The 112,377-nt window shown below is 46.4% G+C and overlaps 2 protein-coding genes across 2 annotated transcripts; both read right to left on the bottom strand.

Moving 5' to 3' along the window:
- Positions 1-5,888: 5,888 nt before the first annotated feature.
- Positions 5,889-11,209, bottom strand: LOC142218747 (ankyrin repeat and SOCS box protein 11-like). Its single transcript, XM_075287645.1, has 5 exons — positions 10,966-11,209; positions 8,974-9,174; positions 8,649-8,842; positions 8,187-8,315; positions 5,889-6,495 (listed from the first exon to the last, which is right to left on the bottom strand). Exons 2-5 carry the CDS (start codon positions 9,140-9,142, stop codon positions 6,274-6,276), a joined length of 714 nt encoding a protein of 237 aa, XP_075143746.1. The 5' UTR covers positions 9,143-9,174; positions 10,966-11,209; the 3' UTR covers positions 5,889-6,273.
- A 6,068-nt stretch (positions 11,210-17,277) lies between these two features.
- Positions 17,278-101,601, bottom strand: PLXNB1 (plexin B1). The gene is made up of 38 exons (XM_075287474.1): positions 101,211-101,601; positions 65,913-65,969; positions 37,330-38,461; positions 36,887-37,069; positions 34,303-34,431; positions 34,124-34,224; positions 33,693-33,825; positions 33,310-33,466; positions 33,069-33,177; positions 32,755-32,863; positions 31,741-32,655; positions 29,723-29,851; positions 29,359-29,481; positions 28,222-28,315; positions 27,972-28,138; positions 27,724-27,875; positions 27,481-27,586; positions 26,814-26,950; positions 26,075-26,251; positions 25,599-25,770; positions 25,208-25,450; positions 24,700-24,876; positions 24,258-24,406; positions 23,508-23,608; positions 22,798-23,015; positions 22,526-22,704; positions 22,285-22,351; positions 22,052-22,198; positions 21,787-21,964; positions 21,594-21,697; positions 21,422-21,506; positions 20,684-20,850; positions 20,329-20,489; positions 20,046-20,193; positions 19,213-19,277; positions 19,046-19,121; positions 18,495-18,569; positions 17,278-18,186 (listed from the first exon to the last, which is right to left on the bottom strand). The coding sequence occupies exons 3-38, from the start codon at positions 38,458-38,460 to the stop codon at positions 18,082-18,084; spliced, it is 6,669 nt and encodes a 2,222-aa protein (XP_075143575.1). The 5' UTR covers position 38,461; positions 65,913-65,969; positions 101,211-101,601; the 3' UTR covers positions 17,278-18,081.
- Between the last annotated feature and the right edge of the window lie 10,776 nt (positions 101,602-112,377).

Below are 112,377 nucleotides of genomic sequence, written 5' to 3'. Positions count from 1 at the left end.
CATGGATGGGTAGTTTGACGGGGGTAGATACCTGGGGCACCATGGGGCATTAGCGGCAGCACCCCAATGTGGTGATCGGTGTTGCTAAGTCCTGCTTTGGCTTTGTGCTGCGGGATACTGGTGGGGCAGAGATGGAAGAGCCCACCTCAAATTCATCTTCATCTATATTAACCTATCCCTAGTTGCCCAAAGCAACCAATCACAAGGGGTCAAATTTATTAAATCTGTCTAAAAGCAAAGCTTTTTTGTCTGTTGGTTTCAGATTACAAACAATGGACTTCATTCTAGTCTATAGGGTCCTCGTATGTGATCGCTAGTTTAGTGGTTTGCTTGTCCATTGATTGGGTCCTCCGATGGATCAGAACAACAGACAGACGATGCTATTGTGAGCCTAGTGTAAATCTGCCCCATTTTAGATACATAATTGTGTAACTAGGAAGCGTTACCGATCAGGGATCTAGGAAAGCTGGGTGGCGGCCCTTGATGATGATGATACCACGAGAGCTGTCAGCACCAGGCATTGCCCACATTGTTGACATTAGGGTACAGTGGCATGTTCAGGAGAAAGGGGGCGCCATAGCAAAGATCAGAGTCATAATATGAAGCTCCTGGGCTCCAATGCAAAATCTGTACCAGGTCCCAACTATGACTTATAATATATTGGGAAGAGACCCCTTATGGGCCCCCTTAGTCTCCTGCCCCCCCTGCACACCCTCAGGTTACACTCCTGACAAGGATCACGTCGGTTTTTACCACTTAGGACTGAAGGTCCTTCCCCTTTCCATTAGTATAGGACGTATTCCTTCACCCTCCTGGTTGTTCATGCCATTATTCTATAGAGGGCGCTCTGCACAGGTTCTCACCATCTAATGGCAAACCGGATGGGGGTCACCCAGGGTCAACCCTCTAAGTGCCCATAACCCCTCTGGTCCTTGCACCTTCCTTGGGGCACTTTCTGTTCCTCTCCTCTTTAGCTGTGTCATGTCCTATTTTATGTATATGTTTATAAGGGGGTTAATTACGTGTCGGGGGAGGGGGGGGGTGATCCTCTAAAGCTTAGCACCGACCTGATCACATTGCACTCTATATACTGATGTATACTCTTGTCTTCCTTAGTAACAGAGCTGAGGACCCTCTCACTGTTACCGGCTGGGTAGGGGTCTCTCTAAAAATCCATTACCCCGGGGGTATCTGATATAAAAGCCGTGGCCGCCAGGACCTGTGTGATATGAGATCTCCGTGCTAAGATGGAGCTGCAGTGCTGAGGATTTGTATCCGAGCCAGCTGCCCCTGCACTAACCTTTCCTCTGCCACTGCTAATAATAGTCGCTGCTGTCTGTAGCCGCCGCACAGACCCAATCCCGTATCGCTCTCACTACATCTATATATATATATATATAGGCTTATAGTTACTGGTCTATATAGTAAAACCTCTTCACAAGACCCCCTCTTTGAGGAGACCACCCCCTTATCCAGACCAGATGCATACTGCCCTCTCTTTCAAGAAAACCACCCCTAGAAAACCACTAGGGGGCATTACTGTGTGTGGAGAACTATGGGTGCATTACACTTTGTATGGGCACCAATGGGGGGCATTATAGTGTCTCAACATATTGGAATGCCAGCAGTGGCGTAACTAGGAATGGCGGGGCCCCGTGGTGAACTTTTGACAGGGCCCCCCCTTCCCGACCGACACAGACGACCTCGACCGACCCCCTCCTCCACATTTCTGCACGCTCTATTATGCCCCTAGTGGCCCCTGCACACAGTATTATGCCCCATAGTGGCCCCTGCACACGGTATTATCCTCCATAGTGGCCCCTGCACATAGTATTATGTCCCTCAGTGGCCCCTGCACACAGTATTATCCTCCATAGTGGCCCCTGTACATAGTATTATGTCCATTAGTGGCCCCTGCACACGGTATTATGTCCCATAGTGGCCCCTGCACACGGTATTATGCCCCAGTACACAGTATTATGTCCCTTAGTGGCCCCTGCACACGGTATTATGTCCCTTAGTGGCCCCTGCACACAGTATTATGCCCCATAGTGGCCCCTGCACACAGTATTATGTCCCATAGTGGCCCCTGCACACGGTATTATGTCCCTTAGTGGCCCCTGCACACAGTATTATGCCCCATAGTGGCCCCTGCACACAGTATTATATCTCATAGTGGCCCCTGCACACAGTATTATCCCCCATAGTGGCCCATGCACACAGTATTATGCCCCATAGTGGCCCCTGCACACGGTATTATGTCCCATAGTGGCCCATGCACACAGTATTATCCCCCATAGTGGCCCCTGCACACGGTATTATGTCCCATAGTGGCCCCTGCACACAGTATTATGTCCCATAGTAGCCCCTGCACACAGTATTATACCCATAGTGGCCCCTGCACACAGTATTATACCCATAGTGGCCCCTGCACACAGTATTATGCCCCATAGTGGCCCCTGCACACAGTATTATGTCCCATAGTGGCCCCTGCACACAGTATTATCCCCCATAGTGGCCCCTGCACACAGTATTATGCCCCATAGTGGCCCCTGCACACGGTATTATGTCCCATAGTGGCCCCTGCACACGGTATTATGTCCCATAGTGGCCCATGCACACAGTATTATCCCCCATAGTGGCCCATGCACACAGTATTATGCCCCATAGTGGCCCCTGCACACAGTATTATGTCCCATAGTGGCCCATGCACACAGTATTATCCCCCATAGTGTCCCCTGCACACGGTATTATGTCCCATAGTGGCCCATGCACACAGTATTATCCCCCATAGTGGCCCCTGCACACAGTATTATGTCCCATAGTGGCCCCTGCACACAGTATTATGTCCCTTAGTGGCCCCTGCACACAGTATTATGTCCCATAGTGGCCCCTGCACACAGTATTATGTCCCATAGTGGCCCCTGCACACAGTATTATGTCCCATAGTGGCCCCTGCACACAGTATTATGTCCCATAGTGGTCCCTGCACACAGTATTATCCCCCATAGTGGCCCCTGCACACGGTATTATGTCCCATAGTGGCCCATGCACACAGTATTATCCCCCATAGTGGCCCCTGCACACAGTATTATGTCCCTTAGTGGCCCCTGCACACGGTATTATGTCCCTTAGTGGCCCCTGCACACAGTATTATGCCCCATAGTGGCCCCTGCACACAGTATTATGTCCCATAGTGGCCCATGCACACAGTATTATCCCCCATAGTGGCCCCTGCACACAGTATTATGTCCCTTAGTGGCCCCTGCACACGGTATTATGTCCCTTAGTGGCCCCTGCACACAGTATTATGTCCCATAGTGGCCCCTGCACACAGTATTATGTCCCATAGTGGCCCATGCACACAGTATTATCCCCCATAGTGGCCCCTGCACACAGTATTATCCCCCATAGTGGCCCTGCACACAGTATTATCCCCATTATCCCCCATAGTGGCCCCTGCACACAGTATTATGTCCCATAGTGGCCCCTGCACACAGTATTATCCCCCATAGTGGCCCATGCACACAGTATTATCCCCCATAGTGGCCCATGCACACAGTATTATCCCCCATAGTGGCCCTGCACACAGTATTATCCCCATTATCCCCCATAGTGGCCCCTGCACACAGTATTATGTCCCATAGTGGCCCCTGCACACAGTATTATCCCCCATAGTGGCCCATGCACACAGTATTATCCCCCATAGTGGCCCATGCACACAGTATTATGTCCCATAGTGGCCCCTGCCAGGGTGTGATCCTCAGCTTGGGACCTCCTGCACAACATGATTCCTCCTTCTATATGCCTCAGATTTTATTAGATTTTCTTCCCCATAGGACACCTATGACATGTATATCCGCATGTTCACAGCCTTAAGTTTTCAGGGTTTTTCTTACAATTACTGCCAGGTGCCCAGGTGCTTATACTGCGCTGGTCCTCAGGGTGCGGCTCCATCCCCGGAGATGCTGTTACCTGGGATATAGCTCATACATATAAATATCCTCCTCCAGAGAACCTAATAACACAGGCGGTCCCCAACTATTCATGTCAAAACATTGCTGCAATGTCACACAGCGAGATGAGGATACAGATGAGCAGCGCTCCGAGCTTCTCCATGCTCACCTTATACATCACCTGGACAGGTGGCTTCTTCTCTGTCCACCTCTAAAGCTAAATTCATGATTCTGCTTATTCCTACTACTAGCGATGCTTTATGAGATTAGATCACGTCTGACAACAAGATGGCGCTAACCTGCTGTCTGTTTTTTGAAATCTTCTATGTAGATGGATGGAAACATTGTTTAAAAGAAACAAAAAAATCTTCATGCCACTTTTTACTTAGGTTCCAACTGTGACTTGCTTACAGCCAATGTACACTTTAATATAGTGTGTATACTATACCTATATACTATACCTATACACTGTATAGGTTGTAGTGACATCATCACTACGGCGTGTGACATCACTGGTAGTAAGGTGCCAGACCCAGGTCTAAAACTGGAAGTTCCAGGGTCCTAATGCAAATGGTATCAGTGGCATCTATAGTACTAATGTATTACATGGTAAAGGGACAACAGTCCCCACAGGAACCTAAGGCTGCGGCGCCCCCTGTACTTACACCACTGATTCAGATGTCGGCTTTACTACTCTGGCTTTTGGCTATGCTGCACAGATTACATCATCAGGGTAAGAGCGAGGTCGACGATGAAACAAAATGAGGACAAATACCAAGATATCCTTAAAAAATGTTTATTTAAAAAAAGGAAAAAAAACCCAGAAAACTCATATTGATCATGCCTCAAGTCAACGAAATGTTCAATTCTGTATCTGAGATTATCCAAAATGTTGTTCTCCCAGCTTTAGAAATATGCAGATTATTTTCATTGGTCACATGACCTCCCGATTTTTGATGGAAAGTGCTTAAAGGGGGTGTCCTACTGAAGATATTTTTGGCATGGGGGTAGGTGGGATCCTACTACAGAAACCTCCACATCCCTGTTAGAATCAAGGGGCGATGGTTGTAGGAAAGCAAGGAGAAATCCTGCATGGTTGGCCCATTACAGTCAGTGCCAGTATCTTGTATCGATTGATCAGACCCCACTGATTGGATATTGATGGCTATATACCAAGTCTTCTCTATATACCGTCATGTCTTCCCTAAGACAACCCCTTTACATTTCCTTAATAATAAAATATGTACATTTTGAAGGCCTAACAAGGCTGATCCTTTCAGTCCACGTGTGGCTACTGACTCATGGCCATCCCATTGACCCCAATGGCTAAATAAGTAAAAACTGGATGGCAATGGTCACCTTCACTCGTCCTCAAAGACCAAAAATGTTCATTGTCTCCCTGTGAATCCCTGGGAACATATGACTAGAGGATCCTTATAATAGTAGGTCACATCTGGGTCCATATTGGGTAATTGAACTGATCTCGTATTAAGATGTAGCAGAGCTGAAGTTGTGATTTAACTGTAGATGTTACCTGCAGTCTTATATAAATGCGATATTGCAGCTAGATGTAGTATACAGGATATATTCTGCCTCTATCTGTTGTCTAAGGCTGGATATACCCTCAGTGACAATAAATCTACAACCATCTTGAAACCATTTGTATCTATGGTTGTTGAGTGTACCATACTGTCGCCTATTTGACCAATGTATCATTAGCCTTTCTGAGTGCTCGGGGCCCTATGGCAAGTATGAAAATGCCCCCCCCTATTATGGTACTGGGTTATGTTGACCAGCAAAAAGAGATGGATGTTTGTATCCAGTTTCCCACCATTGCAGCTCCTCAAGAACAAGACCAACCAAGTCGAGGCGCTCTCGCTCGCTCACTCTCTCTTTCTAATGGCCCCTTAGAAGTTGCCTAAAAGGGCCAAACCCTCTGGCTGAAGGACTATTCCAAATCCCAAGTTGTATGTGCCATTGTGTTTATGTAGTTTGCATTTCAGGTGCCATTTATGTGCAAATGTCCCGGTCCCTGACAACTCTTATGTCCCAGGACGCGTCATATCACCATTTTGGACAATCTGGCTACAACACAGCCCCCAATTCAATTATGAAGTAAAGAAAAATACTCTCTGACCCCGTCGGCCAGACTGAAGGTGTAAGAAATGGAAGCTCACAAAGGTCGAGTGTTTAGAGTGAGTCTTTGTTCCCCACTTGTTGTGTCGTCACTTCACCACGTATGGGTACGAGAAAGAACTTTCCACTGTACGGAGAAGAGCAAGGACACGGCATAATGCACAACAATACACGTTATATGTTACACAGGTTCCTGCAGCACCAGGTCCTCAAACATAAGGTAGCACTTCAGTGATTGTGGCAAGTTAAAGGTCCTCACTGCTCGGAGCCTCTGGGACCCAAGGCTAGATCGTATTCGGAGGCGGCTTAAGTGTTTTAATGAGCGAGGCTGATGAGAGAAGGACTCAATCCAGGCAATGAACCCAACCTGGGAGGCAAGGCGCTTGGGGGGCAGGCCAGTTTTCTAGAGCAAAACAGCAAACGTATAGTTAATGAATCACATTTTATTTCATGACAAAATAGGTTACAATGAACTCTGTCCACATGTTACATTACTTATCCTGTACTGATCCCAAGTTATATCCTATATTATACTCCAGAGCTGCGCTCACTATTCTGCTGGTACAGTCACTGTGTACATACATTACTTATCCTGTATTATACTCCAGAGCTGCGCTCACTATTCTGCTGGTACAGTCACTGTGTACATACATTACATTTCTTATCCTGTATTATACTCCAGAGCTGCGCTCACTATTCTGCTGCTGCAGTCACTGTGTACATACATTACATTACTTATCCTGTATTATACTCCAGAGCTGCGCTCACTATTCTGCTGGTGCAGTCACTGTGTACATACATTACATTACTTATCCTGTATTATACTCCAGAGCTGCGCTCACTATTCTGCTGGTGCAGTCACTGTGTACATACATTACATTACTTATCCTGTATTATACTCCAGAGCTGCGCTCACTATTCTGCTGGTGCAGTCACTGTGTACATACATTACATTACTTATCCTGTATTATACTCCAGAGCTGCGTTCACTATTCTGCTGGTACAGTCACTGTGTACATACATTACATTACTTATCCTGTATTATACTCCAGAGCTGCGCTCACTATTCTGCTGGTGCAGTCACTGTGTACATACATTACATTACTTATCCTGTATTATACTCCAGAGCTGCGCTCACTATTCTCCTGGTGCAGTCACTGTGTACATACATTACATTACTTATCCTGTATTATACTCCAGAGCTGCGCTCACTATTCTCCTGGTGCAGTCACTGTGTACATACATTACATTACTTATCCTGTATTATACTCCAGAGCTGCGCTCACTATTCTGCTGGTACAGTCACTGTGTACATACATTACATTACTTATCCTGTATTATACTCCAGAGCTGCGCTTATTATTCTGCTGGTACAGTCACTGTGTACATACATTACATTACTTATCCTGTATTATACTCCAGAGCTGCGCTCACTATTCTCCTGGTGCAGTCACTGTGTACATACATTACATTACTTATCCTGTATTATACTCCAGAGCTGCGCTCACTATTCTGCTGGTGCAGTCACTGTGTACATACATTACATTACTTATCCTGTATTATACTCCAGAGCTGCGCTCACTATTCTCCTGGTGCAGTCACTGTGTACATACATTACATTACTTATCCTGTATTATACTCCAGAGCTGCGCTCACTATTCTGCTGGTACAGTCACTGTGTACATACATTACATTACTTATCCTGTATTATACTCCAGAGCTGCGCTCACTATTCTGCTGGTGCAGTCACTGTGTACATACATTACATTACTTATCCTGTATTATACTCCAGAGCTGCGCTCACTATTCTGCTGGTGCAGTCACTGTGTACATACATTACATTACTTATCCTTATCCATACACAGCAGTACGAATATAGACACATAATAAATGACAACTACAAGGTATCGGGTCCTATTCTGGTCGATTTAATTGAAGCAGAATGAATCGGGAGCCTCCATAGAGATAACATTTGGATGTCACTCCGAGTACATTCCGCTGCAAAATCGGCCCCACCTCAGACGCTGACTTGGTCATGTGTATGCGGTCTAAGTGTTCCTGCCATATCCAGTATATCTGATACTCTGCACTTACCTTGTTCTTATACGTAATGTCAGCGCCCGCCTGTACAAGGAGCCGTATACACTCCAGCTGACCACTGCACGCCGCCAGGTACATCGGTGTCACTCCCCAATTGTCCTGCAGGTTGACATCGGCGCCGTGCTGCAAAAATCAGAAGTCGCTGATATCTCCATGACGTTACAGCACAAATTCATTACATGCAGCGTGACAAATGCTAAAATATTGCGGATTTAACCCTGTAAGTGCTGGATAAGTTTATGGCCATGCTACAGATTTGTAGTGTACAGGCCCATAATACAGAGGGGTGGGCATATAGCGTATCATGTCTAAGCCTGGCAGGGTGTCCGGTAGTGGCTAACTCCTCTCACTCAATGACAACACATACATGCTTGTCCAAACCAAGTGTGCATGTATTTAGGGGGGCTGCAAAGAATAGCTATGGGTATATATAGAGTATAGAAGATTATAAGTCACCTGTATTAGCAGGAGGGCACAGTCTGGAAACAACCCAATGGCGGCGTGTAAGGGGGTGCCCCCATGCTTACAACAGCTGTTCACATTGGCGCCATGCAGCAAGAGTAACTCCATCGAAACCCTTTGTCCCTTATAGGCGGCCCAGTATAAGGGGGTCTTCCCATAATAGTCTTTCCGATCCACCAACTCTTTGTCTAAAAAAATTGGATGAAGAGAAAGACATCAAATCTGGTACAAAGGAAACTGAAGCAGCCAATCCGATCCCAGCTCCCATTCTGCAGAGTAATTGAATGCAATGCCTTGATTGGCTGTTTCCTGCCCTCACCTGAGGTGGTCAGTAGCGCTCGCAGCTTCTCCACGTTGCCCCTGCTGGCCTCGTAGTGCATGTCAGTCCATTTGTAGTTGTAGCTCGGGGCCACTTGGTAATGTCGCACTTGGGTCTTGGTGCAGGGACTTCTGGACAAGGAGCTGATGTAGAAACCCATCTGTCTCATGGGTCAAGGACAAGGTCTTCATCCAGCAAAATCTAAGAATGAAACAGATCATGTATAAAAGGATAGGGGGCAGGGCGGACACTTAAAGGGAATGTGTCATCTAGCCTTAATATCTGATGACTAGAACCCAATACAAATATGTAAGAAAAATATCCGTATCTTCTGGTTTTATCTCAATGTTATTGTATTTTCTGTACATGATAATGGAGGAGTCATCTTCCCCAAGCTGTTCTGGACCAGTCTGTAGTCTGGGGGTGACTGACCTCCATGGGAATGTGTTGTGGGCATACTCTGTGACCTGAGGAAGGGGCTGTAGCCATCGCCTATTGTAAACGGTGGATCCTGTGTTATCTGTCATTCTAATCCTGCCTGTGATAGTGAGATGACTTCTGAGAAGTGATCTCTACAGAACAGGAAGCGCCAGATTATTGTGACGCTCCGGGATTTGGGTGCGAGATTTGTAAAGTAATTTAAGTCTTACCAGGAAAGCGACTCTATAGTTTTAATGGATATCCCGATTTTTCCACACCTCCCTTTCCGATTCTGTCTCGTTACATCCTGCCCCCTCCGGACCCTCAGCCAATCACTAGTTGGGGCAGGTAACTACCACTTGTACCCCTATCTGAAAGGAGTGAGGGTCACACAGGTGCACTGCTGCTCCATTCATTGGTTATCCCATAGAGATAGTATGACCACTGTTCCACTTGTGGGGGTCCATTGGGTTTCCTTGGATCCACCAGATAAAATGATACTAGGGGCCCGACCTCCAACAACCCCTGAGTAACAGACCATAGTACCCTTCACATTTGGGTGTCTTTTGCTGCACCATGACTATATGAGAGCCTGGGCCCACTGGAGGATCCTCTGGTAGTCTGATGGGCCAGTGCGACACAGACACCTCTAATGGGACATGCCGTGTCTTTGCAGTATACAATAGGGGAGCTTTTACCCCTTTAAATCCTTGCAATACCCAGGAAATAACACATTTGCAGCATATTGTTATAACTTTGCATGATGGCCTCCCTCTGTTATTCCTCCTGGAAATGCATAAATTGACAACTGCGTATTACCTTGCATTGTCCAGTCAGTGCTGCCAGTGCCAGTGTGTTTAGGCATGTACTCCTCTGGCATTGGTAACACCCAGTTGTCAATATATTCATTTCTATGGGGACTTGCAGAGCGATGCAGCGATGCTCTAGAACACAAGGACTTATCAGGCACAGAAATAAAGAAATGCAAATAATCCAGGATCACCAATCTAGTATATGAGCAGAAATACAAGGTGACAGACATTACCGGGAACTATCATGATGGGTGCCGGGCACGGTCTCCATGACTTTGGCCATGTTTACACTGTTGGTGGTCACTGGATTTGGTCAGTAGTCACTAGTGGCCCCTAGTATTCAGGTCACTGTGGCCTCTGGTCACCTGCTTACTGGACATTACTGTTTTGATATAGCCACAGAAATGTTTCTTAAGGATCGCAGAAATGCAAAATCTGTAACCCGGTCCCCCCCCCATCATGTGCCATTTATATCATTGGGGGTTCCTGTATGAGTCACGGTGTAGCTGCTAGATTTCTGTCCCCGGTTATAGGTCATTATTACTGTGACAGTCCTATCACTGGTCAATATGGTCCTGACTGCTCGGCCTCCCACTGTGCAGAGTGACAATGTCGCCAATCCTAAGCTCTATGATATTTGGCACAATGCTTCAGTTACCCCTCTAGGTCTACAGCCGGGGGTCTGCATGTCCCAATGCCCCCCTTACTATGTGATGCTATCTATACACACACAGCTCAGAAGCAATGATCAGCGCCTCACCATCCTTGTGTTAGCTCAGTAGGGGGCGTTGTCCTCTCCTCTCTGTCATCTGTGATAGATCAGTTATTGTTCTGCAAAGCACCAGCTCCAAGTTGCCTATTGTCTGTGCAGAGGAAGCCTGGCTGTGTGGGTGGCACAGCTCTGTGATCAGTATTGCCCCCCCTGAGCACACAATGGGGGGCATGATGGGGGTCCTCCTGCGATCATAGCTGTGGATGTGTCAGTATGCAAAGGCTGGTGCTAAGGCAGCGCTTGTGGAGGCTTCTGATATCACAGGGTACAGATGCCAGTGTCCCTGGTGCCCAGTCTGGTCTATGAGCGGATGCTGTGCCTGGTGTAGCTGGTTCAGGGCCCTCTTGGTATCACAGGGTACAGGTGCCAGTGTCCCTGGTGCCCAGCCTGGTCTATGGGAGGATGCTGTGCCCGGTGTAGCTGGTTCAGGGCCCACCTGATATCACAGGGTACAGGTGCCAGTCTCCTCGGTGCCCAGCCTGGTCTATGTGAAGATGCTGTGGCCGGTGTAGCTGGTTCAGGGCCCTCTTGGTATCACAGGGTACAGGTGCCAGTCTCCCCTGTGCCCAGCCTGGTCTATGGTAGGGTTCTGTGCCTGGTATAGGTGGTGCAGGGCCCTCCTGGTATCACAGGGTACAGGTGCCAGTCTCCTCAGTACCCAGCCTGGTCTATGGGAGGATGCTGCGCCTGGTGTAGCTGGTGCAGGGCCCTCCTGGTATCACAGGGTACAAGTGCCAGTCTCCTCGGTGCCCAGCCTGGTCTATGGGAGGATGCTGTGCCCGGTGTAGCTTGTGCAAAGCCCTCCTGGTATCACAGGATACAGGTGCCAGTCTCCCCTGTGCCCAGCCTGGTCTATGGTAGGGTTCTGTGCCTGGTATAGGTGGTGCAGGGCCCTCCTGGTATCACAGGGTACAGGTGCCAGTCTCCTCAGTACCCAGCCTGGTCTATGGGAGGATGCTGCGCCTGGTGTAGCTGGTGCAGGGCCCTCCTGGTATCACAGGGTACAGGTGCCAGTCTCCTCGGTGCCCAGCCTGGTCTATGGTAGGGTTCTGTGCCCGGTGTAGCTTGTGCAAAGCCCTCCTGGTATCACAGGATACAGGTGCCAGTCTCCCCTGTGCCCATCCTGGTCTATGTGAAGATGCTGTGCCCGGTGTAGCTGGTGCAGGTCCCTCCTGGTATCAGATCTGTTACTGTGCCAGTCTGTAGAGGTGCAGGCGATGCCCAGGGCACAGCTTGCTAGTATGGTGGCTCCTCCTGGCTTCTCTAGGTCACGGGCAGCCTGTCCCTGCTGCAGCTGCTTCCCCCGGAGCCCTGTCCTGTGTATAGGGCCTGTACAGCGGGTGTAGTGGAGGGTCACACCCGGGCCCGGCACACCCGACTCCAGTCCTTGTGCAGGGCGCAGTCCGCCGCTCTCCGAGGTGCTGAAAACACAGGCGATCCGCGCATGCGCAGCAGTCACTGCCAGGACAGCAGACACATAATGGTGCACAGTCACCGCCCAGAGCTGCACAGACCCTGGATACAGGGGGGTATAGTGTATATGGGTGTCATATCATACTGTGCCTGGGTGCAATATACATATAGTATGTGTGTCATATAATACAGTGCCTGGGTGCAATATAGTACATGTATATATCATGGATAGAATATATGTGTGTAGAACATGGTTACAGTATATGTATATAATATGTATAATGCAGTTATATTATACATGTCTATAGGTGTATACATATATATATAACCATATTACACACAATATAAATATAGGTTCGCGTCTGAATGAGTTTGCCTTGTCAGGGCAGGTACAGGACTGATCAAATGTATAGCAAAGAACTTCTGATTTGTATGTATAGATGATATTAGTTTATAGTAATAGTAGTAATGCTTTTCTGCTGTTTATCCCTTAGCGCTGTGTGCAGGGGCTCCTATGTTTTCTATCTTTATATTTTGCTATGCTAGTTACGCACTTGTTCACATTGGGATGCTCAGTCTGAATTTTCTTTTGCAAATTATACACACACCATATATATATGTATACTATAACCTTATTATATACAGTACCCGTGTTATACACACATACTATGTATATTCTATCATTATATAGTATACACATGATAGCCATATTATACGCATACTGTGTGTATACTACCGTATATAGTAATACATTGTGTGTGTATAACATGGGTACTGTACAGTATATGTATATAATATGGTTATAGCATACATGTATATAGTATATCCATGTTATACTTGAATAGATAACTATATATACTGTATATATACACACACACATTCATACTGTATAAGTTCCTCCTCCACCTCTATACATATCACTAGACCGATCACACAGGGTTGTTGAGGGTTAATAAGACGTGCACCTCTGTAAGGGGCTGTTCATATGGTGTATTTGGAAGAGGTATTAGAGGACGACATCCACCTCATTTTCCGTGTTCTGCTCCCGGTTCCCTGCGGTGTCTAGGTGGAGCAGGGGTTCAGGTTTCCCCTGTGACTTTCCTTGGCTGCTGAGCTCTGGGGTGTGCGCCCTGTAAAGATGGAGCTGGACACTTTTTTTTCAATGTCCTGGTTTAATCTCTGTCTCCCATTGCATGCAATACTATATGAACCAGCACCACAAGTGGGGAAGTTTGTGCACCAGAAACATATGCAGCTGTGAGCGTCCGCCATAGATTCCAGCTAGAATTTAGGCCAGTGTTGTGTACAGTAGGAGACATTGGTCAGACCCAAACTTCTGCTAGGCCTGGTCTACGGTCTGTAAAAGTGGAGAGGCCAATATAAAAGCGACAAAAGGGGCAAATGTTTGTGTATAAAGGGGCTTGTGCCGAGATCTGCACCTTTTTGAACCAGGAAACTGGCACGAGGCCTAGTAAATCCTCTCCATTGTGTGCAACTTTAGGCATGTGCGTGGAAGGAGGACATAGCAATCGTCTTCGTGCCCATTCACACAGGAATTGACACCCCACAATTGGAAGCAATGAATCAGCATTTAAGGCTCACATTGTGGAAATGAAGCCTAGTCCGTGCTCAGGAGAGAGCGGCTTCTGCTTCATGGCCTAGTAATGTCGCGTTATTCATCACAGCCTATTGTCAGCTTGATCCCATTAACGTGAATAATGTGTCTTGTATATACTTCTCTATACATGTGTATATTATGGGCACAGCAACTCCATATAGTATAATCTATACAGAGATCATTAGAATTGAAGGGTCACAGCACAGTTATATCTCAGACATTATAAAACCTACAAACGCACTTTTGGTTCCATTGGACACTAAGGTTGCAGAGCGATCTCTATTATTTCCAGAGAGATCACTGGTTGGAAACACAGTTGTGATTTTTATATACGGCCGGTTCCGTGTGGTTTCTTAGCTAACCACTTTTTAATGCGTATAGGTTTCTGTTGGGCGGGAGGGGAAACCGAACACAGATGTGAACTGATTAGAGATGAGCGAACACTGTTCGGATCAGCCGTTCCGAACAGCACGCTCCCATAGAAATGAATGGAAGCACCTGGCACGTACACTTTGCCGGCGGCCGGTCGCCATGCCAGGTGCTTCCATTCATTTCTATAAGAGCGTGCTGTTCGGAACGGCTGATCCGAACAGTGTTTGCTCATCTCTAGAACTGATATCAATATAGTCAAGCGTGGCTGCGCTACTTAGGAACTTGAGGTCGGATAATCCACACTGGAATAAAATATCAGATAGACCTCTCTTACGTAGAGATGAGCGAACACTGTTCGGATCAGCCGTTCCGAACAGCACGCTCCCATAGAAATGAATGGAAGCACCTGGTACGGCGACCGGCCGCCGGCAAAGTGTACGTGCCAGGTGCTTCCATTCATTTCTATGGGAGCGTGCTGTTCGGAACGGCTGATCCGAACAGTGTTCGCTCATCTCTACTCTTACGCCTTTTTGTCGTGTATTCGAGTGCTATTAACAGAGTTGGTTGAGCAGCGTCCACCGGATTACAACTCTTCGGTCGAACCAAATGCAAGAGAGGGTGATTTGGGGACACTTTCGCAAAAACTGGACCGGCTGCGCGCTCCCTCAGTGGAATCAGATTCAGGTACCCAGATGTATCAGCACAGGCAGGTTTATTATAAGATAACGTGTTTCGGGGTTTTGGTACTCGGGCACCACCCCCTTCATCAGATCTTTAAATTCAGTGTTTGAGTGTATACCATAAACCTGGCCTGGGAAAATTCAATAGGCTCCTGACCATCATGGACATGGATCACCACCCTTGGGTGAATAGTAATCCAAGGCATCATGGCGGTGCCCACCTACTTCCAGTTAATGCCCATGATCAGAGGGGACTCTGCTTTTTAGCAGGCGCCATATTTTGTGTATACAGCTCCTATGCAGACCTATGTATCTGGACACAAGACAGATTTTTATTCATGCCCATTGTAAAGTTTTCATAGTACCTGCAAAAGTATACACGCCCTGGATCTTCCAACTTGCAGATAAAGCATCTCCCCAGTCATCCGGGTCGTGACGGCACTCTGCGGTATACGGCGGTACAATCAGTATACAGACCAGGGCTTGGAACATATTGACTTTATTGAGTAGCTTGTGTAAGGACTACTTTGTATCGCATTAGATGTATTTTGTGTCGCGTCGTGTTTTACATTCACAAACAGTTTTATCACTTCACAGATTCAACAGCTTTCCGACCATTGTCTAACAAGTTATTCGGATCTCGGAAGATTCACTTTCAAGTTTTATTTCTTCATATTAGGTTAACCACAAATTCTAATTAATTTTTTACGAAAAACAAGGCAGCACAAGTGAAAAGCTGGGAGCCGGACGCGGGAATGCATCGTAAAAACTAGTACCAAAAAAAAAATCCAAAATAAAAACTAGATGTGAGTATCCCAGGGCCACGTGCCGCCTTAAAAATAAATTACAGTCCTCCTTTAGTCATTAAATATCTTCTGTCTACGGTATTTACACCTCCAGTTCAGAGCAGCAAAAGACATGGAATCTAGTCGAGCGCGGCGTCATGACCCAAACTAATAAATAAGCGTCTACCATGAGATTTAGTGCAGTAATGAACCCTCTATGGCCCGAGCGCAGCCAACCAGATCTTACTTCAAGGGCACGTCCACCTTCCAAACCAATCTTATTGCTCCAGAGTGTCCAGAACGAAAAATAAAGCAACTTTGCAAGTACTTTGGATTAAAAATCTCCTTCCGTTTTCTGTATACAGCTCCTAGGAGACTGTTACATCTCCAAAAAATCCCCCTTTGTAGTCTGATCCTCCCTGACTTGTATCTGTGCTTCAGGTCTTAAAGGGGTTGTCCAAAACCAAAGAAAGTTGGATAGCTCATCAGTAGAGACGAAGTGTTTCAAATACCTCCGCTCCCATAGGAATGCATGTAAGCGGCCAAACACCAAGGGGTTAAGCGCCGGCCGCTAACACGCATTCCTATGGAGCGAGGTATTCGAATTAACACTACTCATCAGTGCAAGATCGGGTGGTGTCCAACACCCAGACCCCGCCATGATCAGCTGCCTCAGCTACTGCAAGCTGTATACAAGGTATATGGCCAGAAGCATCTGCTCATATCCAAGTGCATGGTTCCTGGCGCCACCACTACAGTGCACAGAGCTATATACACTGCATATTGGTCCATAGAGTGTAGTGGAGACGTCTGGAGCCGTATACCTTGTCTATGGCTTACAGTGGCGGAAACAGTTGACTGGAGTGGGATCCAAATATTGACCCCCTATCCAATCTGATACCAATGACCAATACCAGTCACCAGTATCCAATTTTCCTGGGACTGGGACAATCCCTTTATATACATACATGTGGCAGGTTAGCAATGAGTAGGGGACAGATGGGAGGGAGTATGACAGCAGGATCAGACTACACAGGGGCTTGGTTGTAGTCTGTAATCATGGAGACACAGTTCTGTACCAGAACTATAGACAGAAATTGATTCAAATTTTAATCAAAGTTGCTTAATTTTTTTTATTCTACTTCATCAGATCAGATTGGTGGCACAATTGTACACATTCAAGGAAGAACTACCAATATAAAAACTATGCTGTGAAACAGAGTCCTGGGCAGAGACAGAGTGACGTTACAAGTCTAAGGTCTTCTCCTCTTCAACACGTCCTGTCCTACGTTCTGTACCTACTAGAGAGGCAGATCATGGGGCCCTTGGAGAGATAGAGCCCAGCCCCTGGTTAATCCCATACCCTTTAATCTCCTTCGGACCACAGCATGGACAAGACGTGTTGTCATGGAGGACCTACATGTTCATACACTGGTAGTTCTATAGGATGATCTGCTCCCACCCGCTGAAGCGGGCGCCAGAAGAAAGGCAGGTCGGCTGCTAGAGCTCAACAAAGGAAGACTTTTAGATCCTTCGGGAAAAGGTGAACGAATAAAAATATGGCGGCTACAAAGTAATAAAATTATACTTCTCTGATAGAATTAGCTTTACAATTGTTAAAAAATAAAATAATCTAGGTGGAAATAAAAGGCAGGAATGAAGGAGAAGTGTGAACTGGAGACCTTTCGTGTTAGTTACGTCCATGTAGGAGAAGGTCATGTGATACAACGTGTCCATAGAGAGTTCTATTGTTCCGTCAGTGCGGACAGTCTATAGGGCCGCCACCGGAACAGTCAACTCAAGTCCACAACGGCAAGTTCACCAATCCATTCTCAGAAGGCTAGTGAAGAAAACATGCCAGAAATGTAGAGTCTGCCTCGTGTCATCCTCGCGTCTCCTTCCATTGAAGATGATGGACTTGGCACATGGGAAGATAAAATCTCCTGCTCCTTCGTAACATGCAGGACGACAGGACAACCCCCCCCCCCCATCCATGGGGGTCAGAATCTTCTATAGCAAAGTTCTGATTGTAAAAAAAATTTCATAGAAAAAATATTCATTTTCACCATCAATTGTCTTCTGCGTCACCTGTCCGTCGGGAATGTGACCACGAGCCGCGAGGCCGTCTGTGTCTCCGAGGCAGGACGCTAAAGCGACAGTGATTTTATAAAAACCTTTCAGCTCTGGGCAAGAACCTGTTTTGTTCAGTATAAGGAAGACCGTCCATGTGTCTTGGTCACAAGTCGGTGACTTTGTTCTCCACGGCGGCTGCGATCTGCTGGAGTCGGTAGCCAAGCTGCATCTTTTGGGCTGTCGAGTCTTCTTCCAGCGCCGTAATGATCTGCAAGGGAGAATAAGAATAGTTTACTGACCTCACTAGACAAGGATAATATCCTGGCTACCTGCAGCCACCACTAGAGGGAGCTCAAGAGCTTACCATTTATACAGGAACTCCATAATCTCACAATATGTGGTAAGCTCCCTCTAGTGGTCACTATGGGGAAGGCATTGCCGAAAACTTAACAGGGAACAATAGATCAACATCAGGGTAAAACAAGGGGCTGTAGCCTAAAATGTTAGTGACCCAGGAGGGATATTACATAGGTTACTCTCGGCTGGCATCTAATGGCATAAGACAAGGTAACTTACCTGATCATAGTACTTATTAATATACTTGTAGAGTTCATGAAGAGCCACCAAGGAATTAAGTTCACCTGAGTAATTCTAAAAAAAAATATAAAATAAAAAAATTATTAAAGTTTTTTTGTAATAAATTTCTGATTGTAGATTTTTTTTTATTCTATTTTCTGTCCAGGATTATGGGGGCGGCCATCTTGTCTGCTCTGTTAACAGCATTTAGAGATCTGCTTTACAGCAAAGTCCTGGCCATAGACAACAATGGTCTGGAGCCGACCAAAGTCTATGGGAGAGTTTTCTGCTCTGTGCGGGGAGAGGGAACACAAACTGTGCCATCATCTCTAGTCCATAATGATGGGGCAGTGGTGTTATCTATAGAGGTGTAATCTTATCTGTGATGTAAAGGAGGTCACTGCTGCAAAGAAAAGTAACAAATAAGATACCAGTCTAAGCCGAAGTAGCAAAGATGTCAGTACAGTCAGGTCTCAGGTGTGTCTGCACCCTCTATGGCCCCCAATAGCTACAAGCCTGGTAGTAGGTCATAAAGATAAGTGGACTCGTACCCTAGACAGCTCGGCTAATGCCGAATTCATCTCCTGGTCACTGGCCGAGATAGTCTGCCGGATATCAGCGTAATATCTGGAAAAGAAGACAGAATGACATTAAGATAATGTATCAAGAATAAATGTCACCAAGACAGGCGTGGGTGAAGTTCTAGGTCCGGGCTCACCTCTCCACCATCTGCTTGTACCGTGGGATGTCCCGAGCGTACAACAACTTATTAATGGGAGAATCCTGCGGGAAAATAAAGCAACGTTCAGATTATGGGCACAGATCTCATACAGGTGACGTTATGGCAGTTCTATCTTTACCAGGACCAGCTCTTAGGCACGTGGGGGATCCAAGACCTGAGGGTACTGCAGGATGGCCAAAAGGCTTCCATATGGGAACAGTGATATAACCAGATCTTAATGTGCTGGATTGGTTACAAGTTTTCCCAAATTTCTGGGGATTCACCACCCACAAATTATTATTCCCAGGAGTCTTGTCAGGCCTCAGTGGTGACCCCAGGGTGCGCGACCTTGCAAAAGTTGCAAGAGCCTGTGGATGAAGAGCGGGGGCCATGAAAGGAGAACGGACACTCAGGAGAGGCGAGGATAGAAGAGCATCAGAGTCTTTTTGGCTGAACCTCCCCGGGGTCTCCATGGATTATACCCTGGGGTCAGAAGAGATCAGTGAGTATAACACCATCAGTTAGGTTTGGTCTGAACCGAGTCTTGCAGTGAACCTCAAGTGTTTGCAAAACAAATTTTGTAAAGTTTATCTAGTGTTCAGCTCCCGGACCCCAAAAAAATCTGTAACCGTGCCCATATCTGTATGATGTGCCATTTATAACAATGATGTGTCTTTGACCCCCCCTAATGCACTGGGATCTGGGTGTGACAGTTACCTCTGGACCCCCATATGGCTATCCCAATGGTTGGGAGACCTCGCTGTCATATTCCTATGAGCAGATTGCCTAGTTTCCGGATCTGGATATCTATTGAGGATCTTGGTACTTACCCGGCCCAGCTTATGATCAGCAATGGTGCAGGAGTCCATGAAGGTCTGAGCGATCACAGACAACACGGCGTCCACATTGTCCGAGGTCTGCACGTCAAATACAAACTGCGGGTTCTTGATGATGTTGATCCAGAACCTTAAAGGTAAACTAACATAGGAAAAGGAATTAACCATTTCTATACAAGAATCCTCCAAGCTCTTGGTTTCTCATAGATTGGATACGACCAGTGTGTGGCCAATAGTTCAGTCGCGGTGGAGATTCAGGATCGCTTCTGCTCTTTACCTGTTGGTTTTCCAGATGTGAATGGTCTCTGGGTCGGCGATCCCATGGTGCGTCGCCTGGTCGTCTAGCAAGTCAAAGAAATACTTGACGGCGAGCGGCACTGGACGGCTGGTGCTGAGAATAACCTGGAACAAGTCATCTACAAACTTCTGCAGTGTGCCCTGGAAGGAAATAAGATCAACGTAAGGAGACGACCCATCGCAGGATGCCACTGCCCCACCATGATGCTTCTAGGTCTGTGGTCTCTTCCCCAGGTCAGTGACGTTCACACCCCCTGCCATACACATGATGTAAATGGAAATGTGATCCATGTATAGGCGATACGATTCTCCCCTCTCAGGAATCCTTCTCTTACTTTCATAGACAGTAGACGTGTCAGGTAGATTTCCGGGATCGCTTTTGCCCTCTCCCTGTCCCGTAGACTCCCTCTTCTGTGCTTTGGTAGCTCTGGCTCATCTGTGGGTTTCACAAGGTGCCACAATTTGATGCCCCCTTCATCGGCGTCCTCCAGCATCGGGGTCTCTGTAAAAGTAAATACTACATGTCTTGTCTAATACAGATAAATGCACCTAGTGGGGTATTATGCACATATATAATCAAGATTTCACATAGGAGGTAGCGGGGTGTCTCAGTGGTTAGTATTGTGGCTGGCTCAGTGGTTAGCACTGTTGCCTTGCCATGAGAAGATTGCACAAAAATATACATTACTAGCAAAGCTGTGAGGGGCTTAATGGAACGATGGATGGAGGAGGCTACGGAAGGGCAAGAAGGATGGGCCTTGACCGACATGTCAAGGAGAAAGGTTATCCCCATGGTTTATATGGACATCATAAAGGGAGCAGTGGAGAACCCTAGTGTCTTCTAGTCTCATGTTACATTGTATAGACATTAACACAACCACTTTTTGCATTTTGTAGACTCTGAATGCAATTACACAACCCACCACTGGGAGCGCTGTAGAGGAGGAAGGACCGGGAGTTCCAGTGAAGTTACTGGACTGTGATACCATCACCCAAGTGAAGGAGAAGATCCAAGAAGAAGAAGATCCCCAACAACATTGGCCATGTAATGTGTATAAGGTAAAGGCACTCACTCTCTCCTGGGATATAGTCGTGGTTTTCTGGGTGGATGTGTTTGCTCAGTCGAGGAACCAGCGCTACAGTGGCTGCGTCAGGAACCTGAAATCGAAAGCGAAGACAACTTTACTCCAATATCCGAATCTCCAAAGTCAAAGCTCCAACGACCAATATCCGGCAAGTCCTCACCTTGTAATGCTGCAGGGTGTTTATCCTCTTCCATGACCCTTGCACCACTGAGGTCAGATCTTCATCAGACAGGATGAGATGTCCCGCCAGCCCCGATCTCCATTCTGTTGTGATCAAATTTAGAAACAGACTGTAAGCGCTCAAAGAAAATAAAAAATTCTGAAGCCTACAAGTTACATAAAGATGGACGCACCCAGGTCAAGGCTCTCCGGGCACGGACGCAGGCAGCAGGGTGTTCCTTTATAAACCTGGTCCAGGATCTTCTCCTTCACTTGGGTGATGGTGTCACAGTCCAGTAACTTCACGGGGACTCCCTGTCCTTCCTCCTCTACAGCGCTCCCAGTGGTGGGTTGTGTAATTGCATTCAGAGTCTAGAAAATGCAAAAAAGTGCTTGTGTCAATGTCTATACAACAATACCATGAAGAACTAGAATACTCTAGAAGATTCCAGCACTCACCAAGGTCTTGTACTCCACGTCATCCCTCAGCAGACGGTTATCGTTGAGCGTATACTTGGCTTTTCCCGTCACACAGTCCACCGGTCCTTTGTCTACTTGATGTTTGATGCCTCGGAATAACATGTATAGTGGTTCTCCGGCCGAGTCCTGATACAGAACCAAACCGCATTAAGGTCGTATAAGCCAAGTACATTGACACTACTTTGACATGCCTTGCAATTTCTTATACATACCCTCACAAAGGAATAAAGGCAGATGGACATCCAGTTGGTCAGCAGCTTCTCCACCACAGTCTCGGTCCTAGAAAGAGTCACCAAAAGCAAAAATTATAGAGCGCTCCCCTTCTGGGACCCCTGGTGGACCGAGCCCAACCCCTATATTACATGGCAGCCAAATAAGACCATGTTTTTTGCAGTAGTGATAGTATTGGCAACCAAAGAAGAAGACAACCTCATCCCTGGCCACAATCCTCACCTCCTCAACATCAACTTGGGATTCTTGGCAACGTATTGCTCAACAAGGTCATTGAGAAGGGTCTTCAAGATGTCTGTGAAATATTCCAGCTTCCCATGAAGAGACACAGTAAGGAGAGAGGCCACGTACGCCCGGTCACGTGCCGAGAAGGTCCGCTGGCTTTCCAGAGTGTGGATAAACTGCGGTGGTGGAAGAAGATGGAGAGTAGAAGACAGTCATTGACTTGTAGGTGTATTAGGTTGTAAGTTTATGGGAACTTCTAGAGTTTATACCTTGGTGAGGAACAGCTTGCTGTTAAGGAGGTTCGAGAGCTGCACCAAACCCTGCTCCACCGTCTGTCTCCGACCTTCTGGGACATCCAGGTCCCGGTGTAGTGGAGACTCCCGGTGGCCGGGGAAGAATATCCTCTCTGCATAAGACTTGTAATCCAGGAAGGGGATCCCTGTGCCGACCAAGTCACTGGTGAGATCCATCATTTCAGTCATGAGATCTGTGGAAACCAAATAAAGTGATTTGTATACAAACGGAGTAAGGGTGCATTCACACTGAGTAAACGCTAGCTTATTCTGAACGTAAAACACGTTCAGAATAAGCGGCGTCTAAAGCAGCTCCATTCATTTCTATGGGAGCGGGGATTCATAGAAATGAATGGGCTGCTTCTTTCACTCCGTGCAGTCCCATTGAAGTGAATGGGAAGTGCCGGCGTGTACGCTCCGGCATGAGCAGAGCTAGCCGTATACGCCGGCACTCCCCATTCACTTCAATGGGACTGCACGGAGTGAAAGAAGCAGCCCATTCATTTCTATGGGGAGCGCTCGTATCCCCGCTCCCATAGAAATGAATGGAGCTGCTTTAGACGCCGCTTATTCTGAACGTGTTTTACGTTCAGAATAAGCTAGCGTTTACTCAGTGTGAATGCACCCTAAGACGAGAAGGACGTGGCCACCCATTCCTCCAAAAGTAGAAGGTAGACATGGCTTACCGGTAAATTCCTTCTTGCAGCGATCTCTGACACTGGTTTCCAGGTTTTCTAGCTGAATCTGAACTTTCTTGTAGTCTCGCAGAGCTTGCTTGCTTTTCCTCCTGAAGGCCATAGAAAGGACAAGTATGGTAGTTGTTATTGTGGTTGTCCAGGACTTGTAGACCGAATAAGGTGTGATACCTGGGACCCCCACAGATCAGCTGGTTGAAGCGGCTGCAGTATTTGGACTTGTGCTGCGGCTCCATCACTGAACACCAAGCCCAGTGCTGCACATTGTTTAGGGACTGCAGTTCAGTCCCATTCATTTGAATAGGACTGAGTCGCAGCTGTACCATGTGACTGATGAGTGCGATGTCATCAGCACTATGAAGAGGCCACACCCCCACCAATGACAATGATTTATCCTAAGGATAGGTCATCAATATATAAATTTCGGAGAATCCCTTTAAAGCAAACAACATTCCCATCCATTGTTACATTAAATGCATAAAATTCTGTCTTCCCGCAGCTACCACTAGGGGGAGCCCATGAGCTTACTGCATACTGTGGTATCATAGATTTCAATGTATAAACTGTATGCAGTAATCTCCGGAGCTCCCTCTAGTGGTGGCTACAGGTAGGTACATTTTATTATTGATTGCTATACCGAAGCAGTGGGTTTGAAGATCTGTATCAGAGATAACTGGATATTTACTGTAAGTCTTTGCATGCCTTTACATGGACCCTCTAAGAGGTCTGGATAGGACCTACCTGTAGATTAAGACAATGATGAGAACGATCAGTGCCACAAAGGAAGCCCCGACCCCCAGACTGATCTGAGCCTCCAGGGGGAATGTCAGCTGGCTCTCCGTGTCATACTGAACCTTCCCAAGGACCAGATCAATCCCTCCAATCTGCACCTAGAACAAACCACACGAGGTCAGTCACACATTACTATCTCTTATACTGCGCCATGTCCAGTTTAACCCCTTGTTAGAGATGAGCGAACACCGTTCGGATCAGCCGTTCCGAACAGCACGCTCCCATAGAAATGAATGGAAACACCTGGCACGGCGACCGGCCGCTGGCAAAGTGTACGTGCCAGGTGCTTCCATTCATTTCTATGGGAGCGTGCTGTTCGGAACGGCTGATCCGAACGGTGTTCGCTCATCTTTACCCTTGCTCCCAAAAACAAAAATGGAGGCATCCTTACTGTAAACTCAGGCAGGGAGTCCACGCCTTCTCTCTTGGATGGGTAGCGTGGGGTCGGCTGCTTTTCGGGAGGTTCACAATACAGGTGGTTACTTGTCAGGGTCTTCACTGTGCACACCCCATCCCCAATCATTGCGATCATCTCTTCTTTAGTAATGGCCAAATCCAGATTCTCTCCCTGGGAAAGAAAAGCAAGAAGTTAGATCTGAGCAGAAGACGTGAGTCCCACCTCTGAACAGGTCCTATTTTTTGTCCAGTAGATTCAGTTTAAAACAACGGACCCCCCAATGGATTCCATTATAATGAATGAGGACTGTCAGGTTCCACGTGTGACCACTGTTGTAGTGTTCCACCAACGGACCAGAACAACGGACAGACTGATGCTAGTGTAAACATAGAACTGGATTTTCGGCCCCTCTTATTCCCCGACACACAAGGAGCAGAGACATGTAGGACTCCATGTATAGTGGTTTAGCTTCATTTATAGAAAGTTTCCCAAATGTTGTTACCTCCACGGAGATGACACTGCCCGGCTTGTGCCGATAGGGTTTGGCCGGATCTTCGGCATTCAGATGCCTGAGCACCGGGTCGGGCACGTAGGTAAATGGCGCAGAGTTGATGACGGTGAAATTAAAATGAAGATTATCCAGGACGAACTCGACGTCAACGCGGGTGTTCCAGTGTAAGGGGTTAATGGCGGGTGTCCGACACAGCAGCAGGAAGGAGGAATTCACCTGGCAAAGCTCTTCATACTGCGGAGAGGCGGAGATAGCGGATTAATAAGCGGCTACAGGACGGTACGGCCAATGTTAAAGGGATACCCCATTACTAGGACGTGCGTTACGGCAATTAAGATGGAAATCCCCCCTTTAAATATACAGATATGGACTGTAGCGCCACCTGCTGGACAGTGCAGAGCGAGCCTTCTGGGCATTCTGTGTCCGGAACAATACGCCGCTTTCTCCCAAGACTTCGCCTCCGTCTCCTTTCCATTGGGGAAACGGTGACCCGGATCTTTGGGGCTTGTACTACATCCAGATTCTGTCCATACACCAAAATCACCCGTCCTCCACTACAATAGAGAACGCACAGTGTTAAAACAGTGGGAAGGGGGATTAAAGGGGGATTCGGGTAACTACAAGTTATCATACATAGAAATGGGGGTAACGGTCTGATCGGGATTCCAACAAGGTTAATGGGGTTGAACAGAACGATGGTATGGATTCCTGCGGTGTCTTTGTATCCGAGGCCACCATTGGTTCATTAACCCCTGCATGCCTGCTGGTGACTGAGTATCTATTACTTGGTAAGAGCTATAATCTGTAGTTCCCCTTTAATTCAAGCATGTTAAGGACAACTTCTGAAGACTTCTATACCTGAAGAAGCTCTTGGCAGGGCTGGCAGACGTGATGTTTGGGTCGGCCGTGAAGGAGAAGAAAGCGTCAGGGAAGCTAAAGACTTGTTCCCCGTACCAGGCGGTGACCCGGAGGTCGGCGGTGCTGTTGCTGGATGCGGTCAGACATTCCATTAAGTTTTCCTGAATCTCCGAGGAGCTGAAGAGACAGAACAAGGTATAAAGCCGACTTGTCCTACGTGATGTATTCTCTGCATCTTCCCCTACTAGTCCAATAACGGAGTCCTGTTCTTACTCTGTGCTTTTGGGGAGAGGGTCTTGTCCTTTCCATGGGGCACGCGTCACCATTGCTTTCCATGACACTGTCCCTATTACGTTCATTCATACCCTCATGAACACAGATACAAGCAAGGGTAGGTCCTGAAATACTCTGTGCTGATAGAATGCCCTGCAGTCTTGCTTGGGTGTCCCATTGTATCCAACAGGACCTCCAATGTTACCTCCTAGTATGTAGGCAGTCATCTGACAACAGGACAGGGGTGGGCTCTGGGATTTGCAGAAGACACTTAGCCCAGGTATTTAGAAACAGGACTAAGTCACCAAATTAAGTCAAAGCCAAGCTTAGGGGGGCAAAGATGTTGTGTTGGGCTATAGGATATTTGGCCTCGGCTGACCCTATAGGAGATAGTCCTACAACATCTTAAGCTGAAGGTGGAGCTGGTAGAGAGGACCTCTTCCTTCCAGACTCTTCATGGACTCACATGTAACAGGGGATATCTCCAATCATTACTCGGGTATCGCTCGGACGCCCCGTGAGAAGTTTGGATCCTGTAATGGTCAGTCGGGTTCCTCCAGATTTTGGGCCACGAGATGGAAAGAATGAAGACAGAATGGGATTCTGAAAGAAATAATGTGACTTTCATTGATCATACATTGAGAGTCTTAGACAATTTTGTGATCTGTTCACGTTCTTAAAGGGGTTGTGCGGGAGGACACTAACAATGGATCTAGTGCACTACAAGGGCCAACTCATTGATACACACACCGATCCCCCATTGTGCCAATTGTGAGCTTTTCATAGAACTGATGGAGGACCAGAAGTCATCTAACTTGGCTTGGTCTCCTGATACTCAGACTCTTCGGCACACGACAGACTTTGCTCTACTCCGCATAGAAGGAACAAAAGAAGAGCGGGATCCACCATGTACAGAAGAGCTGGAGCATCAGATCAAGCTGCATTACAAATCTGGTCCCCCACAAGGGCTATGAACATCTCAAAATCTGCATGACGGGTAACTGGCCGGTCTTCTAGAAGTTATTCCCCATCAGAACTTCTCCAAACAACCCCATAAACCTATTTTACCAATCCTGCCAATTTCACCGGACCAACCAACCATCTAATAGCCTCCAGGTCTCCCCCAATGTTACCTGATAAGTAAAAACTTGGGTGGAAACTCCATGCAGCCCTCCAGGGACCTCTACCAGAACATGGCCGGGCCTCTCAGACCAACTCTTCCCTGCCACACAGACGATACTGCAGAAGACAAGACAAGATATGATGAGGACATTGAGAACTTCACTTGAACCCACCAGGCCCCATGAAGGGGGCGACATGACATATTGGAGCTTCTGGTCTCCTATGTTTGATGACGCCATCTTGTTATCCATTACCTGCTGGAGATCTCGTATTTCATGAGGTCCACCTTACAAGGGATATTCGCCACAGATACTCGGTCCAGAATGTCTTCCAGTTTTTGCCCCAAGTTGGAGCCGGTGATTGTAATTCTTGTCCTTCCGTCTACAGGACCTGAAAGTGGCTCAATCTGAAACAAAGATGACATCCTAGTTACTATGTCCAGTTATCCAACCGGTGACCTCAATGTTCACATGGAGTCTCATGGCTGGAACCCTTCACTAACCGAGTGGATAAGAGGTGCAGGACACGTTCCTTCCACCTCCTCGGTGCAGGACTCTTGGTACATACAGCTGGGGTGCTCGCCTCCACACCACACACAGTTATACTTGGGGTCGGCGGTCTGACATCGGCTGCAGTCAGTGTGTCCCACAGAGCAGTTGTATAGGGTCACTAAGGTGGAAAGTTCCATTATTGGTCTGGATGGTCAGAGAAGATCCTACTAGTCTAATGAAGGTTGAAGATACTGGACATACCATGGAGATCCTCATAACTGTCCACACGCAGGTCCGGATCCCTCTGCACATAGACCATAGCGTTGAACTCCGGCTGGGGTGCAGAGTAACTGTACTGCAACAAGAACAGAGGGTGATGGAACGGGGCAGGGCGGACGCTCACACAACATACCGTATGTACTCGAGTATAAGCCGACCCGAATATAAGCCAAGGCCTCCTTGGTCATAGAGGCGCTCCTGTAGGACTCTATACGAGTGGTTTCCATTCTAAAAATCTGAGGCCTCCTAGTATCTGAATGCAACATAACAGTGAACGAGGCTTCCCCAGGTTCAAACATAAGCAGTCTGTAAGGAGTTCCAGGAGCAGAATCCAAGACAATCAGCTGAGCCCCCTTAGGGCAAGATCACACAATGGATTTTGTAGGGTGACCCAACATGTAAAGTTTGCTTTTGGCCGAAAGATTTGCTACTTTATTCACTTTCACTGGAGGTTTGAAAGGAATCTGCCCAAATATCGTGCAGGACCTTTCCTTTCTAATTCTCTAGAGAATGAAGTACAGCCATGTTCTTGCTTTCAAGAAGCTATAGCCAACCCACCAAATAAATTCTGGAGATTATGTCTGGATGCTTAGCCCACCACCGAGAAGAAAGCCAAGTGAAGCCAGAAGAAGGCAAACCAAATGGCCACCAAATGCAATAAAAGGGGACTGCAATGGGCTCCCTGCTAACCCCAGAAAAGTCAACTGAACTCAATGGAGAACCGCTGACATGATATTACCCTCTCTGTAGTCACTGGTAGGGATCTTTGCTCATACACAGGGTCCAAAGCTATAAAACACTCTGCTGACCTGTGTATACAGGCACCGCAACAAAAGGGACTTGTGAAAGAAATCTCTACAGGTTTGGCAGCTTACACCTCTATGGAGAAGGAAATCAAAGGAGTGAAGCACTACCAGCCTTCCATATCAAATAAAGGGAATAGCCAAATTATCCCAATGGGACGCTACTCTACCGAAAGAGAGGTTACCCTGTGTAGTAATTGGTAAGGGTCTTGGCTCGTAGACAGACTCCAAAAACCTCTTACGACATCTCAATGGCCACTGTGATCAAGCCATTTTTTCAGATTTTCCCTTGCCCATCACATCCTGATGTTCTTACTTGGTGTAGTTGACATGTAATATAATAACTGGACATGTCCCTAGAGTCCGTCTCCACGTAGGCGTCCGTTATCAGCGTCCTGCCTTCCAGAATCAGGACGCACTCATAATCCCATCGAGAATCCTGTAGGAGATCATCGTATTAGTGTCACATTCACAACTTTTATCAAACATATGCCCAAAATGCAAACTATAGGTGCAACTTTTTGTGTTTGTAACCCCGAGGTGGGCAGCAGAGAGTCCTATAGGATGCCGACCTGTAAAGGGGGTCAACATTAAAAGGGTCCCGCACAGCAGAAGGAACCATTGGAAGCCGCTATGAAAATCAAGGCCCTCGGCATTATCTGTAAGAATATTGGGGTTACCTGGTACAGGTGGAAGTTTTTCCCAACTAGTGTTATCTTCCGCTCCACATTGACTGGTAGTAAAGAGGGGCTCTGAATACTGTGCACACAGGGGCAGGCCTCCGGACCCCAGAAGAGCTCCTCTTTATTCTATCAAGAGAAAAAAAAATTACTTGCAAGATTTTGATCCACCATAAATTTTGACCGTAAACTAAGCAGGGATAGGTGTGAACCTTAGATGTCACAGTGACACAGTGCACCCAACACCTAATATGTGGTATCCTACAGAGCTCCCCCTGGTGGTGACTGCCAGCCGCCTGAATTTTATGACTGGGAACTCGGGGTCACAATAATGGGAGTTTAACGACTACGAAGACATATTAAGAAATCAATCAGCCCAGGGTTAGCTGTCCCAAGTCGTGAAAGCGTTTCCTATAACAATGTGACAGATCTTATTGTTTAAGAGGGTCTCGACTTCAACCTAAGCGATATTGTCCTTGAACACAGCGTCTTGTCTGAGACATGGCAGCTCGGTGCCAGCTGGCTCCCCTGGCAGTAGAAGGTTTTCACAGCAGTGGGATGTGCATGCCAGAGAGATCTCAAATAATGTGTCCCGGCTCATAATTGTCCTCAGCGTGAGCCAGCTGGCGTCCCTGCAAAGCCCTCAAAACGTTAACAATTCTTCACAGAGGCGCTGCCAAGCTGGAGACAGGGCATTGTACGCCACGGTATTATCAATTAAGAACAAGATCCTTCACCAAACTCAACTTTTAGCAAACTTGTCCAATAAATCTCCGGTCCTCCGTCCTCGCGCTCACAGCGGAGGACACTCTTGTAAATTTTATGGCGGCTTTAATCCCCAGAAACTTTTTACTGAAATTGGATCATTTATAGGATCTTAAAAAGCAGGTACCAATGCTCGTAAAGTAACTCGGACTACCGCCCACCCTGCGGGGGCAGCACTCGGAGGATACAGAATGGACTGAACGTCCTCCATTCTATTTAAAGGGGACCGGTCCTATTTGCTAAAAAGATAACCATCACTTGTGATCGACTAATGTCTGGCTAACGCTGGAGGTGAGGGTTTCATTTCCCTACAGCGCCACCACAGGGTAGATGAAGTATTACACAACGTTGGTTGAAATGCATGGACATTGGGTCCTCCAGAGGAAGATAATCTCTCTAGTTCAGCTGGGGCCAATGAATGAGGGTCTCAAACAGGAGAAGCCTCCATAACCACCAACCCAGATAAATGCCCACCCCTCCCCCCATGGATAAAAACACCCAAAATATTAAAGGGGTGCTCCAAGAGTAAAGAGATATCCTGTCCTTTGGATACGGTATCAGAATTGGGATGCACAGAATCCGTTCCATCAATCTTTGCTATTAAAAGTGGCTTTCCTGGGACTACAATTTTGTTGACCTTCCCTTAGGACAGATCCTTGATATCTGATCAGTGGGGATCCTACACCCAGGACCCTCACAGATCAGCTGCTCCAAGAGACCAGCGAGTGCCACTTCCACTTTAAAGGCCATGTGAAGTCACGTTCATTGGACTTATGACCTGCTAGTAGCTCAATCCCATTCAAGCTGCAATACCAAACACAGCCACTATACAAGGTAAGGCGCTGTACTTGGAAGGCAGTAAAAAGGTAACAGTGTTTGTCTGAACATAGCAGTCTCTCCAAACAGCCACTGCTCTGATATTCTATACTTTGCCCTCAATAGTTTGGGTATTAGTCCTAGGAGACCTCTTTTAATGCCCCAAATCTCCTATATTTTCTTAAAGGGATATTCCTTTTTGGCAGAAGGGTCTGACCTGCAACTGTAACCGGTGGGCAAAGTTGGAGCAAGTGTTTAATTTCCCTACAGTGCCTCCAGAGGGGACATGAAGTATTACACAATGTCTATAAATACATGGACATATCAGGTCCTCCAGAGCCATAAACACTCATAGCATCTACTCTCAGCCCTGGGTAATATACAATGGACCGCCCCTCTATTTCCTCCAACCTAGAGAATGTGACCATGACTCTTACCAGGTCCATAAAACTGGGGTCATCAAACTGATAATCCATGTCTGGTTTGATTATTGCAGGAAAATGAGATGATGTTCCCTCGACGTCGCCATCACCCGAGAGGATAGTAGAGGCGGAGAAGGAAGACGTGTCATTTTCCAAGTTGGTGGAGTCCACCCAGTCATCTGCTTCAGTGTGGTCCAAGCTTTCTTTACCCCGCTCTTCCATAACAATGGTGGGCGGCTCTTCTGAGTATGGGACCTCAGTTTCTAGATCATCCGGAAAGTCGGGTAAAGAAGGAACGCTGAGTATTTGGTTAGTGGTTGGAATCAGAGGGGCAGCAGATGTAAATTCCTCTGGCGGTGGCAGAAACGTGGTGGTCACCCAGGTCATCTCACTGTCATTATCAAACTCAGTAGGTGCCTGGACCAAAGGGGGCACCGTAGTGTCCGGAGGGGTGGTTGGGCTCTCGGTTGTCCAAACTTCTTCAGTCATATCAATCTCAGAAGTGACGGAAAGGGTGGTTCCATCTGTGACACCTGGACTTGTGACAATGTCTACGGGCACAGTGGTTGGCACTGTAGTGGGAAGGGTGGTGGGTTCTTCTGTTGGGGGCAGAGTTGTTATTTCGGGAGTAGGTTCCTCTGTAGTGGGTTCAAATGTGGTCGGCTCGGGTTCAGGGGTGGTAATAACTTCTGTCGTAGCCTCCGTGGTTGTGACAATGGTGGTGGTTGGCACAGTGGTAGGGACTGGCGTAGGTGTGGTCTCTACGATGGTAGGAGTTGTGGTGGTGGCCACAGTCGTCGTGGTTGTTGTCTCAGGAACAGGACTAGGGGTGGTTGGCAAAAACGTGGTGGTAGGAACAACTATGGTTGTAGGTTCAGGTTTTGGTACAAAGATGGGAGTTGGTAATGGTTCTGGTGCTGGAAACTGAGCCTGGTAATGGAAAGAGGTGCAGAATATAAAAAGTGGATAGAAAGATGGATCCATAAAGACACGAGAAGATAGATCCTTGGATAGATAGGAGACACTTACCAGTCTATTGTATATAATGGTCCCCTCTTCACATGTAGCTTTATGGGTGCAGACATGTTGGTGAATACACCAGTTGCACCCCCATTCACTACTCGCACATCCCCGACACCTGCAAGGTTATACACAAAGATAAGAACCTGACAACTCCAACCTCTCTCTAATGTTCATCTCGGTTTCCATCCATCGTCCACGACCCTTCCCCGTGTGTTACAGCTTAGACTCCCACATCTGCCCCTATAGTCGGGAGGGCTGCTCAGTGTGCTCCATCTTGGATCTAGTGGATGCCCCCCTCCCCTCCAGAGGTCTGTACTCACGGGGCACTCTTGTAGAGCTGGGCCACTGCAGTACAGTCATAAAAGATGAAGTCCACCGTCGTAATGGTCACTGCCCCAAACTGGAGCTGTAGTTTAACTCTTACATGATCTGCAAGTGAAGCACAAATAATAAAGAGATTATCACTGCAGCCTGATACAGCAGGGGGCGACAGTGAGCAGAGTACAGCTGCCCCTCCCCCAGGGGTCTGTCCACATCCTGACACACCCACATCCCACCGACCTGTTCCTGCTTTGATCACAGGGGCTTTGCTGGGGTCGGGAGATGGACACATGACCCCAGACTCCGTCCTGACCGCTCGACTCTCGAAATCTTCAAAGAAACAGGAGTAGGATTCTTCATGGTACAGAGATGGTAAGTCATGGATGGACAGGAAGATCTGAGAGAAGAAACAAGATGATAAAATGTAACCAAAATCCTTTATGCAGAGCCCAAATAGGATGTTGGCTGAAAGGGTTAACAATGACAACCCCCATCCTGCTCCCGATACTTCCACCACCTGCAGCAAACATTCAGCCTTCTGTCCATGCTGTAGATCTAAATACCTTGGCAAAGGTAAAGTGGCGCCCCCTGGCACCCAGCCCCTACCACTGCCCGATACGCACATTTCTCTTCTCCTCTTTGCTGATATTTGCCGGACTTAGAGACTGGACGGTCAGACATTGCTGGTTCGGATGATGAGCCCAAAGCCATTGGTTCTTCTCTCCGGAACGTAGACACTCGTATCGCCGGCTACACCTGTGCCAGGTAGAAAGGTGGGGGACGTTAGAGGATGCCATATACCCCCTGTGGATGAAGCCCTACTGGAGTGCTTAGGAGTACATCCTGATCACAGCAGGATCATGGGGGGGGGGGGGGGGGTCTTACCAGTCAACCCCATCGATCAGGTATTTTCATGACATGACCCCTTTAAATTGTGTGGACACCATTGCACCCTCTAGTGGAGAGTTACTGCATTTCCCACAGGCCTGATGAGTCTATATAAACAGACAAGTCCGATGCACACACACACTTTCTATAGAATATGACAACTTACTTTCCATGGAGAACACACCAGCCACAGTAGGGATCCCTGGCGGCGAGACACGAGGCGCAATCTGTGTGCTGGGAACATTCAGAAAGTGGCACCTTGGTAACCTATAAGGGATAAGGAGTATAAATAATACCGTACATGTGATATATAATACACGTCCTAGTCCTCCTGCTTCCCCGTACCGTGGACTGCGTCATGATATACAGGTGCTTTTCTGGCTGATCAAACAGCAGGTCGGCAGAGACTGCGGTGCTGGACTGGGTGGGCACACTGGCATACAGCTGGGCATCATTGTTACCTCCGAGGTAGACCTGCAGATGGTCAAACACAATATCTTAGTCTATATAGCTCATATGGTTACAGACAACAAACAAAAGGCTGTGCGGTTGGATCCTGCAGCCAAATCTCAAATTAGTGGTTGTAAAACTTCTGCCACTAGGGGGAGCTCAATGTATACAGTTTTAGGAAACCCATTTGCACTGAGCTCCCTAGTGCCCTGTACTTTTTTTGGAGGGGTCCCGCTCCATAGATCACAAAAAAAGCGGCTGCCAGTTCTACAGTTGGGTGGATAGGTCTCAGCGTCAGCTCCGGGGGCTGAAAATCTGATGTAAGACAATGTATAAGGAAGGAAGCCGACGCGATATTCCTGGACCTGCCTCGCTCAGTTGTTGCTAGGGAGAAATATCATCTAGCAAACAGCTCCTTGTCCTCCATGTGGCGGTCGCTGACACACAGGAGGTTTTTTTTAGACAAGTAATCGTAAGTCTAAGAGCATTGTCTAGAGACATAATGTCACCGTCTCAAGTCATTCCTCAGCTGTCTGCCCCTATAGATCCCAGTGCCAGCCCCGAACCATCCATCATGCGGTAGCAACAAGGTTGTTCTAAGTGACTAGTCAGGTTTACGCGACCTTGAGTAGGACCTTCAGTCTCCAATCTCACCACTAGGTGGCAGCGCAGCATCGGCTTTGGAAAACACAAAAACGGCAACAATCTTTTATAAAGTTACGGCACGTAATCCGTACCCTGGCGAGGCGACCGTGCCGTGAATTAGAAAGCGCTCGGTAGCCATACCAATTAACTCCTAACCCCACGGTGCCGTCCTACACAACTCTCCATTGTCCAAGTCACTACGAGGACGGAGGGATCGGACACGGCGGCGACATATACCTTCTATAAAGTGACCGCACATGTATGTCGTCACTGAAGCCGACGATGGAGACGTCTTATTAGATTATATGATTCGGAGGAGCTTTACATGAGGGTGAGGCGGCCTGACACATGTTGGGACTTTGCTGCAGGAATATTGATGCGGCCGTGAAGACGTTCTCGTGCGGTGTAAGAAATTTGACCAAAACTGTCCAAGGTCAATCTGAACCGATGTCACCTCTAGGAGGTTTAGGGAAAATTTTACAACTTGGCAAAATTTAAAATTTTTCATATTTGCAAAAATTTTTCGCTTTTAATGGTCTCCAAATTTTATATCCAATTGTGTTTGTGTTCGGTTAGGCTAGGTTCACATTTGCGCCAGGGTCTACGTTATTTGGGTCCAGTAGTGAGGGAGTTTGTGCTCCACCAGGTTACCGCCATTTTTTATACTGAAACCGTGCAGGACTTCTCTCCACCGATTTGTAGCAGACTCCAGCACAGCCTGAAAAGTGGTTTAGCACATAAAAAAATACCGAAATCTAGATTCCAGTTATCAACTCAGCTCTGCTACAAATTGGGCGCCAAGTGTAGGCAACGAGCATTTCCTATGGAGGATACGATCGCGTATTATGGCTGTATCAGGTAAGGACAGTTGACATACGGTTTTTCTGATCCCCGCTGTGACATCATCGGCGGTTTCTCTGAAAGTTTCTGCCCGAATCCCGCTCTGCGCGCTGCTTGTGTGAACAGGAAATTGCTCTAATACAATTTGATCCAGGTGAGCGGACACCAGGAATCTGCTCGAGTACAAACGAGCTGCTTAAAGCCAATGCGGTCAGTGACAAGGGTGGAAAACAACACGATCCGTGCTAAATATCACCGCGACCTTGCGCTAGACGGACGATTAATGGGACATGTTTTTCCTACAGAAAAGGTCAAAGTCTCACAAACAGGGGCCGGCGTAGATCAAGGGCCGCTCTAGCCTAGATTGTGAAAGAAGCGATCCGCCTGGTCTTGTGGGATCTACTTACTATTATTGGTATAGGGGACATATTTAATGTGGGGGGTGGGGAGGAGAAAGGGTGTGGCCTAAATTTTGCCTCCTCCCCTCCCAGTACCTGCTGAACTGAATCCCACCCCTGCTTAGCAGTGAGTGAAAAAATGGAAGAAACCATCTCTGGGGGGTCCCTGAACTGGGCCCCTATTGACTGTACCATAGTCAGGTACATGAACACGTTTTCTTTGTGTCTGTACAACATAAGTGAATAAGCCTCATTCTTATAAGAGTCAGGTTTGCAGGCGTCAAATTAAAACGGTAAATTCCTGCAGGTATCTGGATGGCTGCCTCCATTGTCTGCATGTATTTGCATATAAAGTAATTTAGGTCTAAATGAACAATTAAAATGAGCAGCGTCGGAGCAGAGAAGGTACAAGGCTCACTAATCTGTTATCTGCAGGTCTGGTGAGGGGGTTACGCACCATGTACTCAGGCGGCACATGGGCATGTTCCAATCATTAAGTAATATGGGGGGGTGGGGTGGGGTTATTCTTGGAAAATATCCAGAATGAAAGGTCTGGAGACAAAGGAGTTGGTGCAGGGTTAAGATTTGTGACCCACCTTATTAAGTTGTCCTTTGCTGTCACCAATAAACGCAATGGTGTGCTCTTCTTCTACGTTGACGGCAATGGCGGTTAGTCGAGCGTCTGGGCTCTCGAAAACAGGAGCAGCTTCTAGAGGATCCCAGCTTGCCATGGGGCTTGGGGTATGGTCGGAGCCGCAGGGATAAGCATCAAGAGTATCCTACAAGCAAAATGAATATATTCAAGTAATGAATGCCATAAAGATCGATCTTCCATAAGTCACTGGATCCTCGGACGGCAGACCACAACGAAACAGGGTAAGCCATCTTTTGTCCCCTACTTAAATGACCCTTAGAAAAAATTGGGTTCAATAAAACGCTGTTGAGCTTCGGGAACAGAGTGTGAAGCATAACACACATTTCTCTTATGCCCCGCCCCCGAGGAGCAACATACATATGAACAGGCAAAATCAATACTCACAGAAGGGAGCTGAACACAGTTGGACTTCACATCGTATTCAATATACGCCACTTCTCGGTCATCTTCATCCCTACCATCCCTGGTGTAGCAGATGTCTCTAGTCCGGTTGATCAGTCGGTCGATAAGTTCCATAGGATATAAGCACAAACCTGATTCTTCACTTACTTTCCCGGAGGCTGCATGCCACTGAGAGAACACGGCAAAGAGTACATCTCCTTTAGTATTTAGGACACCCCTTGACATCTTCTCTCCAGGCTGGGTCACATAGGCAGCCTGAAGAAGATTGTAGCTCCTACTGCCATCTTTAGTTTGGCAACTAAGAGGCAACTCAACGTAGGAATAGTAATGGGAGTCATCGGGGCAGATACGAGAGATATAGGTCTTATATTCCCGGGACGGGGATTTGAGGTCACGGCGATAAAATAGGAAATAAACATTGGATCGGTGAGTAAAGACTTTCACAAAGTGGTGGTTGTACTCCGAGAGTCGGCCAACTACTGCTAATTTGGCCGTCTCTTCGTACGAGAAGACGGAATGGGAGTCGCTTCCTCCGTTCAGGTTGCGGGTGGTAATGGGAGGAATACCACCTACTCCTTTACTGGTGTAACCTCTTCCTACAAACAACAGAGGGGTGCCATCCTTGGAAAGGCCAACCAAACCAACGGTGGTGACATTTGGATCATTCGCGGCGACGTACTGAGAGTCTACCGGTCTTTCGGGCCTGAAGAGGACCTCGTTGACTGATCCCAAGAGTCTCTTCTCGCAAATGCCTTGGAAGACACTGCCGCACACGATGAGCTCTTTTTGGCTTGGCACCACCAGTAGAAGCTTGTTGTGGTTATTTGTGTTCTGTACATGTGCACATTCGGTGGTGACCGGCGGTAAACAATCCTTGCTGTCCAACACGGGGCCAGTCTGGACTGGATCGGCCTCAAGCGCTAAATCCTCGGTTAATTGGTAAAGATAGTTTGTGGCACCAAGATATAGGGTCCCTGTGTTGGCGTCCAGGGTGAGGTGATTGAACATTGTGGTGTTCTGGGAAAACGTAACATAGGCTTGAGTGCCGGAGACGGAGGTGCCGAGAAAACACAAGGTGGCAAGGAGGACAGTTCCTGGTGGCATGGTGATCATTCTGTAACAGAAAGGACGAAAGTCATCAGTTCATACAGAAATGGAAGAACACTCTGCATTACATTTTTGGGTACAAGGTCAACTCATTTGCATATACCCTGTTAGGCTATTCGGAGTTAAACAGGGAACATTCAGGAGCCGATGCAAAGAGAGTGTCTCTGACTCTGGAGGACCCAACCTGTCCATGCATTTCACAATCTCATTGATTTCAATGCCAGCTGTGCAATACTCCATTTCACCTGTAGAGGTGCTGTAGAGAAATCGAACACTTGCCGTCCCAGATCACAGCCGATCACTGGAGGACCTGTGCTAAGCTCATTGTCAGGGAACAAGTGGACAACCCCTTTAAAAGAAGATTTTTCCATCACGATTAGTATATTTAAATGTGCAGACAAAAATGTAAAATTTTTGCAAATAGAAATAATTGAATATTTTGCAGTTCTAAAGATTTCCTCTAACTATTGAAGTGCTGATCTGCAGTCAATGGATTAAACCATGAATGCAGGAACTTTCTACAGTCTGGGACCAGCCATGATGTCCTTATTGTGGACAGGGACATGACATGTATGAGAAGATAACCTGGACACATGACCATAGAAAGTTCCAGCATTCATGGTCGTATCTATTGGCAACAGATCGGGACCGGGTAGAGATGTGCAGGGAAAGTCTTCAAAACGCTGCAAAATCTAAGCATTATATTTGCAAAAATATTCAACTTTTAATAGTCTACAAATCTGAATATAGTCATGTCCAAATTTGTACCGTCCCTTTAATTTTGTAACTGGCTCAGCAGCGGAGGGCCCGGACAAGGGATGGAACATTATATTCACCTTTCACATGGCAGAAGAACTCGCATTCTCTCATAGGAAAAGCAATGTTTGAATACAATCCTTTATAAACAGGATTTTTCCACTGCTACCAGCGATGGCCGCCTCTTCCCCATGAATGTCTAGTTTAGCAAAACCGCACAAATCTCAAAGAGCCCTCTGTCCCGAAACCTCATCAAAAGAGGAGAGAACTCAACGTGTACCACAAGGAGGAATCTATAGTGTCGGCAACGTGGAAGCGGCAGGGTATACTCGGCAAGGGTTAATTTAAGGTGGCGGTGAAACGGGCAATTGCGGGTGAAGGTTAGTATGGCAGTATTATGGTACTCATGGTATGGTGATGGTTAGTATGGCAGTATTATGGTACTATAGTATGGTGGGGGGTAAGTATGGTAGTATTATGGTATTGAACAGTAGTATTTTATATGACCAGAGGGCGGTATTATTTATCACTGCACGTCATTGGGTATAAATACCCAATATACAGGTTTGTTCTATACATGTCTGTAGGTGACCACAATGGTGTACACCGGTCAATATCTCTACTGATTGAGAACAATGAGTCTGGTGAGGGTTAGTATGGCAGTATTATGATACTCATGGTACGGTGAGGGTTAGTATGGCAGTATTATGGTACTCATGGTATGGTGAGGATTAGTATGGCAGTATTTTGGTATTGAACAGTAGTATTTTATATGACCAGAGGGCGGTATTATTTATCACTGCACGTCATTGGGTATAAATACCTACATACCTGTACATATGTATGTACATAGGACCCTACAGTATATACAGGTTTGTTCTATACATGTCTGTAGGTGACCACAATGGTGTACACCGGTCAATATCTCTACTGATTGAGAACAATGAGTCTGTCGCAACTCGGAGAGTCTGTTTGATTTCCTCGCCTGCCTATGACCTTGGGCACATCGCTTAATCTTATAATGTCCCCGGCTCAGACGCGTTCGGGCTCATCAATATAAAGGGACTTGACACTACTATAAACATTAGACAATGGGTAAGAGACTGGAGATAGAGACATTCACCAAAATAATCTCCGGATAAATACTGGGGAGGAGCGGCCGAGGTGGGATTTATGGGATATTATCCTAGTCCTAGTACAGGCCCCAGGTGGATGGATCGCTCGCAACATTTAACCCTTATGTCACTGTCAAGCAAGTCATTAAATACTACGAGTCAACAACTCTTGTAGCCATCTAAGATCGATTCACCAATTCTCCGATTAAACCACCGATCTTCTGATTGATCCACCGATCCTCCGATTGATCCACCGATCCTGTCTAGTATATTTGTAATATCTATTCATCTATCCAGAATGTAATATGTATCCGTTCTTCAAGAACATCCATCCACCTGTCGCCTATCTATCCATCCGGTCTGGTCACATCACATGGGCCCCCTTCTTTATGGGCCCGGTAGTGGTTCCAGTGGCTACTTCTATGATCCTACGGCCTGTTAGGTTTCCATAGCCAGCAGTGAAGGTGTTACAGAGAACAAACAATGTATAATAAGCTTAATGTGCGGGTTACAATGACTGCAAATTATATTTACGCATCCATTAAGAGGTTGCGCGCGTGCGGCCGCCGCGATTTGTCTTTGTTACACGGCACATGGCTGAAGGATGATACCGGTTCTGCATTATAAATCCCAAACTAATATCCAGGCTAATGTGCTGTGGTGAGGCGGCCACACTTGGCTAGTTCGGGGCCTCCATTGTTTGTGCCACGGTGAAACAAAAGGGGCATTGGAAAAAGCGCAACCAATATTTTCCAGCGTTAATGGCAGCAGATGGGCTAAGGTTCATTAGCCGGGCTGGAGATCGAGCGGCAGCGCCAGGAGCCGAAATCTGTACTGTAATTATAAAAGCTGGTGAGCCATTAGCGCCTCCCAGAGGCCAGATTACAGATCAGCTCGGCCGGAGGAATATTCTGGATACAAAAGGATGGAGATTTACTACATAAAAGGAAAGAAATCTCTGCGTGAAAGTGAAAAGCTCAAAGTGTTCTATAATAGAGACAGCGACAGGGGCCCAGAGAGGGCGACAGGGGCCCAGAGAGGGCGACAGGGGGCCCAGAGAGGGCGACAGGGGGCCCAGAGAGGGCGACAGGGGGCCCAGAGAGGGCGACAGGGGGCCCAGAGAGGGCGACAGGGGGCCCAGAGACGGCGACAGGGGCCCAGAGACGGCGACAGGGGCCCAGAGACGGCGACAGGGGCCCAGAGACGGCGACAGGGGCCCAGAGACGGCGACAGGGGCCCAGAGACGGCGACAGGGGCAGAGACGATGACAGAGGCCCAGAGACGGAGACAGGGGCCCAGAGATAGCCATTGTGGTTGGAGAAGTGAATACTATCCCAAAATTGACAGAATGTAGATCATTGTATAGTGGCGCCCCCTGTATACACCCCTATATAACTCTTTATTCTCTCTCTCCTGGGCCTAGGTGTGACTGCGCCCCCTATAAGTTGTCCCCTGGAGCCCACTCTTTCAGGGCGCCGCAGACTGCAGTCGTTATTCGGAGATTATCCAGTTTTCGTCCTCGGCGGTTTTATTTTCTGAGGTTTAATTACATTGTTGGCACACATTCACTAAAGAACATTATTTTAGGCTGATAAAACAACTTGCCCAAGGACGTAAGGATTAGAGCCAGAGGTTTGATCTTCAAAGTGTCTGATGGAAGACGTGCAATCTCTGCTTGTGTAATACCAACCAACTCCAAAGTTTGCAACATAAATCTCATTAAAAAGGGACACTAGGATTTGCTCAACCAATTACAAGAACACTAAAAAGGCTCAAGCCTCTTAGAATAAAGAGGTTTTTCACTTTGGACAATCACTTTTTGTTAGAAGGCCTCTCTTGGTCGGCTGTAATCTCTGATGGAATCTAGAGTAAGTGTTCGTATTCTCTGCAGCACCACTGCAGGTCAAATGGAGTACTGCAAATTCTGGATGAAATTAATGAGCTGTCTTGTCATGTGTTGAGTCCTGTAGACCCTTGCAGCGGGGAATTAATGTGAACGAGACCACCCTCTATTAAGACAATCTTTGAAATTTCATTTTTACTCCAGATTCCTCCTTTTAAAGGGGTTGTGCACAACAACTTATCTACCCACAGGAAGGCTGATCAGCCTTTGGTTTCTGGAGGTCCGACCACCAGGACCCTCACGAATCATGAGAGTGGCAGTCCAGTGTCCCCTGTTTGAATGAAGCAATGGTCCTGCATGCTCCGGGACATTCCAGGCAAAGTGTATGGGACTCTGCTCGCCTATTTCTGTCCGTCCTATAGATATTGTAAGTAGCAACACACTCACGGTTGCGCCTTACAACGGGATCCATATCCTCATGTTCACTGGGACTCAAATGTAGAATCTCTAGTGATAATTAGATACCTATCAACAAGATTTCATAATGGGGCAACCTCTCTAAAAGAGGACCTTTCAACATCTCCGAGCAACTCCAACTATATCTATCCCTCGATAGGCGGTGCTCTGCTGATTCTGGCATAGTTGGAATTTTTTCTCTAGCCCCTACCATTCCCAAGTAATCAGCGTTGTTAGTTTTAGTACCCGATATGCAAATGAGGCTTTACTGTTAGGTGGGTGGTCTCAGACTACCAGTCTAGGACCGCCCACCTAACAACAGAGAACAGAAACTAACAACACTGACTGCTCAGGGACAGTGCAGGCTAGAGAAAAAATTCCAACTGCGCTAGAATCAGCAAAGCAGAGCCTATTGAAGGATCCAAAAAGTTGAAGTTGGTGAAATTCTCTTTAAAGGGGTTTTCTAAAATGGCGATATTGATGACTTATCCATAGGATAGGTTGGTAGGGGCTATCTCGCTAGTGTAGTGGTTACAGCTGGAATTACAGCTCAGTGCGATCCACTTGAATACCTTTAAGTACGCTATGCCTTTAAGGTTCAGCGACAAGAAATGGCTGAGAGGTGATTAACGTACGAGCGTAAAACTGGGAATACTCTGAAAGGAATCATTTTCTTTTGCAAAAGGTTTAGATTACACTATGGCTGAGACACAAGGAGCGAGGCCGCTGCCGCCTTACAGAATTTAATACATTCCTGTAACGTTAATGGGCCCAGTGATTATAGGAGCACTTAACTGGCACCTCCTGGTACAAACTCCGGCCTACTATCTGTATGAAAATCTCCGAAAGTAGATTACCCAGCATGCAACGGGGCAGGACTTAACCCTCAGCGCAGCCTGGGTCTATGAGCAAGTCTCATACGGAAATAAGATTTGCCTCTCGGCACAATGCAAGACTTAAAGATCACAGAAGGAAGGGATTAAGGATGCCGATGGTCTCAGCTGTCTCCAGGCCCCGGGTCATGCAATGCCATACACTGTTATTATCACAGACACCATAGACTTCCATGAAAAGCCCCAGCATGCAGTTCATCGTGGTTACTGAAAGCGCTAGGGTCTGAAATGCTACAACATTTAAAATATGTAAGAGACTCAACTGCAATACCAGACACAGCCTACAGACAAGCGTAGCGCTGTATCTGGCCAAAATAGTAGACCCTTTTCTCGATTTGTGAAACACAACTTTAACAAAGAAACTCTACAAACCAATTCTACTACCTAAAATAGTCCCCAATATTAACCTTTACGTCACAGAAGGTGATGCCCTAGCCAATCACTTCTGCTAAGTGCGGCGCCCCCATCCCAGGAAGAGGGAGCGGCTTGTGAGTGGAAGCGAAATTCAGTAGCGTCATGGTGAAGCCGACTGTGTTTGTCACCTATGGTTTTACTAAGGCTATAGGGGTACCCCGGGTGCCTGCTATGAAAGCACAGTGGCTGTAACTGGGGGGGGGGGGGGGGGGGACTGTGGTGGCTAGTAATAGGGGCATTGTGGCTGTTATGGGGGCATCATGGATAACTCTTATAAAAGCATGGCGTCTAATGGATAGTGATATCCTTTGTCTATACACGTAGGATCTCTCTAATGGATCCCTGTGGTCAAGAAGATTTATACACACACACAGACCTGTCCAGTATTAGGATGTAGGCCCACTATAATGGATATACTAGTAAAGTTTACGACCCCTAAAAAGCTTTAAAATGCCCCCAATATATCTATATATAAACCGCATTTACATAAAAGCGTATATCCAACTTGTATTGGAATAGTCTACAAATTCAATGTGATCTGGTTCCCTCTACTGGACGGATCATGTACTGCATCTTTTAATCTGAATTCTTTTCCTGTACAGACAGAACTCTGAGCCTGCAGGGATTTCTCTCCAATGACCTGAAGTTCCCGGCCGGGCTTTGGAAGTCAGTGATCCATACAATGGGATTGCATAGAGGACATTTCGAACATCTCCCTTTTTGTCACCTGGATCAATACAATCAGTCAAGGTGTGTTTGCAAACGTACGAAGCGCCGGGGGAGAAACATAATCTTGTTTTTCTCCGCTTGCAATCATCCTACACAACAGGAGACACTGTTATTATGATTTATAGGACGCCACGCTGATCTGCAGGCGCAGCAGTATCTATCACACCGAAAACAGGCAGCGATAGGGAGGCGCACAACGGGTCTCAGATACCAATTGCAGACTTGGCGACATTAAATCTCTCTCCATGTGACAAATCCCCATCGCTGATAATATGAGAGGGAAGAATGAATAGAAAAATCCGATTTGTTATACTTTTGCGCATGTGACGGCCTCATCGCTCACACTTAGAAAAGTGTGATAAAATGAGGAATAAACCAATTACAGGATTAATTTGTCTTTTAACTTAAAGGTTTGGTTAAAAAAAAAAAAAGAAAAACACAATATTGCAGTTTTCTTATCGGCCACTAGAGGTCAGTAGAAAAGAATTACTAACAACTCTCTTTGCAGCATGCTGAAAAACTGAATGCGCCACTTTATTTCCCATATCAAGACATATATATGGGGTTTTCTGGCCCACAGGTTTTATATATAAAGCCATATCAGACCCTGAAGCCTGAGGAAGGGGCAAGAACTCCAAAACAGCAGTCCAGATTCCAGTCCAGATTCACCACCTGGATCTCTGCAATGGAAACCAGAAACCACATGGATTTCTATGAGAACCATTCACCCGTCAACCCGCAAATTTCTAAAGAGAACCTTTTGTATATCCACAGCCCTTCCCTCAATGCATGTGAATCTGCAGAACCTATAGAATATATAGGTGCGACTTATCCATGTTCCTCATAGAAATTCACTGCATCCCTGATATTCTGGATCCCATTATCGTTAGCACTCCCCCCCCCCCCCCCTGACTTATGACCTTGCACAATGAGTATCTATGAAGGCGCCGGCACTTGACCACCTGAGGCTGATACGACTGTCGCCCAGACAGAAGGTTGATCTTGAATTTGGCTCCGCCATCATCTCTACTGGCCTCGGTAATGTCTCATTTACTGCCGATGAGATTCATATTTTACTGCCTGGAAGTGGGAATCCTAAGTAATGGCCTATTCAGTCCCACCAATCCCCACAGAGCTCCTTAATACTCGAGAGCTGTAGTATGAGCCGACGGCTTCAGCTCTGCATTAAGAAGTGCAGAAGGACTTAGGTGAAACACTCCATTTAGGAGCCATTAAAGAGGAGGCTCGCGCTACATTATTAGACTTCCTTCCTGTGATCGCCTGATGTAGAGCCGCCCTTGTAGTCAGAGGTTATAGGACTGTATGTAGACGGGATATATGGCAAGTGTAAGGGAGGACAACATGAAGATCTGTACATGCCCAACAATTCTCTGGTCCTTAGAAGTGACATAAAATATATATCACCAATAATCCCCCTATCACAGCTTAGTAAATATCTATATACCCTTCATTATACTCCAGAGCTGCGCTCACTATTCTGCTGGTGCAGTCACTGTGTACATACATTACATTACTTATCCTGTATTATACTCCAGAGCTGCGCTTACTATTCTGCTGGTACAGTCACTGTGTACATACATTACATTACTTATCCTGTATTATACTCCAGAGCTGTGCTCACTATTCTGCTGGTATACATACTGTGTACATACATTACATTACTTATCCTGTATTATACTCCAGAGCTGCGCTCACTATTCTGCTGGTGCAGTCACTGTGTACATTACTTATCCTGTATTATACTCCAGAGCAGCGCTCACTATTCTGCTGGTGCAGTCACTGTGTACATACATTACATATCCTGTATTATACTCCAGAGCTGCGCTCACTATTCTGCTGGTACAGTCACTGTGTACATACATTACATTACTTATCCTGTATTATACTCCAGAGCTGCGCTCACTATTCTGCTGGTGCAGTCACTGTGTACATACATTACATTACTTATCCTGTATTATACTCCAGAGCTGCGCTCACTATTCTGCTGGTGCAGTCACTGTGTACATACATTACATTACTTATCCTGTATTATACTCCAGAGCTGCGCTCACTATTCTGCTGGTGCAGTCACTGTGTACATACATTACATTACTTATCCTGTATTATACTCCAGAGCTGCGCTCACTATTCTGCTGGTACAGTCAGTGTACTGCTCCCGGGGCTGTTTGCCTATTACTATGGTGGGGGGACAATGTATTTGAGTGACATCTTAGAGGCTCATTAACCCTTACAATACTCTATCCATGATTCTCTCTGATACTCGCAGTACTGTCGTGTTCCTACCTGCTCTGGATCTGTAGAGCGCGGGCTGTGTGAATGCGGCCGCCTTGATGCTGTGGCTTGTGCAGACCAGTAATTAGTCCTACTGTGTGATCTAATCACTGTTTTCCTTAATTGCAGACACGTATAACCCCGGGCTTATTTCCCTCGCTGCTCCAACATGTTCTCCACCAGATCTGCTCATTGTCTCCTAATCGCACCGTATCGCTCATTGTCTGCCATCTTTTAGGCGGCCATTATGGGATTAACTACATTTTTGATGGTGACAATTTATTATTTTTTTTCCTTCAAACTGATCGGCTGGTAATTCGCAGTGCCGGCTGTGGGGTGATGGATCGATACCATGGGAGTAGTAGTGAGTGACAGATTGGTAGTAGGGGAGATGGCGCAGATGGTTCTGTGACCGGGGGGGGGGCTTATAAAAGTCTTTGCTATACTTGGAAGGATAAGATGACTTAAAGGAACACTCCAGGCAAACATGATATATTATGTCGTGTCCAATGCGGGTCCTGAGGGGGTGTAACAGGGAAGGGAGTAGGTTGTGCCCTGCACCAAGCATGGACCTTTTCCTTTAATGAAGGGTCTCTACCTACAGACCTTTTAGTCTATAAGGACAACTTCACTACCTCCACCAACTTAAGCTCCCCCTTTCCAGATTCCAGCACAATTGGAATTTTTTCTCTAGCCCCCACCATTCCTGAGCAAACAGCGCAGCTAGTTTGTGTCACCAATTTGCTAACTAAACTCCCTAATGTCCAGTGGGTGGAGTCAGGCAGGGAGGTGTGACTCAGTGCTCCAATCACAGGCAGATGGTGTTAGAGCTCTGAGTCACACCTCCTTGCCTGCTCCTGCCTGACACCACCCACTAGACATTAGGGAGTTTAGTTAACATATCAGGGATCAAAATAAACTGCACTGACTGCTCAAGAATGGCGGGGGCTAGAGAAATAAATTCCAACTGTGCTAGAACCATGAAACTTTGGAGGAAACCTGGAGGGGTGCGTTATGAGGGACATTGTATTGTATGGGGCACTAGGGAGGCATTATATTGTGAGAGTCAGGGGGATTGATTGGGGGTGGGGGTGAGGCAACTCATAAAAACTTTGCACAGGGAACCCTTTAAGTAATATTTTAGCCATGTCCCACAGTGATCAGCTATAATCCATGGGCAATCCCCACAGTAAGTGTTCAAATATCCTACAGCGCCACCACAGGGAGAATGAAGTATTACACTGGTCTTAATGAAATCAGTAGACTGTCCATGCAACACATGGTAGGGCCCTCTGGGAAGACAAAGAATATAAGTATTTGCATAAAAGCATCTTCCTCCTCCTCGGTAATGCTGATACATTATATCCTAGAAGTGACAGCACCTGCGCTATAATGTGACAGCACCTGCGCTATAATGTGACAGCACCTGCGCTATAATGTGACAGCACCTGCGCTATAATGTGACAGCACCTGCGCTATAATGTGACAGCACCTACGCTATAATGTGACAACACCTACACCATATGACACATTTTAGACCTAGGCTTCCAATTTTCATCTGACTTTCCAAAAATAATTTGATAGCGAGCAGATTTTGGCAGGAGTCCAGCATTGCTCCAGGGTAGAGGGATGGAGCGACCCCTGAGGTGGTCCTGAGAAAGGTATGTGACAGCTCAGGATCCAAATGAGGTCATGAAAGCCGAATCGGCAGCTGTGCAGGTCCGCGCATGCAGCGGTAACATAAGCAGGTTTGTGTGTAAATCCGCTTGGATGGGAGATGAGTTCACTAAATCCTGGAGGCTCCCGGTAATGGAAATCAGAGACTGCCAAGGTTGTGTGTAGAGCGCAGGACGGAGTCATCACTTCTATACTGGGCACACCGGAGCGCTCTAATGGCTTTCTTCATCCCGCTATCTCCAGCCATGATCCTTAATCTGTTTAGTCAAATTCTCTGGAAACCTTACAGTTTATCTACACCGGGGAGGCTTACGGGGTATGGAGACTTCTGCAGTCACTTGTATTGGTGGGCCGTATACATGCATGCTGGGCTTGGCTGGGCATGCATGTGTTCTCAATGGGAAGAAGGGAGTAGCAGATCATCACATCCTTGGAGAAAGTGGAGAGGCCGCCACACACGGAGGACGGTGAGCCAGTCGAGCCAAAATTGAAGGGTTTGCCCAATATCCCACGTTATCAGATTATGAGCGTTCAGATCAGGCTGGAGTATCAGAATTTCCAGAACTTTGTAATGCCAGATTTTTAATTTATTTTTTCTGTTCCTCCCCAAAGACGACAAGTCCACGAGTCGTCCTCTGCCAGCGTGCCACCAATGTGCCACGGTAACAGACTACAGGCAAACGGTGTAGTCAGATCCTGCAGTCACTGCCGAAAAGAAAGCAACTCTGCAAATGTTCATTATCCAAAATCCAGCATGCCCAATCCTAAAAGCAAAGTCGCTCCATAGTTCATCTTCACGCGCCATGCTCAATAGGTGAACCTTGGTAAGGCCTGCCAATTCCACCAAGACCCCGGCTGACTACCTAAGGAGTTTAGAGGGGAGATCCATCTACACCCCGACAGCAGAAGTTGGGGAGAGAAGGAAGGAATTGGGCGTGCTGGATCTCCAATCCCAAAATTTTGAAGGATCACACTACACTACACACACTCGTCACTGAGGATTCTAGATTATGGGAAAGGCGCCCGCCATCCAATACTCTGCAAATTGCCCATTTTTGACTCCGTTCTGAGTAGTCCGATATTCATTTTGTATCTATAGGGTAATCTAGATAGCGGAATCACGAAATCCTTACTATAGTAAGCTCTTGAAGGGTTAATTCTGGAATATACACACGAGGAGGGTTATTTTCGGAGCTGGACCCCGGTCCCATGGGGTTAATTTATGCCAATGGCTGGTTATTCTTTCTTCCCCCCCGGGGTAGTTTCTGTCTCGGTGAGATTTATCTGGAGGATACACCGGGGTTTCTTGGCAGCCTCCAGAGGACAATGCACAGACCTCATTAAATCGGACAGGGGGGCGGCCGAGTCCTCCGAGGAGCCGCACTAATTGTAGCCATACGTTAGGCAGGAGCACATAGAGCATTTACATGGATCTATAATGTTATCAAACACAACATGGTTGTAAAACGAGAACGCAGCCCCCCCACCCCCACCCCATTTACATGTGACCCCGTTTGGGGACAATTCTTTGCTGCAGTATTTGCCCACGGAAATCCCCTCAAATTTTTAAAAACTGTTGGAAATTTTTTTAAAATTTGATTTTTTTTTCTCCTTACAAACCTTGGATGAGACGCGGATCTGGCTGTAACATAACTGGCTGCAGCAGGAGCCTCCCCCCACTGCTCGGTTATATAAGAAAGACCCTTAGGTGAGCCCCATTCACTAAGAAGCAAGGATGGTACAAGCCATGATCCAGTGGCCATCATCTTACATGGGCCTTCATAGTCAAGAGTAGCCATTGAAGTTCTCAGTTTGCCTCTGTTAGGTCTATGGTGTCAGTATACCACACTGACAGTAGCATTGTATTCCTACGTGGAGCTCACAGTAAAAGTTCTATGTGTGTATCTGTATCTACTACAACCAGCTAATAAATAGTAATAATTCTGACTCATCCGCCCCAATTACCCAGGAATGTGCAGATTAGGAGATGACGTCGTCTTATTCCGCCCAGGTCTCACTGTATAGAATAAATGACTATTTATAGCCTGGAGGAGAATTGTATATAGGACGCACCTGAGCAATGGCTGCCAGGACACAACATGCCGAAATAGCATCTACCCTCAAACACATTGGGCGGTATCCAGTCACCCAACTTTCCCAAACTCCTGAATGGTAACCCAGTCTATTAAAATGACCACCCTTCTGCTTCCATATCACTGCACATTTGCTTGTCAGTGTCTGGGAAAGCTGGGTGATGACTTCTATAATCATGGCCATATTTAGGGTGGATAGGACAGGGCTGGAGGATGGGACCGGGCTGGAGGATGGGACCGGGATGGAGGACGGGACAGGGACGGAGGACGGGACAGGGACGGGACAGGGACGGAGGACGGGACAGGGACGGAGGACGGGACAGGGACGGAGGACGGGACAGGGACGGAGGACGGGACAGGGACGGAGGACGGGACAGGGACGGAGGACGGGACAGGGACGGAGGACGGGACAGGGACGGAGGACGGGACAGGGACGGAGGACGGGACAGGGACGGAGGACGGGACAGGGACGGAGGACGGGACGGAGGACGGGACAGGGACGGAGGACGGGACAGGGACGGAGGATCGGAGAGGGATGGAGGATAGGACAGGGATGGAGGATAGGACAGGGATGGAGGATAGGACAGGGATGGAGGATAGGACAGGGATGGAGGATAGGACAGGGATGGAGGATAGGACAGGGATGGAGGATAGGACAGGGATGGAGGATAGGACAGGGATGGAGGATAGGACAGGGATGGAGGATAGGACAGGGATGGAGGATAGGACAGGGATGGAGGATAGGACAGGGATGGAGGATAGGACAGGGATGGAGGATAGGACAGGGATGGAGGATAGGACAGGGATGGAGGATAGGACAGGGATGGAGGATAGGACAGGGATGGAGGATAGGACAGGGATGGAGGATAGGACAGGGATGGAGGATAGGACAGGGATGGAGGATAGGACAGGGATGGAGGATAGGACAGGGATGGAGGATAGGACAGGGATGGAGGATAGAGATGGAGGATAGTCTCAGATGATCCCGTTTCATCCTCCGCACTGCACAGATGACACCGGATCTGAGCAGAGACCACAGCGACAGACACGGCAGGAGAGGATAATTCGCCGCTGTGCCTTTAACAGAGTCATCACCATCCTGTGCGCTGGACGCGGTCCATGGCGGGCCCTTGGGGAGCGCCCGAACTTGTAACTAATCCCCTGTTTTCATTCCTTGGAGGATATCCTCTATTCATCTGCTTCATTATTCATTACATTGGATTTGCACATTGTCTGTTCCTTTAACAGAAATAAATATATAAGTGCAGATGTGGAGCAGGGCGCGGAGATTTACCGTCTGATGTCAGCGCACTGCTGCTCAAATATTGATGAATTAATAGGGGACGGCGGCTTCAGAGCTGGATTTCTTCAGCCTGATGGATTTGATGTTTTAGGACGGTGTCTGTGTGAAGCCGAAGTAATTGGGTCTGGGCGTAAGGTTATTATATAAGGGGACACTGCAAAAAACACAGGGCGTCTAGAACAGAATATGGCACCTGCTGCAAGTACAAAACTAACCCCACACCCAGAGGACAAGCTGGCCGTACCCTAGTCCCCCCTAGCTGGGAGCTTCACTCCGCATGTGCCCTTGTCTACAACTTCTAGGGCGTGTGCACCCTAACTGCAAACATGCAAGCACATCAGAAAAGTCAGGGCAGGAACACCCTACATCAAGGCGCAAGCGCAGGACATAACAGGCAGGGAAGAACACTACATCCTGCAATTTTCACTTTGGCCACTAAGCCTAATAATAAACTAACACCAACCCTGCAGAAATGGCCTCGTTTACACTATATACAGGATTACAATGGAAGATAACACCCCTATGGATAACACCACTGACCCAACGTTATATGTCCACTACCGACGTTACATGAAGTCATAGCTCATCTCCTCCACCTCCCTGCACAGAACACATTTAGAAAACTGTCCCATAGACATCTATGAATCAACTGACCCCCAAATGCTGTAAAAGCAAAGGAGAAGCTCAGGCAAGATGGCCGCCCACATAACAATGTACAGAAAATAGAGTAAGAGAAAATAAAATCACAATCTGCGAGCCAGACTAAGACACGGCCAGCTTGGACTTCTCTCTATATACTCTGTATAGGGCAGGACTACATTAAAATTGACTTTTTTAGCAAAATTCTGCATTTCCTTGGGCTAATCAGGAACCTTAGAAAGTACAGAAGCAGAATAGTCAGTATGGAGGTTCCCTTAGAATAAGTTTCTGCCTTCCTGCAGGCACCACTAGGGGGAGCTCAAGAGTTTACAACCTGCTGTGTTATGATAGAGCTCAATGTATAAAGAGTCTGCATTAAGCTCCAGAGCTCCCTCTAGTGGCGACTACAGGAAGATGGAGTTTCTATGCAGAGGATTAGGAGCTTTGCAGTGGCTGCATATTATTTTGGCACAGGATAGATACCTCCTATTAAATCCCCTCCAGATCTGTACACTGCTGTCTGCTAGGACTATATCCCCTTTACGGATTGAGGTGTTACAACCAGACGTCGCCATCTTGAAAATCCCAATACAGGAAACCGCATAGAACTTCAAAATATACAAATGTGCCGCAAACTGCTGGTAGGAATAAACTTCCACATCTGGAATGTATCGCCATAACCTTCAGGAGATGCCAGCTCTACCCAGATCTCATCCCACAACACTTTAATTCTATAAAAGCTTCGCTCCTCATCATACGGATTCACGGAGGAAGCAGCAGCGGCGCTCGCTTTCATCTGCTCGCGCTATAGGAACAGATCACTTACACACATTTTCCTTATGAGATTTAACATGATCGCTGCCAGGGCGGAATTGCCAAAAGGAGGTCGAGCTGCAGTTGGTTTGTGTATGTACATCTATATTTTCTATCTCATTCTGCATAATGGGTGGCGGAGTGACCATGAATCTCAGGTGCACCGACCCCTGTCCCCTCCTCCCTGTGAGCGCTGCCCAGTCGCGACCCAGGAGGATCCAAGATGGGTAATATCAGAGACTCCGAGGGGGGAGCGAGAGAACCCAGGTGGGGGTTGGGGCAACAAATGGACTCCATTGTTGACCACAGAGCCTCTGGCAAAGGACCCAGTAAGAATCCCAGCACCTCAGACACTGAAAAACTGCATTTAATATTAAAGACTTCCTGTATCTTTGCAGCCACCACTAGGGGGAGCTCTCTGCAGATTCATGCAGCTAGAACTGAACTCATAGTAAGCAGAGCACACCTGTATGCAGAGAGCTCCCCCTAGTGGTGACCACAGGAAGCACCTATAATCACATCAAAGCAAACTGATAAAACAGTGTATTGCTGCCCCCTAGGTCACACAGAGGGAACAAACCATCTCATACCCCAAGAAGTTATATAAGCCAGCCATGTCTATAGCCAATGTCTTGTGCACACAGTCCTGGTTTTATGGTCGAGTCTAACATGCAATTTGTTTCCTATAAATTTAGGACATTAATATCAAAGTGCAAACTCGCAAAAAGGTGTTAAAAAAAGTCAATAACAGGAGATAATTGACAGAGAAAATGAAGAGTAAGTGGCGAGCGCTGCATCGGGAAAGCAAATTACATGCCGCTTATCGATCTGGCGGTAATTTGTTTAGATCATGTTCACGTGCACTTATAATAGGTGGCGGGGCCGATAGAAGATGCTTCATGTAAACGCAGCCTCTATGTATAGCACTGGCATGGGGAAACTTAAAGGGGTTAAATCGCCTTAAGGCCCAGTGACAGAGGCAGTCGTAATGTTTGCCTGGGTATGTTCAACTGATTCAGCTGGACCGACCGATTTTCAATGGTCGACATCAGGTGCCCTTGCTAGGGTAACTCCCTATAGCTACACCCCTGCTAGGGTAACTAAGATTAGTAGAGCTCCTCAGGGGTGGGGCCTAAGCTTTCACAGGCTCCTGATTGGCTGACTCATGCAGCCTTGCAGAAATACAGGGCTTGTATGACTATATAGCAGAAAAGACATGGATGCTGATGGACCAGAGTCTTCACTGAACTTCATAAAGCCCCCACTGGATTTCTACTCATCTGCAACCCAACTTTCCCAGTAACCGATAGTTAAATAGACCTTGGCACTGCTGTTTACCGCAGTTTTAATCTCAGGCAATTACAAGTTCCCACGTAGAACCTAATTCCGGGAGATTTAGAAAACTGGGACAAAGGCAATGTCATGTTGAGCGGCGCAGCCTTCAGTCCGCTTGTTTCCCTCGCATTCTGCAAGACCAGCGATGCTAAGAATGAGTAAGATTGACAGTAAATTGGGGGGGGAGGGGCATATCCTGCTCCAAAGCTTGGAAAAGGGCACGTGAGCCAAATACCCAAGCGATATCAGAAATTCATGCATGGGTATAGCCATGAACTTGAAGCAAAGGAAAATGCTGACACAGGAGAAATACACAAGGTGACAGACGTGGAGACAGAAGCATAGCAACAACCTCAAGTCTTATCAGCATGGGGGGGGCGCGAGATACCGGAAGGTTGGGCTGGGGTCCCTCTTACTAATGCCGAGGACACAGGGTTATTTCTCTGCAATCATTTGTGCGCCCATCGCTCATATCTGCCATAGCAATTACCAAGATAAAATGGAATCCCTCTGTCATTTGTTACGTTGTCCGTCGCCAGGTCGCAGCGAGCACAAGGGATCACACCGGAGCCATTCATATCAATATCACAAGAACTGGTGCGGGGAGAAGACGTGTGGGAATTGAAAGCGGCCGATCTGATTTTATCCTTGGAATATCATTAAATAGACAGCGAAGTGTAGAGAGCGCCAATAATATGAAACTTACATAACATTCTACTTGCAGGCACCACTAGGGGGAGCTCAGGAGCCCAGTGTGTACTGTTTATACAGTCAAGTCAATAGCAGGGTAGGCAGTAAACCGAGTTTAAATCTTGCAATTTTCATTCTCTCCACTAAGCCTAATAGACGTAGCAGTTACCAATTCTTTAATGGTTCTCTTTGCAGCGGTTGACTTAATTAGGGATGAGGAAGGAGTCTGAACACTGGTCAAACATGCACCCCAGTACGCTAGCTCCATATATCAGGGTGCAAGCTCAACCACATCTCCACCCCCCATTATGGCGATCGTTTGGGGCCTCCCCCATTCGCCATTTCAAGGGGTTTTTCCAAACAATAACCATGCCAAGTTCTACTAGTAAAAGGGGGTTATGGGTTATTCCCTCTAGGGAGTTGCCACGTATGCAATCTCCGGATTCATCGAGGTCGTCTCCCCTTTTATACCTTCATGTTCTAACAACTTCCTGAAGACAAACCACAGACATAATGACTCCATCTCCGAATTGGGTGAGAACTTCCAGTAATTTAGCGCTTTTCCAGGGCTCTTAGGCGCTGATAGGGTTAATCCGCTGCATTACGGCCATACGCCTGACTCTACCTTAAATATTCATGCTGTTTATGACAAGGGCGGAAAACCCTATAGAATACAATGTTCCTTTAATTACAGAAAGCAATCCCCTGAATTATGTAGGAGTTCCACTTATCCCGGGGCGTCGCGGAGGGGACGGCGTTCATCCTGCCCGATGTAATCCACTTATTTTAATACACATTTACTAAGTGTCGCTGTAAGCTGGAAATGTCAATTCCCTTTATAAAGAGATTATCCCTTTTTACGGGCCGTGACAAATAATCATATAAAGGAAGACGTTACATTCTGTCTTACCCATGACGTGGGTCTGCACGTGGGCACCGGGCCTACTGTGGGCATCTAGGGTCTGGAGGACGCCCATATAGATGCATCATGATGTGGTTAATTGAATTATTCATCGCCACTTTATCTGGGTAATACCATTAGAACATTCAATTTGGTTTTTTTCACGAATGGAATGCAAAAAAAACGCAGTAAAGACTGACACACCGGCAAAGTAGAGGGGGTAGGGAGGGTTACTGCTTAAATGGATGCGACTACAATTCTGTGAGGGAATACAGGAAATCATAAGCAGCACCCGTGTGCAGACATTGGCCCTCGAGGGCCCTCCTTATGTGTCTGCAGGGTATTAAAAGGAAATGGCATCAGGTAACACTGACAACTCCTTGTGAATGCCTCCCTTGTGCCAGCTGTAGTCAGTCTATTGGTGCCAGTAAGCGCCCGGCCTCGGCCTCTCTCTTCCAAGCACTGATGAAATTTTTTGGCAGGGCTCATTTGTCCTTCAGTTCCATTTCAACTTCTCCGATTTTGCTTCTCTTAAGAGCCATTAATTAACATTCATTTACTTTTGTAGATCCACATTTTTTAATGTTATTTATTGGATTCTGACAACTGCTCTAGAAGGTTCCTGAAGATGACAGAACATCCCCGAGGACGATGTTTATTATGGCCGAGAATGGAACTTGGGCTGCAATACCGGTCACTGCCTATGGACAAGAGAGGCGCTGTTTGTGCAACTATACTCTCTAATCTCACACAACTCCTAAATTTGTGGTTAGCATGTAGCCATCCTAGATGCTACCAGTAAGTGCTGCCTCACTTTCTTACATACAAAAAGAATTTAGGCACAGGTAGTACTGTCTCCTTTTATCTTTCTGAAATATGGGCACAGGTAGTATTGCTCCCTTATATTCTGTCCATAGATCATATAGACACAGTGCTGCCTCCTGCTCCTTCAGTTTAAGTGATGTAGGCACTGATAGTACTGTCTCCTTGTTTTTTTAGTAAATTATCTAAGAACAGATAACACTGCCTTCCTAGCCGCTCCTTATAAATTATGGAAGCACAGATAGTACTGCTCTTCTGCCCCATCCTGTAAATAATGCAAGGTTAAATAGCACCGCTTCCTTGTCTCTCTCTATAAATGATGTAAGCACAGATAGTACTGCTTCTAGGTCTCTCACTATAAATGATGTAAGCACAGATATTACTGCTTCTAGATCTCTCCCTATAAATGATATAAGCACAGATAGTACTGCTTCTAGGTCTCTCACTATAAATGATGTAAGCACAGATATTACTGCTTCTAGGTCTCTCACTATAAATGATGTAAGCACAGATATTACTGCTTCTAGGTCTCTCCCTATAAATGATGTAAGCACAGATAGTACTGCTTCTAGATCTCTCCCTATAAATGATGTAAGCACAGATAGTACTACTTCTAGATCTCTCCCTATAAATGATATAAGCACAGATAGTACTGCTTCTAGGTCTCTCACTATAAATGATGTAAGCACAGATATTACTGCTTCTAGGTCTCTCCCTATAAATGATGTAAGCACAGATAGTACTGCTTCTAGGTCTCTCACTATAAATGATGTAAGCACAGATATTACTGCTTCTAGATCCCTCCCTATAAATGATGTAAGCACAGATAGTACTACTTCTAGATCTCTCCCTATAAATGATGTAAGCACAGATAGTACTGCTTCTAGATCTCTCCCTATAAATGATGTAAGCACAGATAGTACTGCTTCTAGGTCTCTCCATATAAATGATGTAAGCACAGATATTACTGCTTCTAGGTCTCTCACTATAAATGATGTAAGCACAGATATTACTGCTTCTAGGTCTCTCCCTATAAATGATGTAAGCACAGATAGTACTGCTTCTAGGTCTCTCCCTATAAATGATGTAAGCACAGATAGTACTGCTTCTAGATCTCTCCCTATAAATGATGTAAGCACAGATAGTACTGCTTCTAGGTCTCTCCATATAAATGATGTAAGCACAGATAGAACTGCTTCTAGGTCTCTCCATATAAATGGTGTAAGCACAGATAGTACTGCTTCTAGGTCTCTCACTATAAATGATACAGGCACAGATAGTACTGCTTCTAGGTCTCTCACTATAAATGATGTAAGCACAGATAGTACTGCTTCTAGGTCTCTCACTATAAATGATACAGGCACAGATATTACTGCTTCTAGATCTCTCCCTATAAATGATGTAAGCACAGATAGTACTGCTTCTAGGTCTCTCCATATAAATGATGTAAGCACAGATAGAACTGCTTCTAGGTCTCTCCATATAAATGGTGTAAGCACAGATAGTACTGCTTCTAGGTCTCTCACTATAAATGATACAGGCACAGATAGTACTGCTTCTAGGTCTCTCACTATAAATGATGTAAGCACAGATAGTACTGCTTCTAGGTCTCTCACTATAAATGATACAGGCACAGATAGTACTACTTCTAGATCTCTCCCTATAAATGATGTAAGCACAGATAGTACTGCTTCTAGATCTCTCCCTATAAATGATGTAAGCACAGATAGTACTGCTTCTAGGTCTCTCACTATAAATGATACAGGCACAGATAGTACTGCTTCTAGATCTCTCCATATAAATGATGTAAGCACAGATAGTACTGCTTCCAGGTCTCTCCCTATAAATTATGTAAGCACAGATAGTACTACAGTCCCATTGCATCCTGTAATGACGCAAGGACAAATCGCTCTGCTTCCATGTTTCTCTCCATCAATACAGGCACAGATAGTACTGCTTCAGTCTCTGCACATTGATATAAGCAAAGATAGTACTGCCTCCTAGTACCCTGTAAAATTAAGTGTAGATCGTACTTCCTACTCGTTAACTCGGGAACATACAGCCATCTGCATACAAGTTGATTTCATATGACAAGGATACACATGCAAAAGCCGTACATGATATATTGGGCCTGTTTTCCGTTGGGTCCTAGCTACGTCCGCTCAGCGGCCTGGGCACGTGAGCCCGGCTCCAGACTGTAATTTTCTGTAGTGGCAGTAATGACTAACAGAGGGCACCTTCTACATAAAAAGTAAACTGCGCGCTGGAATCACAGTCACCCATAAATATTGGGACTGCAGGCACTTTAGCTGGGAGACAGTAATGCATCTCCTCTCGCCGCCTGGTAAGACGTCTCATTAGGGAATCGCCGACTGATGTTTAAACATAAGATTACAAAACGCTGCAAACAAAATCTCTTTGAAAGGTTCTGGCAGAGCCCAAGCCCGAGCCCCACTATCCTGCTCACTCGCTGCCAGAAGACGAAAAATAATCATCCAGCTTGTGAAATTCTCCAAGTATGGCGCAAGTAATCTCTAAATCTGCAAGAGGGTCATTCTGTTACACACGGAACTTGGCATTAGAATGGCATAGGCCTGTCCATATATATTACATTACTGATCCGGAGTTATATCCTGTATTATACTCCAGAGCAGCGCTCACTATTCTGCTGGTGCAGTCACTGTGTACATACATTACATTACTTATCCTGTATTATACTACAGAGCTGCGCTCACTATTCTGCTGGTACAGTCACTGTGTACATACATTACATTACTTATCCTGTATTATACTCCAGAGCTGCGCTCACTATTCTGCTGGTGCAGTCACTGTGTACATACATTACATTACTTATCCTGTATTATACTCCAGAGCTGCGCTCACTATTCTGCTGGTGCAGTCACTGTGTACATACATTACATTACTTATCCTGTATTATACTCCAGAGCTGCGCTCACTATTCTGCTGGTACAGTCACTGTGTACATACATTACATTACTTATCCTGTATTATACTCCAGAGCTGCGCTCACTATTCTGCTGGTGCAGTCACTGTGTACATACATTACATTACTTATCCTGTATTATACTCCAGAGCTGCGCTCACTATTCTGCTGGTGCAGTCACTGTGTACATACATTACATTACTTATCCTGTATTATACTCCAGAGCTGCGATCACTATTCTGCTGGTGCAGTCACTGTGTACATACATTACATTACTTATCCTGTATTATACCCCAGAGCTGCGCTCACTATTCTGCTGGTACAGTCACTGTGTACATACATTACATTACTTATCCTGTATTATATTCCAGAGCTGCGCTCACTATTCTGCTGGTGCTGTCACTGTGTACATACATTACTTATCCTGTATTATACTCCAGAGCTGCGCTCGCTATTCTGCTGGTACAGTCACTGTGTACATACATTACATTACTTATCCTGTATTATATTCCAGAGCTGCGCTCACTATTCTGCTGGTGCTGTCACTGTGTACATACATTACTTATCCTGTATTATACCCCAGAGCTGCGCTCACTATTCTGCTGGTGCAGTCACTGTGTACATACATTACTTATCCTGTATTATACCCCAGAGCTGCGCTCACTATTCTGCTGGTGCAGTCACTGTGTACATACATTACTTATCCTGTATTATACTCCAGAGCTGCGATCACTATTCTGCTGGTGCAGTCACTGTGTACATACATTACATTACTTATCCTGTATTATACCCCAGAGCTGCGCTCACTATTCTGCTGGTACAGTCACTGTGTACATACATTACATTACTTATCCTGTATTATATTCCAGAGCTGCGCTCACTATTCTGCTGGTGCTGTCACTGTGTACATACATTACTTATCCTGTATTATACTCCAGAGCTGCGCTCGCTATTCTGCTGGTACAGTCACTGTGTACATACATTACATTACTTATCCTGTATTATACTCCAGAGCTGCGCTCACTATTCTGCTGGTGCTGTCACTGTGTACATACATTACTTATCCTGTATTATACCCCAGAGCTGCGCTCACTATTCTGCTGGTGCAGTCACTGTGTACATACATTACTTATCCTGTATTATACTCCAGAGCTGCGCTCACTATTCTGCTGGTGCAGTCACTGTGTACATACATTACTTATCCTGTATTATACCCCAGAGCTGCGCTCACTATTCTGCTGGTGCAGTCACTGTGTACATACATTACATTACTTATCCTGTATTATACTCCAGAGCTGCGCTCACTATTCTGCTGGTACAGTCACTGTGTACATACATTACTTATCCTGTATTATACCCCAGAGCTGCGCTCACTATTCTGCTGGTGCAGTCACTGTGTACATACATTACTTATCCTGTATTATACCCCAGAGCTGCGCTCACTATTCTGCTGGTGCAGTCACTGTGTACATACATTACTTATCCTGGCGATCCTCTATGTCCATATTATTAATAGTCCTCATGGCCGTATCCTGTTAATTCACCTGTTCACATGGAGAGAATTGGAGCCCCTGAGCTGATCCCTTTTACTAGACCCGGGCGTCTCTGACACGTCCACATCTGCTGTGCAGCTGAGCAGGGTCTTGGTGCTGAGGTAAATGCCCCCCTCATCATAAAGCAGAGGGTCATATTCCTACAGGAGATTGGGGGGGGGGGATTCTCTTTTACTCTCCCATGAACATATAGAACTTGCCTAGAATGTGTGAGAGAATAAGAGACGACCTTCCAGATGTAAGAAAGCAAGAAGATCCCCGAAGCTGCAGAGAGGCCAGAAGTAAGAAATACAGCAGAGCAGGAGGAGGCTTCATATTAGATGCTCACATGTCAGATCCCGGTAGTGGAGAAGCATGGAGAAGGGAAAGGTACAGGGGCTGCATTTATATAAGATACATTGGGAGCAACTTACAGGGACATAGTGGTCATGGTGGGGAGGCACTGTGGTGTGGGATCAGTACAGGATAAGTAATGTAATGTATGTACACAGTGACTGTACCAGCAGAATAGTGAGCGCAGCTCTGGAGTATAATACAGGATAAGTAATGTAATGTATGTACACAGTGACTGTACCAGCAGAATAGTGAGCGCAGCTCTGGGGTATAATACAGGATAAGTAATGTAATGTATGTACACAGTGACTGCACCAGCAGAATAGTGAGCACAGCTCTGGAGTATAATACAGGATAAGTAATGTAATGTATGTACACAGTGACTGTACCAGCAGAATAGTGAGCGCAGCTCTGGAGTATAATACAGGATAAGTAATGTAATGTATGTACACAGTGACTGTACCAGCAGAATAGTGAGCGCAGCTCTGGAGTATAATACAGGATAAGTAATGTAATGTATGTACACAGTGACTGCACCAGCAGAATAGTGAGCGCAGCTCTGGAGTATAATACAGGATAAGTAATGTAATGTATGTACACAGTGACTGTACCAGCAGAATAGTGAGCGCAGCTCTGGAGTATAATACAGGATAAGTAATGTAATGTATGTACACAGTGACTGCACCAGCAGAATAGTGAGCGCAGCTCTGGAGTATAATACAGGATAAGTAATGTAATGTATGTACACAGTGACTGCACCAGCAGAATAGTGAGCGCAGCTCTGGAGTATAATACAGGATAAGTAATGTAATGTATGTACACAGTGACTGTACCAGCAGAATAGTGAGCGCAGCTCTGGAGTATAATACAGGATAAGTAATGTAATGTATGTACACAGTGACTGCACCAGCAGAATAGTGAGCGCAGCTCTGGAGTATAATACAGGATAAGTAATGTAATGTATGTACACAGTGACTGTACCAGCAGAATAGTGAGCGCAGCTCTGGAGTATAATACAGGATAAGTAATGTAATGTATGTACACAGTGACTGTACCAGCAGAATAGTGAGCGCAGCTCTGGAGTATAATACAGGATGTAACTCATATCATACATAAATTACATTACTAAATCTTTATATCTGACTTTCCGTTCTACAATAATACACTATATAATATTTATTCTCTTTCTATTCTCTGGTCTCAGACATAACCGGAGTCTGCGCCTTGTCCTGGTACAGAGAGGGGCGCTGTTACTTTAAGTTGCTATGAAGAGAATTGTCCTATAATTCCTATTCTCCGGAGCTGAATGGGCCGCTGTTAAGATGTAATCCCCTCTCTTGTGTAGAAGTCAAAGGTTTTGGAGACTGGAAAGCAACCAGGCGTGAAGACTTCTCCATTGAAAGCCTTGGTTTCCCTGAGCGCAGGAATGTGACAAGTACAGCGCTGTGTGGATGAGGTGTAAAGAGGCTCCAGGAGCCCAGCTGAGTACTTTATAGGAAAAATGATGGAGAAAGCGGATGAAAAAAATATCTTGTGTTAGCGGCCGCGGCTCCCATGATAGAACTGCAGTGAAGGTCTTAACCTCTATGCTACAACACATTGCACCAGTAACTCTGCTGACAGTGTGTAATGTAAGATATTAAAGGATTATAACACATATATATATATATATATATATATATATATATATGGTCATCCACACCTTAGATTTCCCATTAGGGTATATGGGCAACATAGAAGGGATCCCGCTCAGGACTCCCTGTATTAGCCAAAGTTGGGTGCTAAAGAGATCAGCACCAGCTCTGGAGGACTCAGCACGACCCTGACTGTCCATTGATTTGAATGAGGGCCATGTAATACCCCAACTCTCCTGTAGTGGCCACTGTAGGATCTAAGCACAGCTGCAGGCAGGATTCACTGGCAATCACAGCTGATCACCAGGAGTTTTAGATACTAAAACGGTCACGTGATCACCAGCAGGTTCTCATTTAGAGAAGAAGTTGTCCAACTACCAGTCTAGTGTTTATCTTACAGGCCAGACAATGCAAAAACTGCACAGTCAGAGCCCTACGCTCCCAGTGGTGCCCAATGGTCATGTAATTATGGGGTTAACTCAAGACTTGCTGTTGGGGGGCAATGCTTCGGCCATATGTAGTAGCTGCCCTGTCTGGCCATGCCCTAAGGTTCCATTATAGTCCCAAAACTGGGGAGGGGGGGGGATGTCTACTAGATGGGTTTAATTCACCACAGACATTAAGAATGAGCAGTACCTGATCCTCATTTTCAACAAAAATATTCCCACTTTTTATTAATAAAATTGCTTTTTTTTCCCCCCTGAAACAGCGCCACTCTTGTCTATTGGCCAAACCTGGTATTGCAGTATAAAAAGAAAACAGGGTTGCAATACCAGGCAGTCTATGGACAAGAGTGGCGCCGTTTCTGCATACTGTAATCCATTTACATAAGATGATCTCAGGTTTCCATGAAGTCTGGGAAGAGAATAAAAAAAAAAATATATAATATATAAAAATTTTCAATAAATGTGTTAATTGGGGCTTTGAGATTTCTAAAGGAACAATCCACTCTAAGAAAAGGTATGATCAGCGAGTCTTTATTTAGCGCAGTCACACAATACAATGGGAAGAATGGCTTCCTGTCTGCGGAGGGAGTGAATGGATAAAGGGGTCTAAATGGAGGAAAATTACAGACAGAAGTAATGGAATTATAATTTGCAGCAGATATTATAACGGAGGGATTTACAGGATACAATGTATCTCAAGTGTCAGGAGGTTTTCAGAGTATTAGGACCACAAGTGCCACATAATAACTTCTTGCAGATACTCGTCACCCATCAGGCCTGTCATATCCTGTGGACACAATGGGCTCAGATTGGCATTGGCTGAGGAGAACCCAACCTCATCTCCGATGGCGCTCATATCCATCAGACAACCATGAAGGTCGACATTGGTTTCCCGCACTATTAGGGTGCATTCACACTACGGAACGCCAGCGTGTATCAGAGCCGTACACGCCAGCGTTACAGCAGGGCTGCCGGACACTTCCCATTCATTTCTATGGGAGCCGGCATGCGAGCGCTCCCCATAGAAATGAATGGAAAAAAGCAGTCCATTCATTTCTATGGGGAGCGCTCGCATGCCGGCTCCCATAGAAATGAATGGGAAGTGTCCGGCAGCCCTGCTGTAACGCCGGCGTGTACGGCTCTGATACACGCTGGCGTTCCGTAGTGTGAATGCACCCTTAGGTAGGTTTCCATACAAATGCTAAAACATGGTTGTGCCAAAGCAGCATCCGCTGATCCCGCCCCCGCGGTTCTACTGCACCAAGTTTAGATCACCATAGATCAGTTCAGTACAACAGTGCAGGGTGGGATTGTAGAGGATGTCCTATGTATGGCACCTACTCGTTGTACAAGTCTTACAAGGACCAGATCTTACACCCCATCACACCCAGGATCTCTCTCAGTGTCCTCAGCTCAAAATTCATCCCAACCATCACTGGCCAAGTGAGCCATCAACATATGTTCTCCAGCATGTTTAGATACACATGATAAAGGTCAGAGTTCACCCCTACATTGTTTCTGGTCATAGGAACAGATGAAAGGACTAAACATTAAAATGGTTCCAACAATGGACAACAAAAAATCCTAATGGGACCTCATTGACTATGATGGGTCCACCAGGCATCTATTGTTTTCTCTGTCACATCACCTCTGAAGAAGACGTTACCTAACCCTTGAAGATCATTTTAGCCACTCCAGGAGTCAATATAACAATACAAGCGTAGACCTCAGTGGCTCCTTCCTTGGCACAGTCCTTACAGTACATGGGGGTACTCACCATTTGTCCTTTGTAAAGTGTCTGAAATCTGGTCTCCCCTGTTTGTAGTCTTCTGAGCTGCAGAAAAAAGAAAGAAAATGAAAAACAAAAATGGAGGTTGAAGCCCAAAACCAGAGAAAGGTAGAACAATGCAGAATAATAGTAAGAGGTCCATTCAGACACTCCAAAGTGCATTCAATGTCTGACCCCTATGGAAAGCGCTGGTCTGTAGGATCTCGATCCTTTACATGAGGGCACACCCTATAGCACTGGCCGCCAATCTGCAGGGCTGTAAGGTCATGCTGGGAATTGTGGTTTTAATATAGTTGTTGCACCAGAGTTTGGGAAAAACTGCCCTATAGATTAACATACGACTGGAACGCTAAACTAAAAGTAGATCTACATTTACTGCTCACTTAAAGGGTTTGTTTTTTTCCCCAATCTTAGCAACTTATCCCCTATCCACAGGATTGAGGATAACGTGCCCGGATGGAAAAACGCCATTAAGAGGACATTTCACCACCAACTTGCTCTTCATCCTTTAAAATAGCCGCCCCTCCACTCATTCTAGTGCAGTTGGAATTTATTCTCTAGCCCCCACCGTTCCTGAGCAATCACTGCACTTTGTTTTCATGCCTGATATGCTAACTAAACTCTCTAACTACCAGTAGGTGATGTTAGGCAGGAGCAGGCGAGGTGGGTGTGGCTTGGAGCTCAGCCTCTGATTGGAGCCCCCTTGCCTGCTCCAGCCTAACATCACCCACTGGTAGTTAGAGAGTCTAGTTAACATATCAAGCATGAAAACAAAGCGCAGTGATTGCTCAGGAACGGTGGGGGCTAGAGAGAAAATTCCAACTGTGGCAGCATCCGTGGAGGGACGGCCATTTAAGAATGAAAAGAGTTGAAGTTTGTAAAAGTGATACCAGGCATGGCCTATGGAGGAAGAAAGAAAAAAAATCCTAATCATTCACAACCCCTTTGGTCACATGGTCCATTAACCTCATTCCCATGCTGATTAGCAGTCGAGTGATGTCACTGGTCAGCTGGTAGATTAGAACTGGTAATTCCATCTAATCTCATAGGGGAAAAAACAGAACCGTCCATTATAGGGCAGGCGTCAGTAATATAGCCTGACCAAAAAGGAACTGATATCAACCATACAACCAGATTATCTGTTTTCAATCTGATCCTCTTAGTTAACCCTATAGGACACAGAGGGCATTGTATGGCCGCCCCTGATCTGCCCTTATTTAGACATATTCCTTGCTTGGGATTAAGTCTTAAAATCTTGTCAACTATGCAGACACGGAAAGCCGGGGTGGAACAATCATCGTAAAAGAGCTTTCTAAACTCAGTGCATAGAATAGTGAGGCCTTGTAATATTACACAATCCTATAATATCATATCCTGGGACTGGATTCTAGGAAATTACCTTCTATAAGATTATTATTAGTGCAATATCCTCCCGTTTACAAGTAGATGTGAAGCCTGCAGGAAAGCAAGGCAGCGAAGGCCTCAAATCCAGGGATATATCTATAGGTGGGACATAGGGACCAGAGTGACTGCCGCCTAAGAAGGCCCAATGCCCCCTGGAGGTTCAAGTTACACCCCCACTCAATGTCCACACAATGCAATGTCTAGTCTGATAATCTTGATTCTTGTTTCGCTGTCTCTCTGTTATGGTGCTGTGTGGGTGGGCACTTCAAGCTTTGGATCGGTTGAGCTCTGATCAGTTAGCTATTGTCACTCCTTTCCTCTGACATCAGGAGACTAAAGTTTCACCTTACTCCTCCCCTCATCTAGCACAAGTCTGCAGCTTCGTCCCCCCCCTCCTCCCCTCTCACAGCATGACACTGCAACTTCATGTGCCTCTTTCCCCTCAAAACAAGAGACTGCAGCTTCATCCTCCTCCTCCCCTCTCATAGCATGAGTTTGCAGAGTTAAGCCCCTCTTCTCAGAATGACGCTGCACTTCTGAGTCTTCTCCCCTCTCACAGCATGAAACTGCATCTTCATCCCCCTCCTCCCCTCAGTATCTGTAGAGATTGAGGAGGCCTCCAAACTTACAGAAAGTCTACAAGCGGGGTAAGGAAAACAACGGGCTGCTAGCTGGCAAGGAAGACAGCTTCCTCTTAGACATATTACATAGTTGGTATATTTACATGTACTAAGCACTACCATACCAGTTAAACAAAATTGCTGCCCCCTATGGGCCCATTTTGTAATTGAACAGAATTAGACTAATGGCGTTAAATAAGCTCATCAGATGTAATAGCCGCTACCACGTGTATAATTTATTGGGTTTGTTGGATGGCTAATGGTTGCCAATAAGGGGCAGCGCAGTGTGACAGGACCATTTAGCAGAGAGAAGACATCTACATTCCAAGCTCGTTAGTAATGTCTGCACATAACGAAGCTCAACGGCGAGAAGCATTACAGACCCATCAGGGAAGCCCAGTTTCCTAAACGTTTGGCTGAAGTTGGCACACAGGAATTCAGAGAGGCAATTGTACATCTGGCACAATCTTTAGGGGGCTTATTATTTCCAATGAGAAAAAGGTTATTTTCTAGAATGTAGATTTAGCTTGTATCGTGATGAAAGCGCCGACTCCTGGGTGTCAGACATAAGTACTACTACTCCCAGCATGGTCCTAACAGCTGGAGAGCCTCAGGCTGCAGACCAAAGCAACACATTACTATTCCTATTTTGCATATTAATCAGAAAAGCTATGATTAAAGGAGCTGCAACATACAGAAAACACATGGGCGAATGCCCTATAAGTAGCCCCTTCCCGCTTTAGAGCCCTCACGTGATAGCCAGAGACCACAGTGACTATAGAGAGTATCTGAAGTGTTGGAGGACCCAGGATGTTCATGCACTACACAGGCAGCCTATTGATTACTATGTAGAGCGTGTAATCCTGCAGTTCTCCTGTGGGGGCACTGCAGAGAAAGTGAACAATTGCTGCTAGGTTTCATCAAAATATTGCAAGTGATCAATGGGGGTCCAAGGTGCAGGACAACGGGTGATGAGCTCATTTTCATGCAAAACGGGGCAGGTTTGCTCAAAGTGGAGAATCCCTTTAAACTATGGCACGTTCCCAATGGAATGCAGTTTCATGTAAATAACAGGGGCAGGATAAAACTAAACTTAGGACTATTCACCAGAGCCCAGTGTGGCTACAAAGTCTCACACTTATGTCCCTGTACGTTCAAGCTTCAGTGATGAAATCTGTAATACCCCATTTCTCCTCTGGGGGCACTGCAGAAAACTGAATACTTGCCGCAAGGTCTGTAGTAGAATGGAGCATGCTGGGAGTTGTAATATTAAAGCAGCTAAAGCGCCAGATGTGGTTAAAATTTATATTCAATCTTCTGTTTTAAGGAAGTTGGGTGGTTATCTTCTATTGTGATCCCATCTGTGATGTGAATGAGGAGACGCCTGCATTGTAAAGCCCTACAAAATTGGCCCTTTTTACAATTTTTCGGTGATGCTTTATCGGTTAATCAGATTTATATTAGGATATTCAGAATCTTCCCCATTGTGGAACGGGCTCATTGAAATCTGCAGTGTCGGAGCGGTCAGGTCTAATCACAGCGATGACTACTTTATCAAGTCGCAACATCTGTAAAGAGAAGTGAGGATCATTACTGAGGCAGCCGGGGGACATGCGAATTCCCAGCCTCTAATAAATGGTAATTTCATTATGTTATAAGCCAGCTTCAATTATAAAATGGACCGTGTGAGCCAAGGGCTGTCGTGTCGCACATAAAAGCTTTGATTTACAGTGTGAACAATGTCAAGGAGCTTCTGATGGGACAAGGTCAATGGATAATTTAATAAGTGCAGGCCACAGGTGGAAGGATCGAGAGGGAACAGCGCAACGTGTCAGATTCCCAGGCTGTGCAATGCAAGATGGCTGGGTGGATGGAACGAGCCAAGCTCTAGTGGTGGACTATGGACACCATATCTTAGCTAGATCCAAAGTGGTCACCAAGATAAGCGGTGCAAGAAGTGGTAGCATTATGGGGTCCTGTAAGGCTCCAAACACTTGACCGAATGTGAATGCTGAGGGGGGACAGATCTCATAGTGAAGTGCTGTTGGATGACACCCTAGTTTCATCTAAGTGGCTTCCGTCCCCCATTGACTTCATTTGGAGGGTTCTGTTCTGCTCCAGTGTCATGAAGCAGTTATATGGGAATGGATCTGCCAACGTTATGGGGAAGTTGTGGCCGCCGCTGTATTAGGGGACAGGGTCTTCGATAGCATTATGGGGAGCATGGAAGCAAGCACTGCATGGGGGGGAGCTATGGCTGCCGCTGGTGTAAGGCATTGTAGGGATTACTAGAGCCCTATAACACTGAACCTACAAGGTCACTGTGGCGGCCATTTCTATAGGGGACGTATAGCTGTCACTTATTGGGAATTACAGTACAGGGGGCACTTTGGCTGGCAGTAGAATGGAAGGAATTGTTGTGGCTGTCGCAGTTATGGGGGCACTGTGGTATAAACCATATGGGAAAACTACGGCTCGCCCTAATAAAAGGAAACCATTACTGCCAATGTCATGGAGGCAACATGGCCACACTGACCAGGAGACAAGGTCCTTGAGTAGTCACCAAATATCAATTTCTTCTATGGTAGGTTTTCTATGTAAGAAGAATGCTACATACTGTAGGTGATGAAATGGCATTTATATTGGCGGCCACCCAGCTTTCCCAGGAGCAGATAACCACGAAACCTTATACACAAGGACTGATCCACAGATCTAGTTTTCTTCTTGGATGGCACTCGGAGGCAGCAATCGATCCCCTCCATGCCCGGCCTGCCCCGCGCTTACCTACAGTCTACAGTATAGTCGGCGGCGGCCCACGTGAGTGTTATCCCATACGCTGTGAACTTGTCTTTTACATTCCGATGAAAGTTTATTTTCCCTCTTTCTCGCTGCTGGAGGTTTCATTTTGGCCAAGAGAATGAACTTGGATGAGGACAAAAATAAATTCACTGGGCGGGGTGTGAAATGGACTGGAGCCAACGCGCCTATGCTGGCCGCAGACACCCTTGTTCACTGTGGTACACGATACCTCCTTGGCTTCAGAGGCAAATCCCGAATGGAAGAGTCTCTGCACAAAATCCCGCACTTTGTTAACCTTTTACACGCCAAGCCTTGAAGGAACAATACAGAACACGTGCACCTCCACTTGTAAGCTGCGCCAAACACATCAGTATGGCCGAAAGATCGTGTTCGATAGTTATATCCCTCCCAAGCCCCGATACACATGCATCCTTGGTACAACCATATGTACATCTGTGCTCAATGGGCAAAGGGCATAAGAGGGGGTAACTTGGGCAGTTGGGGACAAGTTATCACTCCCCTACACATAGGAAATGGTCATCTGGTCCCGCCAAAATTGGCAGGGTGAGCCGACATGTATTTGATCAACATCTACCCAGTTACTCTCGTTCGCATGTGGATTTTTGGGAAAGCTGGGTGACCACCCATTTGACTGCTCTCAAGGACCCTACAGAGGGTGTCACTCAATGGAAATTTTAGACTCAAATGGGTGACCCCAGGCCATACCTCCCAACCGTCCCAATTTCCGCGGGACATTCACGATTTCGGCGACGTGTCCCACGGTCCCGGTTGGAGGGAGGTATGTCCCAATTTCAACTCAGATCTGCGTCCAGAGGACGCAGATCTGAGTAGAACACATACGCAGATAAAGCAAGGAGCTGTCACAGCTCAGCTCCTTGCTTCGCCGCTGCACGCCGGCTACTGGCTGTGTAGACGCGATGTGATGACGTCACATCGCGCCTACAACTGTGTGCGAGAGAGAGCGGCGGCACAACGAGGAGAAGGTAAGTGTAATGTGTATACTGAGGTGGAACTTGAAACTGGGGGCAGATGAAGGAGAGGACGGCATGATACTGGGGGCAGAGATGTGGAGATATGAATCTGGGGGCAGAGATGTGGAGACATGAATCTGGGGGCAGAGATGGAGGGGACATGAATCTGGGGGCAGAGATGGAGGGGACATGAATCTGGGGGCAGAGATGGAGGGGACATGAATCTGGGGGCAGAGATGGAGGGGACATGAATCTGGGGGCAGAGATGGAGGGGACATGAATCTGGGGGCAGAGATGGAGGGGACATGAATCTGGGGGCAGAGATGGAGGGGACATGAATCTGGGGGCAGAGATGGAGGGGACATGAATCTGGGGGCAGAGATGGAGGGGACATGAATCTGGGGGCAGAGATGGAGGGGACATGAATCTGGGGGCAGAGATGGAGGGGACATGAATCTGGGGGCAGAGATGGAGGGGACATGAATCTGGGGGCAGAGATGGAGGGGACATGAATCTGGGGGCAGAGATGGAGGGGACATGAATCTGGGGGCAGAGATGGAGGGGACATGAATCTGGGGGCAGAGATGGAGGGGACATGAATCTGGGGGCAGAGATGGAAGGGACATGAATCTGGGGGCAGAGATGGAGGGGACATGAATCTGGGGGCAGAGATGGAGGGGACATGAATCTGGGGGCAGATGAAGGGTGTATATGAAACTGGGGAAGAGATAGAGGGGGGACATAAAATTTACGGGTGACTGTAGGAGGATTATACTGTGTGCGGGCACATGAAAAATTAATGAGAATGGGCGGAGTCAACACTAAAGTGGGCGGGGCTAAATTTGCTGCAGCGCGCTACGTGCGCCGCACATTTTGCCCCTCTTTTGGTTCTTCAAAAGTTTATTGGTATGACAGGCGAATACAATGGGGATCAAGGCTTTGCTACTGGACGGAGGAAACCAGTACAGGATTTCTGGCCTAGTTGATTTTCGCTATGAGACAAGGCATATCTGTTCCTAGGAAAGCTGGGTGACGTCCCTATGCATATACAATAAATTAGAACGTAAGCCTGTCTGTTGCGCATAGTAACCAAACAGCACAGCTTTCAGATTAAGTGTAGACTACGAAGTGGGAAGCCTTGCCCAATACAGTCATCAATCATTGGGCAAGGGTCGGAGGTAATAACTAGGATTTGGGGGCGACCTATGCCCCTGTGTGCACAGCTGGGTAGCGGCCATGATGGCGTGCTAATTACAAGCACATTTGATGTGTGAGATTTCTTCTGCGAGACGTCTTTGTACACACGAATAGGAAATACGAGGGAAAAGAAAATGGACGCTGTGTTCAGACGGCATTAGAATGGGGTCATTTTGAGGGTCAGTGTCCTGTAAACACAGGCCTCAGTATGATGAGAAATCGCCAGGGCTGCAGTTGCTGTACGCCGGGCCAAAGTACACACAGATCTGTGTCGCCCCCACCAGAAAGGCTGCATCACCCGACCACAGCAGGGTGGGCACTTTCCACTAGGTCCTGGTGGCCTGAAGAAAAGGCTCATTTACAAGGGACTGCTTGAGAGAGGTGTGGGACGGGGCTGGGCGGCAGGTATGGAAGAAACGGGCGCTAAAAACATTCCTAATCTGGCTCGCTGCTGTGTGGATCTACTGAGGGACGTCGCTGGAAAAAAGGGGGTGAAGAAGAAAGGGAACAAGTCAAAAAAATTCCTGCTCAGAATTTTTGGAAGTTGTCATGCAATTCCTCCCAGGGACCCGCAGATGGGCATACGTAGCAAATTATATTCGGATAGCGATGGGCATCCCCCCTCATATGACTTGGACTATAGGGAGGTCACTGAAAAGGGGTTTCCTACCAGGCCAAAGTGGACATAAATGATGCAAAAGACTGAAAAACACATCAATATTATATACCCAGAGCATATACTAAATACACTTAAAATTCAATATCTATTTATGGATTTATAAATATGGCTGCCAAGACAACACAGCGACCAGATGGATTGTTAACCAGGGGCTTCATAGCAAAGATCAAATTGGGCCCCTTCATTATGGTGCTGGGTTTTGCCACCCAAGACCCAAGGGGTTTCCCCGTCCGATAGGGAATTGTTCCAAGCCTTATCTCCATGTTTGGTAGTAATACGGCTCCTCGGGGGCGGAGATTCCTGCATAGGTTCTCAATATCAAAGAGGGATGGGACCAACAAAAATGGGACCTATGCTCCCCAAAGTCACGCGGCACTTATATGGGCGGCTTCTATGCCATGTTCACCATGGACCTGGATTATTTCAGACTCTGATTGGCAAGCATGCCAAGACTGCCACCCATTACTACAAGAGAGGGGCAGAAACACTGCACCCCGTAGGTTCTACCAAAGTCAAAGCCTCGCCACTGAAGTTTTGTTTGTTTTTTTTGTTAAAGTGACAGGTCCCTCGTCAGATAGGACGCCCTGAATTAATCCCAATGAGGTTAACGCTGATAATACCTTTTTATTAGGGGATTGCGAGTCTCTCGTTCTCTAATCTTTGGCTCCATTAGTTCCTAAAAGTAAACATCTCACTCCTCTATGTCTATAACTAGGAGGCAGTAGCAGCAATGGGCAGGTACTAGCAGGTAATACCGGATTACTCCTGAGCCTGCCCTCTAGGCCCCGAGGGGTGTGCGGATTTACAGGCTAATTATGATTTCACCTTCTCGGATACAATGACATGCCAGGCGCATTCTCATTGCAACCCAACACTGTATATCCCCATTTCCCGGGAACACTGAGTAACTAGTAACATGCGTGCTACGTCCTATTACTGGTCTTTGTTTAATGTTCCCGTTGGGACTACACCCTGTAGGAAAACCACGGTGACACCCACGGCTCGTGCAGCACCGAGTCCTGACAACTCCAGCTCTGTAGATATCCAGGGGATAGGATGCCACCGGTTCCTTAGGTATCCCATGTGTCATACTTGTCCTCAAGTCTAAGCTTGTATCAGTATAAAACCTAACCCCAAGGAAAATTCCCTGTTCACAAGTCAAGGTGATGAGGTCACGTCCATGATGACATCACTAACTGTAGACAATATTTACGGATTGTGGCACCTTAGTGGACCCCATTTAGTGGGCACAGTGGCAGCAGTCATCCTCATGTAGGGCACCATGGCACTGTGGTTGCTACTCTTATGGACATTGGTGATTTTTCTGGGGACAGGGATGATGGGAGTGATGCTTTAGATAGGGAGTGTTTCGAGAAAGGGGGGCATCTTACAATTGGCCGTTTTCTGCTCTGCATTGGCCACCCATATGATCTCCAATAAGTAACATACGATTTAGGTTTTAGTAGGAAATTCCGGAGGGGATATCGAGTGACTATCTTTCAGTATCCGCTTTCTTTATGAGAATGAGAACAGCGCCCCAACATGTCCGCCCCAGCCCCCAGTCAATCCAAGAGCCAGATGTTGCTTCGAAGGTGACTTTTCCAATCCCAAAAATCTCTACAGGTTGAAATGCGTTTATATTTCTGATTCACACAAAGACTCCGATGAACCAAATACATTTCAATAAGGCAGAGGAGGCGCCCGACCCCCAGGAGAGTTGATCTATACAAATCCCAATTCTGGAAGCCGGGGAGCTATATATAACACTATACATGTAGAATGAGCGCCGAGCGTCAACCACAGGGGCTAATCTGCTCTAATACATATAGGCTGCAAATAATGATTTGTAATCCGGCTGACCCACATACAGCTCCCATACCCGAATAATCTACCGCGCCACAATCGCCTTATCGCTCACTCTTCATTCCTGATTGGGGAAATCACAGGATTAATAAAACACGGGAAAGAGGAGTCAAAAGCCAAGCGAGGGGTCCACACTAAATAACAGAGTCCCCCCGTAGACTATATTTAGCAGTGTCCTAGATACAGGTAGAACATGAAGCTCCAGCGCAGAGTCTGCGGCTATAGGTGGTGGTGGTCTTACCATGTGGCATTAGGTCCCGGCTGTGAATGCTACCCCTGCACCCCCTAGTCCTACATATAGGTGACAAGCCGTTATAGTGGTTGTCACCAAGCTTTCCAGGGGTCCTGAATGGCACAGCTGTCTAACCAGATTAGGGGCTCAATGAAAGCCTCAGCTTTAGATCAGATCCAACAATATCCTTCGGGAACAACAAAGGGCGCGCTTAACGTGCAGGGGGCACATATGGGAATTATTAAGTCATCTCTTAAGAGACCCAGACCTGCAGCTGAAGGTGACAGACCGGTACGGCGGCCATGAAAGCAGTGTGAGGGGCAACTTTCACACCAGAAACCAGGAGCCTTTAACTTTGCCCCTGGAGTTTCCCATTCACTGACAGCAGTAATGCTTTACCGTCATGGACCCCATAGATCTAGGCCCCGGAGCTGCTCTATGAACAATATACGGCCATGTCAGTGCAATAATACCGCACCAAGGGAACAAGGTGACAGAGCAGAGGCAAGAACATGAGAGGGGTCAGCAGAGATGTTGGCACAGACCCTGGATACTAATGGGAACATCCTCCCGCTCCGTCTGTGTCTCGGCCTCTGTAACACTTGCTCTTTGTCTGACACAATTCTGTAGCTACAGTGACAGTTCATAACCCTATCCAGGCATCTGCGGAGACCCCATTGCCGTGCCAAGTAACCCCCCACTCATCTGTCCCTCCCTTTAGTCCTCCTACGCAATTCTCAGCTGGCTGGGAGTCGTAGTCATCAAATACTGGGCAGCGGCTGGGTGTTATACGGAGTGGGCCCCATTTTATTAGTGGACCCCTATAAGCGAATACATTTGGGGCTAGACCACCCCCTTAAATATGGCGTTTCCACGTAGTCTCTTTCTAGGGTCTCCCGTCACATCCGGACCCTTCCTAACCTTACGGTGATGACATCACCATGTGACATCATCACTGCTATAAGGGTCAGATAATAATACGTTTTATTTATATAGCGCCCACATATTCCGCAGCGCTGTATAATTTGTAGGGTTCAAGTACAGACAAAAAGATATATTACAAAGAATTAGTCACTTGGCACAATGGGCCCTGCGCGCAAGCGCTTACAATCTATGGGTCATCATCATAGGATGGCAACTGGACGCTGTAGGAGAAAACCTGAAATAAAAAAACTTAAATCTACAATTTTTGCAATGCAATTTCTAAACCCCATGAACTACACTGCAGCCCTGTCCCAATGGGTTGGCGCCAAGCTCGGGCCCTCTGTGCCCAATGTATAAGCCTACAGGCCATCTAATATAATAGTATAGCCATGGCAAATGTGCCCGCATTAATTCCTAGCACAGCCATGCCATTCAGCAGGCACAGTGTACCGCCCTGTACTGCAACCTACTATAATGCCAGGCTATAATGGGGGAGGTCACATCTGCAGCCCGCTGAGCGTGACAGCTGCCACAAGCTGCAGGAGGCTACGTGCCACATGTAAATGAGCGCCTGCTGCTGTATTCTGCATGGAAGTTTTACACATTTTTATCCGAGCAAATTAGTCAAGGAAATTTTTCAGTAAGCAGCGATTCAGCGGTTATGCTATAGCTCCGCAGTCATAAAACTGATAGAAATGTAACATGACAAGTGCCATGGGCGGTTAACACGCCGGAGAGAAGCAATCATATGATCCTACTTAGCACTGCTTCATGTCAGTGTGACTTGTAGAAAGGTACCAACACCCCCCTCCGTTTGGACAGGTGAACTAATAGACAATTTAAAGGGATTTTCCACAGACTGCAGAGAATGTAACCATAGAGTCAGCATCGCTAGATGAGGATATGGTCATGTTTTATTTCATAAAATGCATTGATCTTGCTAGGCAAATTGGCTTTCTTCAATAATCTTCAGTGATCAGTGATTGTATTCCTGATTGCAGCTTTTCTCCATCATTTTCCCTGCAGTGGCCACTACTGGGCATATGTAGTATTACAAGTATGTCATTCAAAATTGGAAAATAGAAAAATAGATATGGCATAATAAATGGGTCCTTGACCATTTTCCCACCTTAGAACACCTGACAACCCCATACGTGGCCAGTACAGACAGCCATTACTTGGTTGTCAATGTGGAATTTCAACAAGACTTAAAGTCTCCTTTCGACTGCTTAGAGGTTGCCAGACAGAAGAGAGCGACCCAACAACTTCTATTATCAAGTGATTTTTTAGTAGAAATGACCTTTAAGACATTTCTAAAGGCATTTCCATCACTTTTATCTTCCCCTGTAGACGCCGCAGATAAATCACAGTCACTAATGAATTTGTCATATGTGCAAGTGACAGCCCCAGCCATCGAGGGGTTAAATGTTAAACAGTAAATGAAGATGAAACCTGCCCCGCGCCTCCGTATCCTTCTACAGAACATAATAGGACAGATCCTGGAGTCGGGAGAATCTTTGCTCTCCTTCGCCACCTGAGCCTTTATTATCTCTGCAAACAGCAATCTGTTCAGCCAGCGGGGACCCCGGCAATTGTCTGCTTAGAAGACAAATCCCAGCAGACGTCCAAATGTGCCGCACAACGACAAAAGTGTGTGCGAGGTGTGCGGCGGGCAAACAAGACGGTCAGGGGAGATATAGGGAGCCGAACCCAGGTCATCATATGGGATATACAGGATATTCATAGGCACAGAGGGTGTGGTGGAAACACAAGATGGTCAGGCAACCTAGAGGGAGTGGTACCTGGTCCAACATTTAGGATGCAAGCCCAGACACTATGGTGGCCAAATAAGACTGTCAGGGGAGATATAGGGAGCGGTACTCAGGTCATCATATGGGATATACAGGATATACATAGGCAGAGAGGGTGTGGGGGAAACACAAGATGGTCAGGAACCTAGAGGGAGTGGTGCCTGGTCCAACATATAGGATGCAAGCCCAGACAGTATGGTGGCCAAACAAGACTGTCAGGGAATATATAGGGAGCGGTACTCAGGTCATCATATGGGATACATAGGATATTCACAAGCACGGATAGTATGGTGGCCAAATAAGATGGTCAGGGAAGACCTAGGGAGTGGTACTGGACCAGCATATGGGATTTATAGGATATTCAACCACAGACAATATGGTGGTCATATCAGTCGTACCCAAGTTCTTCCCCAGCCACTAAAGGTTTTCTGAAAATTCAATGTTGATGATCTATCCTTAATATCTGATCAGCAGAGGTTCCATTCCAACGACCCCCACAAATCAGCAGCAGTCCCTGGTTGAGCGCCGCTCCTGTTCATAGGCTAGCGACATCACTTTCCTTCAGCTGAGCTGCAATACAAAGAACAGCCCCTATGCAACCAATGGTGCTGTGCTCGGTATCCAGTGAAGAGGACACAGCATACCTCCGAATGCTGCATTCTGTTTAAACAGGGGAGATATAGCCCAAGGATAGGTCATCAATATGTCACTAAACACCTGTAATTGTGAAGACGATCTGAAGTAGAATCTTTGCAAAATACCATCACAGAACCAAAATTGGGGCCTCGTCCGGGATGGGACAATTTTTTTTTTTTACGTAGATTGTACATTTTCTTCCTATCAGTAGGTCTTTGGAGTATGGGAGAAAAACCATGCAAACACGGGGAGAACATGCAAACTCCTTGCAGATGTTGTTCCTGGAAGGATTCAAGGCGAGGACTCCAGCGCTGCAAGGCTAACCACTGAGCCACCGTGTTGCCCCCGGACGGGACAATTTTGTAGGCAACACAAGCCTACAGGCTCAATATTAGGACATCACATTTGGCGTATTCCTCGGATGCAGATTTTGAGGAAGATTTACCCCATTGCAGTACACGTAGTACCTGCAGATTTTGCTGCCTTACACTACACCAGTTAGGCAAACTTGGTTGGGCAACATCAAGCCTCAGACCAGTCAGGCAACCCAAGAAGGAGTTGAGTTGCTGGCGGGTGACCATTTCTGAGTGGCAGTTTCGCCAGGCAACAAATACATTGCACACAACTTATTCCGTGGTAAGGTTTCCTGCAAAAAAAAAATTCAGCAGTTTAGAATTTTTTGCTGACAGTCGTCTTGTTGCGTTATGTTGCATGCCACAACGCAACCGCAACGATTAGATACAATGTCACTTAAATCATAGGCTGCCACTGATGGGCCGAGCATGTCTTCTGGGCAGAGACTGGTGGGAACCCTGGCATTGGTGAAACAAGATGGACCAGGGAGGAGAAGTTTTGTTGTTTTATGCACCTATTCCCAGCAATATAGCAGTAGGGATTTTTGTTCGTTAATAAGAGGATATATTTTCCACTTTTTATTAATTTTGCAGATTTTTTTTTTTTTCATGCCGCCTGATGTGTGACTGAGGCGAGCCGGATCAGGGATGATATTCATTCCCAGCTTTAACAGTCAGCCCCAGTAATTATTCCCAGGGCCCTGAAGGTCACCTTGGTAGTCGGCACAGCACGTGCAGACAGAGGCAGCCCATTCATCCTCTGAACATGAACCATTTGCAGACTGGACCCATCATATTGGTGTAATGAGTCAGAAACGTGTCAATTTCCATATACTCCCCGGAGAGTGAATGAATACACAATTATGCCCCATCATGCCTTATGTCTGCATTAGCCTTGATCCAGATGAGAGAAGGCAGGACCCAAAGTGCAGGGAGTGCGGCCCCACCACCGGGTACAAAGCACTTCTGTAAGTAACACACCGCAAAATAATCCCTACAGTTAATGCCGTGTAAATAGTCTTAATGGGTTGGGATTCAGGGCGGGGAGGAGGGCAAAATAACGCAACTCTATATGCATGAGCAGGCGTCACCTAATGCATTACAAGCACAAGAAAGGAAATTTACTAAGAAAAAAAAAAGTTAAAGATTGTAATTTACAAGCATTTGCCCTTCTTCAGGTCAGGAAGACGGACTTGTAAACAAAGTCCATGTCTAACACGGGTATTGGGGTACTGGGGTGACACTTATGGGAGAACTATGAATGACACCACACACATCTATAGAAGAAGAGCTAAACATAGGAGAATGGAGAAGAACATGGCGGCATTGCAGCTAACATTGTTAGAAAGGCTCCAAGGTTCCCATTGTTGTGGGGTCACTGTGGTTGATACCATTAAGGGGACGTTAAGCAGACCCCGACACATCACATACTGATGACCTATTCTGGAAAACTTCTTTAAAGATGATCTTTCGCCACATCCACCAACTCTCTGTATCCTATAAAACTTGCTGCTGCACTGACACCAATGTAGCTGGAATTTTCCCTGTAGCCCCCACCATACCTGAGTAATCAATTCTGTTAGTTTCAGCACAATTAGGCTGTCTGTGGTGAGGTGGGCGGTCCCAGACTACATGCTCCATTCTGGGACCACCCACCTGACAGAGCTTAATTTTAGTGCCAAATAGACACCGATGGCTCAGGAACAGTGGGGGCTAGAGAAAAAAAAAAATCTAACCATACCTGAATCGGCGTAAGGGAACCTACTCAAGGATACAAAGCGTTGAAGTTGGTGGAGGTGGTAAAACTCCCCTTTAAGGGTGTTGAAAAACCATTTAGAGGCACCATGGCTGGCCTAGTCATTGAGGGCACTATGGCCGACACTGTTCTCTAGATACTAGGCACCTGCTCAGTAGGCACCAATTGTGCAATACCTGCAGCGCTCCATATATACAGCCCCCATGCCTTGTATTACAGACAACCTCTGCCATTACCAGGTCATTATATACAATGTTAATAGGACTTGATTGATATTTCAGGTAAGTCAAGATCCAGACCTAAGGATTTTCCAGCTGAATTAAAACGTCAGCCGTTGTGACTTATCTACTGCAAAATATTGTCCTCCTGGCTAAAATCCCCGCAGATTTCACTCACCGGGAAAGATTGTATATCGCACAAATCTGCTATTACAGAGCTCTGATCCCCGGGGCCGAGGGTGTAAACTTTCAAGACGTGCAAGATGGTGAAGCAATTCTTAGACTCTTAGGCCCAGCCTGTGACTGCTTATATAACCTTAGACTTTTCACACTTTTTTAGGAAAACTCTTAACTCTTCATGGGTAAATACCCCGACCCTGACACTTTATGGCACTTACATAAGGAGGGTCATGTTCTGGAAGGGTAACAACATTCAAGGCAATACGTATCGTGAGGGGGCTCAATGGAGGAGTAAGAAGGGCCCGTTGTCCTCCTCGTACTGATCATTGCACCAATTCACTCAAGGTCCTATAGAGTATCAGTATGATGCCATGTTACCTATATTAAGTTATGGCCCATCAGTCCCCTTACACCAAATGAGTGGCCGCCATCGGAGACCCAGTCCAAACCCAATGAAAATGGGGCTCGGCCACTACAAGACCCCAGCAGCTCTCTCCCGTGAACGCCCAGCACGGATTTACATTCTAGTCACGTTGCAATGCCCATTAAAGGGTTACACACCGACTTAAAGGATAGCTACCTTCCAACAGGTGGCGCTAGAGGCATGGCTATCTTTTTAGAGTCTGGTCATATTGCAGACAGGGTACATCCATTTTGGCAAATTTAAAGAACTGAAGGTGACCAAAGTTCCTGTAGAACCCCTCTATGTCCGAGGATGCGTCAGTTATACATATCAGGCCAGCCATGACTTGCTCCGATGTCCCCATGTTGGATTTTCACATATCCGCTAAGATAAGCGCCGCCACTCACCGGAGTAGTCCCACTGATCTACCTCTATAGGCTCACAGGATCAGGGCAAATACCTGTCAGTCAAGTGTTAGACAACAGCTGGCTCACGTCTACGACTAGTTCTACTTACAGGTGGTCCCCGGGTGGGGGGCGCTGCTAAGCCAGATGTTCCAGCTCTAATGAGCAGTGAGCTCTTGGCCGGCTACCATAAAAATGTCTCCTTGTGCTAGAGGGTTAACTAGGCGCCTCCAGGAACCAACGTGATATTTGGACCTGGGCCTCCCATGTGTGTTTTTTGCCCCCCCTGAGGCACCAGGTACCGGTGTGACGACTACCTCTGCTCTATGGCTACACCCCTGCCTTCAGCACAAGGGATATCTGACAAGTTTACCTGGAGTCACAGACTACGGCCGGAGCACAATAGTCTGATGACGTTTTGGTCGTCTCGGCAAGTCACGGCCCAGCTGAACTGTATTATCACTGTTTATTTTGGGCCTGCTATCTCCAGTGTACTGGCAGAGTGGGTGTAAGATGGAATCACAGCAGCAGGCCGCCGCCGGGCCGACATTCCACCCAATTTACAGCGCTGACATGCACCCAAAGACAGCAGGTCCCATTAACCCTTTGATCAATATTATTCACTATTTTTGAAAAAAAAATTCACAATTAGATAGGACTTGGGAATTTTACTTTTGCATCCTCAGTCATTATACAAGAAGTCACTGAATGAAGTCATTGTATGCGTCAGCAGTATATACTGGGCAGACAAGGGCGCGACATGTAACAGTGGGCAAAACCTCAAGTCGGGCATCACTACCATACACAGTGATGTCACCATTATGGAGTAAAATGGGCAGTGATGTCATAGTAGTGAGAATGTGTCCAGTGATGTCATAGTAACAGAATGCATATAGTGATGTCATAGCAGTAAAATGTGCCCAGTGATGGCACGAGACACACTAATCGGTGATGTCACAGCAGTGATGTCATAGTACAGGGATTATACACCGGGTGATGTCACAGCAGTGACGTCATAGTACAGGGATTATACACAGGATGATGTCACAGTACTGGGATATTGCACACAGTGATGTCATCATATACAAAATAAACACTGATGCAACACTTCCTAAGTTCAATAGACACCACTATCCTTACCTTTTATAGTGTTGCACCCCCACCTTATTTACTGGCACCCCCTGTTAGTTACACCATTGAGTGAAGGTCCCTACAAGTAGGTTGAACAACAAGCTAATGGGTTTGGAAGTTCGGAGGTTGGTATCAAACCTTCTGACTGAGAAGATGAGATCGGACATTGGGTCAGGTGCCAGTTCAGTTATGGGCTCTCCACTTTTTTTGGTCTGGAGATCTATGGTCCATGATATGGACATGGGGAAGGAAAGGGGGAGTCAACAATGGACTTCAGTCCCAGAAGAAGCTATCCCAAGGCGCAGAACACGTCTTCTTCCAATGGGGTGGTCTTTGGTGGGACCTATGGGTCCTAAGGCTCATGGTCTTATTGTATTAGGGTGTCCGAACCTCGGCGGACTGGAAAATCCTTTTGTGGGCAAGCCTGACCCTGGTGTGAGATGTGCGTTTTTTATCCCGATCCATTGCAGGCATTGTAGAAGGTTATCTAAGACCAAGGGGCTGGTAACGTACGCTTCCCCAGCTACGAGGACCTCCCTGCACCCACATTCAGCTTCCCATAATTGTCCCTTATGATGTGATGACAATTTTAGATTTCCATCAATTACAAGCCATAAACCAAAAACAGGCAATGGCAACGGGCATCAAAGCGACCACAACAAGTGCACAGAGACAATGCCCTCGCTCCGTGTGTGAATATTTTGTCAATTTCTTCATCTTACAAGAATGAATTCATTACAGTCCGGATCACGGGGACTCCTCGGCCCGCCACATAATTGAAACAAGATCAATGAATTATGGATTTTACTTAAAATGGTCAAATATTGCAAGAAACGAAAGACACAGAATTTAACAGAAATTAATCCAAGACTGAACTGCGTTCTCAGCCAAGACGCCTTGGGGGCTGGAGGGGGCTCTTTAAAAGTCAGGAGCCGGAGGTCTGATCGGCCAATTTTCCTGGGTCTCCATTTATGTGCGCAACATAAACAGGGGGCTAAGCGTTCTTTGTTTCAGGCCGTGCCATGAATACATGATGAGAGTAACCGAGCACTCGCTACATGGCTCTGTACAAATGAACTACATATTTAAGCGACCCCCTCCCTTAAATACGCCTTGACAGTCGTGACTAGAGAAGTCCCATCAGGTCAGGGAGAAACGAACCCAATTTACAATTTATCATGTTAAATGGAAGTGCATTTGTCTATGTGGGTAAACTCTGTAATTATGCAAATAAGCCCTCGGGCCCCCGGAGGTTCGCGCTCACATTACATCTGCAGGAGATACAGTTAACAACGCCGCACACTGCATTTTTTGGAGGGGTTATGTTTGCCAAATTCAGTCTAAAGCCCAGACGTGGCAGTGCAATGCAAGGGTTAATTCAATTTTTTGATGTGTTGCACTGGCCATAACAAGGGTCAACTCGCCCCAAGTTGGTTGAGTGTTCTAGTGTGTCACTACATGATGAAAGGGGGCAAACAAGGACTATGGTCATTGGGCGTCCAAAAAGAAGCAAGATGCGGGTGTGATTCGGCAAACACCAGGTCGGCACAGTTTGCCTAAAGCCACATGGCAGTCACAATCGATTCTGTGTGGCCACTGCCAAACAATAAGGGGTTAAAGGTTTTCGTTTTACCATGCACAGGATGAAACTTGTAGTTTCAATGACTTTAGGGTACAAACCACTGATGGACTCAGACAGCAGCTTACCTGGACATGTTGATCGCCAACATGCCTGATCCTTCTTTGCTCCAACAACTTCCAAAATTGACAGCTTCAGCCAACTCCCCTGTAATGTGTATGGCCACCTGAACGTCCGCCCTGATGACAAGAAGCAATACAAGTGCATTGCAATTTTTTCTTTGCTGTTCTGCCATAGAAGAAGAAAAACAAAACCAATGGAGAGCCAGAGCCATCACGTGATGGACACCAGAGATAAAGAAGACTAACCCTATGGGAAGAACAGCGTTACAGGCTTCTGTGTTCACCCCATCAAACAGCATGGATTCTGCGACAAAGCCTTTGGTGCAAACGTGAACCTCATCCTACAAGATTTTCCCCCCAACAACGTACATATAGCAAGTGGAGGAAACCCATACCAACACAAGCAGAACATACAAATGCCTTGCAAAGGTTGTCCTTGTTGGCTTCAAACCTAGGGCTGCAGGGCAACAGTGTTCAGCAGTCAGCCACCATGTTGTCTTAGGAGCTTTATAACCCAAATACTGGAGGCGATAAACCACGGCACCCGAGGACACGGCCCTGGATACTATTTGTCCCCGGTCTACCTCATCCAGCAAGACAGGATACCCAAAATTCACAATGAACCTCTTGACCCTTGAATCGTGCAGGCACCTTGGGCAACCATCCTTATCATATACTAGCTGGTACCCGCGACTTGGTCTGCGGTGATTGTAGCAGTGGGTATATACAGGCGCGGGTAAGGTTTTCGTACTGTGTATAAGGTATGGGATATGAAATGTAACTTTGTATCTTGTTTTTTCTGTAATTAAGAGAATCCGTGAGACTTTTGTGTTGGATGTAATTTGTATTTGAGCTGCTATATATTCGGTGTTGTGAGAAACTTTACATAGTGACTTTGGGACAGAGGGATTTGAAGTTAACCCTTTCCCGCCGATGGCATTTTTTGCTTTTGGTTTTTCGTTTTTGACTCCCCTCCTTCTAAACCCCATAACTTTTTTATTTCTCCGCTCCCAGAGTCATATGAGGTCTTAATTTTTCTGGGACAAATTTTTCTTCATGATGCCACCATTATTTATTCTATATAATGTACTGGGAAGCAGGGAAAAAAAATCAGAATGGGGTGGATTTGAAGAAAAAATGCAGTTCTGCAACTTTCTTATGGGCTTTGGTTTTACGGCGTTCACTGTGCAACCAAAATGACATGTCCCCTGTATTCTGTGCTTCGTTACGATTCCGGGGATACCAAATTTATATGGTTTTAGTTACATTTTGACCCCTTTAAAAAATCCAAAACTATGTTAAAAAATTATTTTTTGAAAAGTCGCCATATTCCGACAGCCGTAACTTTTTTATACGTCAGTGTACGGGGATGCATAAGGCGTCTTTTTTTGCGGGATCGGGTGTACTTTGTAGTTCTACCATTTTCGGGAAATGTTATTGCTTTGATCACTTTTTATTCAAATTTTTATCAGAATCAAAACAGTGAAAAAGCGGCGGTTTGGCACTTTTGACCATTTTTCCCGCTACGGCGTTTACCGAAAAGGAAAAATATTTGTATAGCTTTGTAGAGCGGGCGATTTCGGACGCGGGGATACCTAACATGTATGTGTTTCACAGTTTTTAACTACTTTTATATGTGTTCTAGGGAAAGGGGGGTGATTTGAATTTTTAATCCTTTTTATTTGTTTTTATTTTTTTTTTTACTTTTTTTTTTAACTTTTTTTTTTTGCATTTATTAGACCTCCTAGGGGTATTGACATGGGTGGGCGGTGTCGCGGATTGTCAGAGCGGTGGGGGTCGGCAAACATGGCTGCTCCGGAGTGTTAAAGAGAACCTCCTGGAGTATCGGTAAGGAGAGGGGCAAAATGGTAAAGTATATGTATATGTGATTGTGTGGGGTGAGGGGCGAGGCTGCAGAGGGCAATATGAATTTTGTGGTTTGCTATGGTCCAAAGTGTGTGAGATTGCAGAGATAGTGGTGTGAGTTTGGGTTTTGTGGGGGTCCTGGCACAAACGTATGTGCGCTATTGTGACGAAAAGTAGCCTATTGCGCAATTGGGTGTATTAACTATGTTTGTGGAAAATTTCAGCCAAATCGGTCAAGCGGGTTTTGCGTGATTGAGGAACAAACATCCGAACATCCAAACACACACAAACTCACAAACCCACAAACTTTCACATTTATAATATTAATAGGATACTAAGATTCCATTCAGATCCGATTTTTTTTTTTTTTTTTTTTTTTTTTTTATATCATTCACTTGACCAATGAATAAAATGGACGTGAAAAAGGGAGGAGGCCGTTTGCATTTGTACGATCCATCATACATTTCAGTTTATTATTTCAGCCGTCATTGATCTCTATGTAAACGAGCCTAAAAATTTAGAAAGCCAAAAAAATTAAATTTGCAAAAATTTCCACTCTACCCTCTTACTAACATTGCAGGCCTGGCTTGCTGTGCGGAGATGAAGAAGTGACTAAGTGCATTACATTACATCCTATTTAGCTGTTGCCCCCGGAGGGGCATTGCCGAGCACTGAGGCGCAGAGATATGGCGCAGTCAGGAGGTTAATTTTTTATTCTATCCTCCGGTCTCCGCTGTAAACCTAGAAAATCTATCTGAGGCCGTTCGCCTGAACAAAGCTCTGCTGGGTTCCCGGGATCTGTACGACACGGCCGCTACAAGCAGTAAAAAAAAGCCTTTTATCGGCAAAATTGGTCTATTTTACTGCAGCTCCGCTGTGCGTTTCTGCTCCGCAGCGAATATTTAAAGGGGTCCTCAGCCCCCCCCCCCCTCGCCCTGTCCTCACCAGACCACAGAAGGCATTTTACATTTTTCTCTCCACTCACGAACCTAAATGTCTATTATTTCAGCCGCTTTTGTGCGCGAACAAAACCTTTTGTGCAAGTTGATCCCCCACTCTGCTCATCATTAATCGGTTAATTTTGGAGCGGTCAATGACATTTCAGCCGCTGGTTGTTCTAGATTGTTTTCGAAAGAGGCGAAGGTAAACATTCATCCATCACCGGAGATTTCTGACCGCTGCTGAATGCGGCCCAGATACCGCGCCGTTCGGAAAAGCAGCTTCAAAGCACAGTCCTATAGTTAACCTAGAAACAGCCAGGACTGATATTACATCTCAGCTGCAATACCAGATATGACCTATGGGTAGAGTGGCGCTGTTACTAGCACAAAAAGGAATCATTTTTACCAAAGTTCTGTCCGACTTCTGCGAGCGCCAGCGATCTGAAGAATAACAGGGATGCAAGTTTAGCGTCACATCGGTTTCCAGGCCTATCAATTCAGGACGTCTCCTTAGAACAGTTCATCTCGAAGATCGCCAGTGGTCGGATACTCGGGATTCCCACCGATAAGACGATTGGATGAGCACTGCGGCCTCTTCGAAGAAAACCAAGCACAGCGCCATCCATAGCATAGCTGGCATCACAGCTCAGCCTATTCACTTGAATGGGACAGAGCCATGAACAAGTCGTGTGACCGATCAACTACAAACCCCGCAGATCGTAAGGTGAGGACATCCATTGAAGAGACCTGACAAACCCCTTTAACCACAACACGCCAGAGGGCCCATGTTCTGTATAGTCGGCCCATACTATATCATGGCCCCATAAGAATCCCCACCTGCAGATGAGTGTGGGTCTATTTTTATGGGGCGATTTGCAGATAAGCTATTGCTGACGTGTCCTGTGTGCACAATGGCCACAGTAAAGTTTACAATGCAATGAAAGAGGATGTCACAGGATGGGTACAGATGGCGGGGGGCTGTGAGTCATTTCCTATGTGCCGATGTCTGACACCATGCCAGAGTACACGGGTATAGTCATAAGGGTGTAGAAGTAGCTGTCGCTCCCTGATCACTAGACATGCCCAAAGGACTCAACACCAGCCTTATAATGACCGCCACCTACCACGTTGCAGACCCGACATTGCGGCCCAGAAACCACGGAAAGCCTATTGGGTAATCTGGAATGGATCCATTATCCTAACAAAATGCAAAACACCATTAGATACCGGATTATAAGAATTTCCCTGCAGAATACTCCAAATTTTTGCACAGATTTGATCTTCCCATCACCCACCTAACGTTCCAGTATGAGCGGCAAGAGTTAAACAGGAACACCTGGGGCAACCCACATGTGTCCAGGGTAAACAGTACAGACCCTACAAAGACTCCCGCATAGGAATATTCCTAAAATTTCCACCACGGCCGCAACGTATCGCTCTAGGTTCCCATAATCTATTTCCAAATCAGCCCAAAAATGTCACCCACTACAAGCAAGGTGCTCAGCGTCTCATCTACGCACAACCCAAACCCACCGCTCGCCTTCTACTTCCTCCCCCACCAGCCAGATTTCTACTTGGCCACATATTCTTTGGCTCCCGGCCCTCCCCCATGTCCCTGCATCCCCCTCCCTTGTTCTTTCAACCAGATGGTAGCAGCGCTGCCTCCCCTCCGAAGGTGTGAGAGGGGAACAAAGCCGAAAGAAGGTAGAACAAGAGTCAGGCGGGCCAGCGCCGAGACTTCCTACAAGACATCTTAAAGGAGTAAGATACTGAAAAATTTAGGATTATAGGACGAGCTGACAACAAGATACCTGCAAACCGGTGTTACCCTTTCTGGAAGTTGTCAGAGCTGGAGACAGGAGATGAAAGTAGTCGGCAAGTGTTATGGTCAGTATGACCAATAAAATACATTTGCATCTATAGTCGATCAACTATGAGCAGTTCTCCCAAATTGGGCACCGCATCACTCCATAGGGCGCGTGTGAGATTCCATTTATTTCAATGCAATACCAGACACAACCATGGACAGAGGTGGCGCTGTTTCTGGGGAAAATAAAAATTATATTTATTTACGAATTTTGGACAATCCCTTCAAAACGGCTTTTCCAGAATTGTATATTGATGATCGGACCGGAGGATAGATGATCAATGTAGGATCCATGGGGGGTTGTGACACCCAGTGCTGGTGACATTGTACAGCAGCAGCTCAGCCCCATTCAAGCAAATACGTCTCAGCTGCAATACTAAGTATAGCCTCTACGATATGGATGGCACTATGCTTCGTATATTGGGTGAATAGGGCCACATTGTTCAACTTAACACTGCAGTCTCTACAACCAGCGGGGGGGGGGGGGGGGGGGGGTCCTGGTGTGGGTTGTCGGATCCCCACAGGTCACATACTGATGACTTAGCCTAGGGACGGGTCATTAATATATGGAAAACCCCTTTAAGTGCTTGGTCGAGCATGCATGTCCTTTCCAGGGAGAAGAGTGGAGCAAGTCAATGTCAGACTCCATTGGTCTTCTGAGAGCAAAATGATGGGACATGTTGAAATCCAGCACGCCTAATCCTTCACTCACCCAGCATCTGTCTCTAGGGGAGCGTTGGACCCACAAATTTTGGATAGAACAATCCCCCACAGTCAGTGGACGACTAACCTACATCCCTAGAGGACTAAAGTAGGCCCCCGCTCAATGAAGAGTATGGAGGAAGGGAGAACTAGCAGCAGCTTCTTCTCCCGAATAGAAGTTTTCTCTAACTTCCAGGAGTTGGAGCCGTCAGACGCTTTAACCGCACTTCATATTCTTGCATTGCCGTATTTTACTTTAAAATGTAGATTTTACCTAATACATATTCATCTACCCCGAAAGATGCCAGCTCTGCAGTTTACAGGCGTTGCGTGGTCTGTGCCTGGGAGTAGGTTTAGGAATGCGCATCAAGGATATTATTTGATGTGTCGGAGGTCTGACACCGGGGGCTTCTCCGCTTATTGGAGTTAATTCAGCAGACGCAGAGCATTTTTTTCTAATTGGTAGGCATGGGAGTACGGATGCCAGTCTGCGGCGAGTCCTCAGACCCACCCCATTGCCCGTACCAGCCAAATGAACAAGCTTTTTCAGAGGAGATCATCATTTGGCCTCTCAGTTAACAGTAAATTCCTTTAATTTGACATACGATAGACTAGAGGTCATGATCCAAAAAAAGTCAATGGTAATAAAATGCTTTTAAAGGGAGTGTGTCACCAGAACAAGCATATCACCCAACCCGACAGATAGATAGGTTAAGGTCACCTGAATCAAACAAAATTTTCCCCTTGTAAATCGGTGCCTCCGTTGCAAAGATATCACCATTTTTTCAATATGCAAATGAGCCCTTCGAAGCAATGGCGGCGACCTACACACCGACAAAAACAGCGATATCTCAGGGACAGAGATACCGATTCACAAGGGGATAACAAGGTTGGCTTCAGGTGACCCTAACCTATCTATCTGCAGAGCTGAACTAATATGCTAGTTCTAGTGACAGACTCCCTTTAAGAAGCGTATTCCTTTAAGTAACAAAATGATCACCTTGATGTCCTGATTTTTACGTGAAAATTGTATTGCCAAGCTTTCTCATATTCTAGTTTTATACACTCTGGGGTGTCCTATATGAAAGCCATCACGGTCCTATTGATCATTAGCTTTCATCTTTCTATCTGCATGGAAAAATTAATCCTTGAAACAGGAAAGAAGGAAGGAGTCATCTTTGTTTCTTGATAAACATGCGATCCAGTAAATAGTTTCCATTTTAACGAAAGTTAAAGGGATTATCTGATCTAAAGCAGGCGCTAATCCTTGTTGATCGGCAGCGATCACTGGGGGAAGCTTCATTGAGCTATACACATTGCCTGCAGTGGCCACTACAGGAGATAAGGAGTATTACATGTAGAAACTTCAAAGGAACTGCAGACTAAGAAATCCAAAACTAGTTGGGTCTACCGGAGTGGATTGTTCTGGCTCCTAGACCAGGACAAGGAAATGAATGGGCATTGACCTGCAATACCACACACACCCATGGCCAGGTGTGGCGCTGTTTGTAAGAGTTGAAATCTGATTAGTTCCTATGGACAACCGTTCCACCGCTTCCTCCGCTCTGTAATGGTAATAAGCGTAGTAAATCGTATAGGAGGGCGACACAGCCCAATAAATTATATGATGTGTTAATGTACAGAAAATAACAAGACTATTATTCTCCACGCAAAGACTTTGTAATACTGAAGGGGAAAAATAAAAGAAAATCAATTATCAAATTGCGTCTGAGGTTTTACCGCCGGTGGAAGGAGAGCAGACCGCGTGGGTCAAGCAATTTATCTCTTTCTTTTTCCATGTCACAATTGATTTTTGTAGGGTGCCGGGGAATATTGTACATTGTGCTGCGCTCCCTGCTAATAGTATTGACCTTAACTAGCAAAAGATGACTAGACAAGGGCACGGTGACACGGAGCCGCGCACCGCATATAGCAGATAGGGAGTCGCACCACCACCACATTAAAAAATACGTTAAACACGTGCGACAACTAACATCACACTGCGTGGGAAAATACTTTCAGGCCTTGCACTCTTCCCGTTGTATTGCCACCCCATTGAATGTGTATTCGCATACAGAAGGAAGTTTGACGGCCTGATCAGACTATACAGGGTTGGTTTGCAGTCTCTTACCATGGAGACATATAATTCTTCATAGAAGATATAGTCAAATCAATAGATATGTCGTAAAGCGGCTTCCAAAAATTTGGTTGACCTCAGACTTCCCCTCAACGAGACCGCCACTAAAACGACAAAGTTCCAGAACAAGATCGGCCAAAACGGGAAATTCTTCAGATGATCCTGAGCCTTCTTGAGATTTCTGCAGCTCTCGGATTACAAGTGGATTATTTCATACGTTATACAAGAGGGCCGGCCATGGTTTGCTTTGTTACACAAGTTATGTGATGGAGCTCTTGAATGAATACCACCCGGGCTCGGCCTCTGGGTACGGGCCGCCCCTGGACGTCACTGAATCGCTCTTATTAAGTTAAGAAACTAAATGGAGTTTAATGATTAGACGTTCCAAGGCCAGAAATACAAAGAACGACAAACCAAGCAGTGACAGATTACCAGAGGCCAGATGTGAGAAGTTACAGGGAAACCGGTGACAAATGGAGTTAAGCCCTAGAGACCTTCAAGAGATTAGTAGACGTGGAGTAAGGACTGACCTTCTGTACATTTCTCTGCAGCACGAAATGCTCAACGTTGCGTCATCGGAGATAAGACAACATACAAGACTGAAATGTAGAGTCTATAGGTCCAAGGTGGTCAGCTCAAGGAGGACTGGTCGTGTGGACCAACACCAAGAACCATGAGAAGTGGAGGCCCCATAATATAACATGGTGGCTCCTTCTTGGGCTGGTTCATGAAGGTCACCCCAGATATCTCAACCAAGAACCATGAGAAGTGGAGGCCCCATAATATAACATGGTGGCTCCTTCTTGGGCTGGTTCATGAAGGTCACCCCAACTATCTCAACCAAGAACCATGAGAAGTGGAGACCCCATAATATAACATGGTGGCTCCTTTTGGGCTGGTTCATGAAGGTCACCCCAACTATCTCAACCAAGAACCATGAGAAGTGGAGGCCCCATGATATAACATGGTGGCTCCTTCTTGGGCTGGTTCATGAAGGTCACCCCAACTATCTCAAGCAAGGACACCCCAATACTTGCTCACGCACCAAGTTGGATAGAAGGATAATGCTACTCTAAAGGTAGCCATAACCTGAGCCAAACAGATATTCCTCTAGATCTCCACTTTCCACTTCTTACACATGCACGCTCAGCCCAGTTAAGTGTACGACAGTCTTTAATATGGAGCGAGTTGCTATTAGACATTTCAAGTGACGCCTTAATTCCTTGCAGAACAAAAGAATGGTGCATGTTGAAGTGTAAAGGGGTTAAGTCATTTAGGAGACTTCATTGATGATCCTTAGGATGGGCCCCAACACCCAGGACCCCACCAACCAGCTGTTTGAAGAGGCCGCAGCGTTCAGGTGATCGCTGCAGCCTCTACACTACTTGGTCAAACTTCATCTGATGCATATGGCCACCTTAAAGGGGTTTTCCAGTACCAAGTACCAAGTACGGCCACTATGCAATGTGCAGCGCTGTGCTGTGGGAGGGAGGGGGGAGGCGCATCTGCAGTTTACGACTCTTCAGCGGTGTAAGTAAATCTTCTAGAAGTCCTAACAAATAAACTCCATACAATATATTCATTCTCTATATACTGTGTAACCATAAGCGAAGGTTACGTATGAAGTCAGTGGCGGAGGGTCCCACGATACGGAGGTCATGGTGGTACAAGGGGAACATGTGCCCTGTAAATTCTTTATTTTTACAAAGTTATTTCATTGCTTTAAGCTTTTACTATGAGTGAAAGGTTCCTAATTCACCCCTAACAATCGCACTACACAACGCGCCGGCTTCTCTGGCAGATCTCCACCGAGGTCAAGTGTTTACAAGCGTCACTTGGGGTCCAATTGCAGCTATAACCGGCAGTCATTTCCTCTCGCAGAATTGGGTGACCTAGCCGGAACGTTGCAGATATTTTTTGGGATCAGAATATTAACCGTTACATATCGTCCACTTCTGGTTTTCTGTCTCTTTCTGGGAAAGCTGGGTGGCGACTAACACGGCGACCATTGTTACCCATCTTTCCAGGACTTTAGCTGCTTGATCATGGATTGCTACAGGAAAAGACTTGCTTGTCTACCCTCAATGGATCAGGACTACGAGAAAGCTGGGTGACAACTCCAACGGGCTAGAAAGGTAACCGTGCTGGTTGTCAGCCAGATTTCCCCAGAAACATTTAAGGAGTCAAGGGTCTCGCTCTGGTGGACGAGCACAAATGAAAAGATACAAAAAATGTTCCTGGATTTTTTTTTTTCCTGTTGTGCAATGCAGACAGGAACTCTCACAATCAGCATGAGCCATAATTTACAAGACCCCGGGCGATGGAGGGGGTTTAATGGTGCCCAAATATTGACATGACACTGGCAGTGATGTGTGAAATGAGACATGCCTGGGGAGCACAAAGGAGCTGGTGCAAGCAAAGAATGACGACTGCACCTTTCCTGCCGACGGTGCGGATAGTTTCCTGGGAACCTACAAATCTAAGGCCTGGCTGAAATGGCCATAAATCTATAAGGTCCTACCAGAGCTACAAGTCCTAGAAGAACCTACTGCGGTTGCAAGACCTTGAAGAACCTATTGAAGATGCAAAATCTATAAGGGATCTACTATAGATGTATAAAATCCTTCCACACATGGAAAATTTGTTAGGACGCAAGACAAATATTCTTGAGATGGATCTCTGGTAGGTCCTTCATAGATCTTGCATTCCTGGAAGGACTGTATATGTTTTGCAGCTATAGTAGGTCCTTTATAGAGCTTGCAAGATCTCTGAGAACCTATGAAGGATCTATCATAGATGTAAAACGTATAAAATCCTTCCCGAGTTGGAAAATTTGTTAGGACCTACCCTAGGTGCAAGACAATTACTAGAGATGCCTCTCTAGTAGGTCCTATGTAGATCTTGCATCCTTGGAAGGATTTTATATGTCTTGCAGCTATAGTAGGTCCTTTATAGAGCTTGCAAGATCTTTGAGAACCTATGAAGGACCTATCATAGATGCAAAACGTATAAAATCCTCCAAAAGGTGCAAACCTATACAAACCAAAGGGATGCAAGACCTACAAGAACATACTAGATATAAAAGAACTAGAAGAAACTTTCATAGATGCAAAAGCCATAAGTGCAAGCGCTACAAGATCCTAATAATGATGCAATAAAACCACTATATAAAGACGTATCGCACCAAGGAACCGTCGCCTAAATTATACCCCCCTAGGAGCAGCGACCAGGTAACGTGAGCCATGTACTTCCACCCTGCTCCTATTAAAATTCTTGCTGAAACAGAATCCACACAAGAACATGTATGAACTATACGCCATGAAGTATAGCGACATTGTACCGCGACAAGGAGGCCATAATAAGATGCCTTAAGACGACTTCAAAGGCTACATAACCCCCCCAAACTTCCTTACATACTGTCGCCTACTCAGATGGTGCAACCCCCCCCCCCCCCACCCTCCTGGATTTACTATGTGAGCCCTCTTTAGTATCTGTCCGGTGACGGCTACCCTTTGACCTTCCGGCAGCCAGTGCTATGTGGCCATGACAGAGGGCGGCCGCCATGACAGTATAATGGACACCTGTTCGGAATCCCTCAGCTGTGCTTCAGGTTAATTGCAGGAAGGAATGTGACCGAGAAGAGAAGTGCTGGACATATTTTGGATTCTTAGCAAGGAAATGGACACCCGGGGTTTGTTTTAGCAGAGCGGCTCGCCATGACTTATGACTTCTGTGCATAGAACGATCATTACTCAAGTTGTGCGACAGAGGATCTACAAATGGCTCTCGGCCCATCCAAAGTTCACAAATCTGCCGACGCTAAATCACGGCTCTAGGACAAGAGGTAACAGGAGGCGACAGTGAAGTAGCAGGAAAAAGCTTCTTGTATGGGTCTCATCTCATTTAAAGGAACTGTCCATGTTATACAGTGGGATTATCCTACCAATGCATTGAATGCAGCTGAATTGCAGTACCAGACATTGCCTATGGACAAGGGTGGCGCTGTTTTGGGAAGAAAAATCACACCATACAGGTGGGAGACATGGGACAGAGAGGGGTCCTAGGAATTAGACACTCAGCTCTAGGGTATAAATTGTTATTTGGACCAAAATTGATGGCTAGTGGAGGGTTTAAGGGTCACGACCGTGTCTTGCTCTGTCCCCTCAGGCTACAAAATATGGAACTAATGTCCCGTTAAAGGATTTAAAGGGAACCATCTACACGTCACGTCCAGGACTAGTGTCCATCCATCACCATCCGTGTGCTGTAACCAGATCAGCCACGCAACGTCAGAACGGCACATAAAATATGTATCAGGGATTGTTGGCGAGCCATTAGCTTATATACAGGCGGCCTATGGAAGGAGACATGCAATATCCATGTGAACTAATTGCAGGGCGGCCATGCATGGGTAATATGGATGTGTTTGGATTCACATGACTGGCCGGGTAACCCTGCCAGCGGAGTACACGCACCCCCACCCCATGTGAACAACTGCTGCATACTGCCATAGAGAGGACTGCCCTGACATCTGCCATGGTATGCGAGGGCGACATAACTTGGAAAAAAAAAATGTGGTGGATCAGAAGCATTAGGTCTGTGAAAAACTATACAGTCACGTGAGTACGGCCCAAGTCCAGAGAGCATAGTATCGAGAGCCCAAATTACGGAGGCAACCCCCAAACGTCCTGCGTATACTCATAATCGAGGCAAAACCTATGGCGCCCTGATGTCCGATGAACCGCAGGAGGTGCGGCTGTTACCCCCAAAACGTGGCCTTGCATGTGGAACATAGGGGGAACTTTATACAGGAGCACCCCTCTTCACAATGAGGTGCACCCTCCACCAGGCCCGGGCGCTCATGGCAGACATAGATTTCCAGCCTTCGCCCCTGTCATTCTGCCTTTTTGGAAAAGTGGCAAAAAAGTTGCAAAAATTTGCAACATTTTAGTCCTTGTGCACATCCTAATAAATGCGCCCTGCAAGTTCTAATTTAGAACGCGCCGCGTTCTCTACTCTGCCATGAAATTTACTAGTCCTAAGGATTTCCCAGCAGATGAGATGAATCCATCGGACGCCATAAGGGACACGAGCTCCATCTTCAGCAGGTGCCAGTTATGACAGGCTGCGCCAGGCTCAGGTAGTGCCCAGGAGCCTTGGCGCTGTCTATTTTCCAGTTCAGTGCCACATCCCGGACTCCATCCCTCCCCATGGAACGCGCTGCGATAAGGTATTCAGACAGCAGCTGTTGCTGAATAGATGATAAGCACCTCGGACACCCTCCCCCAACTCCCGGCTCATTCACCACCCCACAACAATGGGAACAAAGGAATCTCATGGCTCCTTCCCCAGCCTGCCATGATGGAGCATCTTTTTTTAATGCAGACCGCCACTAGCACAACTCATTACCCCGTAGATTGGCAAGTGTAAATGCGATGTGGTTTGGCCGCAGGCTACCCTTGTGTCACTAACTACACGCCTGGCAATACCCACAAGCGCCCGGTTAACTACTCCCGGTGTCTTATTAACCCCAAATTGCTCACAGCGTTATTCAAACATCTACACGCAACCCCTGGCACGACCTCCAGCTCTGCAGACAATGCCCAGGACAAAAGCTGAGACCCAGCTGAGAAGATGGAATAGTAATGGGGGGCGGCAGGGGATGTCACAGGGATGACACAATGGTACATTCCAGAAGAGGAGGCACAACCAAAAACTTACACTAAGCGCCAAAGGGGTTTTTCCCCCCTCTTCTTTAAACGGTTTGACTCTTTTTTTAGTTACAAGTTTTCTTAGACCGTTTATCATCAAAAAGTTCCGGTTATGGCCGACCAAGTGCAAGGAGTTGAGGTCACCTCGGTCTACAACCTCACCATAGGATCTGCTGCCCCTCCACTCAAGATTAATCTTTTATATTACAACTAAATTATTAGAATAAACACCAAAAATCCCTACGAAATATTAATTCATGCTGCATAGTGAAGTATGTCCCTTTGTTACTCCTCTTGGAAATGGGTGTTACCCAGCTGTGGGTGTGTCCCTCCACACTTTGACACCATCCAATCAGTGTTGAGTACTAGACTGTGCAAGAACACACCCTTTTGGTGAGGGGAATGGTAACACCCAGTTGTCAATTTATCGCTTTTCCAAGAAGAGTAACAGAGGGATGACAAGTCCGAGAAAAGATGCTCCAGAATTGTTATTTCATGAGGAATACAAGTTCTTAGAGATGAGCTGGGGGATCTTCTGGCCTAGGCATGGAGACCAGAACAGTCCAGTAATAGACAACCCCAACTGGTAGTTGTTCTGGTCCATCAGAGGACCCTTAAATGGGCCAAAGTATGGACGATAATGGTGCAGCAGAAGACAACCCCATGACTGACCCGGCTCTACACAAGACAAGTCCATTTGTAGGAAGATCCTCTGGTGGGTTCAGATTCTAACCCAACAATGGCCCAGCAGAAGACAACCTCATTTAGATACAATCACTTTCCCCAAGGGTCTATAACCCATCTTGACCTGTTTTATGGTTGCCATTGGAACAACAAAGTTTAGGATGTAGGAGAGTTCCTAAATGGGTCTGAAGATCCACCATTCATGGTCTCATCTACTTGACCTTCAGGTAGATCTACCTTGAAGACCAGTCTTACGAGACCTCTAGATCACATCATGGTGACCATCATTCCATATTTCTCCAGGATCTGTAGACAAAGCCTCCATACTAAGCGCCGGCCTCGATTATCCGGAAGGTCCATGAGGTCAGTCATGCACAAGGGTTAAAATGGATTGTCTGGCTGTACATCAATAGTCTCATTTCCACCACAACACACAAACAAGGCTGAGTGTTTACTGACAGTCCCATCACTCCGCTACGCTCCGCAACCCCCAACACAAAGGCATCCGAGATTCTATAAACCCTATTTTTCTCGTCGGGCGTGAAGGTGCGTTTCCCAAGAGACTCAACGTGAAGAACGAAAATCCGGCAAGATTTATCAGTCCCACCAAGATCACTCAAGGGCAATTTCCCTATTCACATGATAACCCCCGCCCCCTCCCCATATTACATTATGTAGAAGAAGGATGAAGTTACGACGGCCAATGAAGTAACTTGGTGACAAATGTCACTACCTGGGCGCTGACTATGACGGATGTCATCTGATGGGACCAGCGGGGGGGCAGATCATCTACCATAGACTGGGGTAAACCGCCAACACAACCACATAGTAACTCAGACTGGGAATAGGAAAGCGATCCGGCCATGTCATAAGATACTTGTCAGGATAGAATATCACGTCTGGGTCATACATACCGCACATATATACACATACTATAGTGCCGATATACAGTGCAAACACAACAAGACTCCCATATCACGTACAGAAAGAGCGGGAATGACTTGGGATCATTTTGTACCTAAAAATTCAGATTTGACTGTCTACAACCCCCATAGACTGCACACAGGTCCAGAAGCTGAGATATAGGGGCTGTCTGACAGCGGCAGAGCAAGTTGGAGCTCGGCAGAGTTTGATGGTCGAATTTCAGGGTCTGTGTTATGGTTGGAGGATCTGGACCCCATAGACCAGGAGATGGGGATCGAGGTTCGGATTAGGGTCCAACGCTACAGATACGGGGTGACTTTGGCTGCATGACCAACGACCACGATGTCACCTACTAACTATGTAAGTGAACGAGTCGGGGGAGGGGGGGGGGTTCAATTTTTTTTTGAGTCGCAGGGCGATACGGTAATCTTTGGTCATGCAACCAGATTACTTGCACCCAGCTGTTGGCGCATATTCAGATGACCAAAAACCACAAACGAGTTTGACACGAAGAGCCACAAACCGCAGCAACTAACGGTAAAAACTTGTCCGATTTTCACAAAAACTGCACCGTGTGAACACTCCCATCTTTAATAACCGCCTGACTATATCTCCGCTCCCACATTGGTCACACCTGCCGTAGACGACTATATACACCATCTATACACTGCCTCGCAGGGGGCGCTATATACAATGATGGAATGCAACCACCAGACTCCGGGGAGGTTCAGCTCGGGACAGTGACTGATAACCAGATTAATATCCTGATGAGAGATCATACATCACACCCGCTGGGGGTCTCTTCATTTACCGAAATTATCCTCACATCCGACATTTCCTAATTTCATTTGTTGCCCCCCTGCCCACCAGGGACAAGGCCAAAATATGCAAATTGCTACACGACTTCACCACAAGCCCCAGTCAGAGGGTCCAGAGCCCCCGGCTGAAGCCCCTGCACACTTTATAGGGGCTTGTTAAAAAAAAAAAAACCAAACAGGTTAACCCTTCCCATGCCTCCTTCACACTGTACATGGGAACAAGCGCCTGCAAAATTCCCCCAGAAACACAAGCAGGAGACCAGTGAATTAGGAAACATTAACCTGCACCCCCGGCCGGCTCTGCTATGCCATAGTGGCACTGCCAGGACTTACCTGAGTGCACGCTTCTCTTTATAGGGGGCGCTGTAATAATCCACAGACCACCATGCAGGTGTGCAATGTAGTTAACTCTGTAGGTGCTGGAGTGCAATGACTTCAATAGGGAGTCTCTCACCCACTTCTGGCTCCTGACCGACCCCGCACTCCCATCATCCCCTCCACGAGCCAGTCCTGCATCTTAGGGAATTCCTCGATCCTTCGCGATTTTAAGGACTTGTCTCCCCTTGTGCTTTACTGAATCCCAGGGAGTTACCGGAGCCTGAGCGATGTCCTGGGGGCTTCAGAGTGACTTGTTCTGGGCTCATCCCGTCCTCAGCATCCCTCCCTGCCCGCTCCCATGCTGCTCGTCCCCCTCCTGACTCCAATCTGCCTCCGAGCCGACCAACTAAACTCAATGAACGAAGACTCCGCCCTCAGGACACGCCCACAGCTCACTGCCGCAGCAGCTAAGGGCTGGAAATCTGCATAGCCACGCCCTAACACTCAGCAAGTAGCCACGCCTCTTCAAAGACCTGACTGAGGGCTGGTGATACAGGAGGAGAGTCAGAGCAGTATACAGGGGAGAGGAGATCACACTGACTGTATACATATATATATACTGGAGAGAGGAGATCACACTGACTGTATACATGTATATACAGGAGAGAGGAGAACACACTGACTGTATACATGTATATACAGGAGAGAGGAGAACACACTGACTGTATACATGTATATACTGGAGACAGCCTATATACAGGAGAGAGGAGATCACACTGACTGTATACATATATATATACTGGAGAGAGGAGATCACACTGACTGTATACATGTATATACAGGAGAGAGGAGAACACACTGACTGTATACATGTATATACAGGAGAGAGGAGAACACACTGACTGTATACATGTATATACTGGAGACAGCCTATATACAGGAGAGAGGAGATCACACTGACTGTATACATGTATATACAGGAGAGAGGAGATCACACTGACTGTATACATGTATATACTGGAGAGAGTAGATCACACTGACTGTATACATGTATATACAGGAGACAGCCTATATACAGGAGAGAGGAGACCACACTGACTGTATACATGTATATACTGGAGACAGCCTATATACAGGAGAGAGGAGACCAACTGACTGTATACATGTATATACTGGAGACAGCCTATATACAGGAGCGAGGAGATCACACTGACTGTATACATGTATATACTGGAGACAGCCTATATACAGGAGCGAGGAGATCACACTGACTGTATACATATATACTGGAGACAGCCTATATACAGGAGAGAGGAGATCACACTGACTGTATACATATACATACCTCCCAACTTTTGAAGAACTGAAAGAGGGACAAAATGTGCGCCGCGGCAAATTTAGCCCCACCCACTTTTGTGTTGACTCCGCCCACTCGTTAATTTTTCATGTGCCCGCACACAGTATAATCCTCCTACAGTCACCCCTAAATTATATGTCCCCCCTCTATCTCTCCCCCAGTTTCATATACACCCTTCATCTGCCCCCAGTTTCATGTCCCTCTTCCATCTCTGCCCCCAGATTCATGTCCCTCCATCTCTTCCCCCAGATTCATGTCCCCACATCTCTGCCCCCAGATTCATGTCCCCCATCTCTGCCCCCAGATTCATGTCCCCCCTTCCATCTCTGCCCCCAGATTCATGTCCCCCATCTCTGCCCCCAGATTCATGTCCACTCCATCTCTGCCCCCAGATTCATGTCCCTCCATCTCTGCCCCCAGATTCATGTCCCCACATCTCTGCCCCCAGTTTCATGTCCACTCCATCTCTGCCCCCAGATTCATGTCCCTCCATATCTGCCCCCAGATTCATGTCCCCGCATCTCTGCCCCCAGATTCATGTCCCTCCATCTCTGCCCCCAAATTCATGTCCCTCCATCTCTGCCCCCAGATTCATGTCCCCACATCTCTGCCCCCAGATTCATGTCCCCCATCTCTGCCCCCAGATTCATGTCCCCACATCTCTGCCCCCAGATTCATGTCCCCACATTTCTGCCCCCAGATTCATGTCCCCCATCTCTGCCCCCAGATTCATGTCCCCCATCTCTGCCCCCAGATTCATGTCCCTCCATCTCTGCCCCCAGATTCATGTCCCCACATTTCTGCCCCCAGATTCATGTCCCCCATCTCTGCCCCCAGATTCATGTCCCCACATCTCTGCCCCCAGATTCATGTCCACTCCATCTCTGCCCCCAGATTCATGTCCCTCCATCTCTGCCCCCAGATTCATGTCCCCACATCTCTGCCCCCAGTTTCATGTCCACTCCATCTCTGCCCCCAGATTCATGTCCCTCCATATCTGCCCCCAGATTCATGTCCCCACATCTCTGCCCCCAGATTCATGTCCACTCCATCTCTGCCCCCAGATTCATGTCCCTCCATATCTGCCCCCAGATTCATGTCCCCACATCTCTGCCCCCAGATTCATGTCCCCACATCTCTGCCCCCAGATTCATGTCACACATCTCTGCCCCCAGATTCATGTCCCCCCATCTCTTCCCCCAGATTCATGTCCCTCCATCTCTTCCCCCAGATTCATGTCCTCTCCATCTCTGCCCCCAGATTCATGTCCCCACATCTCTGCCCCCAGTGTCATGCCGTCCTCTCCATCTCTGCCCCCAGTGTCATGCCGTCCTCTCCTTCATCTGCCCCCAGATTCACGTTCCACCTCCACATTAAACTTACCTTCTCCTCCGCTCCCTCGCCGCTCTTTGCCCGCCTCTCTCCTTGACACATGCGGCTGAAGCTGCTCACGTGCTCGCTTCGCGTCTCTCTCGCTGACACATGCGGCTGAAGCGAGGAGCTGACCTGTGTCAGCTCCTCGCTTCGCCGCTGCCGCCGGCTCCTGGCTTGTACATCGCGTCTACAAGCCAGGAGCCGGCAGCAGCGGCGAAGCGAGGAGCTGACACAGGTCAGATCCTTGCTTCAGTCTCATGTGTCAGCGAGAGAGACGCGAAGCGAGCACGCGAGTAGCTTCAGCCGCATGTGTCAGAGAGAGAGGCGGGCAGCGGGAAGCGAGGAGCTGACCTGTGTCAGTTCCTTGCTTCAGCCGCCTATGTGTTCAACTCAGATCTGCGTCCTCTGGACGCAGATCTGAGTTGAAATCGGGACATACCTCCCTCCAACCGGGACCGCGGGACATGTCACCCAAATCGTGACTGTCCCGCGGAAATCGGGACGGTTGGGAGGTATGCATATATACTATATACTGGAGACAGCCTATATACAGGAGAGAGGAGATCACACTGACTATATACATATATACTATATACTGGAGACAGCCTATATACAGGAGAGAGGAGATCACACTGACTGTATGGTCCGGACAGAAGTATTGGCGCCCTCAGCCTAATACTTGGTAGCACAACCTTTAGACACAATAACTGCGCACAACCGCTTCCGCTAACCAGCAATGAGTTTCTTACAAGGCTCTGCTGGAATCTTAGACCCTTCTTTGGCAAACTGCTCGCGGTCCCCCCTGAGATGTGAAGGGGGCCTTCTCCAAACTGCCACCAAGAGATCTCTCCCCCTCCCCCACAGGTGTTCTATGGGATTCAGGGCTGGACTCATTGCTGCCACTTTACAAGTCTCCAGGGCTTTCTCTCACCACCATTTTCTAGTGCTGACCTGAAGTGTGTTTTGGGTCCTTGTCCTGCTGGAAGAGCCCTGACCTCTGAGGGAGACCCAGCTTTCTCACACTGGGCCCTACATGATGCTGCACAATGTGTTGGTCGTCTTCAGACTTCATAATGCCATGCACACGGTCAAGCAGTCCAGTGCCAGAGGCAGCAAAGCAACCCCAAACCATCAGGGAACCTCTGCCATGTCTGACTGTAGGGGGCGTCTTCTTTTCTTTGAAGGCCTCTTTTTTTCCTGTAATCTCTATGTTGAGGCCTTTTCCTACTTTTGTCTCCTCTGACCAGAGAACATTCTTCCAGAACGGTTTTGGCTTTCTCAGGTAAGTTTTGGCAAACTCCAGCCTGGCTTATGTCTCTGGGTAAGAAGTGGGGTCTTCCTGGGTCTCCTACCATACAGTCCCTTCTCATTCAGACGCTGACGCTGGATAGTACGGGGTGACATTGTTGTACCCTCGGACTGCAGGGCAGCTTGGACTTGTTTGGATGTTAGTCGAGGTTCTTTATCTGCCATCCGCACAATCTTGCGTTGAAATCTCTTGTCAATTTTTCTTTTCCACATCTAGGGAGGTTAGCCACAGTGCCATGGGCTTTACACTTCTTGGTGACACTGCGCACGGTAGACACAGGAACATTCAAGTCTTTGGACATGGACTTGTAGCCTTGAGATTGCTCAGGCTTCCTCACAATTTTGCTTCTCAAATCCTCAGACAGTTCTTTGGCCTTCTTTCTTTTCTCCATGCTCAATGTGGTCACACAAGGACACAGGACAGAGGTGGAGTCAACTTTAATCCATTTCAACTGGCTGCAAGTGTGATTTAGTTATTGCCACCACCTGTTAGGTGCCTCAGGTAAGTAACAGGTGCTGTTAATTACACAAACTAGAGAAGCGTCACATGATTTTTCAAACAGTGCCAATACTTTTGTCCACCCCCTTTTTTATGTTTGGTGTGGAATTATATCCAATTTGGCTTTTTGACAATTCTTTTTGTGGTTTTCCATTGAAGACAAATTAAATGAAGATAATACCAAAGAATTTGTGATTGCAATCATTTTCTGGAAGAAACTGAGTATTATCTGACAGAATTGCAAGGGTGCCAATACTGGCCAACACTGTAGTAGTTATATTCTTGTACATAGGAGGTAGTATTACAGTAGTTATATTCTTGTACATAGGAGTAGTATTATAGTAGTTATATTCTTATATATAGGAGTAGTATTATAGTAGTTATATTCTTGTACATAGGAGCAGTATTATAGTAGTTATATTCTTGTACATAGGAGGTAGTATTATAGTAGTTATATTCTTGTACATAGGAGGTAGTATTATAGTAGTTATATTCTTGTACATAGGAGCAGTATTATAGTAGTTATACTCTTGTACATAGGAGTAGTATTATAGTAGTTATATTCTTGTACATAGGAGGTAGTATTATAGTAGTTATATTCTTGTACATAGGAGCAGTATTATAGTAGTTATACTCTTGTACATAGAAGTAGTATTATAGTAGTTATATTCTTGTACATAGGAGTAGTATTATACTAGTTATATTCTTGTACATAGGAGCAGTATTATAGTAGTTATATTCTTGTACATAGGAGTAGTATTATAGTAGTTATATTCTTGTACATAGGAGTAGTATTATACTAGTTATATTCTTGTACATAGGAGCAGTATTATAGTAGTTATATTCTTGTACATAGGAGTAGTATTATAGTAGTTATATTCTTGTACATAGGAGTAGTATTATAGTAGTTATATTCTTGTACATAGGAGTAGTATTATAGTAGTTATATTCTTGTACATAGGAGGTAGTATTATAGTAGTTATATTCTTGTACATAGGAGTAGTATTATAGTAGTTATATTCTTGTACATAGGAGTAGTATTATAGTAGTTATATTCTTGTACATAGTAGTAGTATTATAGTAGTTATATTCTTGTACATAGGAGCAGTATTATAGTAGTTATATTCTTGTACATAGGAGTAGTATTATAGTAGTTATATTCTTGTACATAGGACTAGTATTATAGTAGTTATATTCTTGTACATAGGAGCAGTATTATAGTAGTTATATTCTTGTACATAGGAGCAGTATTATACTAGTTATATTCTTGTACATAGGAGCAGTATTATAGTAGTTATATTCTTGTACATAGGAGGTAGTATTATAGTAGTTATATTCTTGTACATAGGAGCAGTATTATAGTAGTTATATTCTTGTACATAGGAGCAGTATTATACTAGTTATATTCTTGTACATAGGAGCAGTATTATAGTAGTTATATTCTTGTACATAGGAGGTAGTATTATAGTAGTTATATTCTTGTACATAGGAGGTAGTATTATAGTAGTTATATTCTTGTACATAGGAGGTAGTATTATAGTAGTTATATTCTTGTACATAGGAGCAGTATTATAGTAGTTATATTCTTGTACATAGGAGTAGTATTATAGTAGTTATATTCTTGTACATAGGAGTAGTATTATACTAGTTATATTCTTGTACATAGGAGCAGTATTATAGTAGTTATATTCTTGTACATAGGAGCAGTATTATAGTAGTTATATTCTTGTACATAGGAGTAGTATTATAGTAGTTATATTCTTGTACATAGGAGCAGTATTATAGTAATTATATTCTTGTACATAGGAGCAGTATTATAGTAGTTATATTCTTGTACATAGGGGCAGTATTATAGTGATTATCTCCATATAGTAGTGCACATTAGTAGACTTCGGTCACATCGGCTGTTTTTGGTGAGAAATGTGAAGGACATTGAGAAATTACTTTTCCTCTTTAGGAGTCTCCATCTCTAATAAATATATAATATACAGATCTGGTACAATAATTATGATTTCGGTGAGATTACTTTGTACCATCTGTCTGTGCTTAGTCAGGCCAATATCTGACAAGTCCTGTTGTCGCTTCCCTCCCCCCACTCCATTTGCACATACAATTACTCAGCAGAGGGCGACGATGAGTTCAGGAAAAAAATCTCCCATTGTGAAAAGAATGTGAAATTGATAGAGAATGTTCTCTCAGGTCACATCTAATAAAATAACGTCTGTCACTTGTTGTGCGGTCATTCTCATTAATCTCCGTGCGGTATCATGTCATTACATTATTATAGAAGCTGTAATACGCGTCACACTAATGCTACAGTAAACCTGACAATGTGAATCGTGCCCAAGGACTTTAAGGATGTCTTCATTTTTTCTTATCAATCGCCCTGGTATCTACAGACTACTGCCCTGTCAGTGTAAGTGTCTGGCAGTAGCTTTCATCTTGTATCCATGAACCAGGAAGCTCAGGCTGTGTTATATATAGTATATAGACACAAGCACATGAGGAGCGTTGCAGCTGCACATCACACATCCTCCGACATCACCAGCTCTTGTTTTTTCCTCTGCTCTTGCTGACTGTTCCGCCTCAGAGACAACGTGACGGACGGCATTTTCAGTGAAGGAAAAAGTGGAACTGAAACCCGGGCGACAATTTATATCGTCACAGAAATAAAAGCGATTTTGCGAATGGACTTTTTGAAATTTTTCTATTTTACTATGGGGGAACTCCGGAGCTATTTTTTGATTTCAGGAACCAGCGTTGTCTCTAGGAATATGTCGATCAATGCTTCATTCTGGACCCTGATGTCTACCCAAGTTTGCACAATGTGAACATGTGTGTATGCTATTTGCACAGTGGTGTAACTATAAGGTCTGCAGAGGTCCCAGCTGCGCCCGGGCCCCGAGGACAGGGGGGCCCACAGGGCACCCTCACCACAGTAGGGATGGTTACACTTCTTTGGTAGCTGGTAGGGATGAGAACACTCATTCGGATACATTTTTGTGCTCTGGGGTCTCCTCGGACCTCCAAATGTAGAAGCCCAGGGGAGGTAAGTAAAAATAACAAAATGTTAAACTCACCTGACCTCTCCTGGATGCCCCCTCAGGCCTCTTCTGGCCTCTGACTGACATCACACCCCCCAGGTCACCGCTGAGGCCTCTGATTGAAAGTCATGATACTTTGACCCAGGCTTCAGTGGTGACCCTAGGGCGAGGAGGCCAAGGGTACACCAGACACCGCATAGATGCCCTGGAGAGACGAGGCGAGGTGGGTATAACAGTTTGTTATTTTTGAGGAGACCCCAGACTATAATAAAATCAAGTTCAGCCACAAATGACCTGATGAATATTTGTTGTAACAAAACTTGTGGCTGGCAGTCTGTGCATTGTAAATGTATTCCCCCTGCCCTCTGGTCCTCTGGAGGGAGAAGATATATGATACACAACCTTCCACTGTCAGAAAGGAGAGAATTACCCCTGTAGCAGTGGGTCACCAGGGATTTCGGAGTTGGGGGGCACCAATAGGGGATGGGAATGATGGGAACCTTGTGCGCACAGACTTGTTGGCCCGGGCCCCTCTCCTTCTCTATCAGGGGACCCCACCTCTCCTTTGAAGTCTTATAGCACATGAGTAAGCTATGAATAAGCCGATTTTTGATGTGACATTGTTGAGAATTGTTACATCATCGCTTTAGATTTCATATTCATTTATGTTTCAATATGAACCATTTTTCCAGGCGTCAACAACGTGACTCAGACGCTGAAGAAATGAACACTTATTGTAAGACAAAACAATTGGAGAGGCCATTGAGGAGTCTCAGATAAGAGGGGTGATAAGATGTGTATTTTTAGTGCGCCTATTCTGGAAGGTAAGACATATACTGAGTCACACGCGCCTTGTGTAGCCGACGTCTGGTTACATATAATGAACGTTTGTCTTTATAATACCCGATAATGGGGAACGGCGCAGCGATCAGCTCCATTGTCTAGCAGTGCTAAGGTCAAAGATAAAAAGTATTGTATCCAAGTTCTACTTCTGTATTCGATGTGTACGGATTCCTCCAGATATTTAGTTCCGTTACAAACGTTTTTGCATCGTGACATAATAGTATGTCAAGGCAGGTGGGGAAAAGTCGCTGCGCAGTAAGAAAGCTTCCAGGAATAGAAGGGTTAATAGTAAATGTAAATACCATCAATATTTGATGTGACCTTTACCCTTTGCCTTCCATCAGTTCTTCTCGGTACTCGCAGACAGTTTTTGTCAGGACTCGGCAGGGAGGTTGGACCCGCCGCCATCTTGGAGAACTAAGCACAGATCTTCTGTAGATGTGGCTTGCCCAATCCGTCTGTCTCTTCATGTCATCCCAGACGGACTGGAGGATGGTGAGATCAGGGCTATATCTATGGGGGCCGTATCATCACATCCAGGACTCCTGCTCCAAAGGGCAAAGGTCACCCCAAATATTGATGGGATTTACATTTTATTTTTTTCTTTTAATTGACAAAAATAAACAATTAACCCTTTAATGTCACCTGCCTGAAGCTTTTCCACGACTCTGTACAAAATACTCTTCAGACCTCAGTGTATAATAAGTGGAGGGGGCAGAACAGCGCCGCACTTCCCATGAGGTGACCTGAAGCGACCGCTTCAGGCGACGCTATGCCAGGGCCCCAGGGAGGGCGTCATTTTTGCTTACCTAAACCAGACCAGGACAAGCTGTCCTGGACTGGCTTAGCACTGAGCGGTGGATTGGGGAGGCCGCTGAAGCAGCGCTGCTCCAGCAGCCTCCCCTCACGCTCAGGCAGAGTGCAGGTCCTCTCCCTGCCTGCGAACGCCGCTAAGTCCCGCCCCCTTGCTTCGCCCCGCCCCCTTGCTACGCTTTCTGTCGTTCACCTCGGGCGGCGAAAGGGGTAGGTTCACCCCTGGGGCAGAAACATATTTCACCTCTCCTGGGCGTCTTTGTGGCATTTTGCTCTCCGCCGGGGTCCTCCTCTGGTCTACTGGGTGACATTACACGACCTGGGGTCACCACCGAAGCCTATGATTGGGCCTGAGTAGTCACATGGGGTGCACCAACCAATCCCAGGCCTCAGCAATGACCCAGTGGTGCGTCACATCACCCTGGCGGTGGGAAGTGGACCCGTGGATGTGGCGGATGCCATGATGGGGACCAGGACAGGACAAACTTACTTGACCTGACAATCTTTGGGCCGAACCCCCTGAACCCACCACTAGTCATCACTCTGGACCTGGTACTTTTGATAAATTGGAGTAGAATCTGGTTCCGGACCGCTTCGCTCATCTCTAATAGCCACATAAAAAAAAATTGTTTAAAAATCCCAGACGTGACATTTTCCGATACGTTCCCTTTATTGTATTTCACTTTTACGGATCACAACTTGACACTTTCAGCCCTTTTTGCTTTCAAATTTCCCAAATTTTCCTGTATTACATTATTTATTATATAAAGCGTCACCTCCTGCCTCTCGTATTGGGTGATGATGAGTGTCCTTCACTATTTGTATAACCTATAAGTTTTCGGATGGCGGGGTTCGCTCTCGCACTGTCCCGTGGAGTCGGTTCACGCCCGGGCCTCATGACACTGACACCAAACATTGGAAGTCCTTGCTGACAAACTGTGAATGTTAAACAGGTGTGCACAGCGTTAAGGTCAACGTAGGCCGGCCCGACGACTGACACCTCTTTTGTTGGATCTCATTAAGATGCGAGCCCCTTCTTTTCCTGTGGCATGTTTCCCTTGAAATGTTAGCAAGACAAGCCTAAGTCAACACGCAAAACGCAGAGTAACAAAGACGACTTTTCAGACTCCGGCGATCGCCCGGCTCCCACACCAGCGAGATTTAGGAATAACATTTTCCATTTTATTTTCTTAGCCGTTGTCATGCACAGAAGAAAATCCCGTCAGCGACGCCGTGTCAGAAGAATCTCACTGTGTTGACTTTGGATTCTCTTTGTAAATAATCTAATAAGATCTGCATTCAGGGCAATGGTTATTGGGGTTCACGCCCGGGACAATATTTGGTTTTTAGAAGGGTCTCCAACTTTTGGGATCTTCAGCGATTGGCTGTAATCTGCATGGGAATCTGGCAGCAAGTGTTCCATTTCACTACAGCGCCACCATAAGGCAAAAGGAGAACATTGCTTATGGAAATCAATATAATACATGGGTGTGCTTAGTCCCCGAGCATTAGAAACATTGTTTATAGCCCCTCTACTCAGTGGTGAGGGTCCCATCGGTTATCAAAATTGGGGTTCTGGGTCAATTTCTATGGGAGATTCCCAAGCTTGACTGATGAAGGGCCACAGGGAAGATGGAGGAAGCTTACACGACCACTGATGTGTTCAGAGGACAAAGGACGGGGTTCTTGCAATCAGTGGGGGACTCCATGGTAAGACCCCCAGTGCTCATCACCAATCCTGTCAACACATAATATGCTGGGAGTTGTGGTGAAAAGAGAGAAAAGTAGGGAAGACAGAGAAGAAAGGAAGAGACAGAGAAACAGAGAGTGAAGAAGAGTGAAAGAAGGAGAGGTAAAAGAGAAAGAAAAAAAATATAAAGAAGAAAGAAAGAAACAGAAAAAGAAAGAGTCAAAGAGAAAGTAGGAAAGGAAGGAAGGAAAGAG

This window comes from Leptodactylus fuscus, chromosome 9 (assembly GCF_031893055.1).
Source record: "Leptodactylus fuscus isolate aLepFus1 chromosome 9, aLepFus1.hap2, whole genome shotgun sequence".
Classification (NCBI taxonomy): Eukaryota; Metazoa; Chordata; class Amphibia; order Anura; family Leptodactylidae; genus Leptodactylus; species Leptodactylus fuscus.
This window is presented reverse-complemented; position numbering and strand designations above follow the sequence as displayed.

Excerpts from the sequence above, each read along its gene's own strand:
- LOC142218747 (XM_075287645.1), bottom strand. The coding sequence starts at position 9,142 with ATGAGACAGATGGGTTTCTACATCAGCTCCTTGTCCAGAAGTCCCTGC. Across the intron at positions 8,843-8,973 it reads AGCGCTACTGACCACCTCAG|ACAAAGAGTTGGTGGATCGG; the intron begins GTGAGGGCAGGA and ends CAATTTTTTTAG. Across the intron at positions 8,316-8,648 it reads GTGCCCTCCTGCTAATACAG|CACGGCGCCGATGTCAACCT; the intron begins GTGACTTATAAT and ends TGATTTTTGCAG.
- PLXNB1 (XM_075287474.1), bottom strand. The coding sequence starts at position 38,460 with ATGATCACCATGCCACCAGGAACTGTCCTCCTTGCCACCTTGTGTTTT. Across the intron at positions 27,876-27,971 it reads CTGCACCTCTTATCCACTCG|ATTGAGCCACTTTCAGGTCC; the intron begins GTTAGTGAAGGG and ends TCTTTGTTTCAG. Across the intron at positions 22,705-22,797 it reads GCAAGCTGTTCCTCACCAAG|TTTATCCACACTCTGGAAAG; the intron begins GTATAAACTCTA and ends CCACCACCGCAG.